We start from the raw sequence: 109,620 nt of genomic DNA, 5'->3' as shown, positions 1-109,620 counted from the left end.
ACCAAAATTCTATTATCAGTAATGCAGCTGAAGGGTTTCGCAGGTGTGTCCTCTAAGTATCAGTTATCTTTTCTGGTTCACGTGTTCTTATTTAAAGGTATTGTACAATTTCAATTGTTTATGTTGTTTTAACTCAGTATTAGTGTATTTACACTCACTGGCCACTTTATTAGGTACACCTGTTCAATTGCTCAGTAACACAAATTGATAATCAGCCAATCACATGGCAGCAACTCAGTGCTTTTAGGCATCTAGACATGGTGAAGATGACTTGCTGAAGTTCAAACCGAGCATCAGAATGGGCAAGAAATGGGAATTTAAGTGACTTTGAATGTGGCATGATTGTTGGTAGAAGACAGTCTAGAGTGTTTCAAAGATTGCTGATCTACTGGGATTTTCACGCAGAACCATCTCTAGGGTTTACAGAGAATGGTCCAAAAAAGAGAAGATATCTAGTGAGCAGCAGTTGTGTGAACGAAAATGCCTTGTTGATGTGAGAGGTCAGTGGAGAATGGGCAGACTGGTTTGAGATTATAGAAAGGCAACAGTAGCTCAAATAACCGCTATTTACAACCAAGATATGCAGAATACCATCTCTGAATGCACAACATGTCAAACCTTGAAGCAGATGGGCTACAGAAGCAGAAGATCACACCGAATGCCACTTCTGTCAGCTAAGAACAGGAAACGGAGGCTACAATTTGCCCAGGCTCACCAAAATTGGACAATTGCAGAAATGTTGCCTGGCCTGATGAGTCTTGATTTCAGCTGTGACATTCAGGTGGTAGGGTCAGAATTTGGTGTAAACAACATGAAAGCATGGCTCCATCCTGCCTTGTATCAATGGTTCAGGCTGGTGGTGGTGGTATAATGGTGTGGGGGATATTTTCTTGGCACACTTAGTAAGAATTGAGCATCATTTAAGTGCCATGGCCTACCTGAGTATTGTTGCTGACCATGTCCATTTCTTTATGACTACAGTGTACCCATCTTCTAATGGCTACTTCCAGCAGGATAATGCACCATGTCACAAAGCTCAAATCATCTCAAACTGGTTTCTTGATCATGAAATTAGTTCACTGTACTCTAATGGCCTCCACAGCCACCAGATCTCAATCCAATAGAGCACCTTTGGGATGTGGTGGAATGGGAGATTCGCACCATGGATGTGCAGCCGACAAATCTGCTGCAACTGCATGATGCTATCATGTCAAAATCTCTGAGGAATGTTTCCAACCCCTTGTTGAATCTATGCCACGAAGAATTAAGGCAATTCTGAAGGCAAAAGGGGGTAGTAGCAAGGTGTACCTAATTAAGTGGCTGATGAGTGTATATTTCCTGTGTTGTTTGTTTACCTTTACCTTGTATTGATGGGCTCATGTTGTGGCGGCAGTTTATAGTATCATGGCTGATTGATTCCCCTTTGTCCATGTATTCAATCACCTAGCTTGTCCCTATTAACTAAAGGCTCACCCAGCATCCAATCCATGCCCTGCCACATTTGCATCACAAATGTGGGAGTGCTAATGTGATAAAAAAAACTGCAAGGTGACCTCTTTGTTAATTTTTCTGCCTATTTGTGTCTGTGTCAATTCTAATGACTAGGGATTGTGGGATATGTCGTTTTTTCACAGGAAGTGTCAGTTCATACAATGCAGACAGGAGTCATGCATTAACCTGTGCAGTGCCATGCCACATGCCTCATGTTTGAACACAAACAGAAAAAGAAACAGAGAAACAGAAACTGTAGATTTACTCTACTATAAGCTGAGTATACAGGACAAAAAATGGCATCAAGAAACTACATGAACGATGCACATGTCATTCAGATGAAAAACGCAAGGTGCAGGTAGGAAAGAAGATTGGTGGTCTATCTCTAATACACAAATACCTAGCTACGGTATATCCAGTTTTATTTGGTACACAGTTTGTATATAGCAAAATACAAGACCTCAAAATCAAACAGCAAATGTCTCATTGTGATCACATATAAAAGACAGCGCTGCTCAAAGTCTTCCGATTGTCCTTTCATTGGTTCCAACAGTGGATGCCAGCCCCCCGCAGGAGCACGTTTTTACTCCATGAGACAACCACAACAGCAAGCTAAAGGGCACATTCCACCATAATCAGCCATATTCGCTGGTAAACCATAGAGGCTCCAGCTACAGTCCCCACATCTTGGCCATGCCTCTCTGGTGCTTTTCACTCTGCTTGGGCTTAGTCATAGAGCAAATGTCTCATAATATCCCCGCTATACCAAGCTTCCACAATGATAAAAGATTCCCACTCAGATTTTATGGGGTTTATTGTATTGCCCAGTAAGGACAATGGGACCTCCCTCTAACGCGTTTCATCCAACACGTAGAGCCCTGTTGGGTGAAACGTGTTAGGGGGGAAGTCCAATGGGCGGGGACTATGTTCATGATTGTCAATTTTATTAAACCAGCATCTATATGATGGGTGTGGCGGCTTGTGTTTTGCTTCCCGAACGCAGACAGCTCTGTATACTGACTGCACCTGACACCTGAGGCAGTGCCAGAGAATTCTGCTTGGAGCAGAGGAGGAAATCATTATGTACATCCAATAAATAATATATAATGATTGCTCAACTGCAAGAGGTGACTTTTATTCACCTTAAAGTAGAAGACCAGTCACCCCAGAAGCTGGCTTTAGTGATAAACCAACACCGGCTGCAAAGCCTAAGAGCTGACATCACCCATAGGCTTACATTGGGGCATCCACTACACTGAAGCTGCTGCTGGGAGCCGATTGACCGGAGCGCCCTCAGAATAGGAAAGTATAGACATCTTTCTTTTACACAGTAGTTACAATAGGCTTAGAATGGGTGGGAGTAGGCTTACGTATAGTTAGTATTTGACTGGAATACCACTATTTTCTTTTTCAGACAAGAGAGCTTAAATTTAAATTTAATATGAAGGAAGACACCAGATATTTCTAATCATAACGATACTGAACACAGAAATGTGGGTTGTATTTCATATCCCAGGTTATTAGAACTTCCTCAATTTTATAAAGTTTGAAGATTTTTGGACTATTGTTCTCCCTTCTTCTTATATCTGCCTTAATTATGAGGTGACACCGGGCCCTGTGTTTGGGTCATTCCACTACATGGTTTTAAATTGATTTGAAATGTCTTGTCTTTTGCTATATACAGTGCCTTGAAAAAGTATTCATACCCCTTGAAATTCTCCACATTTTGTCATGTTACAACCAAAAACGTAAATGTATTTTATTGGGATTTTATGTGATAGACCAACACAAAGTGGCACATAATTGTGAAGTGGAAGTAAAGTGATGGTCTGAGGGAATAAGTGGCTGAGACACTCAAGAGCAACTCCAATGAGACTGAAGCCCTGCAAAATGGCAGTCTGAAAACTGACTGGCTGCTTCAGGCAGTTGAAAAAAAGATCAAATATGTTTGTATTGACCCATGTAACGGCTCAATTACCCTAGTCAGATATATGGAATATTTTTGTATACAGTATAAAGCTGTAGTTTGAAACTGGAAGATATTTATTTGGTCTATAAAACAGTCCATGTTATGTAAATCGCTGTCTACCCATTTAATGGGAACTCAAACAAGTTAAGTTAATATGCTGTGTAAGTATTTGAGGTTTCCACTGCTCAAAGTGGGCTTTAATGGTGATATCGTCTATTGTCATGGGGATCTAGAAACATTTGTGAATACCACTTCCTCAGCATGAAGGTAGAGTTACTATGGTTTTATGGTTTTCCTTTTCTTGGCTCATCTCAATTAGCTTCAGGATGACCTTATTCCTGTGTATGGGATATATCAGCAAGTCACATACATATATATATATATATACATATATATGAGTAAAGTATAACCGAAAACCACATTACTTTATAAATTAAGCTGGTATGTCAGTGAACGCAAGACATACATAATCTTAGCTATAACACAAACTTGCAATCTGACAAAGAAGGGTAAGGGCTCATGTACACTGCAGCTGACAAACTCACGTTTAGGAGCTGTTCAGCATATTTTTTCAGCAGCCCCTGAACTCATCCTAATGTTTTCCTATGTGTCCATGTACACATCTTCGTTTACAGTCGTTTACATGCATTTGAGAACGCAGAAAACTTGCGTTCAGCAGTAGATTTTATTAGCGTTTCAAACGCAAAATGCTTGCAAACGCGGCTAAACGCGGCAATTCATTTGCGTGTGAAATTTTTTTTTAACCCGATGCTGTCCAGAGCCTTGTTTCATCATGAAAAATGCATGCAAAGCATTTTCATGGTACTCAAATGGACAAAACACTGAACACAGGATGTTCCTACCAAGCTTGTCACACATTGTAATGACCAATTCACACCTCAGATCTCTCCCACCATTGGAAACAAAAGATATGTTAATGACCATTCACACCTCAAATTCCTCCTGAAGACCCCCTGCCAGGTGACCTTAATGACTCTCTCCACCAGACACCTTCCCACCCTGGAAACAAAAGAAATGTTAATGAGCAACTCACACCTAAGCTAATCTCAACACCTACTGCTGTCTACTCTCTGTATTTCTCTGAAACAGTCTGAAATAGTTAATAATTTACCACTTTTCAGTGCATTCTGGGCATTTGGGAGGTTCTCCTGTGCTTATCTTTAAAAAAAACATGCAGCTAAACAGACGTTTTTTAACTGCCTCCCGCCCGCCATATAGTAATATGACAGACGCAAGGTGGTTCTCTGGTTCTGGGAGGACATCATATGACGTCCTCACATTCTAACCGCGCATGCGCGGCTCCCGGAGCACGCAGCGATCAACAGTGCGCTGTGTCCCACGGAAAGAGCCGAAGATGTCGGCTCGGTTATTTGATCAGCTGTGTCCAATCACAGCTGATCACATGTAAACAGGGAAATCCCGATTATTGGCATTTCTCTCCCCACGAGCTGTCACTCTGACAGCTCGTGAGGAGAAGAGAGCCGGTAATCGGCATTCTTCAGTGGAGACATGTACACTGATCATCAGGGCACTGATGATCAGTGTGCCCTGATGATCTGTGTAGCCCCAGCAGCGCCACCTGTCAGTGTACATCAGTGCCAGCTCTCAGTGCTAATCCATGCCACCTGCCAGTGCCCATCAGTGCCACATCAATGCCACATATCAGTGCCCATCTGAGCTGCCTTTCAGTGTCACCCATCAGTGCCAGTCAGTGCCACCTATCAGTGCCAGTCAGTGCCGCTTATCAGTGCCAGTCAGTGCCGCCTATCAGTGTGCATCAGTGCCGGCTATCAGTGCCCGTCAGTGCTGCCTATCAGTGCCACCTAACAGTGCCAGTCAGTGCCGCCTATCAGTGCCATATATGAGTGCTGCCTTTCAGTGCCCATCAGTGATGCCTGTCAATGCCCATCAGTGCCACCTACCAGTGCCTCCTCATCAGTGCCCATCAGTGCCACCTATCAGTGTCCATCAGTGCAGCCTATCAGTGCCCATCACTACAGACTCATTAGTGCACATCAGTGAAGGAGAAAAATCACTTATTTACAAAATTTTATAACAAAAACTAAGAAAAAACGTTTTGTTTTTTTTTTTAATTTTCAGTGGTCTTTGGTTTGTTTAAGAAAAATTAAAAAACCCCGAGGTGATTAAATACCACCAAAAGAAAGCTCTGTCACAAAAAAATGATAAAAATGTCATATGGGTCCAGTGTTGCATGATTGCGCATTTGTCATTCAAAGTGCAACAGCGCTGAAAGCTGGAAATTGGCATGGGCAGGAAGGGGGTATAAGGCTACGTTCACACTAGCGTTGTGTGCAGGCGGCAGAAAGGCGTTTGGGAAACGTTTTTACCGCTTCCCAAATGCCTTGGACAATTCTGCACATTGCAGCACATAGTGCTGTTCTAACGGGAGCGTTAGCGTTGCGGAAAAACGGACGCCTCTGGTCGAGTCAGAAGGCGCTGAAGCCTCCTATTCTAGTCTATGGTACCGCTGCGCAAACGCCCGGCCAGCATTTGTGGTGCGGTTGCGACGCGGTTTCGTGGCGTTTGCGGAGCGGTAACACCATCCAAACTTCATTATAGGCGTTTGTGGGGCGTTTGTAACTCTCGGCAAACGCCTAGCAACTGCCGCTGAACCGCGCATGCAGCGTTTGCGGAGCGTTTGCCGAGCGTTAAAAAACGCTCCGCAAACGCCGGACCAACGCTTGCCAAACGCTATAGGGGCGTTTGGCAAGAGTTGGTAAAACAGTCAAATGTGAACGAGCCCTAAGTGCCCTGTAGGCTCGTGGTTAACCTACATTTTCCAGCAGTCAGTTTCCATCAGTCAGATGTGTCCCGTGTACAAGGGGGCCTAATGTTTAAGCTCCTTTTTATTCATTTTGAATGCAACAATTAAATATTTTGCTAGGTTTTCATTTCAGCTTGTGACCCCATTGGGGACATTTTCTCTTTCTGTGATGTGTCCACGTTTGAAAGATTTTTCTGTCCTGAGAGGAGGTGACAGGATATCAACAGAGGCTCTAAGCCTTCTCTGCACTATTGAAGATTAAAGTGTTACTAAACCCAGGCCCCTGCATTCACTATATATGGTCTCCCACAGTACACACAACATGGAAATGCAATTATTTTAATAAATATAAACTGCTAAATACCTTTGCTCATCAGCAGTTAGAGCAGTCTTGTGACTTCTATCAGTGTCCAGCAGAGCACTGGTTAAAGCTCATAGGAGGAGTTTTCATTCTCCTCTGATTGTCCTATGAGGCTGCATAGCCCCTGACCTCTGTCTGGACAGCACTGATTGGCCCTGTGTTGATCACATGCACTCTCCTGAGGAAAAAAAAACCTCTCTAGCAATATACACCCAACTGAGCATGTGCAGCTTGCCCCCAAGGCTCTGTTATATCAGCAGATGGATTGGGAACTGTGGAAGAAGGGAAGGATCAGAGAAGACAGGCTAATGGCTAAGTAAAATGGTTTTTACTGGAGCTGAGCTCTAATTTACTACAAAATGCAAAATTTGGCATCAGTTAATAGAGGTTACATGGTTAAATTTTTTCACCAACCAGATTTTTCTTGTCCTTAACAACTGTTTTGAAGACCGCACATATTACAGTGTTGATGACATATTAAAGTATTACTAAACCCAGGACCCTGCATTCACTTCTGATCTCCTGCAGTACACAGAACATGGAAAAGAAATTATTTTAGTAAATATAAACTGTTAAATACCTTTTCTCATCAGCAGTTAGAGCAGTCTCGTGACTTCCATCAGTGTCCAGCAGAACACATGTTAAAGTTTGTAGAAAGAGTTTTCATTTTGCTATAGGAGGATGCAGGACCCCTGACAATCTGTCCAGACACTGTTGATTGGCCCTGTGCTGATCACATGCACCCTCCCAAGAAAAATAAAAAACCTCTCTATCAATACAGATCAAATTGAGCATGTGCAGATTGTCTCCACACGATCTGTCTTATCGGGAGTTAAGAGGGGCACACTGGAGGAAGAGGAGGATCAGAGAACTCAGGATCAAACAGTGTTTTTACACAATGCAGAGGATTAAGTTAGGTTACACAGTGAGTATAACAAGCATGCTTTGCTGCATATACAGACTGATTTTACTGTTGTGGGTTTAGTAACACTTTAAAAAAATTATAATAAAAAAAACAGAAAAAGCTGAGGTGTTACTCGTATGATCCAGATGATATGTCTCAGAGAACAATGGTCACCTGCTTGCATCAACAGATCCACAACAATCATCTAACCAACTAATCCAGCATGGTTAAAGGTTTGTTCCCTTTCTGGCAAACAACTACTCAGATATTTTCAAACATTCTGGAAGAGGTTTGTGTGTGATACTTAGTGTTCCAGTGCTCTCTACTGCTCCAGTTCATGACAGTCATAGGCAATGCAAGAGTTTGCTTATATCATTAGGTTTAATTGGGATACGTATGAAAACCCTTAGAAGCCCAAATTAAACATCTGCTTTCTATTTTCTACCATTGTTTTTTCTCTCCTTCAATGTCTGGCCATGCTGGCTGACAGAAAGGAAATTGGTGACATGATCCGATCTTCAAACAGTTCTTTCATATTTGCCTAGAGGCGAAGTCATTTTTAGGACCCCTAGATGGGGGAAAGAATTACCCTGCCCATAGTAGGACCTTGGCAGTCAAGCTTTTGGTGTCATAGAACAAGTGAATAGTCCATAAAATCTGACAGGTTAGCTACAAAGGAAAAAAGAATACATTGTATGACCTCAAATAGTTTGTCCATGGTATGTATGTTTGTATGGAGAACTCACTTGAGCTGGTGACAATTAGAGATCAGCTGCTAAACCAAATGTGACCTGTGATATTGAGGTATTTAAGACAGTGTAGAAAATGTATTTTTTTTTTATAAAAAGGTACTATTATTATTTACATGTTTAACATGTAAATAATAATAATGATAATGAATCATGTATATATCAGTCATAATATGTGTAGACAAATACTTTGTTCTAAGAACATCTGTGTCACCAAAAAAGACAATGATGTTTGCACCTTGTGAAATGCTGTACAGTGATTTCTGGATTGTTAATGTCACACAAAAAAACAACACTGGAGTTTATCAAAAGATTTAATCAGCAGCAACGGGTCAGAATTGACAGTATACTTTGGGTCACATATATTTCCCTTTACCATTGATGCCCACGACCATCCGCTGATTCACATACACGAACACATACAGTGTGAGATTTGAGTGCATCCACACAACCTTCGGAATCAAATACAAAAGCAAAAAACTGCAGATCAAGTAATACAAAATGCATTTTGCATCACTATCAGTTTCTGCCCAATGCCCACATGTTATTGCTCCATCTCAGATTTATTATGAGCATGTTGTAGCACATAAATACCTTATCCTGTACTGACTTGCTTGGGCAAGTTTTGTTTTCAGCCGAGGGCTTATTGTAAATGTAAATGATATTGGGCAAGGCACATTAAGGTTAATTATTACAGTAAAACAGAACACAACTTTGTAGCCTGTGCAGAATAGTTGACATTTTTTCTATGTTCTCAAAGAAAGCAGAGATAAACCCATTGTATTGGGGGATCTTTTCAATGTCTTTTCCATGCCTAACTGAAACCTTCATAACAATAATGACAAATCTGATGTTCTCTGCTTCTGAATAATGTTTTCGCAGATCACAGTAGACCGCTTTGCACTTCAGGGCCATTACTATCTCATCTGCCTTTGGGCTTACTGACTAATTCAGAGGTCTAGACACTACATTTTTCATTCACCGCTTCATAACATTTAGAGGGGACATGTACATGGCCGGAAGCCAAGTGTAACCTTGGCCGGTGACCTCTTTAAGCTGTGCAGTCCAGGTTCTACAGCCATATTGCAGTTAATCCTTCTCTTCCTGCTAATGATGGACACGCCTGTGGGATGGTGCAAACAGACTGGAGGATCATGACTGGCTCTATTGGCATCCAGACTTGGTCTAGCCCATGGAAGACAGGAAGGGGAAGCAGAATGAGCTGAAGAAGGCAGCACTGGAGAGATAGAGATACACAGGGAGACCTAGAAGAAAGGTGCAGGCTTGGTAGGAGTGCACCAAAGTGCTGTGCACCTGGCCTTTGGAACATTTGCTTAGTCATCTTGGGACAGAGTGATCTGTACTGTCATCATCATTACCCAGCTGGGATCTTGTCGCCTGTGTTGCATCCATCTGGTCTGCTGAAGCAGTTATTAGACTACAGACTGGTGTCAGGATAGCATCTGACAGGTATTTGAGAGATGAGAGGCCTTTGTCCACCCTTGTGGGTACTGAAGCTGCGCTGCTGAATTCTATCTTCAGTTACCCTAGGATACTTTGTTAGTGTAATTCCTCTCCTGGATTACAAATATCTTCTTTTGAAGGTTGAGCACACCCATGCTAACGTAAAGAGGACTCCTCCACCAGCAGACATAGTTACATAGTTAGTCTGGCTGAAGAAAGACAAAAGTCCATCCAATTCAATCATAGAAAAAAAAAAAAAGTTATAATCTTATACCCACAGTCAAGGGTGGACTGACAACTCATGGAGCCCCCGGGCAATAGGGGATCATAGGGCCCCCGTGTCCTTGTCCACACCCAAAAAAGCCTATGAAAAAGCCAATGAAACATACCAGGGGCATCTCATGGGGCCCCCTACTGACCCTGGGCCCTCGGGCAGTGCCCGAGTGTTGGAATGGTCATTCTGCCCCTTCCCACAGTTGATCCAGAGGAAGGCAAAAAAAAAGTCAGCAAAGCACGATCCAAATTGCTCCTGCTGGGAAAAAAATCCCTTCCTGATCCCCCGAGAGGCAATCGGATATTCCCTGGATCAACTTTACATATAAATGTTGGTATCCAGTTATATTCTGTGTATCTAAGAAACAATCCAGGCCTTTTTTGAAGCATCCACGGAGTTGGCCAGAACCAACTCTTGAGGGAGTCTATTCCACATTTTCACAGCTCTCACTGTGAAGAAACCTTTCCGTGTTTGGAGATTAAATTTCTTTTCCTCCAGACGTAAAGAGTGCCCCCTTGTCCTCTGTGATGACCTCAGGGTGAATAGCTCTACACCGAGTTCACTATAGGAACCACTGATGTGTTTATACATGTTGATCATATCCCCCCTTAATCTTCTCTTCTCAAGAGAGAGTAAATTCAGTTTCTCTAATCTTTCCTCACAGCTGAGCTCCTCCATGCCTCATATCAGTTTAGTTGCCCTTCTCTGTACTTTCTCCAGTTCCCCAATGTTCTTTTTGTGAATTGGTGCCCAGAATTGAACTGCATATTCCAGATGAGGTCTTACTAATGATTTGTACAGGGGTAATATGATATCTCTCTCTCTGGAGTCTATACCTCTTTTAATACAAGAGAGGATTTTGCTCGCTTTAGAAACCGCAGCTTGGCATTGCATGCCATTATTAAGCTTGTGATCTACCAGAACTCCCAGATCCTTCTCCACCATTGACATTATATTTATTATTCCAGTGGCAAATGGCAAACGCTTTAGGCCTTATTAAAGCATTATAGCTAGTCCACTGTTATTTGCATTCTCTCACAATTCTGTGACATTCACCTTTGTGACTGCTGTTCCTATCATTGATAAAGTCATTTCTCTCTCATTCACCTAGCACCTTCTGGCAGTGCCCTTCACAGGCAATTAAAGGGAACAAACTTTATTTGTGTCACTGCGCCTTTGAATATCCAGCTGTTTGATATCTTGCAACAACTGCTACAGTGTGATGTTTTATCAGTGTTCTATTTACAGGGTTTGTCCCAGCCCTGGTGTTTTGTGGGGTTCAGTACAGGATGAGTCTTCACTTGAAATAACAAGAGAACCCTACATTTGAAGCAGCTCCTTTAGTGGTAGTGCTACAAAAGATAATCATAGACATGGGAGGGTAGGTGAGCTTAGAACTAGTTGGGAAATGTTAACGCTGAAGTCCCAATTAATAAAAAGCAGGGCCTCTACCCACCTGTTTTTAGTGAATCTAGACTTTAATGAAGGCAGAGGTGATATGAGGCTAGACTTTACAAATTGTATTATGGTATGGTTCTTATACAGACGTACCTCGGTTTACAAACACCTTGGTTAACGTAATTTTCGGTTTACGAATAAAAATTCATTGAAAATAATTTGATTTAGGAATTTCTTTTGCAATACGAACGGATTAAGTGGTTTTCAATGCATTTACAATTTTTTTTAATCATGTCCCTGTACAGTACTATGCCTTTAAAGTGCACTTTATAAAGATTTTTGACCAGATAAGACTTTTTTTTTACTTTTTTCTGACCTCCGGAATGGATTAATTGATTTTCAATGTATTTACAAATTTTTTTAATCATGTTCCTTTATGCCTTTATAGTGCACTTCATAAAGAGTTTTGAACAGATACAAATTTTTTTGACTTTTTTCTGACCTCCGGAACAGATTAATTGGTTTTGAATGCATGTAGGAATTAATTTTTAATCATGTCCATGTACAGTTTTTATGCCTTTAAAGTGCACATTATAAAGGGTTTTTAACAGATAAAAGACTTTTCTTTACTTTTATCTGACCTCCGGAACTGATTAATTGGTTTTCAATGCATTCCTATGGGAAACTGCTTTTCGGATTACAATTTTTTGCAATACGAAAAGTACCGCAGAACGAATTAAATTCGCAAACCGAGGTATGCCTGTATATGTTTTAATAAAGCTCAACAAAGACAAATAGGCATGTACCAGGTTTTCCAAGGATTGTCAAACATATTCAAGCAGAAAATAAGTGTGATGCATAAAATGCAATTTTTTGCTTTTTTGTAAATAACCCGTTGAAAATCATCCCATTACTTCAATAACATCACTGTAATTGCTGCACTCCACAGTGTCCACATTCACTCCCATTTCACTACTCGCACACATTGTTCTCCCTCCATACAATATTATTATAATGACAATAATAAATTCCACCCTGGAATACCATTACAGCAGAAGGGATTTAGGCAGGGGTCAAGGCAGACAGAAAACCATTGGGTTCTCTCTACCAGTATAAATTAGGGCGCTTGCTTTAGGATTACAGCATCTGAAGCTAATACTCAAGCTCTTTCCTGCTTGGCCAAACAGTGAACACTACGTTAAATTAGAATGAAAAAATAAAGCTAGCACCAGAACCCAGCAGTTGCAAAACACCAATATTTAAAATAAATTTCAGACTTAAAAAAATTATTACAATCGCTGTCAGTTCCTAAAAGCAAGCACTAACCTGGATGAACAACTTTTGACTATGGTGACAAAACAACTGTTTTCAATAAAAAAGTTAAACACAGTTCATGTACTCTACACAGAGCAATGGGCCTTATGTATAAAAGTATCTAAAGACCATTTTATATTAACAGCTTCAGTGACTCTGATTGATAATAAGCCAACCTTTCCCAGACTTTTTTACCCCAGAGGAATCCTTTTATTAATTTTCAGGTCTTAGGAAACCTCATTAAACCCAGTTCATTAGGGGTCAATGGGTAATTCCCCTTGCATTGGAGGCCAGAGGAAAGAATGTTCCCCTTACAGGAATGGTCAGAATGGCACCTTTAAAGATATCTAAAAAGATTGTTTGTGACTTGCTGCTGGCGTTGCCAAATGGTATTGGCCCTGGTCCTCTGTAGGCACTATTAAATAGGAGGTCAGTCAGCCACAGCTCAAGCTACCTCTGGAAGAACCCTAGAGCTCCATGGTACCCATGTTGAGAAAGGTTCCAATGCAGACTTTTCTTCTGATGCTTTTACACAAGGCCCAATTACAAAGCTTCAGCAAAGGTCAGCTTACATGACATTAAGACAAGTTTCTACATGCTGTTAAGTGGATAACACATTCTGTGGTACTTACATAATGGCATTAATTAATTCTGGAAAAAAAAAACAACAACACTGACATATTTTCAGATCCCACACATTGAAAAGCAGTTAAAACTAATCATGTGCACACTGAGTGGATTTATGCATAACAGTCACTTTTTTGTGATATTCAAGAAAATAAAAATAATTAAAGTTTGCTTTTATCAGTTAGGTAAAGAGTGGTCTATCAAGTATTACACAAGAGAATATACCCCTTGATGGCTACTTATATTACCAGAAACTGCTCATATTAGGAAAAAAAAAGGAGTTTTATACTCCACATTCAATAAACCTTTTATTATGACACAGAACTCCTTTCTTATCATTCTAATTGTTATATCCTATACACTACCCCTATTGCTTTGCATACATTTCCCTGTAGCAGTTGTACTGTATACATTCCACTATAACAAGTGTTTCAAACAAACGTGCCTGTCTTACACTTCTCCAACTTGAAAGTTATAACTATACAAATATGTAAAAAAACAGAATTTGGATTTGGTTATCCGAATTACGTTTTCCTGAAGAGACCCTGTCAAAATCAAGTAGTTACATGCTTACTTGCAGTGTTTTCCTTTCTTAATGAATATGTAGTTGCTGGGAAAAAAGCTTACAGGGATAATATAGAATGACACTTAAATGACAGCTCTGAGTCTACTGGAGCTTCTGACAACACAACCGAGATTGCAGTATCGAGGGTTTTTCATATCTCCCCACGGGAGGCTTTTATGGGTAAATAACATGTATAAGATATACATTAAATGCATGTAGAACTTTAAGGAAATATTTTTGTTAAAATAAATGGTCTGCGACAGGGTTTCTTTGAGAATACACAATCTGATATTTCCAAGAAATGGGGAAGGGCATAATTTTTTTGGTCATTGAGAAGGAAACTGTCCTATCATCATGTCTTGACATAACATCATCTGAGTTGGAGAAAAATCGCTGGCCTGATGTATTCTAACAGCACTGGCAGATACTGTATACAATCACTATCATTTTCAGTGAGAGACCTGCCTGTATATGGCTAGCCATAACATTTTGATGATACACAACCATATCTTTGAAGGGCTGAAAACAATTAAAACCAATCTGGAATGAATGATGCAGAAAACTATATTTGTCCCATTTAACGTATGGTTCATATTTTTAAATGTTTACTTATCTCCAGTAAGCAACTATCACCTTTCAAAATGTTAAATAACTACAGCTAGGATGACCACTGTCAGAAAACCATATGTGCCATAACCTTCTACTTTTCCTCTTATTGCTATATATACACTTTGGGTTGATTTACTTAAACTGAAGAGGGCAAAATCTGGTGCAGCTCTGCATAGAAACCAATCAGCTTCTACCTTAAGCTTGTTCAATTAAGCTTTGACAAAAACCGGGAAGCTGATTGGTTTCTATGTAGAGCTGCACCAGATTTTGCATGCTCCAGTTTTAGTAAATCAACCCCAATATTTCATACATTCAGCTTATCCATGAAACACCTTCTTTCTGTCTCTCTTTTATATCAACTCATTTTTTACAATTCACCCTTCTTACCATGTCATTTTTTAAAAACTGGACTTCAGGAAAACAGCTATACAGCCTAAATACATACAGTACACAACAGCTCCTTTTTCCTTCCAAAGGATCTGTTTTCTACTATTCAGTCCTGAGATTTACAAAGCCCTATCAGACAACCACATTGGTGACTTGATTTTTTAATACTGCAGCTAACAAACGCAAGAATATTGCCACCCTGCCCCCAGTCTGTGATTGGACACTACAGGAAGATCAACAGCTTAACCCTCTGATCACTTTGTCGGGTCATCCAATCAGAATATTAATTGCCAACAAATGTGCACAGCAGCACATCTGACTGGCTCTTGGTGCTACCCTTCCTAATCTGTTCAATTGTTTTGAGGAATACAAGGAACTGATACCAAGTCAAATTCAAGTGCTTATGCTAGTAGTGTATATAAAAAGAAATGTAATTATTTCTAAGGAGTGTATAAGTGCATTGGTGCGTTGTTTTAGTTTGGATTCAATTTGTAATATTTATGACAGCCAATTATTGGATTAAGCTACTGTATGAATTTACCTGCTTTGATGGTTTGCAAATAAACTATCATCTCTTTGGGAAAGGATTTATTCTTTAAATGCCTGTGTTAGGAAATTCAGGATGGACACGTTTTCCCAAAAAAACAATGTTTTTCAGTTATCTTCCCCTTATAACCTAGCTAAGCCATACAGAAAAGTTACATGGCAAATTAGATATTATTAATATCTTTTGACTGTAAAACTATGCTGATATTGTGACTGCTAGTTTGTTTCCTGAGAAATTATTAACAGTACATACAGCAGTGACAGTGTTCTTAGACAGTATATACAGCAGGCTTGGAATGTATATCACAGAGAGCCATGAAGTAGGAATTTAATATCTTCTGGAGGGTCATCAGCAGCAAAGATAAACATATTTCCCAAGCCCATGTAATGGCCATGGTCATTTTATAGGGTTGAACACTATTTGCTAGATAACTGCTCCACTGTATAAAGGGGCAGAAACCTTGATTGCCTAGAGTGGTATATCAAAATAAAGAGCATTCTATCCTGAGTAATGGTAACAACCTGGGATGTTGGGCTTCTCTGCAAGCATTTAACAGGTTCAATGGCTTTATCCAACAGCAGGAATGAAGAGAAAATGATTTTTGTTCCTTACACTTGCAACAAGTGCATGCATGCACATTCTGTAATATTCTATAGAGTATGGATGTGTGGTCATGCTTGCACTGTTCAGCATTCATGTGCAAAGTGTAGCCTATAATTGGTGCAGTTTCATGAATAGCCCTGTTTATGTTACCCTCAATTCTAACATCTTTAGGACTAAAGCATAATTTTCAGTATATTAATCACCGGTGAATTGCATGTATCAGAATAGAGTGTGCACAACTATACCAAAGACTCGACTCAGCCACCAGGATGATCTGCTTGTACTCCTGAATCAGAAAAAAAAACAGACTGAAGGGCTCTCCAGGAACGTCGAGTGGGTGCAGGCTTAGGTGGAGAGTTTGCAGTTCTATAATTAAGTGGGGTGGGGATTCGAGATGGTGACCTGTCTGGTTGAGTGTCTATCCGTGGGCGGATCTTTGGGCGCAGTTTGAGTTTATAGATGGAAGGTACTCTATCTGGGCGTTTCATGGATTTTTTTGGTCGCAAGACCACCCCACTAGAATCTGCTTCAGCTGCCTCAGAAGGCTCTTCTGGCTCCACTTCCTCCTGAAGGTCCTCAGAAGCAGGTGGGCAGGAGCTATCATCTGAAGAGCTGGACAGAGCAGGAAGTCTTCTCCAAGTAGATGCAGGAAGCGCTACATGGCTCCCCTCTGCATTCTGCTCTCTTCCGCCTCCACTGATATAGAAGTTGAGTGAGGAAGAAGATGAACTAGAAGAACAGTATGCAGAGTCTATAGCAGCTGGCTCACAAGATGGTGGACTTAGCAAGATGGCTCCCTGTGCTCCTCCAGCATTCTCTGAAGTCCCAAGGAGTCTTGTGTTTTCAAGGAACTCTTTCTCCAAGCTACGATACATTTGTTGTTCCTGACAAGCATTCAGAGGCTGTGAAGTGTATCCCAGCTGTCTTCTTGCATTTGTTTTGGGAGGCTCCGTTTGAGGACAAGTAATAGGGGGCTTGGAAGCATTAGGAGTTGTCAATGAATGTTGTCCATCTTTATCCCGTGTGATCATCAAAACTGTCTTCTTGTTACTTGAGGGCCCTTGACTTCGGGCACGCCTTGTTGAAGGTCCAGTACTTGAAATACCTTGGGTTCTGCCTCGATCAGACACTGCAGGCTGGGATACCTGAGTTCGCCGGGAAAGAGGACCGCGGTCCTGGGACTGACTGCGTGTTACTGAAGCACGAAATCCTGGTCTTAACACTTCGGATGATTTTCTGCCTGCTGGGGCACTCTGGACAGAGGAGGCAGAAGAGTCACTGTCACCAGAATAGCGTCGGGAACGAGGAGGCCTGAGACAGAAGGAAGGAGTGAGATGTAGCAAAGACAGAAAGTAAATTAACAGGAAATATGCAATGATAGAATTTAGCAAGAAAAGCAAAATATGACAGAAAGTTAAAGTTACCAAAGAAAAGTTTGTATTACACACAACTGCAAATTTATCAGAGATAAATACATAGTATATACTGCACACATTCAAAAAATATCAGATAGCATGACTAGTTTCAGAATTTTTGATATCATAAGACATTATTGTGAAAACATTTTGCAGGGTGCATGTAAGTGGCCCTGCTAAATATAGTCACCTGAGCTGCTGCAAACAGACTTGAGAGGACCAAGTGTGTTGCTGGGGCTGTTCAGGGTGGTTGGTACAATTTCTCCTGGAGGGGTATAGCCCTGGGAGGAGTGGTATTCAGGTGAGTCATTCAATGATAAGTTCACCTGTCTAGAAATAATAATAAATGCACATATTTTTTGCAGGAAAAAATGTGCATTTATCATTTTTTCCTGCAGAAGCCTGGAAAGCATTGCATCCATGATCAGTAGGTCACGGGTGCAATGTAATTCTTCTGAAGACACGCTCTGCAGCTTTCAGCCTGTATCTCCATTCATAGTAATGACTCATTTTTAGGTTTCTTCATGAGTTTAGGTCTTGGTGGAAACAGTCACAAAGGCTTTCATAGTCTACAAATTTACAGTCAGAAGAGAAATGAAGATTCCCCTTTTACGAAGGCATTTGAATTGGGAATCTTGAAAGCCTAGTTAGAGGGACTGGGACCCCAGCAGAGGGGCAAGGGCAGAAGGAGTAGATGAAATGTTATGGCTGTACAAGAGATATTTAGTTATTTTCTGCGTTACTAATTTGAATCTGGGTAGGAGCAGTGGTATGTGCAGGGACCCTACTGATGAAAGTGATGAGGAACATGGAATTAATGGTAGGTAAGTGGGGTTGCCACCTCATCCCTTTAAAACTGAACACATATTAATTACACATGTTCTGAGGCTAATTTAATGCAAATTAGGCACTAAGTGGGTATAATTACCACTTTAATCAACCACAGGACCTGTGTAAGTAATATGTGTTCAGTTTTAAAGAGATGAGGTGGCAGCCCTATAGGTAAGGTGCTTCTGAGCTAGGGTTTGGGGCACAAGGAGATTACCAAGGAAAAACATAGAAAATACAAAGCTTTTAAAAAGTCAGTTTATACATGATTTTCTTGTGCCAAGCAGGTTTTCATTCATCTTTCTGATATCATTCAGGAAACAGGCACATTTCTGCTGGTCCAGATAGCACCGTACACTGTAGCACATGGTAGGATGGTAAATATGGCTGCAAATGTGCTGTCCATCTGATAAGATAACTATTAAATTGAAGTACATGTTAACTTTTAACACATTCCCATTTGTTGCAGCAAAGGCAAGAATGAATAAATGATTAATAATGATAATGACCTTTGTACATACACAAAATGTCCTTGTTAGTAAAAAAAACTTCATAATCTTTGTAAAATAGTAAGCTAATTATTAAAAGCAAGTTGAAATGACATGGCCATTGTCAAGAGGTCAGCAGTTCTCTTTCTATTAATGTTTATTCCTGTCAGTAGTCTTCAGCAGCTGACTATCCATAAGGCTTGCATTATCTAATATTTCTGCTGAAACCAATGTTTCCTTGTGATCATGTTCTGTTAATGTGGATGCCTTCTGACATTCTGGAATCATTATTAAAAAAATATGCCTTTAAAACTACAGAAACACATTATGATTATTATCATTACATTTACTGCAAATAAGGAGTGTGGCTTCTACTGTGGTTGTTATGAGTGCTTCATTTAAAGAATAAGTGCATTTTGACATACTGTACTTCATCTTCTTTAAAATGTCCAAGCAAATCAAGCGTTAAAATATAGCTTTTTGCCTACTTATAATGTAGGGTAATACACTAAAGTCCAAACTTTCAAAGGGCCAGTTTACTGTCGTTCAGATTTTAGGGGAGCCGGACTATGCTCACTGGGAGCAAACAATGTCCCATCTTTGTTATTAGGGGGAAAATAGTGCCCCATTGTTGGTGTCAGTTGGAGGGATAGTGCCTGATTGTTGGTGTCAGTGGAAGGAATTATGTCCAATTGTTGGTGTCAGTGGTAGAAATAAGGCCTCAAGGGCCAGATAAAGGTGAGCAAAGAGCAGCATCAGGCCCCCGGCCGCAGTTTGGAGACCACTGCACTAAAGGATCACCTGTGATGAGTACAGAAGCTAACATCTGGCCAGGTACTGAAGACAGGCAGTAGAATGAGCTTACTGCAGTCAGATACAGTGATGGGAACACAACACTCACAGATGATAGCCCATTTTACTCACAGATATTAAACATGACTGAAGGACCCAGGCTTCTATCTATAGTCCTCCTGCTCTGCTTTGTACTTGTTTAGGGTAGACCAGTGAGAGCTTTACTTTTATGGTTTTCCCATATAGTGTTACAACTCTTTTCCTTTTTTCTTTTCCCTCAGTGAACTCTTCCAAGATAATCAATGCCCTGACTGTTTAAATTACCTAGCTGATGATTATTAAAGCAGAACTTCAGTTTCCCATTCAGTGGGGCTGTGCCCGCACTGCAATGGGTTCACTGCTCATTTTGTCCAGGAGATCAGGGTTAAGCTATACTTACTCCGGAAAACCACGCTCCCCCAAGTCCATTGGTGGACTGTTCCTGCCATCCTCATATCCGGAGCCAGTCTATGGGCGTGATGATGGTCAGGAAGACCGCTAGCATTTGGGGGGACAGGAGTGGTGGGGTCCGTTTTTGTGCTTGGAGGATCGGCAGATTAGCTAAGTATATCTCCGCTTACCAAACCCCTAGATAAAAAATGCTTACACACCTGTGTGAATGACTCCATTGCAAACAATGCAGGTGTGTTCAGATTCGTTAATAAAAAACGCTCATAAATGCCTTTTTTATGGCCACATGAATGAAACTTTAGCCCTCTTGCACATGAACATAATAATTTACTGATGTTTAGGCTACATTCACATGGGTGTAAAAACTTGACTGCTCTTATTACACACGTTTTTTCCTAGCACAAAAGTTCTTGCGTAACGTTCACTAAATATTTACATAAAATTTTCCTTTTTTTCCCCCAATAACTGCATCTGGCATACGTGTATATGTATGTCCTCAGACACAGATTTGTGGATTTATATGTTATGGATCTGAAGGCAGAGTTTGTTTAGGCCCCTTTTTATACAATGCACCTGCGTTCAGATCTGTAAATTAAAAAAAAAAATGCTTGTAAATGTGCTTTTTTTTACAGCCATGTGAACACAGCCTTATACTCAGAATATTGTTGACAGTAAGATCCTGAGTAAAATGTTCCATAAAGCACGTAAACCTGCGTTTTTCTTCATCCTCTTCTAGTTGCCAGTGTTGCAATATATGCATGTGTGCATGCGTATACATGAGTATACGGCATGTATACCCTCATGCCAATGAAATGATTACATAAAACCCTTCCGTTTTCATTATAAACTTTATTTTAGACACAAAAACATCTTCATTAGGTCTTTCTGCTTCTCTATATAATGCAGGCACATCATGCTTTGCAATGCTGAGCCTCTATGACTGAAAGAACCAAGATCCAATGTCCCCCAGCTAGGAAATGAGCTCCATGCTCCTGGCCTCCACTCACTGCAGGCAACCTTGATGTGATGATGTACGTCAGTGCTGCCTCAACAGAAATACGGGAAGGCATTGAGGTGACCAGTCACCTTACTCACTGCTGTGCAGAATGGCCACCTTTTCATGAATGTTAGACAGCACAGGGTCACCTAAGCATGGAAAGAGACACAGCTGTGTGATAGGTAAGCCACAATTGAACTAATTATCTTTACCAGACTTTTGAGTTTTAACTGTTCAGCTGCAAGCAACTGACCTTTTTAGAAAAGCTTAGGATGAATGATAATAAAATTGCTGAGCATATACAGTATGAACCAGCTATGAGTAGCCACATATCAGTTACTATTTTTAAATAATAGTGCACTTATTCTTTAAAAATCAGCTCAGTCCAAAGTCTGATGCCTATCAGGTAGCTTAGACTCTTCATGATCCCGAAAAAGAGCCATCTGCACTGTGATAGAGTTTGGTCAGGTATCTGGGAAGTTGCATCATTTAGCCTTTGTCAGTTCTTTATATACTTCTATGGAAAATCTACTGCAACAGTGGAAAGAGTGAATTTCTTTCACTTCAACCCCACAATGAATCACCTTTCTGAGAAATAACAACTACAGTTGCAAGAAAAAGTATGTGAACCCCTTGGGATTACGTGGAGTTTTGCATGAATTGGGCATAAAATGTGCTCTGAACGTCATCTAAGTCACAACAATAGAAGAACACAGTCTGCTGAACATAATACTACACAAACATTAGATGTTGCCATGGTTTAATTGCACATAACATGTAAACATTTACAGTACAGGGAGGAAAAAGTATGTGAGGCCCTAGCTTAATGACTTCTTCCAGAGCTAATTGGAGCCAGGAGTGAGCCAACCTTGACTCCAATCAGTGTGATGATATTGGATGTGTTGCTGACAGCTGTCCTGCCCTTAAAAAACACACACCTGTTTTGGGTTTACTGGTTTCAAGAAGCACTGTCTGATGTGAACCATGCCTCGCAGAAAAGAGCTCTCAGAAGACCTACGATCAAGAATTGTTGACTTGCATGAAGCTGGAAAGGGTTACAAAAGTATCTCCAAAAGCCTTGATGTTCATGTGTCCACGGTAAGACAGACTGTCTACAAATGGAGAAAGTTTAGCTGTTGCTACTCTCCCTAGGCGTGGTCATCCTGTAAAAATGACTGCAAGAGCACAGCGCAGAATGCTGCATGAGGTAAAGAAGAATCCCAGAGTGTCAGCTAAAGACCTACAGAAATCTCTGGCACATGCTAACATTTTTGTTGACACATCTACAATAAGGAAAACATTAAACAAGAATGGAGTACATGGGAGGACACCACGGAGGAAGCCATTGCTGTCCAAAAAGAATATTGCAGCATGTTTGAAGTTTGCAAAAGAGCACCTGGATGTTCCACAGCACTACTGGCAAAATATACTGTGGACAGATGAAACCAAGATTGAGTTGTTTGGGAAGAACACACAACACTATGTGTGGAGAAAAAAAGGCACAGCACACCAACATCAAAACCTCATCCCCACTGTAAAACATGGCGGACGGAGCATCATGGTTTGGGGCTGCTTTGCTGCCTCAGGGCCTGGACGGATTGTTGTCATTGATGGGTAAATGAATTCCAGAGTTTATCAAGACATTTTGCAGGAAAACGTAAGACCATCTGTCCGCCAACTGAAGCTCCGCAGAGGTTGGGTGATGCAACAGGACAATGACCCAAAGCATACAAGTAATTCAACAAAACAATGACTGCAACAGCACAGAATACGCCTTCTGGAGGTGCCCAGTCAGAGTCCTGACCTCAACCCGATTGAAATGCTGTGGCATGACCTTAAGAGAGCGATTCACACCAGACATCCCAAGAATATTGCTACACTGAAACGGTTTTGTGAGGAGTGGTCCAAAATTACTCCAGATCGTTGTGCAGGTCTGATCTGCAACTACAGGAAACGTTTGGTTGAGGTTATTGCTGCCAAAGGAGGGTCAACCAAGTATTAAGTCCAAAGGTTCACATACTTTTTCCTCCCTGCACTGTGAATGTTTACATGTTATGTGCAATTAAACCATGACAACATCTAATGTTTGTGTAGTATTATGTTCAGCAGACTGTGTTCTTCTATTGTTGTGACTTAGATGACGTTCAGAGCACATTTTATGCCCAATTCATGCAAAACTCCATGTAATCCCAAGGGGTTCACATACTTTTTCTTGCAACTGTATATGAGAGGAGAGCCATTACATGAACAGGAATAGGCCACCTTTCTCAGTTATCAGATCACAAATATAGATCTGACAAGTGTCTTTCATAACTGGTCATTTATGTTCATTTGTAGAAGCCATGGTGAAACTAGCTCTTGAACAATGCCAATGTAAATTTGCAATCAGTGAGTGCGTTCAGTTGCAAGACATACCTGAATGAGTTAATGCCATGTACTCCTGGACGCTCCTTTTGAGATAATGGGGTCTTGGAGGTGTTGTTCAATGAAGTAGTGGGAGCTGGAGTGGATCGTCGTGGAGTGCTTGGCTCTGGCTTCTGAGCGTTCCTGGGAAGGCCCTCAGAACTGCGTCCATGGGATGGGCTGGAGGTGCGGGGAGGAGCAACATTGGACATTCGTTGGGGGGAAAATGTTGTGGGACGTGATGTCTGCACACGATGGGCTATGAAGTAAATGAGAACTGATGAAGACACGTGACTGATGAATCAATGACCTTCAAGAAACATATAATGCAGCATACATACCACATCTAACAGACATATATGAAACATAATAACATTTTAAAGCAAAACTCCAAGCAGATATTTTGGTCACATCCATTAATGCAATTACATATACTGTATTTATTAACACATCACTAATGTAAACAAGCACAAATAATCCAGTGGCGCTGTAACCAACTAGTGAATAAAGCACATTGTACAATGACAAAATGAAATAAAATGAAACAGTCATATAATATAAATCAATCCATTAATGTGAACATAAAGTCCATAATAGCATGTAGAAGTCACTTCCAGTGCTGTAATCTTCCTATTATACCCAAACCAAAACACCACGTGCTCGTAATATAGCCTTCCCTTTTGGGTATGCACTCACCAAACCCACATGCCTACTACTCTCATGGTTGGCATGTATCGCTTTTAAATCTCCGATTATGGTGTCGCCATGGCTTCATACTCTCCTTACTCCTCTCCACCAGATGTCATGACCATGTAAAAGTAAGATATATACTCCAATGGTACAATAACCAATACTTTCTGCTTTATTGAATAGTTTTAAAAATCCACTCACAAATAAAATAGAAAAAAACGCTCATAATCTATATGACATTAGATGTGGATATGCTCTCACCACCGCCGGACCCCACAAAATGGCGCTCACGCGTCACTTCTGGTTCCGGTCCCTAATGTCACTTTCAGTCGCCACACAGTCTCACTCTGACGCGTTTTGTCACTTCTGACTTAGTTATAGGGATGCTATGTATTATTAAGTTTGTTTATTTTGGCAAAGCTACTCACATACAACATGTCAAGACATCAACAGTCGTGTATATTTCCACTAATGTATTTTTAAAGTGATACTAAAGTCATCCACAACACTGCCCCTAGCAACATCACCAACCTCATCCGCAGATATCGTCTAAATTGTCCGCTCCGCTCCTCCCAAGACATCTTGCTCTTGTCACCTCCTCCCACGCTCTCCTCCAGGACTTCTCCAGAGCCTCTCCCATCCTCTGCAACTCCCTACCCCAGTATGTCCGCTCAGCCTCCACCCTGTCTGCATTTAGGCGATCTATGAAAACGAACCCACCTCCGTCTAAGAACTGTACTTGAGTCACCTCCATCAGATCATCTCCTGCAGCTGTCACCTTTTGTACCACTTCCCCCTCCCCTTAGATTGTAAGCTCCATGAACAGGGCCCTCCTGTTCCTTCTGTACTGAACTTTATTGTAATTGTACTGTTTCCCTTTATATTGTAAAGCGCTGTGCAAACTGTTGGCACTATATAAATCCTGTATAATAATAGTAATGCATTGGGTACCCATTTACAAAACTGAGTAATTACAGGGCAGTAGCATGGGAGCCAAGCTCTTCACACAGAGGGCTTTACAGAGCAGGAATAGAAGTTAAATCAGCGTTCAGGAAATGGGCTGGTGAAAATTGAAACAGGCTATTCTAGGACAGTGTAGGTGGTGGGCACTGTGTCAGCAGCCCAGCGGATTGTGAAGGTGGTGGAGAGGATACTAAATCTGAAACAAGAAATCAGTGCCCGTTGAATTCAGGAAAACAGAAGTTGAAAAAGGAGACACAGGCATTTCATCAGGTTATTAGCAGGGACTGTTTCATGGAGGCAGGGAAAGGAGGTAGGGCTTTGTTACTGTGGATTGTTTAACGAGGAAAGAGGGCAGTGGAGCAGCTAAGATTTCCACTAGGCGACAATTAATGTAGGTAATATATTTGTAGTGTTGCACTGAAAAAAAAGTTTTCGGCACATGTGCTGGAGGGGATAACACACATGACCTGGGCATGGGAGTTTATTATACATCTGCTGGGTACTGGCAGCTGAGAAGTAAATGCATATAAGCAGAAGAATACAGTGGGGATTGAAAGTTTGGGCACCCCAGCTAAAAATTTGTATTAATGTGCATAAAGAAGCCAAGGAAAGATGGAAAAATCTCCAAAAGGCATCAAATTACATATTAGACATTCTTATAATATGTCAACAAAAGTTAGATTTTATTTCCATCATTTACACTTTCAAAATAACAGAAAACAAAAAAATGGCGTCTGCAAAAGTTTGGGCACCCTGCAGAATTTATAGCATGCACTGCCCCCTTTGCAAAGCTGAGACCTGCCAGTGTCATGGATTGTTCTCAATCATCGTCTGGGAAGACCAGATGATGTCAATCTCAAAGGTTTTAAATGCCCAGACTCATCTGACCTTGCCCCAACAATCAGCACCATGGGTTCTTCTAAGCAGTTGTCTAGAAAACTGAAACTGAAAATAGTTGACGCTCACAAAGCTGGAGAAGGCTATAAGAAGATAGCAAAGCGTTTTCAGATGTCAATATCCTCTGTTCGGAATGTAATTAAGAAATGGCAGTCATCAGGAACAGTGGAAGTTAAAGCAACATCTGGAAGACCAAGAAAAATATCAGACAGAACAGCTCGCAGGATTGTGGGAAAAACAATTCAAAACCCATGTTTGACTGCACGATCCCTCCAGAAAGATCTGGCAGACACTGGAGTTGTGGTACACTATTCCACTATAAAGAGATACTTGTACAAATATGGTCTTCATGGAAGAGTCATCAGAAGAAAACCTCTTCTACGTCCTCATCACAAAAATCATCGTTTGAACTTTGCAAATGAACATATAGACAAGCCTGATGCATTTTGGAAACAAGTTCTGTGGACCGATGAGGTTAAAATTGAACTTTTTGGCCGGAATGAGCAAAGGTACGTTTGGAGAAGAAGGGGCACAGAATTTAATGAAAAGAACCTCTGTCCAACTGTTAAGCATGGGGTTGGATCAATCATGCTTTGGGGTTGTGTTGCAGCCAGTGGCACAGGGAACATCTCACGAGTAGAAGGAAAAATGGATTCAATAAAATTTCAGCAAATTTTGGATGGTAACTTGATGCCATCTGTGAAAAAGCTGAAGTTAAAGAGAGGATGGCTTCTACAAATGGATAATGATCCTAAACACACCTCGAAATCCACGGGGGATTACATCAAGAGGCGTAAACTGAAGGTTTTGCCATGGCCTTCACAATCTCCTGACCTCAACATAATTGAAAATCTATGGATAGACCTTAAAAGAGCAGTGCGTGACAGACAGCCCAGAAATCTCAAAGAGCTGGAAGACTTTTGTAAGGAAGAATGGGCAAAGATACCTCAAACAAGAATTGAAAGACTCTTGGCTGGCTACAAAAAGCGTTTACAAGCTGTGATACTTGCCAAAGGGGGCAGTACAAGATATTAACTTTGCAGGGTGCCCAAACTTTTGCAGACGCCATTTTTTTGTTTTCTGTTATTGATGTCTTGAAAGTGTAAATGATGGAAATAAAATCTAACTTTTGTTGACATATTATAAGAATGTCTAATCTGTAATTTGATGCCTTTTGGAGATTTTTCCATCTTTCCTTGGCTTCTTTATGCACATTAATACAAATTTTTAGCTGGGGTGCCCAAACTTTCGATCCCCACTGTAGGTGCTGAGAGGTTAGAGCACATCCACTGGGTACTGGGTGCATAGGGGTTAACTTACATGAGCTGGTTACTGGGTTCGGAGCAGTTAACATACATTTCTGGCATCTAAGTATTGAAGAGATGATGCACATGCACATATGAGTTTGTCACAAGAGCTTAACCACTTGCCTACAGGGCACTTTCACCCCCTTCCTGCCCAGGCCAATTTTCATCTTTCAGCGCTGTCGCACTTTGAATGGCAATTGTGTGGTCATGCAACATTGTACCCAAACCAAATTTTTGTAATTTTTTTGAGACAGAGTTTCATTTGGTGGTGTTTAATCACCACTGGGATTTTTATTTTTTGCTAAACAAACTAAAAATAGACATTTTGAAGAAAAAAAAGTTTTTCTTAGTTTCTATTATAAAATTTTGTAAATAGGTAATTTTTCTCCTTCATTGATGTGTGCTGATGAGGCTGTATTTATAGGGGCGGCACTCATGGGCACTGATAGACAGAACTGATAGATGCCACTGATAGGTGGCACTGATGGGTACTGACAGGCATCATTGATGGGCACTGAAAGACAGCACTGATAGGCACTGATATGTGGCACTGATAGGCGGCACTGACTGGCACTGCTAGGTGGCACTGATGGGTACTGATAGACTGCACTGATGAGGAGGCACTGGTAGGCAGCACTGATGGGCATTGACAGGCGTCACTGCTGGGCACTAATATGTGGCAGTGATAGGCGGCACTGATAGGCACACAGACTGGTATTGATAGGTCGCACTGATAGGTGGTACTGATGGACTGCATTGATGAGGATGCACTGATAGGTGACACTGATGGGCATTGACAGGCATCACTAATGAGCACTGAAAGGCAGCTCTGATGGGCACTGATTGGCGGAAATGATGGGCACTGAAAGGCAGCACTGATGGGGAATCAGTGCCCTGATTAGACGTTCCCTCTAAGGAATGCGGCTTACCGGCTCTTCTCTCCTCAGCATGAGGAGAGGACTGCCAATAACCGTCATTTCCTGTTAACACGTGATCAGCTGTGCTTGGATGTCATTCTATGCCTTACTAACCTATACACTCATCCATGTGCTGCTATGTATAGGATCTCTTTTGGAATGTTGTACTTTTGAAAAGTAATGAAAATACTTATGGGGAAAAAAACATGTTTTGTAACCTACTGCTTTAGGCTCCTAAGAAAGGCTTACTGTATATAAGGTTTTATTGGCATGATACTTACAAACAAACTGACACCTGCAGGGATCATGTTTGTCCAGATAGTGTTCTAGGGTGTCCCATCCTCCCCCAACACGCACCATGACATGACTCCGCAGAACCTACAAAGAATAAAGGGTTTATGAAAAGGTTCACTGATCATCCCATGATGTCAACAGAACATATTAGTCATATATACAGTATATTTTATTATATAGCTTATACAAAGAGGCTTATTTCACAATCAGGTACATAACCTATAGCAACTAATCCAATTTCAGTTTACAGCGAGAAATAGGATGAAACCTAATTCATTATCTTTAAACTGATTTGCACACTTATAATACTTTGTGCTATTTTATTAATGAAAACTAATCATTTTATTTAATGACATGGTGCAATTACTACTGATGAACTGTAATGCAGATACCAGTTAGATTTCAGATTAAGCCTGGGTTCACTCTGATGCGTTGCGGAATTCGCAGAGGTTTCTGTGCGAATTCTGCACCACTTCACAATCGCACCCCATTCATGTGAACCGCCGCGGGTGTGTATGTTGTGTTAAACACACCCCAAAATCGGTTCGCAAAACACAGTGAGATGTGCAGAATGAGATCGCATGGGTGTGAATACCCATGCGATCCGATTCTAGTATGGGTCATAGAAAGGGTCCTGCACCTTATTGGTGCAGATGCGGTGCAATTTGACCCATACAAAATATATGGCTCGAATCGCACCTCACAGAATTCGTATCTGATTTTCACAGGAATTCGGTGCTGTTCCTGTGCGAATCACATGTGATATGCCGCACTGCGTGAGTGTGAACGTAGACTAAAGTCTAAAGTCTAAACTAAGTGTTATATATAGTCAAAACATTTTTTTTCATTTTGCATTGAGTAGGGAAGTGGTACATTTGCTGATATTTTTTGCTGACTGTGCACCATTGGGAAATTCTCCCTTTAATTCCTGTCCCAGAGACACAGGAATTCCCCTCTTAGACAGCTGCCCCTTGTACCTGTGCTTTTGTTCTGTGGGCAACTTCAAAATCTTGGATTTACCTTCATTTTCTTTCTCAGTGATACTTTCTGAGCACAAATAGAAATCTCCCCAATGGGGACACAGACAGCAATAAAAATTTTAAAACAAATTGCTGAAGTGTAGGTTGTTTTTTTAGTGTGATGATACTTGGAAAAGTTTTTATTTTTTTTCTCGCAAGACAGAAAGGTATGTTTCAAGTGTAATAAAAGCGCCACACCCTTAATACTTTAAAGCAGCAATTCCACCTCAAAGAAACCAAATAAATTTCTTAGTGCTATAACTTAAATAAAGGAATGCGCTAAAACCACAAACTATTCCTAATTTAGTGTAGAAACATTAGTGCAAAAGATATATATATCTATTCTCAATTAATATAAAAAAAATATCAAAATTATGTGCAAAACTATTTTTTAGTGCATAAGTAATTTAAACAATTAAATTTGTGAATATAAAAAAAATGTCCAATTCTGAATTTCTTCAAATGTCCAAACAAATACTTTTCAAATTCAGGTGCTCTCAAAGAAATTGTGCCAAAATCCACCACCAAAAGTAAAGTTGGGTAACTCACCAGAGCTCCATGCTGATCAATCTCTAGATCAGCAAAAAATGCTTTTTGCTCTGGGAGCAGATGCAATGAATCAACTTCTCAGGTGTGATGATCAATAGCTACACAATCATCCATAAGGTAGGTATCCACCACTCAATATAATAGTTCCAGGAGCATTATATCACTCTCTCTTTTTATATCTCTCCACCGAGGTCATGTTTGGGAATGAAAGAGAAAATCATGGTGCAGCCAGTTTTTTTATAAAAGTATCCAACAATTTAATAAAGATTTACACTCACAAAAAGGGTGTCTTCACCGACACCAGTATAACAGCATAAAACAGCAAATGGTATAACAGTCTCCTGTTCCCCGCACACTCACTACAGCGCTCGTGACTTAATCCTCTCCACAGACGTCAGCATCCAGCAAGCCAAGCCCTACTAGTTTCGTCATGAATGACTAGTTTCGCCCCTTGAAGACGTCATTCATGACGAAACTAGTAGGGCTTGGCTTGCTGGATGCTGACGTCTGTGAAGAAAATTGAGTCACGAGCACTGTAGTGAGTGTGCGGGGAACAGGAGACTGTTATACCATTTGCTGTTTTATGCTGTTATACTGGTGTCGGTGAAGACACCCTTTTTGTGAGTGTAAATCTTTATTAAATTGTTGGATACTTTTATAAAAAAACTGGCTGCACCATGATTTTCTCTTTCATTCCCAAACATGACCTCGGTGGAGAGATATAAAAAGAGAGAGTGATATAATGCTCCTGGAACTATTATATTGAGTGGTGGATACCTACCTTATGGATGATTGTGTAGCTATTGATCATCACACCTGAGAAGTTGATTCATTGCATCTCCTCCCAGAGCAAAAAGCGTTTTTTGCTGATCTAGAGATTGATCAGCATGGAGCTCTGGTGAGTTACCCAACTTTACTTTGGTGGTGGATTTTGGCACAATTTCTTTGAGAGCACCTGAATTTGAAAAGGATTTGTTTGGACATTTGAAGAAATTCAGAATTGGACATTTTTTTATATTCACAAATTTAATTATTTAAATTACTTATGCACTAAAAAATAGTTTTGCACATAATTTTGATATTTTTTTATATTAATTGAGAATAGATATATATATCTTTTGCACTAATGTTTCTACACTAAATTAGGAATAGTTTGTGGTTTTAGCGCATTCCTTTATTTAAGAAAGGTATGTTTGATTCCTTTTATAGCAACAAAAACTTGACAGAGGGTATAACCCTTCCCCAAAATAATGGAAAAAGTAAACTTACAGCACAAGTTGTACAGGGACATAAAACATTGATAGAAATAGTGAATGTTGTATTGATAAATGACTATACAAAAGAAAAAACAACATTTTGGGAATAATATTATTATTATTATACAGTATTTATAAAGCGCCAATAGTTCGCTCAGCGCTGTACATTACAAAGGGGGACAGAACATGTGACAGAACAATAACAATACAATGCAAAACATGAGGGGATTGAGGGCCCTGCTCTTTCGAGCTTACAATCTAGGAGGGAGGTGATGGTGGCACAGGAGGAGATAGCTGTGGGGGATGGAGTGGTAGGAAGAGTGGAGGAGGTCGGCAAGTTAGCAGGGGGTGGGGTAGGCTTCCCTGAAGAGATGGGTTTTCAGGTTGCGCCTAAAGGAGAGGAGAGTAGGCGATAATCTGATGGGTTGGGGCAGGGAGTTCCAGAGGATGGGTGACACCCTGGAGAAGTCCTGGAGGCGGGCATGGGAGGAGGAGACCAGGGAACTAGAGAGAAGGAGGTCTTGTGAGGAGCGGAGTGTGCGTGCTGGGCGGTACTTGGATATTAGGTCAGAGATGTAGTACGGGGCAGTGTGTTGGACGGCTTTGTACGTCAGTGTTAGGATTTTGAATTTGATCCATTGCGCAATCGGAAGCCAATGGAGGGATTGGCAGAGGGGGGTGGCAGAGATGGAGCGGTTGGAAAGGTGAATGAGTCTGGCTGCCGTATTCAGGATCGACTGAAGCGGGGATAGCCAGCGGCGAGGCAGGCCAGTAAGGAGGGAGTTGCAGTAATCGAGTCGTGATATGATGAGGGAGTGGAAGAGCTGTTTAGTGGTTTCTGGGGTTAGGGACGTGCGTATTTTAACAAGCAAAACTATGCTCCTTCTGTGCTCAAGGGGGGGGGGGGGTGTTCACGATGATCAAAGAAACCTGTATCTGGTGGTTTGGAATGGGTAGAATATACAGGGTTAAAAAAAGTAGAGTGCTCTTTTCAGGCACAACAGTATGATATATATATCACACAGTATATCTTGAATTTAGAGCAAATAGTGTACAGTGCTTGGACAAAAATATGGAAACACCAGGTAAAAGAACAAAATCATTACCTACTATGGTGTTGGAGCACCTTTGGCATCCAAGACAGCCAGAATTCTCCTGGGAATTGACAAATATAAGTTTTGGATGCTGGATAATGGAATCTGATAACATTCTTCATACAAAAATCATTTCAGCTCTTGCAGAGATGCCAACTAGCCTGAACCTTGTTCTCCAAAACTGACCATAGTGGCTATATGATATTGAGGTCCATCAACTGAGTCACCCAGAGAAGGTGCGAGACTTTGACTGCATGCTCTTCAAACCACGATTTGACAACACCAGCTGTGTGAATCAGAGCATTATCGTCTTGGTAAATGGCGCTGTCTTCGGGAAACAATTTCTGCTCCATAGGGTGCACATGGTCAGCCAAAATGTATTGCTGACAGTGACACTATCTTCCAAGGTGATGATGGGGCCTGCAGAAAACCAAGATATGGCAGCCCAAACCATGATTGCACCGCCACCATGCTTTGTCCTGGTCGTAAGCTTGGGACGGTGTGAAGCTTGATTCATCAGCCAATATTACAGTCTTCCATTGATCGATAGTCCATGATTTATAGGTGTTTCACCACTCTCTCTTCTTCTGAGCATTAATACCAGTGACTAGTGGTTCCCTCCACACAGTTTTTGTGGACACGGGCTTTGGAAGAATGAGATTGAGCTCTGCTGTCACTTTTGCAGCAGTTGTTTTCTTATTCCAGGTCACAATCCTGCCTAATGTTCTTTTGACTGTTTTGGTCAGTTGACCATGTCGACCGTGCTTATACAGTTTCTAGGAAAATGTCATCTGATAAGCATATGTTGTCATAACCTTTGATACTGTACCTTGTGACACGGCAAATAAATTGGCAACTTCAGTCCCAGAGGCACCAGCTAAGTGGGCACCAACAATTTACCCTCTTTGAAACTCAGTAAGCTCAGACATGACTCCATATTACTAACAGTGCACATCAAAAGTGAGGCTTCCCACCTGTTAGCTAGGTGTCTTATCACACAGCGGAAGCAAAAAAATGTTACATCACTTCCGCTTTCAACACAAAACACGTTGTCACTTTCACACCTGCAAATCATGTAGTGTTTACATATTTTTGTCCAACCCCTGTACATCAGATGTGCTATACACGGTAAAATATATGAGCAGCACAGTAGCTAAATGGTTAGCACTTCTGCCTGGCAGTACTAGGATCGTTAATTTGAATCCCAGTCACGGCACCACCTGCCTGGAGTATGCATGTTCTCCCTACGCCTGTGTGGGTTTTTTCTCACACTCCAAAGACATGCAGGCAGGTTAATTGGTTCCTGTCTAAATTGGCCCTAGTATGTATATGAATGTGAGTTAGGGACCATAAATTGTATGCCCCTTAAGGGTTAGGGACTGATGTGAATGTACAATATGTACGTAAAGCGCTACACTAACACTATATAAGTACCTGTAATAAATAAATAAATATATACAGAAAAGTACTTTGAAGTTTATAACATATAGTTTATGTAGTTCGGAACCGTGGACTATATAATGCAAAGTACAGTGTATACAGCTGACAAAAGCAGAGAATGTAAGATGTACATCATTATGTCTAACACTGTGCAGTGTAGACTTAATAAAGAAGAGCACAATGGGGATTATATACTGTAATGTAAAGATGATTTATATAGTAAAGCAGTGTGAAATATAAAAATACACTGCACAATATGTACAACCAAGATGTGTGGATTACATCACACACAGCTCTTTCAGCTGAGCACTGAGTATATACAACACAATTTATACAGCCGAGAAATGCACGTATATAGCGTACAGCACAGTGGACGTGAGCACGGTTTCTGTATAAGAAATAATAAGAAATACCAACAATGTAACACTTTAAAAAAAATCCAAGAAATTGCCTGAATAGAGAAAAGGCATAAATCCTGTAAACTGTAGCACCACTTAAGCACCGGTTCACATGCGGTACGAACCTGATGCAGTTTCCGAGTGAGGTATCACAGTGCGATTCCTGCTGTGACAGGTTCTAATTGAATGCAATTTCTGAGGGAGCTGGACATAGCAGATGAAATTCGCACCACACCCACACTACAATCCACACAGGACCCTTTTTTGAAACACATCAAGTTCGCACCGCATGCATGTGAACAGGCCTCATTGGAAATAATGCTTTTTTGACATTACATGCAAATCTATGCTTTTCTAAACGCATATGATCCACATAGAATTTGCAGCAGTGTGACCCCTGGATCACATATCTGTGGCCGTGCGGGCCGCGTTTTGCAGGGCATGAGAGACCATTTATTTGAATGGACTCCCGTCCCCCGGTACACGCAGGGAAGAAGTCCCTGCACTTCTTCGGAAAATGCGGCCCGCACGGGAACCGAGGTTCACAGTACGGTTGTGATTTCCAGTGCGGGCGGCGTGCCATTAGCATAAGCCCTGGTTCACATATGTGCTTTCCTGCGGGCCACGTTTTGCGAGGGCACGAGAGCCCATTTATTTGAATGGACTCCTGTTCCCCAGGACACGCAGGGAAGAAGTCCCTGCAGTTCTTTGGAAACCGCAGCCTGCACAGGAAACTTGGTTTCCAGTGCGGTTGCGATTTCCAGCACGGGCGGCATGCCATTAGAATTAGAACTAATGGCCCCAGCCCGCGGGTCCGCATTCTTCTGTGCGGATGGTGAGGCTGCACGGATTTTTGTGCGGATCCACAGCGGCACCACCCGCACATACGTGAGCCTAGCCTTAACCTCCCTGGCGGTATTCCCAAGTGTAGCTCGGGGTAAAGTTTCAGTACCAAGAGCGGTAACCCCGAGCTACACTCAGGAATACCATGCAAAAACGTCCCTTTAGGTCAAAAGCGGTTTTAGACCAGCGAGAGAACAGTGATAGTAAATCAGAACCACTTGCAGAAATGAGTGATAATGATTTGTGGGGAAATTCGTCATCAGACACTGAAAACGATTTTGCGACTTTGCTCAGTGATGTGCGAACTTGGTGCTCTATTTCAAATTTCAGTGTTTTTGGTTTGATTATATTATTGAATTAAATGTATTATTATTATATTATTATTTTTAATGATTATTTATTAAATTATAATTTATGATTTCGTGTTTCAAGTTTTATCCTACTAGACTCTTGTTCGAACAGATTTTAGTGAGTTATTCCTAAAAATTTCAGGCCTACAATAAAAAAAATACATATTTCCATGCAAAAAAATGTACCGCTTTGAGCACAGAAATATGAACATAATCAGACCGCTAGGGAGGTTAATGGCACCCGCCCGCGGGTCCACATTCCTCTGTGCGGGTGGATTTTTGTGCAGATCCGCAGTGGCACCACCCACACATATGTGAACCTGGCCTTAATGGCACCCACCTGCGGGGCCGCATTCCTCTGTGCCGGTGGATTTTTGTGTGGATCTGCTGCGGTACCACCCGCACATATGTGAACCTAGCCTTAATGGCACCTGCCCGCGAGTCCACATTCCTCTGTGTGGGTGTATTTTTGTGCGGATCCGCTGCGGCACCACCCACACATATGTGAACCTAGCCAATGGCACCCACCCTCGGGTCCGCATTCTCCGCATTCCTCTGTGCAGGTAGATTTTTGTGCGGATCCGCTGCGGCACCACCCGCACGTATGTGAACCTAGGCTTAATGACACCCGCCTGTGGGTCCACATTCCTCGTTCACTCCATTCCACTGCGCGGGTGGATTTTTGTGCAGATCCGCAGCAGCACCACCCGCACAGATGTGAACCAAGCCTAAACCGGCACTTAGTGTTATCACAAGAAACCTTTCAGTATCCAGTACTGATAAGAATAACTCCACCACAGGTTCCTTTTATGCACTAGTGCTCCCTTCCCCTATTTCTATAAATTGGTGAATCAGTATATAAAACAGTAACAAAGTACATTTAGAATAGGAGTGAGAGTAGGAAGGAAATGTCCTTCCTTCCTTAACCTGTCATGCTTGCAGTCATCACTGTTTGATCTATCACTTCATTAGGAACTAAGACATTATTGTGGCCTAAAATGCCCCATTTTGAGACATACGTGATTCATTTCTGGTGATATGAGATTCAGAAACCACTGGTGGAGAACACAGCATGGACACCATGTTGAGTCAGTACATTATAACATGATGTACGCCTGTCAGTGCACAGCATGCCCATAAGTGAAAAGCAGCCTGACTCTTCTACCTTACTAAGAGAAGCAAAGAAACACCGTCTATAGTTTGGAGATCCAAAACACATATCCATAATGAATGAAATATGAGAGAAGAGCACAGCAGAGAAGAAAGAACAAGGTGACTTAACCTCAGTCCTAAATAATTCAAGCCACAGCTCATGTTCCACGTTTACTTACTCACCAGTCCCATTGTCAGAATCCAATGGAGAGTAACTGAGGTTATTAACCTTTTCACTGCAAATGCTGTGTAATAAGATCTTTTATATCTCAGATCCCTTGTATCTAACTGGGCTTTCTAATGACAATGGCAACTTAAAAAAATGTTTCCACTTTACATTTGACAGTATTTGGTTTTCCTGCAATCCAGCTGAAATCATCCACGCTGTAAAGGTCTACTGATGTTCCTGGTAATGTAAAGAAAGGATTTCATGGTCATTTCCTAGCTTTCAGTGGATTTGTTTTTTTAAATGTAAATACACCTGAAAGCCTGAAAGATACGTGGTTATATAGTTAAAGCGAAGTTTCACCTGAAAAAAAAAAAAAAGTCAGCAGCTACAAAAACTGTAGCTGCTGACTTTTAAAATACAGCCACTCACCTGTCCCTCGGTTCAGCGGTGTTCTCACAACCGCTGGTTTCACCGGCTGTCTTCTCTCCCTGGCGATGGCATCTTCAGTGTAGGCACCCAGCTGTGACAGCTTGCGGGTTCACAGCCGGGTGCCCACTGTGCATGCGCGAGAAGCGCTGCGCTTTGTGAATGGCCCCATAGTCTTCTGGGACCTGTTACGTGTCCCAGCAGACTACGGGGAGGGAGGGGGGAGGACAACTTCCCCTTCCAATCACCGAGGCAATCGCAGCGGAAGTGGGAGCGGGTACCTGTCAAATTCGGGTATCTGCTCCCCCTCCCCAAAGGTGCCAATCCTTAATGGGGACTGGGGGGCCGGCAAAGACTTAAAGCGGGACTTTCCCTTTTGGGTGGAGCTCCACTTTAAGTAGCAAAATTCATTTTACTGTGAACCAAGCCTTCAATAAAGAGGTTAGAGGCCTCTTCACACAGGATGGATTCAATTCCGATTCGCAGGGGATCAGCTCACAGATTCCCTTCTGATCAGAGCAGAGCAGATTTTTGTTAAATAATTTTCAATTTAAAAATATTTGTTTTATTTTCTAATCGTTAGTGGGGTCAAATCGATGTTCATTTTCGACAACAGTGATGGTAAAATTAGAAGGGACAGGAAGGAAAACTTTTCTCAAATGAATTTTCAGCCAGTGTATGTGTTTATTATTTAAAAGTTACATTCATTTTAACCACTTTACCCTCCTGAGGATTTACCCCCTTCCTGACCAGGCCATTTTTTATGTAATGGCGCTGCGTTACTTTATCTGACAATTGTACTGTCATGCAATGCTGCACCCAAATAAAATTTACGTCCTTTTTTCCCCCACGAATTGAGCTTTAACCTGATTGGCTCACCCGTGGGAAACGGCCCTTACTGTCACTAGAAAGTAAAAGAGGAAAACTCAGAAACAGGGATAAAATCTGTTGAGGGTTTTAATCTTTCTCTGCTTTTGAACTGACAAAGTTTAAAAATAAAAGCACTAAAACCAATTTTGCCTTGGGAAAGCCTAACCAAGGACAATACACATTACAAAAGACAGCTACATTGTAAACTTTTAAAATCCAAATTAAAACTGCATTTCTTACAGTATTTGACCTTGTAACGATGGGTGCTCGAAGTGAATGCCACGGATGGAGTCGTGCCAGAACCAGATGCCAGGATGGAAAGTCACCAGCACTCAAAAAAATGCAAAAGTGCCAAAGGGCAGCATGAGTCTTTTAGCAATAGGTTGGGTGTCAGGGGTGTATATCAGTAATTTTAACAAAATTGAGTCCCTTTTTAAATTCCATTATTGATTTTGCTACTAATACCCCATACAGTTGCATATTGCAAGTCAAACAGAAGTTCAACAAAGTGCAACAAATGAAACAGTTCAGTGAGCTAATGCTAGCTAGCAAACATTGAGCTGTGCTTGTCAGAAAGTTAAAGGTGATATTTAGCTAAAATAAAACAAAACCCTACAGCTTTAGTCACATTACTTACCTGTAATGAAGTACAGTATGTCCTACAGGCTGCTGGATTTTGGAGAAATCTTCACTGCAGGGATGCCTCCCCTCTTTCGGTCTCTGCATATCCAGCACTGCGATGGTTAAAGCAGACCTTCACTCTGTCCGTCCCCCCACACACGCACACACACTTACCTTGTTGCCAGTCCTGCACAGTCAAAGTACTGACCTGTCCAGTAGATCCAGCGTTGTCCTGCTGAGATCTGCTTCTCTTCTGCCCCCGATTAGTCCTGTGCCATCATCTTCTTTGGTGAAGTCATCAGGAGGCTGCAGGCTCTTCCAGGTTCAGCTGATGACATGTCACTAGGGCCTGCCACCCTCTTCTTTTCTCAATGATAGTTTAAGCCTCCTGGGATATGCGATATACATGTCCCAGGAGGAAGAGATGGCACAGCCAATTGCCTAGGCCAGTGGTCTCCAAACTGCAGCCGGAGGGGCCGGAGATGGCCCTTTGCTTGTCTTTATCTGGCCCTCAGGGCACTTTTTCCTCCCACTGATACAAGACACTATTGCTTTCCTCCCACCAACAATGGGGCATAATTACTGCTACTGACATCAACATTGAGGCAATATTTCTCCCACTGACACCAGCTATGGGGCACTATTCCTCCCACTGACACCAAAGATGGGGCAGTATTCCTTAGACTAATACCAATGATGGGGCACTATTCCTCCCACTGACACCAATGAAGGGGCACTATTTCCCCCCACAGACACCAACAATAGGACACTATTCCTGCCACTGACATCAATGATGGGGCACTATTCCTGCCACCAACACCAACGATGGGGCACTATTTCCCCTAAATGACACCAACAATAGTACACTATTCTTCAAACTGACACCATTGATGGGACACTATGCCTGCCACCGGCACCAACAATGGGGCACTATTTCCCCTAAATGACACCAACAATAGTACACTGTTCTTCAAACTGACACCAATGATGGGGCACTATTCGTCCCACTAACACCAAAGATGGGGTACTATTCCTCCCACTGATACCAATGATGGGGCACTATTCCTCCCACTGATACCAATGATGGGGCACTATTCCTCCAGCTGACACCAACAATTGGGCACTATTCCTCCCACTTACACCAATGACGGGGTGTTATTCCTCCCCCTAATACCAAAGGTGCGTTGTTTATTCCTACTGATGCCGGGACAATTTCTACACCCAATGGCCACAATCTGTCCCTTCGAAAGTTTAATGAACAGTAAACTGGCCCAATGTTTAGAAAGTTTGGAGACCCCTGGCCTAGGCAAATGATGTGCAATGGAGGTTGAGGTGGCAAGACCTTTAACAGAAAAAAACGTACACAAAGGAGAAAAAAAAGCCTGATTTGTGTATCTAGGGGAGGAGGGGTAGATGCAAGGCAACATGTAAATCAAGCTAAAGATTCATTTAACAGCTTCGGGCCTTCAGACAGAACAGCGGTATAGATGGTGTGATGGGGACACCCCGCCCCCCTTCTTCCTCCTCTATTGATAAAAGTTCTTTCACTGATTAAACTGCTTGTACCATGATCTGTGAATTGGGGAGTCTGATCAGTGCCAGGATTCTCGCCCCCATTTACAGACTGCAGCTGTTAACCATTGCAGCGCTGGAAGTTCAGACACAGGGGACAGGCACCCCTGCAATGAAGATCTCTCCACAATCCAGCTGGCTGTATAATATGGGACATACCGAAATACAGGTGAGTAAAACTGTAGGGATGTTTTAGCTAAACTTCAGCTTTAATGGCAGCTTACCAGTCCCTAGAAGTAGTGCCTCATTATTTTCCTTTTTTTCATTATTTTCACCTAGTGACCTAGCCAGCAACAGCCTAGGGTGACAACACTGCATCTATGGAGGAGGAATTCTGCCACCCAAGGTCAGGACAACAGAACATCTCTCCCATTCTCCATAACATACGGTGTAGGTATTCTGTAGTTCACAGAGAGAACTGAGCACAGTGCTAACTGATAACAGAACAGCAAAAAAGTCAAAAAGCGTTATCAGTTTACCAGATTTATAAAAAAATAATCAAGTATTTTTTTCATTTATCAAACAGATTATAATACAGCGTTTTCAATGGTATATTTAACAGCCCAAAATGGAGCAAATAAGAGCAGTTTCTTGTTAGGGTTTACATACACTTTCATCTGAGTTCCTCCACAGAGGGTCACTGGGAGTGTATTTCCTAAAGCTTCTTTTGTTCAATCTTCAGTCTCTGATTTCTGTATTGCCAATCAAATGAAAACATCCAAAGAAGATTTGACTTTGATTGGTCTTTGTAAACACAGCTTTGTACTGGTATTATTTTGTTCACCTCCGCCTTCCTGTATGTGAGAAGCAGCAAGGAACCAGTAGTGGGCATAGCTAAGAATAGCTTTCATGCATTCAAAGCAGGGATTCTCAGCTCACCAAATTAATTATACAGGAGATGGAGCTATTCTGGTACATTACAGCAATGTCTGCATGAAACATGGAAGTGCAAGGAATGTAGGTCATAGTCTTTGTATGCATATTATGGTTTCATTTTCAGTTTTGACTGGTGACTACCTTTAATTGCTCCTATCATAAAGAACACCTTCCTAAACTGATGGCAACATGTTCTTTGCTTTGCCTGAATATGATGTCCCCTTATCCTTTACACAGCCCTTGAGATAACAGTTCATTTGCGTAATTTATACAGTGAAGGAAATAAGTATATGATCCCCTGCTGATTTTGAATGTTTGCCCACTAACAAAGAAATTATCAATCTAAAAATCAAATGGTAGGTGTATTGTAACACTGAGAGACAGCATAGCAACAAAAAATTCAAAAGAAATGCATGTTTAACAAATTATGCACTGATTTGCATGTTCATGAGGGAAATAAGTATTTGATCCCCTATCATTCAGCAGGATTTCTGGCTACCAGGTGTCTTTCACAAAGGTAACAAGCTGAGATTAGAAGCAGTCTCTTAAATAGAGTGCTGCTAATCTCATTTTGTTACCTGTATAAAAGACACCTGTCCACAGGAGCAATCAAACAATCAGATTCCAAACTCTCCACCAGGGCAAAGACCAAAGAGCTGTCCAAGGATGTCAGGGACAAGATTGTAGACCTGCACAAGGCTGGACTGGGCTACCAAACTATCGCCAAGCAGCTTGGTGAGAAGGTGACAACAGTTGGTGCAATCATTCGCAAATGGAAGAAACACAAAACAACTGTCAGTCTCAGGTCTGGTGCACCATGCAAGATCTCACCTCGTGGAGTGTCAATGATCATGAGAACAGTGAGGAATCAGCCCAGAACTACACGTGAGGATCTTGTCAATGATCTCCAGGCAGCTGGGACCACAGTCACCAAGAAAACAATTGGTAACACACTATGCTGACAAGGATTGAAATCTTGCAATGCCCGCAAGGTCCCTCTGCTCACGAAAGCACATATCCAGGCCCGTCTGAAGTTTGCCACTGAACATCTGAATGATGCAGAGGAGGACTGGTTGAAAGTGTCGTGGTCAGATGAGCTCTTTGGAATCAACTCACTCGCCGTGTTTGGAGGAGGAGGAATACTGCTTATGACCCCAAGAACACCATCCCAACTGTCAAACATGGTGGTGGAAACATTCTGCTTTGAGGTGTTTTTCTGCTAAGGGGACAGGACAACTGCACCGCATCAAAGGGACGATGGACGGGGCAATGTACCATCAAATCTTGGGTGAGAACCTTTTTCCCTCAGCCACGGCATTGAAAATGGATCGTGGATGGGTGTTCCACCATGGCAATGACCCAAAACACACAGCCAAGGCAACAAAGAAGTGGCTCAAGAAGAAGCATATTAAGGTCCTGGAGTGGCCTAGCCAGTCTCCAGACCTTAATCTGATTGTGAAGGGAGCTGAAAGTTTGAGTTGCCAAATGTCAGCCACCAAACCTTAATGACTTGGAGAGGATCTGCCAAGAGGAGTGGGCCAATATCTCTCCTGAGATGTGTGCAAACCTGCTGGCCAACTACAGGAAACGTCTGACCTCTGTGATTGCCAACAAGGAATTTGCCACCAAGTACTAAGTCATGTTTTGTGAAGGGGATCAAATACTTTTTTCCCTCATGAACATGCAAATCAGTGCATAATTTGTTAGACATGAATTTCTTGTGAATTTTTTGTTGCTATTCTGTCTCTCAGTGTTACAATACACCTACCATTCGATTTTTAGACTGATCATTTCTTTGTGAGTGGGCAAACATTCAAAATCAGCAGGGGATCAAATACTTATTTCCTTCACTATACATTAACCTTACTCGCTGTATGTATGAATTTCCATTGTTTGAATATTGCTGCTATATATCAATTTATTGCTGCTTTATTTATTTATTTCATCATTATTTTATATATTGACACACACATGTTTTAAGACACATATATGATTTTAACTTATTATTTAGCGCTGCACCTTTTACTTTTCATCAATTTCCATCCCGTCATTAAGGTGTCTGTATCTGAGCCCTCTTCAAAATCCCCATATCCTTCTTACAGTAGGATGCCCAAAACTGTTCCCCATATTCTAAATGTTGCTATAATGTATTGTGTACACAAGTAACACTATGCTAGCATCAAGTGTTTTTATCTTTTTATACATCCAAAGATTGTGTTTGCTTTTGCAGCTGCTACATGGCCTTGAGTGATTGAAACAGTAATCTCAAGTCCTTTTATAAACTCAGTGTTACGCAACTACTAATTTTACATTGAATGTGCAAATAGCAATGCTGTTACTAAGGCCTACATTTCCAACGTAACATGTCATCTGCCATTTACCTGCTGATGTTGACAATTTGTTGAGATTGTTCTACACTCACAGGCCACTTTATTAGGTACACCTGTTCAATTGCTTGGTAACACAAATGGCTAATCAGCCAATCACATGGCAGCAACTCAATGCATTTAGCCATGAAGACAACTTGCGGAAGTTCAAATCGAGCAACAGAATGGGGAAGAAAGGGGATTTAAGTGACTTTGAACGTGGCATGGTTGTTGGTGCCAGATGGGCTGGTCTGAGTATTTAAAAAACTGCTGATCTGCTGGGATTTTCAAGCACAACTATCTCTAGGGTTTAAAGAGAATGGCCCGAAAAAGAGAAAATATCCAGTGAGCAGGAGTTGTGTGGACGAAAATGCCTGGTTTGAGGTCAGAGGAGAATGGCTCATTCAATTTCAGCTGTGATATTCAGATGGTAGGGTCAGAATTTGGCTTAAACAACATGAAATCACGGATCCATCCTGCCTTATAGCACCGGTTCAGGCTGGTGGTGGTGGTGTAATGGTGTGGGGGATATTTTCTTGGCACTAGCAAGGTGTACCCAATAAAGTGGCTTGAGAGTGTATATGATGACACAATCCTTCTATGTTTTTATACCTCTACATAAACTCAAGTCATTAGCAAAAGTTGTTATTAGTAGTATAACGTCCGAAAGAATTTCCCAATAAATGAGTGCCACAAAAGTGTTAGAATTACTTAACTCTATACTGGTTCTGGGTCAGAGAACCAGAAAGCATTAAAGCCAAAGAAAGACAGCCAGGGAACTAACATCAAGGGAGAGGACAGGAATGGCAGAACACATACTTTTCTCATGGCAGAGTCACTTTAAAGGGAAACTACAGTATATTAGATATACAGTATAAGTGAATGTGATCAGTTTACAGCAGATAAACTTATCAATGAATAATAATATTTTATTTGAAAAAACCTAGTTTCTGTGTATAGTTTGTTTATGACCGTGTATAAAGATACAGCCATGCTTGCCCATTAAGAACCCAGGCTCTGCTTCCTGCCTTCCTGCTTAGTAGTGCTGCAATATAACCGTGCTCCACTGAACTTTTATCTCATTTTAAGTCTGAGCCAGGTGGAAAACTGTCAGCTCAACAGTGACTTCATGCTATTAGATGTGACTGTGGGAGTATCCAGACATCCACGGGTGCTGCGGCTGCTGAATAGAAAAGCCAGTACTGGAGATTCCTCCATCTATGTTGTTTAAAGTGATATTAAAGCTTTAGTTTATATATATATATATATATATATATATATATATATATATATATATATATATATATATTTATATTTAATTTTGTTTTTTTTTTAAATAACAAACATGTCATACTTACCTGCTCTGTGCAACAGCTTTGCACAGAGCAGCCCTGATCCTCTTCTTCTCAGGTCCCCCACCGGCACTACTCCCCCTTGACCAGCGGCCCCAATAGCAAGCCGTTTGCTATGGGGACACTGATGCGTGCTCGCTCATGAGCCCTGCTCTATGCATCCATAAGACACATAGAGCAGCAGATTGGCCTCGACCCTGCTCTCTCCAATCTGGCTCACTGGCTGTGATTGACAGCAGTGGGAGCCAATGGCTCCTGATGCTGTGTCGTAGCCAATGAGGAGAGAAAGAGATCCAGGACAGCAGAGGCTCCTGTGCACATCACTGGATCGAGGGGAAGGCCCAGTGAGTATTGGGGGGGGGGGCTGTGGGGGGAGCAGGGAAAGCTAATTATGTTTTCTCATACACAGATCACACAGAGGGAGCATTTGCGATCTGCACAATACAATAATAAAAATACAATACTAATAAAAAATAAAACGTAGAGTACATAAAAGTGTTGTTTTTTCTTTTTGTCTTGTTAAAAATGACTGTCATTTAAATGTTATAATAACTTAAAAAGTAATTACTGAAAATACATATTGTTTAAAAACATAGAAATAAACCCCTGAATAATAGGTCTCCCTGGAAAAAATCTCTTTCTCTCCCAGTGCCTGCACCAGCAAATGCTATTATATTGAAAAGAAATCACCACTGAAAGAATCTTCAAAAACTGAAACTTCTGGATGTGCTGAATTTCGTGACATGCACAGTGATTTATGTAGTGGCACAGAGGTCCACAAGACGGACCACTGAATGCAGCAGGGTCCAGGGGATCAACATAGATGGATCCAATTTTGGCTGGTTCAGCAGGGACAGGCGAGATTCACTACATCTATGGGCAGGCTGATTGTACCAAGGTCGATCCATTGATCAACTTGGGTACAACCAATCTGTCAGATTTTTATGTGATTACTGCTGGTGCTGTCGAAGGGATTCCCCCATCAACACGGACTGTGTCGATGGGGAAATCGAGTGACGTTCTATCCTTCCACCACCTTAGCCAATAATTTCTCTTCATTATAGTGACATTCAGTGGAATTGGGGAAGTACCAGTAAGCATTCCTTATCTTTTCTAGGAAACGGTTCCTCAGATGTGACCTCTTGCTACAGGTACATGGACTGAACTAATTAACTAAAATCACCCTTCTAAAGAATAAATAATTTCAGCAGACATAACTACAATAATAAAGTAGGGAGGCAGAGTGATTTATTTTGGAATAAAAGCATCAAGTATGGTCTGGTAATTCTATTTCTAATAAAATATAATTTGCTGTTTTAAATAAAGCAGAGGACTATGATTTGCCTCCAGGGTTCCATTGAGAAGATCCAGTAGTTGAGATTCCTCCTCTACTTTCCCTTCACAGTCACAATGTTTTTCTGAAGAAGAGAACTAGGAGGACACAGACACAACCACGTCCTTACTGAAGCAGAATGAGATGGTAATGTGGAGTGGGCCTAGAGAGCACTGGTCATGTCACTGGAACCATGAATGTATAGCAGACCGCCATACTAATTTATATAGTCTGTACATCAGCAACATGTACTGTACTTAGAGCATGGAAATGCTTAGCAGGTTCCACATGGAAATCACGGGACAGGTGGACTAGCCATGTAGAATAAATGCACTACAGGATGAACAGCACTGAGGTATAATTTAGAGTAGCGGTCACTAAATGTCGAACCGCGGTCCGAGAACTGCCCAAGCAGCACTCTCGCCAGGGCCAAAAGACTAGAATGACAGACCCACTGCTCAGCAGGGCAGTCATCTTGGCAACCAATTACATCATGCATGCGCCTCGCCCCTTGCAGCTTACTGTCAGTCACGGCTCCCACTCCCTGCCTGTCCACCAGCGCACACCTCACCACAATCAGCAAGGATCCCGGCAAGCTCCTGCCTCCCACTCCTGTCTGCCCTCATGGTAGGGTGTGTTCTTTCTGGGGGACCTTGATGGGCACATTTAATGCTAAAGAGTAATGCTGATGGGCACATTTAATGTTAAGGGGCACTGTGATGGGCACATTTTATGTTAAGGGGCATTCTGATGGGCACATTTTATGTTAAGGGGCATTCTGATAGGCATTCTTTTATGTTAAGGGGGCACTCTGATGGACACGTTATATTAAGGGGGCACATTTGGGCACATACTGTGGAAAGTGGCACTCTGATGGGGAATATGATGTAAAGGGGCACTCTGATGGGGAATATGATGGAAAGGAGTACTTTGGGTGTAAGGGGGTACTCTGATGGCAATACCTGATGTAAGGTGGTTATGTGATGGGGATACCTGATGTAAAGGGGCACTCTGATGGGGACAACTGATGTAAAGGAGCACTCTGATGGGCACACCTGATGTGATGGGAATACATGATGTAAAGTTGCACTCTGATGGCGACACCTAATGTAAGGGGGGCACGCTGATGGGCACACCCTATGTAAGGTGTCAACGTGATAGGGGAACCTTATATAATGGGGCACGCTAATGGGGACAACTAATGTAAGGGGGCACACTGATGGGAGACACCAAATGTAAGGGGGCCTTCTGATGCAGAAACCTGATGTAAGGGGGCACTCTGATGGGAATGCCTGATGTAACGGGGCACTCTGATGGGAATGCCTGATGTAAGGGGGGCACTCTGATGGGAATGCCTAGTATAAGGGGGGCACTCTGATGGAAACGCCTGATGTAAGGGGGTACTCTGATGGGAACACATTACTTAAGGGAGCGCTCTGATGGGAACGCCTGATATAGGGGGGTACTCTGACTGTGGAAACTGATTTATGGGGGAAGTCTGATGGTGGCAGCCAATGTAATAAATTACTCTGGGGGGAACCTGATGTAAGGGGGAACACTAATGGGGACATTTATTTTCCCACCTCAGCCAGAAGAAGGTTTTAGTGACCGGACCTCCTTGAATTTTAATTCAATACCCCTGATTTATCTGGATTTCTAGATCTAGCATGTCAGCCTATTTTTGTTTGAGCTGCTAAGACATGCAGAAGCATAGTTAAAAAGGGTTTTCTCAGGTTAACTGCTTGTAAACCTCAGTCATGAAATCTGAACAGAGCACAGCTATCTGTAGTGTTTACTTGTCTCTCGCCAAAGTTCTAAGTGTTGTTTCTCTCTGGTACTTCCTTCATCTTATCAGCATGGGTCACTTCTGACAAGTTTTCCCCACACATGAGATAAATTTGTGTGGGGGAGGAGGGGGTGGCTCAGCAGACAGCTTGTCTATTCAGAATATAGCAACTGTGTACTGTGAACACAAATTAGCTGCATGGTCAGTTGCCACAAAGAAGCCTTTACTGCAACAATGGCACAAAAAAGTCTGGTTACAATATGCACGACAACACCTTGACCTCAGAACTGTAATCTGGAGTGATGACACCAAAATAGAGCTTTATGGTCACAACAACCATAAGTGCTATGTTTGGAGAGGGGTCAACAAAACCTATATCAACAAGAATACCATCCCCACTGTGAAGCATGGTGAAGGCTCACTGATGTTTTGGGGGTGTGTGAGCTCTAGAGGCACAGGGAATCTTGTGAAAATTGATGGCAAGATGAATACAGCATGTTATCGGAAAATACTGGCAAGCAATTTGCATTCTTCGGCATGAAAGCTGCGCATGGAATGCTCTTGGACTTTCCAGCACGACAAGGACCCTAAGTGTAAGGCCAAGTTGACCCTCCAGTGGTTACAGCAGAAAAAGGCGAACGTTCTGGAGTGGCCTTAACAGTGAAGATGCCAGGGAGAGAAGACATGGAGAGATGCACCAGGGAGAGAAGACAGCCGGAGAAGACAGCCGGTGAAACCAGCGGTGGTGAGGACACTGCTGGACCGGGGGACAGGTAAGTGGCTGTATTTTAAAAGTCAGCAGCTACAGTTTTTGTAGCTGCTGACTTTTTTTTTTTTTTTTTTCAGGTGGAACTCCACTTTAACATCATCGAGCTACTCTGGGGAGATCTCAAATGTGTGGTTCATGCAAGACGACCAAACACTTTGCATGACCAAGACAAATGAGCAGCTATACCACCTGCAAGAATTTGAGGCCTCGCAGGCAACTATTACAAAAGACTGCACACCGTCATTGATACTAAAAAGAACAATACACAGTATTAGGAATTAAGGGTATGCAGACTTTTGAACAGGAGTCATTTAATTTACTTGTTGTCATGTCTTGATTTATGATTGTGCTATTCTGTTATGACCTACAGATGTATATGAATCCCATAAGACAGAAAAAAAATCTGTCTTGGCTGCTCACTCATGTTTTCTTTAAAAAGGGTACATACTGTACCAATTCTACAAGAGTATGCAAACCTTTGAGCACAGCAGTGTGTGTATATATATATATATATATATATATATATATAAAATAGTAAAGAGGCAGTTTTGCTGTCTGTATTGAGGAGACCTGGACTGTGCCTGGAAGTATCCATAATCTGACTTTGACCTGCTGGGTGAGCTTGCCTTTAACAGAGACTTTGCAATACTGTGTTTGCTCTGGCTGGGACGCTGAAAGTTATTCATGTAAGACTGTGTTGAACTGATGGGAAGATTTACCTGTCATGTTTAAACTGAATCTGAAGACAAAGTTTGTCACTTTTATGTTTGGTGATACAGTAAATAAAGCAGATTAAGTTTATTAAACTGTCTGCCAATAGCCTGTTTTGCCCCTCTGATCCTAACAATATATATTTAATAAAGTGGCCAGTGGTGAGTGTATATGTATATATACAGTTGTGTTCAAAATAATAGCAGTCAGACATCACTAACCTGATCAATCACTGCTTTTGGTAGAAATGATATTTCTACATGGCAAATAATTTACTAGCAGGTGTAGTAGAGTAATAGAAATCCAATAGACCCAACAGTCATGACATGCATGCTGCTGATTCTGTGTAATTGAATCACTAATTTAAAGGGGCATGTTCAAAATAATAGCAGTGTGGAGTTCTATTAGTGAGGTCATTCATTCTTTGAAAAACAGGTGGCAATTATTGCCCTTATTTAAGGAAGGAAGGCAGCAAATGTTGTACATGCTGGTTACAGTGCATTTCTCTCTGAAATTCTGAGGAAAATGGGTCATTCCAGACATTATTCAGAAGAACAGCGTACCTTGATTAAAAAGTTGATTGGAGAGGGGAAAACATATAAAGAAGTGCAGAAAATGATAGGCTGCTTAGCTAAAATGATCACAAATGCTTTAAAATGGCAACCAAAACCTGAAAGACGTGGAAGAAAGCGAAAAACTACCATTCAAATGGATAGAAGAATAGCCAAAATGGCAAGGACTCAGCCAACAATCAGCTCCAGGAAGATCAAAGAAGGTCTAAAGTTACCTGTGAGTACTGTTACAATTAGAAGACGCCTATGTGAAGCCAAGCTATCTGCAAGAACCCCCCGCAAACTCCCACTGTTGAAAAAAAAGACGTGCTGAAGAGGTTACAATTTGCCAAAGAGCGCATTGACTGACCTAAAGAGAAACATTTTGTGGACTGATGAAAGTAAGATTGTTCTTTTTGGGTCTAGTGGGCGGAGACAGTTTGTCAGACGACCCCCAAACACTGAATTCAAGCCACGGTACACTGTGAAGACAGTGAAGCATGGTTGCGCAAGCATCATGATATGGGGATGTTTCTCATACTACGGTGTTGGGCCTATTTATCGCATACCAGGGATCATGGATCAGTTTGAATACATCAGAATACTTGAAGAAGTCATGCTGCCTTATGCTGAAAATGAAATGCCCTTGAAATGGGTGTTCCAACAAGACAACGACCCCAAACACACCAGTAAACGTGCAACATTTTGGTTCCAGACCAACAAGATTGACGTTATGGAGCAGGGGCGGACTGACCATTTGGAAACTCGGGCAATACCTGAGGGCCCGGGGTCAGTAGGGGGCCCCATGAGATGCCTCTGATACCTTTTTCATAGGCTTTTTTGAGTTTGGGCAAGGACACAGGGGCCCCATGATCCCCTACTGCCCGGGGGCCCCATGAGTTGTCAGTCCGCCTCTGTTATGGAGTAGCCAGCCCAATCCCCAGATCTTAATCCAATAGAAAACTTGTGGGGTGACATCAAAAATGCAGTTTCTGAGGCAAAACCAAGAAATAGAGAAGAACTGTGGAATGTAGTCCAATCATCCTGGGCTGGAATACCTGTTCACAGGTGCCAGAAGTTGGTTGACTCCATGCAACACAGTTGTACAGCAGTTCTCAGAAACAGTGCTTATACAACTAAATAATAATTAAGTGATTCAAAGGAAAGCAAAATCTTCAAACATTTTTCAGTTTATATAGTGAATGTTTGAGTTTGTAAAGAAGAATACAAACACTGCTATTTTTTTGAACAGTCTAATATTCACTTTTCTTACATTTTTTTAAGAGGAACAACACAAATTTGATATATTTTTCTTCATGTTTTGATTTGGAATAGAATGTGTAGTGTTCCCAATGCATTTGTGTGTATGGAAATAAAATTTATTAGAAGGATTTTGAGCTTTATTCACTTTTTTCAACACACTGCTATTATTATGAACACAACTGTATATATATATTTATATAAAATCTAATCATGACTTCTCTTTTTTTTTTTTTAAACACATGCCTCTGTTTAGTTTTTAATCAAGTTAAATGTACAGTTTTAAATGTCAACTCCGTCCCAAACTGATCTTTTAGTTTTGAGTTGAAGCATTAGTAAGATTTCCCTGTAGCACTTCCTAATCCAGAGAACTGAGATACCACAACTTGGTTGTGTAATGGCAGTGACAGATATAAAAATAAAATTTGGGATGTAATTCAACTAGTTATTCAAATATCAGTTTTGAGTAAAGAAACATTTAAAATTCATTCTTACCCGCACAAAGATGAGTGTATTACTGTCCCCAACCTGATATTTTCCCTCTGATACTTTAATCATTGGAAACTGAGATGGACAACGGCAGCACCCTAATATCTCACGAACCTGCAGACAGAAAACAACGATGTTAGGAGGCAACAAACTGACAGTGTGAACTGAATAAAATGAGTGGCCCAAAAAGGACTTCTATTGATTCTTCATCGCTCTGTGATGAATTGTTAAACAATGTAACAGGTGCAAACTTTGTATTATCATGGACTCTATAGGTAGTAAAAAGATTTGTTCTATTGATCTATCACTCATTTTACAGCACACAAGTTTCAGTGGAAATCATGTGCTCAAACTGGCACAGTACACAGACTTAGAATAAACACAGTAATAGCTGGAGAGAATACTTTAATACCTGTCACACACCCTTTCTTAAAATATCATAAAGCGCAGATCCACCCAACAATAAATCTCTTCTTCCAATGACAAAGAAATATTTTTATTAATCTATATGCATATTTCCTCTAGCACAGGAAAACTTATTTTGCATATTTTTCGCAGTAATCAAACAGATGTTTGCATCTATGTTCTTATATATGCAAAAACAGGAAAGATGACAACAGCCTGACTTGTTGAACACAAACACCTTCCATTTCTTCTTGTTAATAACATAACTTCAGTCATAAAGAAAAATAAATAAATTCAAATACTGTATCTACTGACTAGAAAAACAAAAAGACGTTCTGTCCAGGTATACAGTGCTGTCCTCACCCGGGCCAGTTCTTCAATGATCTTTGGGTTCCCAGCATTGGCATGTGTACTCAGGAAAACCGGCTATGACTCCTTGTGGCTTCACAGTCGGCTTCCCACTGCGCAAGCACAGTGCAGTGTATGAATGGTCCCGCAGCTTTCTGGGACCTGTGACATGTGGGTGATGGAGGGGCGGGGTTGAGAGCACTTCTGCTCCAATCACCTAGGTGGTCGGAGCGGATATGGGATTGGATAACTGCTAACACTAGGTACCCGCTCCCTCCACCCTAAAAAAATCTCCAAAAATGGGAAAGGGGGGGGGGGGGAGGCATTAAAGCAGAACTCAAAATCAAAAGCAAAATATAAAATGACATGTATTATGCAGACTTGCCACTAGCATTAAAGTGGAACTAAACCCTCCTATCCTTTACAGCTAAAGAAGCTGCCATTTTAACCCCTGTTTGATCTGCAGTTGCCATGGTGCTGCACATGTGATCAGTTATGTCACCAACCATTTTATGGCTTGACCATTTGGCTGAGAGATCAAGCAACTGTGACAGTTATCATTCATGGAATGCCTTGAATGTAACTGTTTTTGGAAACAGGTAAATTGATGGGTTTAGTTCCTCTTTTCCAAAACAGTTACCCCGTAACATATTTTTTTACCTGTCCGTTCTGCCAATGAATCTGTTGTTTTTCAAATTCTTTTAACAGACCAAGTTGTCCAAGCAAAAGTGTCAGATGGCTAAAACAAACCATTTGCCACTGACAGGGGTGCTTAAAATGGTCGGCTTTTGGTTAAAAGCTTTATCCTAAAGGCTGGAGTTGGTCTTTAATTTGTTAGTCACTTATGTAAAGTTCATCTAAATCTTCTAGTCCACCTAATACTACCCTCTCCAGACAGTGCTTTTTCCAAGGGTGTTTCCATTGCTCTTCCATAGATAGAGGAGACACCCTAAGACATGAAGTGTGCTACTGACCCGATCACCAGGTGACAGTAAAGAAAAAAATCTAATAACAGAAAAACTAAAGTCCGCCATAGTTAAATCGAAATTCAGCCATAGCCTGCAACGCTGATCCATGTATTTCAATGGTGGGGAAGTCTCCTCACTGTCAGAATACAATAGCTCCATGGGAGGGATTCCCCCATCCACCTTAAATGTGTGGATTCATTAAAAATTAATCATGTATGGCCTGCCTAATGCAATCACCACATCCAAGAACTGGTAAGCTTCAATATATTACATTTTGTTTTTGGATTTAGGTATACGCACCCTCTCTGTGGATTTACATATCTTCCAGGGACCCTATGCAGAAGTCTGTATCTCTACTTCTTTCTATAAAGCTACAACAAAGTTGTCACTGACTTATTAGTTAAGCAATGGATAATTCATGGACAGTGGTACAGTGACATGGGGGTGACACCTTTATTCAGTTGTAATGGCTGTGGCAGTTGGGAAGAATTGGAAATTCAGGTAAGAGTTCCCACTACTGATGTACCCAGGAGAGATAAACAGCCAGCAGGTGCTACTCCTTGCCAGGCACAATGCAAAACCCAAATATCTGTTTTTAGTGGAGTTTACCTTTAAGAGTATAAACTCACAACACAGGTCTTTCTGTTCTCTGAGATGTGGATCTCTATGTATGATTTTTTTCTGAGAATTAGGACACTGAAGTTCATTAGATTTTCCGCAGGAAGTCTTAGTCTCTGCGTCACCTTGGAAACACAAATATCTAGGGAAAGTCTACAGACTGAGTTGACATACAAGAACTACAGGCAGGAAAAACATGTCATGATATCACTTCCTTTTACGAGGTTGATGGGTTTTGTGCAGAACACTCTTACACTGGTCTGATTAATAGAGGCTTAAAATACACAATCAGTCAACAGTAAAAAGGCGTATACTTGTGACAAAAATGAAAAAATAATATAGAGTTTGAGTAAATTCTGTTCTCTTTTTCAACTATGTAACCCAGAGTTGAATAAAATTGTATAGAATGCAATTACAACAACATTTAAAGAGATCACAAAACTCTGTTCCATGACAGTGCAAAGATGCAGTATGCCATATGAAACACTGAAATATTCCCAAGGGAAGGGACAAAGGGCACTGATGTATGTGTTATTGCACCCCACCAACAATAACTGTTTCCAAAACATTGGGATGAATGTAGTTTAATGCTGGAACGTTAAAAATGATCTGAGCCTAGGGTGAAACTAAATACAGAACTTCTATTGTTCAAAAAGTCTGACACAAGGCTGATAATAAATGTCTACATTCTACTTTATTGCCAAAACTAACCAATGATACAATCCATGCCTGATTAGCAGCCATCAGCAAAGCCTTAGGTGACCTTTATAGGGATCTGTCATATGAAATCCTAGTGGCATTGTACTATTCTACTATCTAAAACAGGGTTTCTCAACCAGGGTTCCTCCAGAGGTTGCTAGGGGTTCCTTGAAAAACAAGAAATATCTGCCTCTCAGATAGGTTCCCGCTGACACCATTGATATTTTTAGCTATCTGTAAGGGGGTAATTCTTCTCAATGACCACAAGTGTAAGGAACATTCTTCCCACTGACCATCACACGAATGTATCATGAGCTGAAGATACAGTAATTTTTAGCAGAAGACCTGGAGACCAAAGAGTCATTTCAAGGGTTCCTCCGTGCTGAAAAGGTTGAGAAAGGCTGATCTAAAAGATTAGCTCTACACATGGAATTTAGAGGGCATTTGGGCTTGCTGTGTCCTCCATAACTTGTAAACTCAGCTAAGATTGCAAGTTTATTTCAATGTTGGTGGGAGAGCAAGGGAACAGTAGAAGGTTTTCTCCTGCTTTTTGTTAAGAACATTGCCAAATGTTGGACAAGTTGGATCTGGTGGTAAATATCAAGATTTTCTAGATGGTCAGTTTCCACCCAGTTATGTTAGCCTAATCCACTTAACTGGCTATAACAAAAGCAAGGTATAGACAAGAAGGTAGGATTAAGGAATATAGCTATGTTTGCCAATCTAAAGAGTTGCTTAACTACAAAGATTACTGTCTGTTTAACAGTTGGTGATGTTTGAGTAGAGGACCTCTTACTTAAGAGCTCCAGGATATGCAAAAAAATCACCCATTACTACACACACCTACACAAAACACTACACAGTTAATAAAATGTTGACAGTCCTTACCATTTACGAGAAAAGTCTAATTGAATTTTCATGACTTCATCTCTGTAATTCAAAAGATAACATCATCTGCTCTGCCAAGGAGGAGGTGTAACAGCAGGGATTAGATCACATCTTCTCCTTGCTCTCTGCAGTAAAAGGAAACTATACCTTCCACCAACCCCAGGGAATTGTAGTGAATGTAGATGGGTACACTAGGAATGTACATGTTGAATATGTCTGAGAGTCCCAATCCACCCACCACTGCAAGTGGGGCTGAATTACATCACTGCTTCCTGGAGAAAGAACTACAGAAGGGATGTGCCAAGACCAGTGGCTGGGGGAATAGGAGGCATAGAAACCACCAATCTTACAAACAGGAAGCCAAAGAGAATTAACGGTTTAATTTGAAAATGAATAGGCTATTTCAGAGCAACTACTAAGTGAACCAGAAGATGGGTGACATATTCAGTGAAGGTAGGAAATTAGCAACAAGAATATGTAAAGAGGTTTTTTCCTGGAGTTCTGCTTTAAAGGAACACAATAATGGTTTTGGACCAATTTAATCTAGTGTTTTTTTTCATACTTACTAGCCAGTTTTGTATATCTGCTTTATTATATACTGTATGAACAATCACAAAGAATTTCCAAAGCAGTATGGGTTAGCCAAAGAGAATACAGTCAACGAAGCGTGAGTAGCTGTTCCTTTTGTAAGATTCAGGCTGGGGGTACAGTGAATTTGAACTGCTTTTTGACTGTTATCGCATTTGAATCATATTGACTTCAGTATGCTGCTAATTGGAGGAGTGACAACAAGTGGTTAAATCTTTCAGCAGCAGAGAAACTTACTCACTGGGGTACAGTGGCTGGGGGTACAGGGAATTTGAACTGCTTTTTGACTGTTATCACATTGGAATCATGTTGAATTCAGTATGCTGCTAGTTGGAGGAGTGCCAAGTGGTTAAATCTTTCAACAGCAGAGAAACTTAATCACCAGTGTAGCCCTAGTCTTAAAGTGGAATTCAATCTACAAAAAATAAGAAAACACTAACAGGTAGGATTTTTGTGACAGAAGACCCTATCGGTTTCTTTTGTCACAATCCCTTCTACCTGCCTGTCAGCACTTGTGTTCACTGGGTCGCACATTTATGGCACAGCTCTGTGCTGTGATGATGTGACTCCCGTACACATGCTTGGGAGTGGCGTCATTGCGGCCTAGCCACCGAGCCGTCAGACGGAAGACCAGAAAAAGGTGGCTGCACTCATGACCTATAGGAGCACTGGCAGTTCAGAGCTGGAGGAGATCATTAGCCAAGTAAATCAGCCATAATGTGCCAATATACTGTGCATACTGGCACATTATGGCTAAAAGCTCCTGGGGTCCAAATTTAATTTTTTTTGCAGAGGTTTAAAGTATATTTAGTTTTGGATAGAGTGCAAAGGCATTAGAATGCTTGCCAGTTTTTATTTCTGTCTGTGCCCCTGTTAGGGAGATTTTGAAAGTAAAAGAAAATCCTAAATTTTGGGTTGTCCGCAGAAAAGTAAGAGGAGAAATTTTTCAATGGGGACACTAGTTCTGGTGACCTAGGGGTCACCCAAGGAATTTCCTTAATTTGCAGGGATTTCCTCTCACTTCTGTTTGGCTATGGACAAGAAGTGAAGGGAAATCTCCACAATCTCCCTTGCCCTATCCGAAATGAAAAAAAAAAAAAAAAGTTTTGCCTATAGTTCTACTTTAAATTCTCTATAAAACTCTTACTGAGCCCGCTGATGAGGAATGACTTGCCTATAGTTCTGAGATAACTCTGAGGTTTGAGAACAAGTTTATTTAGCAGCGGTGAAAGGGATACAGTACCTTACATGGTAAAAATAGACTACAGTGACAACTGTTGGCTGGATAGTGAACTAAAACGATAGTAATATACATTTTTTAAAATTTGAATTCCTATCATAATAAATAAAGGACTGTTCCTCCACAATAAAGCCAAGATAAAACGTAGGTATACTTCGTAATTATTTATGTGCCTTAATGAAACTGCATGGCACACACACACTAAATGAGTAGTGACATCAGCACTATCATGGAGATGTGTATATCCAAGTGGGGCATATTACTTTTTATCAGGAGTATCCAAGGAAGAATAAAGTACACAATGCATAATGGACTTTTCACAGGTTAGTATTGGTTTTATTATAAAGAGAGGTAAAATTTTAAAATCAGGAACATGAAAACTGCGAGTAACAGGTCCCTGAATGTTAGTTCATGTAGAAAGGTGCATAGAGATTGGTTATAGTCCTGATAGTTATCTAAAGAAGCACTTCACCTGGCCAGGGGAAAATTAAGTCAGCAGCTACAAGTACTGTAACCACTGACTTTTAAGAAACGCCAACCTAAGAAGTGTAGCGCTATTTTCAATGCACACAATTCTTCTGATCTTCCACTCCGTCATGTTTGATTTGCAAGTCGGCTGTGACTTCCTGATCACTCACAGCTGACGTCCAGTTGCCATGTGCGAGATCCAGACTGTAGGGAGACTGGTCCTGTAGCCTCTTGGATATGTGACAATATCTAGAGAGGCTGTAGACAGGCAGGTGGCAGGGGCAGAGGGGCACTGCAAAAAAAAGAATTGGAAGTGGGTACCACCAAAAACAGGTACTCTCTTCCCCCCAAAAAAGGTGATTGTGTAAGAAGCTAAGGGGGAGGAAGTAGGTAATGATGAATGTAATAATTAGGTGAAGGTCTGCTTCAGTAGCTTTTGTTCCCTTTTAGAACCCATTGCTGCTCCAACGCAGCTTTCTTTGAGGGCCATTGTAGAGCCTACAATGTAAAACCATGGTTTTATGCTGGAGGTATAATATTAGCTTTCCTTTAGCTGAAGAAAGGTGACAAGTGACAGCCAGAGCTGTGGCCTCGAGGGAAACATCTAACCTTCCTTGTATCATAATCTGAGAAAGTGAACTAATAGCTTCTCGAATAGGTATCAAATATCCACCAAGAAGAAAAAGCACAACAGTGTACATTTGCTAGAATAACTAGTACATCAGGATTTTTGTTCTGGTGTCTGCACGTTTCTAATACCAACTCCAAATATAAACCTAAACTATACTCAGTAAAGCAGATTTAAACTACTCACAGAAGGTGAATCTGACTTCATTTGACATACTACTTTCCAGGACTGGTTAGAATAGAACCCATAACATGTGATTGTTATAGTCTACTTTCTTTCTGCATTTGTGCTTACTGGGCTCCATAATGTGTGCATATGTTTGCTCATGAATGCATTATAAACAGCTGTTAGTACAAACCAGAACGGAATTAATTCAATAGAGCAGTATAATACATTGCATTGCATCATTAAAATACTCTTAAAATGCTGACAGGACACTATAGACTTGCCTTTCTCAATCATTTTACCCCAGAGGAACCCTAGGAGTAATAACTTTCAGGTCTTGGAGAACCCCAGCTAATATGAATTAAGCGGGGTCAGTGGGAAGAATTTCCCTTACAATGGTGATCAGTGGGAAGAATTTCCCTTACAATGGTGATCAGTGGGAAGAATTTCCCTTACAATGGTGCTCAGTGGGAAGAATGTCCTTTGCATTGGTGGTCAGTGGGAAGAATCTCCCTTACAATGGTGGTCAGTGGAAAGAATGTCCATTACACTGGTGGTCAGTGGGAAGAATGTCCTTTACATTGGTGGTCAGTGGAAAGAATGTCCTTTACATTGGTGGTCAATGGGAAGAACGTCCTGTACTTTGGTGGTTAGTGGGAAGAATGTCCCTTACAATGGTGGTCAGGGGGAAGAATGTCCCTTACAATGGTGGTCAGGGGGAAGAATGTCCATTACATTGGTGGTCAGGGGGAAGAATGGCCATTACATTGGTGGTCAGGGGGAAGAATGGCCATTACATTGGTGGTCAGGGGGAAGAATGTTCTTTACATTGGTGGTCAATGGGAAGAATTGTCCTGTACACTGGCGATTAGTGGGAAGAATGTCCCTTACATTGATGGTCAATAGGAAGAATGTCCTTTACATTGGTGATTAGTGGGAAGAATGTCCCTTACAATGCTGGTCAGTGGGCATAATGTCCATTGCATTAATGGTCAATAAGAATAATGCTCCCCTTACAGTGATGATCTGAATGACACACTTACAGACACCTAAAAAGATCATTGATGTCATGCTGGTGGCTCTGCCAAGTGGCGTTGGACCTAGACACCATCAGGTGAGAGGTCAGTCAGCCACAGCTAATGGAACCCCTAACAACCTCTTAAGGAACCATGGTTGAGAATGGCTGGTATAGACTACATATGATGCATACCAACTCATCCAGGTTCTTGAGATCATATATGGTACGTGGTGGTTGAACAGGAATCGGTGCCCGTGGATACTTGCGCTGTTCTAGATTCGGTTTGCCCCGACTAAGCTCCTCATCAATCTCTTCTTCCATCTGAATGAGCATTGGTGCTGGCATCCCAAATCGTGCCCCACGTCGGGCCACCTCAAGCAAGCACAGCACAAAACTCTTCTCCCCTTTCCTCAGTACCAGATCATTAGTTTCAAACATTAGCACCTCTGGTATGCCAAGCTCCTTGCGGCACCAGCTAATGAAGTTAGATACATTGTCCCTGGCCATGAATGAACCTGGAATGGCTCCTTTAACCTGGAATGTTACATCCTTTTGTGGCAATCTCATGCCAGCAGCAGCTTCTGGATACTGTGTTTTAAAATCTTGTGCCAGCCGATTGAGATTATTAGCATGCTGACAAAGTGTGTACCCGGTCTCCAGTGCGTCCATGAAAGTGCCAGCATCCATGTCCAGGTCATACAACATATTGAGCCAGTCTGTGAGATCTTCTTTCATGGCTTCAAGGTACTCCTCGCTGGAGCGAAAAGGTCGTATGCTTTTTGAAGCAGATGACTGAATTTGGCTTTGGTCTGCCATTTCTTCTCATTATTCTCTTCCTTCACCTGCAGAGAAATTGCAAAAATATATTAGTACCATAGATATATTGTTTATTACAGCATATACAGCAGTTTTACTTTCAAGCATTAAACCTGAACTCTATCTATTCACCTAAAAATTAGGATTGTGGGGTGTTCCCCTGACTCGGGGCCTCCCACACTGCAGTTCTAACGTTTCTCTAGAGGTGCTCCAATTTAACTGTCGCCAGACCCCCAGTGCACATTGAGATATCTTGTGCCCCCTCCCAACAGCTCCATTTACCACTTATGTTGGTAGAGGGGACCTGCTCATTCACATTATACATAATACCTCAATGCACTAGAACCTAAATTTCAATTTTATACCCCATGCCATGATGTGTACTCCTATATTCTTGAAATTCATTCATGCTTTTGTGCATTGTTTACATCAAATCCTTAAAAAAATAAAATACATGTATTGAAATGTAATAAATATATAGCTGTATTACTTATTATTTCTAATATTGAACTAGAGTTTTGGATCTGGTGTGGTTATTAAAATCAATAACAATACAACATATGCTCACTAGAATATCTTAGAAACATACTAACCAGCTGAGACAAAAAAGGCCTTATCATATTGTAAACTGTCTTATCATATTATAAACAATCTTCAACAGGTTGCATACACGTGCTGGCTTGTATCATGGGATGGTACAACCATAGACACTAGAAGTTCTTTTTAATAAAGCAATAAAATGAGTAATGCTATGCAACATGCAATGAATCAAAACAGCCTAAATTTCCAATAACTGTCCATAAATGTTTAAACAATGGGTTCTGATTGGCTACTATGGACTGATGCACTCTGTATACTGTCCTCTGTATTTTCAGGTTTATTGGTAAATATAGTCAGATTCACTACAGGCATTGTTGCATGCCAAATATATACATACATAAAATACATGGGAGTGTTTCAGATCAGTCATTCTATATATATTTTTTTTGTTCCAGGCACTGTAAAATGTTGATTAGTCATATAATTGAATTTAAACACAGAGGAGAGAGATTACATGTACTAAGGCTAGATTCATATTTGTCATTTTGCATTTTTATGCTTTTTTGTGCATTGTTTATATGTTTTTGGTGCATTTTTTGATACTTTTCATTTTACATTAACATGTTACTAAACCCAAGACCCTGCATTCACTATATCTGGTCTCCCACAGTACACAGAACATGGAAATGCAATTATTTTAGTAAATATAAACTGTTAAATGTTTTTTTTCATCAGTTGAGCACTGGTTAAAGCTTGTAGAAGTTTTCATTCTCCTCTCACTGTCCTAAGAGACTGCAGAACCCCTTGCCCTCTGTCTGGACAGTGCTGATTGGCCCTGTGCTGATCACATGCACTCTCCCAAGAAACAAAAACACTCTAGCCATACACACCAAACTGAGCATGTACAGAGTATCTCCTAGGGTTCTGTAGTATCAGCAGGTTTAAATGAAATCGATCCGCACTGCCGCCATTGCTCTAAACTTTTTGTTTTATTAAAAAACAAAGATTTTAGAGCAGGGGTGTCAAACTGGCGGCCCTCCAGCTGTTGCAAAACTACAAGTCCCATCATGCCTCTGCCTGTCAATCTTGCATTGCCTCAAGGGACTTGTAGTTTGGCAACAGCTGGAGGGCCGCCAGTTTGACACCTGTGTTTTAGAGCAATGGCGGTAGCGCGGATCGGTTTCATTTAATTCTGGAACGGATAAACAACTGTGGATCATGCACACGCCCAGCTCCTGGGTTGAGCATTGGATAGGTAGTAGCATCTACTTTTTTTTTCAGTTGAAGTATCAGCAGATAATTTGGGAACTGTATAAGCAGGGGAAGATCAGAGAAGACAGGATCAAACAGCCTTTTTACACAATGTGGAGGATTAACCCCTTAGGTTCGACAGTGAGTATAACAAGCATGCTTTACTGCATATACAGACTGATTTTACTGTTGTGGGTTTAGTAAAACTTTAATGTTTTTTGTTTATTTTACAACTTGATTATGCAAAGGACAGCAGAGAAACGAAGGCAATCAGAGCACACACCGTATGTGACAAATAAAGTATAGATGAGTAAAAGAAAAGGAAAGTGTGGAGGTGTGGGATGGGGGATAAATGGTTAAGAAAAATATAAACATATAATCAATTAGAAATAAGAGAAGTGTGTTTCAGCAGTACGTATACAGTATCCTTTGAAGCATTATTATTGCGCTCCTACTGAAGGGTATGCGGCAAAAAAACACACTATGTCGCACCAGAAGAAGCACCTGCACCTTTTTCCAAGCTGCACAGAAGCAGGTTGTAGAAGGGTGACAGATCACACACGTGAATGGGGCCTCAAACTCGGCAACTGAGCAATCGGAACTAAACCCTCCTGTCCTTTACAACCAAGGAAGCTGCCATCTCCACACACAATTTAGGCCGGTGTGAACTGCAGTAGCAGGTATCTTCTGACTCCTACTGCGGTTGTGAGCAGGCGCGGACTGACAACTCATGGGACCCCTGGGCAATAGGGGATCATGGGGTCCCTGTGTCCTTGCCCAAACTCAAAAAAGCCTATGAAAAAGGTACCTACTGACCCTGGGTCCTCGGGCAGTGCCCAAGTTTCCAAATGGTCAGCCCACCCCTGGTTGTGAGCAGCTAGCTGCGGCTGCCAGTCCTATTCACAATAATCACAGTTCTCAATGTCACAAAATGCGTCAAGCAGCAATCGCTTCAGGTAATTGCTGGCTGTGAAGAAAGCTGCGAATAGCTGCGGCCACTGGCGACCTGTCATTATCCCCACACCTAGCCGCTCACAGCTGCAGCAGGAATCAGAAGATCCCTGTTGCGACAGTTCACCCTGACGTTCTAAATCACCGGTGTGAGCATAGCCTTAGCCTATGCTTGATATGCAGTTGCCATGGTGCTGCACATGTGATCAGTTATGACACCAGCCATTTGAGTTGGTTGAGAGCACAAGCAATTGTGACAGTTAACATTTACAGCATGCCTTGAATGTAACTGCTTTGGGAAACAGTTAAATTGATGGGTGTAGTTCTGCGTTAAAGCGGTTGTAAAGGCTGAAGGTTTTTTTTATCTTCATGCATTCTATGCATGAAGGTAAAAAACCGTCTCTGTGCAGCAGCCCCCCCTAATACTCACTTAAGCCCCCTCTCCATCCAGCAATGTGCACTGGAGTCTCGGCTATCCCAGGACTCCCTTTTCTGATTGGCTGAGACAGCAGCAGGAGCAATTGGGTCCTACTGCTGTAATTCACAGCAAATGAGCCAATAAGAAGAGAGAGGGGGCGGGGCCCAGCCGTGGCTCCATGGGTGAATAGACAAACGGAGCAGTAGGTGCCCCCATAGCAAGCTCCTTGCTGTGGGGGCACCTGACAGTAGGGAGGGGCCAGGAGAGCCTGTGGGGTACCGAGGAGGATCTGGGCTGCTCTGTGAAAAAGCACTGCACACAGCAGGAAAGTATGGTCATGCTTGTTATTTTGTTTTTCTTGTAATTATTCCTTTAGCATCACTTTAAGGGCCAGTTAACACCATAGAAACCACATAGAACCACAGTTTAAATGCATATTTCCATTTTTGATGTGTTTTTGATGCATTTTGGTGCATTTTTTCCCATCTTTTTTTCCTTCACCTTAAATAAGGTCATGTGTGTTCCGGTGCTTTTTTTGTGTTCCAGTGCATTTTACCATGTTCCGGTACAGTTCAGTACAGAAAAAACACAGTACGTCCTACTTTTTTTTTCTGGAACTGTAACACATTGGAAATGACTAGTGTGAACTATACCATTGGAACCCATATAACCTACTACCCATGCATTTGTTTAGCAGGAAAAAAAAAACGTACTGGACTGCGTGTGGTGTGAACCGGCCCTAAGTCTATGGGGCCAAAAACACCCAAAACAGTTCTTTTCTGAAGGGTCTTGCACTCTGAAATTTTTTTTTTTTTGAGGCTTCACCTTCTCCCTCTCCCTATGCTTTTATCTGGGAAACTACTGTTTTGTGACACATTACAGTGCATCCAGAAAGTATTCCCAGCGCTTAACTTTTGCCACATTTTGTTATGTTACAGCCTTATTCCAAAATGGATTAAATTCATTTTGTTCCTCAACATTCTACAAACAATACCCCATAATGACAATATGAAAGAAGTTCGTTTTGAAATCTTTGCAATTTATTAAAAATAAAAACCGAAAAACCCCACATGTACATAAGTATTCACAGCCTTTGCTCAATCTTTTGTTGAAGCACCTTTAGCACCAATTACAGCCTCAAGTCGTTTTGAGTATGATGCTACAAGCTTGGCACACCTATTTTTGGGCAATTTCTCCCATTTTTCTTTGCAGTACCTCTTACGCTCCATCAGGTTGGATGGGGAGCGTCGGTGCACAGCCATTTTCAGATCTCTCCAGAGATGTTCAATCGGGTTCAAGTCTGGGCTCTGGCTGGGCCACTCCAGGACATTCACAGAGTTGGCCCGCAGCTGTTCTTTTGTTATGTGCGCTGTGTGCTTAGGGTCGTTGTCCTGTTGAAAGATGAACCGTCGCCCCAGTCTAAGGTCCAGAGCGCTATGGAACAGATTTTCCTCAAAGATGTCTCTGTACATTGCTGCATTCATCTTTCCTTTGATCCTGACTAGTCTCCCAGTTCCTGCCGCTGAAAAACATCCCCACAGCATGATGTGGTCACCACCATACTGTACTGTAGGGATGGTATTGGCCAGGTTGTGAGAGGCCTGGTTTCCTCCAGACATGATGCTTGGCATTCAGGCCAAAGAGTTCAATCTTTGTTTCATCAGACCAGAGAGTTTTGTTTCTCATGGTCTGAGAGTCCCTCAGGTGCCTTTTGGCAAACTCCAGGCAGGCTGCCATTTGCCTTTTACTGAGGAGTGGCTTCCGTTTGGCCACTCTACCATAAAGACTTGATTGGTGGAGTGCTGCAGAGATGGTTGTTCTTCTAGAAGGTCCTCCTCTCTGCACAGAGAAATGCTGGAGCTCTTTCAGAGTGACCATCGGGTGTTTGGTTACCTCCCTGGCTAAGGCCCTTCTCCCTCGATTGCTTATTTTGGCCGGGCGGCCCGCTGTAGGAAGTTTCCTGATGGTTCCAAACGTCTTCCATTTACGGATGATGGAGGCCACTGTGCTCATTGGGACTTTCAATGCTGCAGATATTTTTCTGTACCCTTCCCCAGATCTGTGCCTTGATACAATCCTGTCTCGGAGGTCTACTGACAATTCCTTGGACTTCATGGCTTGGTTTGTGCTCTGACATGCACTGTTAACTGTGGGACCTTATATAGACAGGTTTATGCCTTTCCTAATCATGTCCAATCAACTGAATTTCCCCCAGGTGGACTCCTATCAAGTTGTGGAAACATCTGAAGGATGATCAGTGGGAACAGGATGCACCAGAGCTCAATTTTGAGTGTCATGGCAAAGCCTGTGAATACTTATGTACATGTGTTTTTTTTATTTTTAATAAATTGCAAAGATTTTAATACAAACTTCTTTCACATTGTCATTATGGATTATTGAATGGAGTATAAAATGAATGTAATCCATTTTGGAATAAGGCTGTAACATAACAGAAAGTGGCAAAAGTTAAGCGCTGTGAATACTTTCTGGATGCACTGTATGTTGCAATTGATAAATATCTGATATGTGTACAACATTGTCATTTGGGTACATTAGTATTAAAGCTAAACTCCATAATAAGCAAATGTTGTCTAAATATATTCATCATGTGTATTCTTCCTTGAATCTTGGTGTGCCTTGTGTATTCCTTCCAGATCTGTACAGTAATCCAGTGTGAAACTTTACCTCTGTGCAGGGACTTTCTGTAATAAAGACCTGTCACTAGTGCTATCTCTCCTTGTGCAGGGTGACTGGTCTGGTCTCCACCCCTCCTGTAGTTTTCTGCAGACAGCCTGTAGTGGGTGGAGCCTACTAGGCACCTCCCTCAGCTCTGCTCTCAGCACAAGCTATGCATAGCACAAAGATGATGTCACTGCTACTTTCACAAGGTAAAATTTCAATTTGCAAAGACATCTGGTGCACTCAAAGTGGATTTATATCCTTTGTGGCTAATGAGGAAAATGTTTAAAGGGATAGTTCACCTTCACCAAAGAACTGCCTATGCAGGTAAGGGCTGTCTGTGAATAAAAACAAACTGTGTGTCTCTGACTAAAGTTGAATAATGTCCTTGCTATAGGTGTAGGCCATTTGTGCACCTCTTGAAGCCTGATTGGAATACTCCCAGGCTGTTGCTAAGTACTTCCAAGACGTTGCTAAGTGAGGCCTAGTCATTACTGCTCACCCCCACCATCACAGGAGTGAGGTTTTTCTCTGATTCAGACCTCCTAACATGATGTTTCTCTCCCATGATGTAGTAGCTTTGAGCTTAGCGTCTGAGAACTCACTCCTATGATGGTGGAGATGAGCAGTAATGACTAGGCCTCAATTAGCAACGTCCTGAGAGTATTCCAGTCAGGCTTCACGAAGGATGAAATGGCCTAGCAAGGGCATTATTCAACTTTAGTCAGAGAAGCACAGTTTGTTTTTATCTACAGACACCCCTTATCTGCATAGGCAGTTTTTTTTTGGTAAAGATGAACTATCCCTTTAAGTGAAAGTGTTTTGTGCATGGAATTCAATTTTAAAAATACCAATGTACTAATAGTGTGCCAGTCCATTGCTTTTCAATAGGGAGAACTTCTCTATCGGATCTTTAGCACCCAATTCTCTTCCCTGAGGGCCGATTCAGACCATGCTCACATATGAATCGCACAGGAACGAGCTTTTCATTCCTGAGCCATTCAAACTGCATGTAAAACGCACTACACTTGCAATCTGCAGCGGGTATCAACAGAAAGTTGACAAACGTCACAAATGAAGCGTGTTTGCCTGCACCGGATCGCATGGTACATTTGTACCATGCGATCCGGTTGCAGTGCGTTTTAAAAAGTAGTGCCTCCACTACTTTTTGGGGTGGTGCGATTTCAGCCCATTCAAAATGAATGTGCTGAAATAGCACTGGACAGAACCACGTGAATCGCACAGCCCGGGTACACACTATGCAGTGCAGTATACTGCATCTAATTCGCACAGGAATTGCACCGCACCACTTTTTGTATGGCTCAAATTGCATCACATCCACACCAAAGAGATGCAGAACCATTTTTAAATCTGCACTTGAATTACATTGCATGGGTGTTCTCATTCATGCAATGCTATTTCTGGCAATCGCGTTTTGCTCTGTTTTGGGATGTCATTATTTATCATTGACACCCGCACCAAATCGCATGAACACGATGCAATTGCAATGCAGTGAGGGAGATGCACAGGATTCGCAGCTTTTCCAGCACTGAATTGGTGTGAACCCGGACTTACAGTCAGGTCCATAAATATTGGGACATCAACACAATTCTAACATTTTTGGCTCTATACACCACCACAATGGATTTGAAATGAAATGAACAAGATGTGCTTTAACTGCAGACTGTCAGCTTTAATTTGAGGGTATTTACATCCAAATCAGGTGAACGGTGTAGGAATTACAACAGTTTGCATATGTGCCTCCCACTTGTTAAGGGACCAAAAGTAATGGGACAATTGGCTTCTCAGCTGTTCCATCGCCAGGTGTATGTTATTCCCTCATTATCCCAATTACAATGAGCACATAAAAGGTCCAGAGTTCATTTCAAGTGTGCTATTTGCATTTGGAATCTGTTGCTGTCAACTCTCAAGATGAGATCCAAAGAGCTGTCACTATCAGTGAAGCAAGCCATCATTAGGCTGAAAAAACAAAACAAACCCATCAGAGAGATAGCAAAAACATTAGGCGTGGCCAAAACAACTGTTTGGAACATTCTTAAAAAGAAGGAACGCACCGGTGAGCTCAGCAACACCAAAAGACCCGGAAGACCATGGAAAACAACTGTGGTGGATGACCGAAGAATTCTTTACCTGGTGAAGAAAACACCCTTCACAACAGTTGGCCAGATCAAGAACACCCTCCAGGAGGTAGGTGTATGTGTGTCAAAGTCAACAATCAAGAGAAGACTTCACCAGAGTGAATACAGAGGGTTCACCACAAGATGTAAACCATTGGTGAGCCTCAAAAACAGGAAGGCCAGATTAGAGTTTGCCAAACGACATCTAAAAAAGCCTTCACAGTTCTGGAACAACATCCTATGGAGAGATGAGACCAAGATCAACTTGTACCAGAGTGATGGGAAGAGAAGAGTATGGAGAAGGAAAGGAACTGCTCATGATCCTAAGCATACCACCTCATCAGTGAAGCATGGTGGTGGTAGTGTCATGGCGTGGGCATGTATGGCTGCCAATGGAAATGGTTCTCTTGTATTTATTGATGATGTGACTGCTGACAAAAGCAGCAGGATGAATTCTGAAGTGTTTCGGGCAATATTATCTGCTCATATTCAGCCAAATGCTTCAGAACTCATTGGACGCCGCTTCACAGTGCAGATGGACAATGACCCAAAGCATACTGCAAAAGCAACCAAAGAGTTTTTTAAGGGAAAGAAGTGGAATGTTATGCAATGGCCAAGTCAATCACCTGACCTGAATCCGATTGAGCATGCATTTCACTTGCTGAAGACAAAACTGAAGGGAAAATGCCCCAAGAACAAGCAGGAACTGAAGAGAGTTGCAGTAGAGGCCTGGCAGAGCATCACCAGGGATGAAACCCAGTGTTTGGTGATGTCTATGCGTTCCAGACTTCAGGCTGTAATTGACTGCAAAGGATTTGCAACCAAGTATTAAAAAGTGAAAGTTTGATTTATGATTATTATTCTGTCCCATTACTTTTGGTCCCTTAACAAGTGGGAGGCACATATGCAAACTGTTGTAATTCCTACACCGTTCACCTGATTTGGATGTAAATACCCTCAAATTAAAGCTGACAGTCTGCAGTTAAAGCACATCTTATTTGTTTCATTTCAAATCCATTGTGGTGGTGTATAGAGCCAAAAATGTTAGAATTGTGTCGATGTTCCAATATTTATGGACCTGACTGTATGTGATTTGCATTTCCGTGTAGGGGAAGCACGCCTTACCTGTGCCGCTATTGGCTGATAGGAATGTCAATCACTGGGTCCTGGCCCGTCATTCCCGACCGGGACTCGGTGATCGTTGGTAGGGGAGAGATCTGTGTGTAAACAACACAGGTCTCTTTCCTGTCAGCATGGACATGCTGCTTTGTATCTCTCTGCACAGCACAGAGATACAAAGCAGCATGTCTCCCTAGTAAAACACAACACAGCACACAATGTGAAACACAGACAGCACACACTTAACCCTTTTATTGCCCCAGATGTTAACCCTTTCCTGCCCAGTGTCATTAGTACAGTGTCTGTGCTTTTTATTAGCACTGGTCACTGTATTAGTATCACTGGGGATGTCAGTAGCAGTTTGTTCCCACCCAGTGTCAGAATGCCCGCCGCAGTCCTGCAATAAGTCGCTGATCGCCGCCATTACTAGTATAAAAAAAAAAATTCCAGTATATATACCACCATTTGTAGACGCTATAACTTTCACATAAACCAATTAATTTACAGATATTGGGATTTTTTTTAGCAAAGACATGTAGCAGAATACATTTTGGCCTAAATTTATGACGAAATTTGATTTTTAACATTTTTTTTTATTGGATATGTTTTATAGCAAAAAGTCAAAAATATTGTTTTTTTTTCCAAAATTGTCGTTTATAGCGCAAAAATTAAAAAGGCACAGGCGATCAAATACCACCGAAAGAAAGCTCCATTTGTGGGGGGAAAAAAAAGGACATAAATGTAATTTATTATTATGATTCGTGATTTATATAGCGCCAACAGTTTGCTCAGCGCTTTACAATATAACGGTAGACGATACAGCAACAATACAGTTCAATATAAGAGGGATAGGAGGGCCCTGCTCCTTGGAGCTTACAATCTTTATGTACAGTGTTGCATGACCGCGCAGTTGCCAGTTAAAGTAACGCAGCTCCAATGGACATAGCGGATTTCGGGTACCGGTACCCAGGATTGTGTGATCAAATGATCGCAATGTAAAGAAAACTGCATGGAATAAACTTCATTCATAACAGCTGTACTTACTCTAGTGAGTAACGCAGCGCCGTATTGCAAAAAATGGCCTGGTCCGGAAGGGGGGTAAATCCAAGTGGTTGATATTGGTGCTGGTGGCATCTTATCACACTTATTTTTGCAAATTAAAAGAAATTCAGCAATTGGGTGTTTTGTTGATTTAATATTTTCTACTGTTTTTAAAATCATTTATTTTTTTTTTGGGGGGGGGCGCAAGTAGCAGGTCTTGCCTAGGGCACCGGCCCTGATTGCGATGCCTGGTGTTGAGCTACAGGCATCTATAGGGGAAGAGCTGCCACAGACATACATAGGGTCTTCCAGGTTGGGTGTTTTGGGGTGTAAATGGGGCCTGACGTGTAGAGAAATAAAGGCAGGCAGGCATAGTGTAGGCGATCCTTACCTGGAGCAGAAAGTTCTTGTCCTGAGTCAGTGAGATCCATGAATGCCCCTACACAGTGCCCAGGTCATCCTGTCTATGGAGCTCTAACGGCACTTCATCATCGCACCACGTCATCGGGCTGTCAAATCCTCAACTGTCACCTCCCCCCCGGTCACAGCATGTCCCTCGATCCGACAAGGTAGGGAGCACCGTGCCCACAGGCTGCCGATCTTCCTTCTGCGAGGAGGAGGAGGAGAGCCTGCTGGAGAGAGCCTCGCCCTCTGCACAAGGTTAATCAATGTAATCCTCTGCCAGTCACCTGAGTCACCATCCTTGTCACAGCTCCTTACTTCTCTCTTCCTGTCCTGGCCGGGGACGGAGGAGCCCATCAATGACTAAGCTGGCTGGACGGCCCCCTCCTCCCTTGTAGACTGGGAGCTCTGGGAGGGACAGCATGGAGACAAGGGAGAGAGAGAGGAGAGAAGAGGAGAGAGGGAGAGAGAAGAGAGCTTCATTACAACTTCCTGCCAGCCCGGCCCGGCTGTCCATTCATTACTCCCAGCTGACATCAACCAGGGGACAACGAGCTGTTGTTGTCACCCCTCCATCCTGCCTAGAATACACAGCCTGCCCAGCCATCAGATGATCTGTGGGTGTACTTGGTGCTGTGCCACAGGCCACCTTCTTCTCACATTGAGGCGATCTACTGCAATGGCCATGATTGAAACAAAAGAAAAACTGAGAGGATGCATATATAAATGTAAACGTGTGCTACAATACACCTCCCTCCTATGCAGTATCACTAGTGTAAGCACAGCTGTTATGAATGAAGTTTATTCCTAGCAGTTTTCTTTACATTGCGATCATTTGATCACACGATCCTGGGTACCGGTACCCGAAATCCACTATGTCCATTGGAGCCACGTGCCAGGCAACGTATATATACATGGCTGTGACACCCGCCCATAGTAAAAGTACTGTAGGCAGGACGGTAAATAGTTAATTTGATTTCCAGACATTATTGGAAAGATGGATTTGGTTTACTCTGGTTATATACAGGACAGTATCTTATGTTTGGTGAATAGAGAGATCTCTGCAGCCGCTTTACAAAGACCGTCTTAAAAGAGAAGTATGGAATAAATATTTATATTGTGAAGCGCTGAGCAAACTGTTGGCGCTATATAAATCCTGTATAATAATAATTTCACTCAAGCAGCACTAAGGTCGTCAGTTTAAACCCCAACCATGACACTACCTGCCTGGAGTTTGCATGTTCTCGCCGTGCCTGTGTGAGTTTTCTCCAGGTACTTTGGTTTCCTTCCACACTCCAAAGACATGCTGGTTGGTTAATTGGTTCCTGTCTAAAAATAGGCCCTAGTATGTGTACAGTATCTCCCGGGAGTGAGTACACTCCTCACATTTTTGTAAATATTTTATTTTATCTTTTCATGTGACAACACTGAAGAAATGACACTTTGCTACAATGTAAAGTAGTGAGTGTACAGCTTGTATAACAGTGTAAATTTGCTGTCCCCTCAAAATACCTCAACACACAGCCATTAATGTCTAAACTGCTGGCAACAAAAGCGAGTACCTAAGTGAAAATGTCCAAATTGGGCCCAATTAGCCATTTTCCCTCCCCAGTGTCATGTGACTCATTAGTGTTATAAGGTCTCAGGTGTGAATGGGGAGAAGGTGTGTTAAATTTGGTGTTATCGTGCGCTCTCATACTGGTCACTGGAAAATCAACATGGCACCTCATGGCAAAGAACTCTCTGAGGATCTGAAAAAAATAATTGTTGCTTTACATAAAGATGGTCTAGGCTATAAGAAGATTGCCAAGACCTTGAAACTGAGCTGCAGCACGGTGGCCAAGACCATACGGCTGTTTAACAGGACAGGTTCCACTCAAAACAGGCCTCACCATGGTTGACCAAAGAAGTTGAGTGCACGTGCTCAGCGTCTTATCCAGAGGTTGTCTTTGGGAAATAGATGTATGAGTGCTGCCAGCATTGCTGCAGAGGTTGAAGGGGTGGGGTTGGTCAGCCTGTCAGTGCTCAGACCATACGCCGCACGCTGCATCAAATTGGTCTGCATGGCTGTCATCCCAGAAGGAAGCCTCTTCTAAAGATGATGCACAAGAAAGCCTGCAAACAGTTTGCTGAAGACAAGAAGACTAAGGACATGGATTACTGGAACCTGTGGTCTGATGACACCAAGATAAACTTTTTTGGCTCAGATTGTGTCAAGCGTGTGTAGTGGCAACCAGGTGAGGGGTACAAAGACAAGTGTGTCTTGCCTACAGTCAAGCATGGTGGTGGGAATGTCATGGCCTGGGGCTCCATGAGTGCTGGCACTGGGGAGCTACAGTTCATTGAGGGAACCATGAATGCCAACATATACTGTGACATACTGAAGTTGAGCATGATCCCCTCCCTTCGGAGACTGGGCCGCAGGGCAGTATTCCAACATGATAACGACCCCCAAACACACCTCCAAGACGACCACTGCCTTGCTAAAGAAGCTGAGGGTAAAGGTGATGGACTAGCCAAGCATGTCTCCAGACCTAAACCCTATTGAGCATCTGTGGGGCATTCTCAAATGGAAGATGGAGAAGCACAAGGTCTGTAACATCCACCAGCTCCGTGATGACGTCATGGAGGAGTGGAAGAGGCCTCCTGTGGCAACTTGTGAAGCTCTGGTGAACTCCATGCCCAAGAGGGTTAAGGCAGTGCTGGAAAATAATGGTGGCCACACAAAATATTGACACTTTACTCACTTTTGTTGCCAGCGGTTTAGACACTATTGGCTGTGTGTTGAGTTATTTTGAGGGGACAGCAAATTTACACTGTTATACAAGCTGTACACTCACTACTTTACATTGTAGCAAAGTGTCGTTTCTTCAGTGTTGTCACATGAAAAGATATAAAAATATTTACAAAAATGTGAGGGGTGTGCTCACTTCTGGGAGATACTGTATGTATGAATGTGAGTTAGGGACCTTAGATTGTATGCTCCTTGAGGGTTAGGGACTGATGTGAATGTATATTATACACTGCTCCAAAAAATTAAAAGAACACTTTGAAAACACATACGATCTCAATGGGGAAAAATCTCATGCTGGATATCTATACTGATATGGACTGGGTAATGTGTTAGGAACTTAAGGATGCCCCATCGTTTGATGGAAATGAAAATTATCAACCTACAGAGGACTGATTTCAAAGACACCCCGAAAATCAAAGTGAAAAAATGATGCAGCAGGCTAGTCCATTTTGCTGAAATTTCATTGCAGCAACTCAAAATGGTACTCAGTAGTTTGTATAGCCGCCATGTGCTTGTATGCATGCCTGACAACATCCGGGGCATGCTCCTAATGAGATGACGGATGGTGTCCTGGGGTATTTCCTCCTAGATCTGGACCAGGGCATCACTGAGCTCCTGGACAGTCTGAGGTGCAACCTGGTGGCGTTGGATGTACTGAAACATTATATCCCAGAGGTGTTATATTGGATTTAGGTCAGGCGAGCTTGGGGCCATTCATTGGAAGGCAGCATAACGTTCTCCACAGCTTCTCCAAACCCTTTCACGTCTGTCACATGTGCTCAGGGTGAATTCAAAGACACCCCGAAAATCAAAGTGAAAATATGATGCAGCAGGCTAGTCCATTTTGCTGAAATTTTATTGTGGCAACTCAAAATGATATCCAGTAGTTTGTAAGGCCCCCACGTGCTTGTATGCATGCCTGACAATATCAGGGCTTGCCACTAATGAGACTACGGATGGTGTCCTGGGGTATTTCCTCCCAGATCTGGACAAGGGTGTCACTGAGCTCCTGGACAGTCTGAGGTGCAACCTGGTGGAGTCGGATGGACCGAAACATGATATCCCAGAGGTGTTCTATCGGATTTATGTCAGGCAAGCGTGGGAGCCATTCAATGGTATCAATTCCTTCATCCTCCAGGAACTGCCTGCATACTCTCGCCACATGAGGCCTGGCATTGTCGTGCACCAGGAGGAACCCAGGACTCACTGCAACAGCGTAGGGTCTGACAATGGGTCCAAGGATTTCATCCGGATACCTAATGGCAGTCAGGGTGCCATTGTCTAGCCTGCAGAGGTCTGTGTGTCCCTCCATGGATATGCCTCCCCAGACCATCACTGACCCACCACCAAAACGGTCATGCTGAATGATGTTACAGGCAGCATAACGTTCTCCACGGCTTCTCCAGACCCTTTCAGGTCTGTCACACATGCTCAGGGTGAACCTGCTCTCATCTGTGAAAAGCACAGGGCGCCATTGGTGGACCTGCCAATTCTGGTGTTCAATGGCAAATGCCAATCGAGGTCTATGGTGCCAGGCAGTGAGCACAGGGTCCACTAGTGGACGTTGGGCCCTCAGGCCACCCTCATGAAGTCTGTTTCTGATTGTTTGGTCAGAGACATTCACACCAGTGGCTGTAGGGTTCTGGCAGTGCTCATCCTGTTCCTCCTTGCTCAAAGGAGCAGATACCGGTCCTGCTGATGGGTTAAGGACCTTCTACGGCCTTGTCCAGCTCTCCTAGAGTAACTGCCTGTCTCCTGGAATCTCCTCCATGCTCTTGAGACTGTGCTGGGAGACAAGCAAACCTTCTGGCAATGGCACGTATTGATGAGCCATCCTGGAGGAGTTGGACTACCTGTCCGCTACCAGTAGTGACACTGACCCTAGCCAAATTCAAAGCTAGTGAAAAACAATCAGAAAAGATGAGAAGGGAAAAAAATGTCAGTGTCCTCCACCTGTAAAACCATTCCTGTTTTGGGGATCGTCTCATTGTTGCCCATCTAGTGCACCTGTTGTTAATTTCATTAACACTAAAGCAGCTGAAACTGATTAACAACCCCCTCTGCTACTTAACTGATCAAATCAATATCCCAGGAGTGTTTCTTTAATTGTTTTGAGTGGTGCGTATGTATATATATATATATATATATATATATGTAAAGCACTGCGTAAATTGAAGGCGTTATAAAAGTACCTGTAATAATTAAAATAAATTAAAACGGAAGTATGGAAATAGTTTTTTTTCCCCCAAATTATACTTACCTAGGTACTTACATCTGTCCCCATCTGTTATAATTGTGAGAACTCAGCAATCACATAACCGCTGAGTTCTCGCAGCCACTCTGAGCAGAGAGCAGTGACTGTCAGCCACCCTTATAAATATAATGTGAAAATGATATAAGTATAATGTGAAACCAAAAACACCCTTGCACCTCCCCCAATTCCAAATTGGAAAAAACTTTCAACCCCCTGAAAGCTTAAACTCAAATCAATAATAGATCCAAACAGGAATTTACCCTCTTTCAATAAATCAACTATTGATGTAACAACAAAAATATTCCCCATATACTTTCTACAAAATCATAAATCCAGTGTCTCTGTGATTTAAATCCGATAATATAAAGTCCAGTGTCTCAATAAAGAAAAAATATAAAATTAAAAAATAAAAATAAAATTAAAAAAAAAAAAAAAAAAAAATATATGAAAAAGTATATTTCTTGCAGTGTTGATTGTTGTGAAGAACCTCAAAGAAAAAGAAACTCACAATAGTGCATTACCATAATATCACAAAAAAAAAAAAAAAAAAAAAAAAATATTAAATTTTTTTTTTTTTTTTTTTTTTTTTTTTTTGTGATATTATGGTAATGCACTATTGTGAGTTTCTTTTTCTTTGAGGTTCTTCACAACAATCAACACTGCAAGAAATATACTTTTTCATATATTTTTTTTTTTTTTTTTTTTTAATTTTATTTTTATTTTTTAATTTTATATTTTTTCTTTATTGAGACACTGGACTTTATATTATCGGATTTAAATCACAGAGACACTGGATTTATGATTTTGTCAGCCACCCTACCACTCACTGGAGAGGTGGGTTGTGGAGGGGGAGGGAACGGTTGGCTCAGGCTCTCAGCGGATCACTGAGAGGCTGAGCCAGGTGCCACTCCAGACTCGGGTGGATCCCGACTTTAAAGTTGGGATCTTTGCACCTACCCTAAATTTTTTGGAAAAGGTTGGTTAATTCGACTCTTCCATTGTACAGGGCTACTTATTTATCTCGGGGTTGCACCCAAAAATTTCAAAGGTCTGGGATATTTGGGTGGACTCTGCATCCACGAACGCGGACCCTGATCCTGCTGCCTGTTTGGTGTGGGTTTAATAATACTCTTTGGTGACCCTTTTGTTTTAACTGATATCACATTAGTTAGAAAGCTGAGGATCTAGAAAAGCCGTTCCTGTTTATTTTTTCTGGTCGTATTTTGACCCTGGTTTCTCGGAGCTGTATAATGAATCCTACATGGTGGACGAATGTACCTTTTCTTTGTTATTTCTTATTTTGTTGATTTATATTTTATAGTTTTAAGACTCTGTTACTATGTTCAGTGCCGAGCCTGGGAATGCCAAATAGGCTCTGTCACGTATTTTACCTTTCCTTAAAGTGATTCTCAGCCTAGGTTCACACTACAGCAGTGCGGTAAATCCCATGTGCTTTCTACAGGAACTGCACCGCATTCCTGTACAAATCACATGCGATTTGTATGCGGTACGATTAGAGCCATACATTTTGTATGGCTCTATTCGCAGCACACTCGCACCAAAAACGTGCAGGACCCTTTTTTGGGATTGGATCGCATGGGTATTCACGCCTATGCGATCCGATTCTGCGGAACACCACGTTTTGCAGACTGATGTCGGAGTGTTGTTAACTTAACATATTCACCAGCTTCGATTCATATGAATGGGGTGTGGTGCGGAATTCGCACTGAAAACGCTGCAAATTCCGCATCGCCTCAGTGTAAACCAGGGCTCAAGGCTTATTTTTTAAAAGAAAAAATAACAAACATGTCATACTTACCTGCTCTGTGCAGTGGTTTTGCACAAAGCAGGCTGGATCCTCCTCTTTTCGGGTCTGGATCCTCCTCTTTTTCTCCTGGCCTCTTTCTGCTGTCGGGTGCCCCCTCAACAAGCAGCTTGCTATGGGGGCACCAGCTGCTCCATGTGTCCATTCACAAATGGAGCCATGGTTCGACACCACCCCCTCTCTCTTCGCAGGAGTGCAGAACAAACTGCACTCCTGTGATCCACAGAAGTACAGCCCAAAGACCTTTGGCTGTACTTCTCCTTTAATTGTATATATAAAACCTTTTTGTGTTATAATAAATTCCCAAAATGAATTAGAGAATCATAAATATATACCAAGAAATATAAAATATATAAAAATAAAAAATACAAAATATACAAATCAAAAATGTCCAATAATAAATCCAAAGATAAATCCCAAAATAAGTCCAAAAACAGTGTCCAAAATTCCAATCTTTTTCCTCCAAATACAAAAGTTGACCTCTATTTCATAGTCTACCTAGCCACTGCTGTGCCCATAAGTAGTGTGCTTCCAGGCCTCTACAAAGAGCAGAGAGTTCTGAGCTTGTAGCCTGTTCCCCAAGGCACTGGACCTTCCCTCTGTGACGTCACGTCCACATCCTGTGCATTCCAAGTCAGCCCAGGCACTTCTGGTTGTCCGGTGGCGTCCATCCATGGCTCCACACCCACACTGGCTGATCCTTAAGACAGGAAGGACTGACAGTGACCATTACCAATGATAAGCGACATTTTATTTCTTTCTTGTTTAACACCGCTTGTTTATTAAATTGGTCTTTTAATACTGCACTTATGGACTTATGGAAAACATTTTGAAGATTTATTTTTTTGGGTGGTGGGTGGGGTGCAAGTAACTGGTCTTTCCTAGGGTGCAAAATAGTCTAGCACTGGCCCTGCTCGTGGTTTCAGTGTGCTCACTTTGAATTAAATGGGCAAGTTTGACAGGCAGGGTGGCCTGTCAAACCCTGCAGCCCAAGCTAAAAAATTCTGTGTTAAAAATGTCCAAGTTATAAATGCATGTGTACAGCTCTGTGAGGCTGTAATGTTCACATTTAGGTGGGCAGCCAGTGGGGGCAATAAAACCACAGCTCAGCCACCAGTTTTTACTGCTCCCTTGGCCACCCATGTGAAAGAGCCCTAAGAGTGGAGCAGACAGAATCTGCAGCAGCTGCGCATGGCAACCAATCAGCTTCTAGCTTTCATTTTCAAAGGTTAGGGCTATCTCGCACATACTGCAGTGACCGGTGGTTTTCTATACTGGAAGAATGCCAGTCACTGGTTGGACACATGGAAAACAGTTTTTTTCTATGTGTCCTGTTCACACTGAACGCAGCCCAGAGTGCTGCTATACAGTGACAGCAGCGCTCTGTCCTTGTCCACTTATGCAGAGCAGACATGGACACAGCTCATTCTCCTCTGTGGGTGGTCGGATGTAAACGGACAGTCTGTCCATTTACACCCATCGCCATCCAATCTGCTGGACAGAAGGGTAACAGATCCTTATCCGTCACTTTTTGGAAGATCGTATCTTATTGGATGTAGGCAGGTGTAAACGGACACATGTCCATTTACACCTGCCGCTCCATAGAGGAGAATAGAGGTTCTCATTGGGTCCGCCTGAAAAATGGAGGACCCAATCGGAACGTCCATATGAGAGGGGCCTAAATTGAACAAACTGAAGATAGAAGCTGATTGGCTACTATGCACAACTGTTCCAGTTTTGCTAAATTCCCCCCAATGTGTCACGCAAATCCTAGACCTAAACAAGCATTTAACTCTTGCATTGCCTGGGGCACCCCAATGTAGGGATTAAAGTGGAAGTATCATTGACTCCCATTCCTCCTACCTATGCTGCATACTGTTTATAAATGAGAGCAATGTAAATATCTTTTTTTTTTTTTGTTCCACTCCAGTGCAGTCACGTGAATCAGAAGCAGTGGTTCCCTTGTGTCAGCAAGCGGCTGCTGCAGGGGAGAGGAGAGAGCATCAAAAAAGGAGGAGCAATGGTAGCTGGTGGGTCATAGCTCAAGGGATTCAGCCCCGTTGTCAAAGACTCCATTACACAGAGGAGCCAGTTTCTGGATCACATGACTGAGCCGAACCAAATGAAAGAAAAGGTATATACATTGCTGTCTTTTTTATAAACAGTATGCAGCATAGGTAGTATTGTAAGCTCTAACAAGCAGGACCCTCTTCATTTTGTAAAGCGCTGCGCAAACTGCGGTGCTATATAAATCCTGTATAATAATAATAGAAGGTCTGGGCGGGGGTACAAAAAGCAGTTTTACTTACCCAATTCTCCAGCCAGCACTCCCCTCTACATCCTTACACTCCCCTCCCTACACCGTCCCTCGGTGTCCTCACATCCAGGGCAAGGTTATGGGCTCTGCACTGTACTTGATGAAGTCAGTGGACCTGTGACCACTGAAAGGTAGAGGAGAAAGCAAAAATCCTCCCTTGCAGTGGACCTGCCCCTGAGCTGCAAGGGCTGAATGCTCATTTAGGTCTAGGCTACCAGAATAAGCAATTTTACTTACCTGATCCACCGCTTCCACAGGCTTCCTCTGTACTGATCCCCACAGTCTCTTCTCCCCTACATTTCTGTGGTCGCAGGTCCTCTGATGTCATCAAGTACAATATAAAGCCCAGAGTCCTGCACTGCTGAGGGATAATCCATGACCATCCAAAGAGGGGAGCATTTGATCCTGGGGGAGTGGAGAATCAGGTAAGTAAAACGGTTTCTGGTTCTCTAGACCTACAGTAAATAAGCAGTTAACCATTACAGTGTAGGGCAGCCTCCCTGCATAGGAGGATTTTTACTTACCCCACGGATAGGCTTTAGGATTTTTCAGTAAATAAAAAAGGTAAGCAGCAATTTTTAAATATTTTTAAGGGCCGGGTCACACCGTGCCCACATCTGAATCGCAAAGGAACTCGCTGTGCGTTCCTGTGCGATTCAACCGATGTGCAAATCACACTCCATTTACAATCTGCAATAAGAAGTTAACGACATCCCAAACACAGGTCGCAAATGCAGTGCATTTGCCTGCATCAGATTGCATGGTGTTTTTGTACCATACGATCCGGTTAGAGTGCATTTTTTCAAAAGTATTGCATGAACTACTTTTTGTGTGTAGTGGTGCGATTTTAGGCCATTCAAAATAAATGGGCTTGGAATCGCACTGCACAGAACTGCACAGGAAGGCACAGTGTTCCTGTTTGATCAAGATGCGGGCATGCTGTGAACCGTCCCCTAAACCTTTGCTATGTGAATGAGAAAATGTAACAAATATAAAGTAGGTGTTATCACAATTTGGCTGCGAAAGTGGAAATACACTTTAAAGGGGCAAAGGAAACGCATAGCAATTCCCATAGCATCCAATCATCTTTTACATTTCTAGTCAGTAACGTCACAGCTTGAATCTAATTGTTCTGCTACTTGTTTTATAAATGAGGGCCTTTTTTTTTTTTTTTTACTGCAGTGACAGGACAGCATGAAATGTACTGCAAGTCCAACTGTAGGCTCAGTACACCAAGAATAAATTACAGTAAAGTGACAGTTATCTTCAGCTGTGTCCAATGAGATTTGAAAATGCCAGTCACATGGCTAAAATCAAGATCGCATCTTGTGAATTTAGCTTTGTATATCCCGAAAGAAAGAACTTTGTAAAAGGTCTAGCCTCCAGCTATGTAGCACTCCCTCTCACATCAGAGTACATCAGCCTGTGGCTTTAAGGATGATCTCACGCCAGGCAGAGGAGGGCGAGGCTGCCTTGTTTCACGACTCCAGACTGTTTGGCTTCAATCCCAAGTTTAAATATTTTAACATCTTTGCCAATGCGGAAAAAAGAAATAATGGCTGGGCTCTTAACCCTTTGCTGTGGAATCTAATCTTTTCTAACGTAATCTGTGAGCAATTGATATTTTTTAGTCAATACTATCCTAAAATAGATCCGGGTTCTCACTATGTTATCGGAAGCATTCTGCAGATTCATCCTGTTTGGTTTTCATCTGAACCCACGTACTTGCATCAAATTTTTTTATTGACTTGAATATCAAATAGTATTATGCAGAGGCCAAAAAAAAAAGGTGTAATGGCTAGCCCAAGGCCCAGTTATAACAATTATTGTGCAGAATAGGTATTTTACATGATAAATGCACAATGATCTATATGTATGCATTGAATTCATGATTATCATGGTTAGAAGGAAATTGAATTACTTTTGTTTATTTTTTGGTGTCTGTCTGATCACGTCTAAAGCCTTGTACACAAGATCAGAAAATCGTACGAAAAATACCGCTTTCAAAGCGGTCGTACGATAATCTGATTGTTAGTACACAGTTTTCATTCAAAATTATTTGAAGGGACAAGCACGAAAAGTTTCTCGTATGATACCAGATTGTCCAATTTTTGCTTAACCATTTCCATACCGGGCACTTTTACCCCTTCCTGCCCAGGCCATTTTTCAGGTCTCAGCGCTCTCACACTTTAAATGACAATTGCGCAGTCATACAACACTGTACCCAAATTAAAATTTTATCATTTTCTTCACACAACTTTCTTTTGGTGGTATTTAATCAACACTGGGGTTTTTATTTTTTGCTAAATTAACAAAAAAGACCGAAAATTTTGAAAAAAAAAACCCACGTTTTTCTTTGTTTCTGTTATAAAAGTTTGCGAATAAATAATTGTTCTTCATAAATTTAGGCCAAAATGTATTCTGCTACATGTCTTTGGTGAAAATAACCCAAATTAGGATGTATTTTTTAGTTTGTAGGAAAGTTATAGAGTTCACAAACTATGGTATAGATCTGAATATTGATCAATCCTGAAGTACTGACAGCCAATCTAATTTCTTGAGGTCCAAGAATGTCAGAACAGTACAGATATCCCCCAAATGACTCATTTTTGCAAAGTAGACAGTCCGACGTACTTCATAAGAGGCATGGCGAGTTTTTTGAAGTTGTATTTTTTTTGTCATAATTTTTCGGAAAATGAAAAAATTAAAAAAATTATTTTCACAATTGTTTTTACATACTGTCACCAGTGCAGTACAGCGTCATCATATAACTGGCATGGCGGTGATCAGGGACACTGACTGGTGACAGTATGAAAAAAAAAAATGTAAATTTTTTGTTATTATTTTAAATTTTTTATTACAATTTGTTTTCTTTTTTTTTAAGTTTTTTTTTCATATTTCACTTGCTGTATTTCTTACGATATGCCTTTTATTTTTATCCCTTTGTGAGTATATCACTTTTTTTATACAATAAACCCATTTTTTAAAAGTAATGCACTAGGCCCGTGCACCGTCTGTTTGTTTCTTTGCATGCAGTTCATTTGGAATCCCCTGGTCCGTTGAGGGTAACAAGGCGTGCATTCCATAGGCAACCCATGTGTGATTACAGATATTGTGGAATTCATCGTCCAGCACAGGAGTGAAAGCATCTGCTCGTTTTTCTTCAAGTTACTATAGTGGGACAGCCTTGTGAAAACTATATGTTTTTAGAAGTAAACTGTTCACTATATGTGGGGACATGTACCATATCATGAAATATGACTTGACTTGGAAGGACAGTTGTTTTTCCTAAAATGACAACTGTGTTAATGCATGCATTAAAGGGTAAATCCAGACTAACTGATATTCTTTGTCTAGATGGACACTGGTTAGATGAATATACTGACTTCTTATGCGGCTAGGAACTCCAGCATTAGATCTGCCATTGTTTTTTTCTGACTTCTCCCCACCATTAGGCTCATAACAAGGGTGTCAAAGGCCTGTTTCTGTTCCCTATGAATGAATGCAAAGTGTTCTCTGATCTGAAGAGGTGAAGAGGCAGGGCAGTAACATCACAACCCCCATCTCTTCCATTCAGAGTATGTTTTGCATCCATTGAGAAAATGCAAATTGTCCTCTGAATGGTGCCCATGCTGAGTGTATGAATTTCTGTGTTTACTAAGCAGCAAGGCAGGCACTTGGCATGGGATCCAGAAGCTAGCAGCAATAATTGTTGTAGGGGTGTCTACTACAGTGTGCTCCAGCTTCCATGGGGATCAGCCAGGTATGAAACATGCATACTTACATTGGTCCAAGCAGGTCCAATGTAACTATAGAAAAATATCCATTCCTAAACATCAGCTTTAAATAAATCAAACCTGTCAGGGGTTAAAAATATCCTAGCAAAAATACTATGAGAGGAAGCTGGAAATATTTTTTTAAACCGTGATAGGGCTGCTTTAAAGTTAAAATATGGCATTGAGCAAGGAGTGAATGCACAAGGAAATTTCCAGGTACCTTGTGGAACTTTTCTGGGGACAGTATCCATAGGTTTTGCTGGGGTAGTGCTAAGCTATGAATGGAGAACCCAAAGACTTCCATGTACTGTACATTGTGCTGCTGAGCCAGAAATGAATGCAAAGGATCATTTCTGAGGACAGTGTGGTGGTTTACTATGTATGGGGAGTCCATAGGGTTCCATCCTTTCCTTAGAGTGAACTGTTTCAAGGGGCTTTCAGCATCAGGCAAGTGTTTCTCAGCTTTGCGAGACTGCCACCTGATCTTCTGTTCACACGTTTGGTAAGTTTTACCCGATGGATGTTCAGGCCTCCTCCCTCTCAGAGATAGATATTCACAGCGCATACCACATCCAAACATTGAAATTTCCTTGGCATTTTTTGGAGTAGGACAAAAAAAATGGTGGAAGGAGGAAAAAGGGAAGCCTCTGAAGGGCTTAAAGGAGCAGGTTAGGATCCCACGGAGCCACAGGGACACAATCAAGAAGCACGATGGTGGACTTGTTCTTGGGACAGAAGGTCCGGATGATCTGGAAATACCCATAGAGAGTCTGCCAAGAGACTGAGTATGTCTGAGTATCATGGCCTTTTCGCCCAGTTCAGTACAATAAGGATCACTGAAATGCCCCCTTTATTCCTTCAGAGCAGATGAGGGAGAGGCTGTAGGAGCAGAATGGCATTGATCAGTTTGAACAGAGCCCTCAGAGTCACTTTGAAAAATCAAGGGTCCCTGTATGTTGTTAAATCTGGACAAGATCCATGTTTGAAATCCTCCACTTGTGGTAAAAAGTTTGGAATACCTCTACATGAATAGACCATTCCCCTAATCCATGACTAAGAGAGTCCTGCTCTTAATTTTATACACCTGGGATGTGGATGACAGATAGGGTTGGAACGTGCAATAATCAAGTCTGCTTCTCGTTAGCAGCAAGACTTCTAGTGGCTCCTTGATGGTTTATTTAGGCCCCCACCATGGCTTTTTCTAACTGGATTCTGGTCAGGTGACCCCAGAGTTGAGGGGTCCAGTTTTTAAAGTGTATGTTACCCCAACATTTAATATTTCCTATGTGTCTGTGTTACCATGTACTTGTATTAACCACTTCAATACTGGGCACTTTCACCTCCTTCCTGTCCAAGACAATTTTTAGCTTTCAGCACTGTCATACTTTGAATGACAATTGTGCTGTCATGCAACACTACTCATATGAAATGTTTATCATATTTTTGAGACAGACAGAGCTTTCTTTTGTGGTATTTAATCACCACTGGGTTTTTAAGTTTCTGTTATAAAATCTTGCACATAAGTAATTTTTCTTATTCACTGATATGCACTGCTGAGGCTGCACTGATATGAAAAGTTAATGAAATTAAAAAAAAAATGGACTCGATGAACCACTCAGTCTTTTATTGCCATCATTTTTTTATGTTACTGTGTAACTGGTGAGGCGGCACTGATAAGCTGCGCTGATGGGCACTGATGAGCGGCACTGATGGGGCTGCACTGATGACCAGTTCCCTGACTATCAGTGTAAATGTGACAGCGCTGTAGCTGTCTTTGGGCTACGGTGCGGTCAGGAGTATAATACTTACCATTTTTTATAAAAATTAAAATCGTATTTTAAGGATAATGAACTAGGCCAGTGCACCTTCTTTTTTGCTTTTTTGGCTATAAGGTACAAATTGAGGGCTGACTCTGGATCGAAGGGTCCAAGCACAGGAGCGGAGGGATGGATGTTTGTCCCAGGGTCCTGGATTCAGACTGTATGAGTCTCCTGTGGGAAATCGCAAACTGCCCCATTTGCAAGTGTGAGTGAGGTATGCATGTTGCTCTGTTATACAGATTCTTTTGAATAGTGAAATAAAAGCTTGTCAAATAATATTTTAATGATTTTGCCTAGTGGTGCACAGAAATGAAAATTCTGGTGCCGAAATCAAAAATTCAGGATGCACTTTGCTGAAAAACGAAACCAAAATGGACAGTTTTTAAAAATGTATATATTTTTCAAATGCAATTTTTTGGGATAAAAATTAATTTTAATGATGAAAAAACCCCACAATATACATACCCCAATTTTTTTGTAAAATATGAAAGATGATGTTACGTCGGGTAAATAGATAACCAACATGTCATGCTTTAAATTTGCGCACAATATATATACCCCAATTTTTTTGTAAAATATGAAAGATGATGTTACGTCGGGTAAATAGATAACCAACATGTCATGCTTTAAATTTGCGCACAATATATATACCCCAATTTTTTTGTAAAATATGAAAGATGATGTTACGTCGAGTAAATAGATAACCAACATATCATGCTTTAAAATTGCGCACGCTCGTGCAATGGCGTCAAACTACAGTTCTTAAAAATCTCCATGGGTGACGCTTTAAAAATTTCTACAGTTTACCAGTGTAAAGTTACAGAGGAACTCTAGTACTAAAATTATTGCTCTTGCTCTGACATTTGTGGCAATACCTCACATGTGGTTTGAACACCGTTTACATATGTGGGTGTGGCCTACTTATACCTTCACCACCGCGTGCAAGCACGGGGGGATGGGGGCACTTTAAAAAATATTTTTAAAGGGACAGTGTAAAAAAAAAAAATTAATGAGTTAAAAAAAAGTTTAATCACTTTTATTCCTACCACAAGGAGTGCATGCATCCCTTGTGATAGATATAATAATAATTAGCGATAGGTCCTCTTTATGGAGAGATGTGGGGTCAATAAGACCCCACATCTCTCCTCTACAATGTAAAGCATTAGATTAAAAAAAAAAAAGCATTGATCTAGTCTAGTGCTTTAAAAAAAAAAAAAAAATGACCTTGTTTACAAGGCGCCAGAACCCGAAGTGAAATTGCTTCAGTCCTCCAAGGGCATAGAGATGAGTGGAGGCCATCTTTCCTTCACTAATCTCTATGCCCAGCGCCGGGATCGTTCAGTGGTTTCTCAGGAATGCTGAGAACTACCGAGCGGCGGCGGGTGGCCGGCTGTGAGGGGTGGCAGCGGCAGAGTTATTTTTGGCACCTGTATTGGTGCTTATTTTCATATCGGCCAACGGTATATGTGTTTTTGGCCGAAGCGTTTCAGCCATCGAAATTTCGCTGCATCCCTAATGTTGCCCTTACATGCACTGGTTGTGGTCTACCTCTCACTAGGCTATATAATTTGTATAATTCACCAAAATCTGGCAATGTTTCTTTAACAACCAATTTAGCAAATGCGCTTTTTCATAATATGTTGTTATTTATTGGATATTATTAATCTGAATTTCCCTTTCTTTTTAAAGTATATGTTTTCGGGCAGAATTTCAGGCAGAATTTGACTTTTCATAATAAATAGAAGCATATTCCAATGCCATTTCTGGGCCAGCCATCCCATCGTGCTTTTCTCTCACTTACCTTATCCACAGGAAGTTTAAAATCTTGTCAGTTTATTTGAATTTTTGAAATGATTTTCAGATTCCATCACTTCCTGTAGATCATCTCTCAGCATTCACTTCCGGCAGGCCATCTTCCAGAAGCCTTAATTTCCTTGTTGCATCCCAGAAGAGGGTGTCATAGGGTGTGGTCACCACTCTGGACCACGCCTCGCTCATTACAATACTGCCTTCCACCCACTTTCTATACAATCTGATTTTACAATCTCCTTTAGATCTTCCATCAGCTATGTAGTACAAGAGCTTGTCTGATTTGATACAAATTGAATAGATTTCCTATTCCATAGTTCTGGTACATCTAAAGGAGATTGTACAATCAGATTGCATAATGTATGGCTATCTTTATACAATTACATAGGAGGGAGTGGACGGAGACACTCATGTGTAAGGCCCCCTTCACATGTCCATGTAGTGAAAACTCACATTCCCACATGCATTTGTTTTGGGTGTTTTGGAGCATTTTCATTCGTCACACATAGGGTAGTCCATTAACTTGAATGGGCTGCCCTGAACACAATCCCCCTGGAGAAGCTCCAGAACTTTTTTAAAGCAGAGCATGGTGCGTTACCACAGTTTTAGATGCATTTGCCGCACTTGGGGTGCCTTTAACATATAATGACAACACAAGCACGATGCACATTTACAGCGTGTTTCTGAAACACATGGCAAAGCGTGCATTTTCTGTGCAGTTTGCCATACCTTCATAAACACACAGATGTTAATGAAGTCTCATTGTTCTAGGATTTTGGTTTACCTCTAAAATCCTTTTCTTGGAGTACATTATGGGATGCAGAGGATTTCATATACAGTTGCAAGAAAAAGTATGTGAACCCCTTGGGATTACGTGGAGTTTTGCATGAATTGGGCATAAAATGTGCTCTGAATGTCACCTAAGTCACAACAATAGAAGAACACAGTCTGCTGAACATAATACTACACAAACATTAGATGTTGCCATGGTTTAATTGCACATAACATGTAAACATTCACAGTGCAAGGAGGAAAAAGTATGTGAACCTTTGGACTTAACTGGTTGACCCTCCTTTGGCAGCAATAACCTCAACCAAACATTTCCTGTAGTTGCAGATCAGACCTGCACAACGATCTGGAGTAATTTTGGACCACTCCTCTTCACAAAACTGTTTCAGTGTAGCAATATTCTTGGGATGTCTGGTGTGAATCGCTCTCTTAAGGTCATGCCACAGCATTTCAATCGGATTGAGGTCAGGACTCTGACTGGGCCACTCCAGAAGGCGTATTCTGTGCTGTTGCAGCCATTGTTTTGTTGAATTACTTGTATGCTTTGGGTCATTGTCCTGTTTCATCACCCATCCTCTGCGGAGCTTCAGTTGGCGGACAGATGGTCGTATGTTTTCCTGCAAAATGTCTTGATAAACTCTGGAATTCATTTTCCCATCAATGACAACGGTCCGTCCAGGCCCTGAGGCAGCAAAGCAGCCGCAAACCATGATGCTCCCTCCGCCATGTTTTACAGTGGGGATGAGGTTTTGATGTTGGTGTGCTGTGCCTTTTTTTTCTCCACACATAGTGTTGTGTGTTCTTCCCAAACAACTCAATCTTGGTTTCATCTGTCCACAGTATATTTTGCCAGTAGTGCTGTGGAACATCCAGGTGCCCTTTTGCAAACTTCAAATGTGCTGCAATGTTCTTTTTGGACAGCAATGGCTTCCTCCGTGGTGTCCTCCCATGTACTCCATTCTTGTTTAATGTTTTCCTTATTGTAGATGTGTCAACAAAAATGTTAGCATGTGCCAGAGATTTCTGTAGGTCTTTAGCTGACACTCTGGGATTCTTCTTTACCTCATGCAGCATTCTGCGCTGTGCTCTTGCAGTCATTTTTACAGGACGACCACGCCTAGGGAGAGTAGCAACAGTGCTAAACTTTCTCCATTTGTAGACAGTCTGTCTTACCGTGGACACATGAACAGCAAGGCTTTTGGAGATACTTTTGTAACCCTTTCCAGCTTCATGCAAGTCAACAATTCTTGATCGTAGGTCTTCTGAGAGCTCTTTTCTGCAAGGCATGGTTCACATCAGACAGTGCTTCTTGAAACCAGTAAACCCAAAACAGGTGTGTGTTTTTTAAGGGCAGGACAGCTGTCAGCAACACATCCAATATCATCACACTGATTGGAGTCAAGGTTGGCTCACTCCTGGCTCCAATTAGCTCTGGAAGAAGTCATTAAGCTAGGGCCTCAAATACTTTTTCCTCCCTGCACTGTGAATGTTTACATGTTATGTGCAATTAAACTATGGCAACATCTAATGTTTGTGTAGTATTATGTTCAGCAGGCTGTGTTCTTCTATTGTTGTGACTTAGATGACGTTCAGAGCACATTTTATGCCCAATTCATGCAAAACTCCACGTAATCCCAAGGGGTTCACATACTTTTTCTTGCAACTGTACATGACTACCTGGGTTATGCTGCCACATTCAGGTTTATGCATGCTGGACCAAAAAAAGGAAGGAATCCTTGCACAGATATAACCCTTCCCAGCTCAACTAAACCTCAGTTTTGCGGCAAGCAATGAGTAAAAGTGATACACTCAAAAGGATTTTACAAATAACAAAAATCCTAATTTCTTCATAGTCATGACTACTTGGGATAACCCAAAAGGACTGAACATGAGAGGTGGGCAACTCAGTAATAAGGCCAAATACACCCAAAACCCAAATACAGAACAGGGGATAGGCAAACACTTGCAGCCTTACAAACATGACCATCAGAAGCTTTATGCTGAACTGCCCAGGAAGCACTGACACTCTTGGTGGAATGAACCTTGAAAGGGAAAGGAGAAACCTTGCCCTTGATACCATAACGACAACAGATTATCTTGCTTCTGCAAGTCCAACTAATTATAACCAAAAAGAAAACGTTGCATGTAATTAGAGACAAGTCAAGTCTGCAAAGTAGACAGGACCAAGTTAAGGTCTTACAGACACAAGGGGTGTTGCATAAAACAATCAGTGTGAAACCCTGTACAAAGGCTTTTACCAAGGAATGAAACACGCTAGGTCACTGATGCAGAAGGGCCATATACGAGATCTGCCCCCTTGAAAGCCAGAGATATCTCCACACCTAACTGGAGAAAAAAACAAAATGTTCCCCTTAGCATACTGTCTGTGACAAAGCCTCACACCAGGAGAAAAAGTTTTTCCATGTACAGTGGTACATCTTTCTGGAGGTCGACTTTCCCGCCTCAAGTGTGGTAGAGATTACAGAGTCAGAAACAGGTGAGGAAGAAGCTGCAGTGGAAGGAATTCACAGATCAGGGAAAACTGATTCCAAAGAGTCACCAGGGCATCTACCACAAACACCCAATGATCCATGGTTCAGCACACAAACCTGTCAAGTTTATATTAAAATCTGGACCAGCACTTGAGCCATTTTGCGTGGACTGACATGGTGCCCACCTATGAACGCTGTTGTATGGAATCTTTCAAGGAGTCTACTGAGAAGCTCTGGAAAATCTTTCAGGAGCTACCAGATGGCAAAATCCCCTGAGTCTGATTTTCTGAAACAGAGCATATGCTTCACCCATACTTTAAGGATTTGGCAGACCCTTCCAGGGAGAAGGATGGCTTAAAGGGGGCTTCCTATCTGTGGCATCTTTAAAGACCAGGACTTTATCCACAGGGACGGTCGGGCTTTAAGTCTGAAGTAGCTGGGTCAACAGCCAGACATTTTAAAATATAAAACTGCACTTTCCTAAGCTAAGATACTACAAATATCCCAAAAAGAAAAGTAAAAACTTTCACCCTACAAAATAAGTAACAATGATACCAATGACTTTTCTAAATTCCCTATAATAAACAATGAGCAAAACCCAATAAACATTCATAAATAAAATACATAAAGCAAAAATGTCCTAAAAACTGGTCACTGTCCTATAAGGAAAACCAAATCCAGAAAGGCTTGTAGGTGATCCAGATGTCGATTTTCAAACTCCTTGTGAACATTAAAATAAGCAGAGTTCAATATCCAGTCCTCAGGGCACCATTGTGGTAATCCTTGATGAAAGAACCAGCATGTGCCCACTCTCAAAATGGCCGTGATCGCACTTCCGGTTGGTGTATGTGTATTTATTTTAAAACAATTTTATAAATTATTTTATTATATTGTTATTCTATTGAATATGATATTAGAATATTATGGCATTGGGTAGCCATGGTTTTCCATTGGGCTATTTCTTACCACTGATTGCCCAAGGAAATGAATTTATATGTGTCTGGGGATGGATCTACCATTAGGCCATTTTTAGGTAGTTTATTAATGTTTTAAGTATTTTTGGATCATAAATTCAACATTATTCATTCTATTTTATTCTATCCATTTATCATTATTAAGATGTTAATCTCTGTAAGGGAGTTTAGGCATATGGATTAGTAATTATAATGTCTACTAGCAGAGAGAGTTATTAATGAAGTTCACTTATATCTATACAATAAATTTATAAATAGGTTTTATCAAGAGATTTATAGATTATATGGGTTTTATGGATTCATCTATTATATGTATGTTTAATAATATTTTAGATTGGTATACTGAACTACAATATATGTATAGCAGCGTTTTCCAGATGAGGGATGGTGTGATTGGAAAGATCCAGTGAGAGCTAAATATCATCATTGTGTAGGGCTGTGATTATTGATTTATGATTGCAATATGATTACAGTATAGAGGTTTAAAGTATTGCAATATGAACATAAAAATGCGGACAATTTTTCCATATAAGATGGCGGTCCGGGCGTTCTGCCCTTAATTCAGGACAGACTATAAGGAACCGCCTCCCAGACGTCTTGATCCCTTGAAAAAGTCTAGGAAATGACGAAACGCGTTGGGTCACATGACGTCTGACGCACATACGCCAACCGGAAGTGCGATCGTGGCCATTTTGAGAGTGGGCACATGCTGGTTCTTTCATCAAGGATTACCACAATGGTGCCCTGAGGACTGGATATTGAACTCTGCTTATTTTAATGTCCACAAGGAGTTTGAAAATCGACATCTGGATCACCTACAAGCCTTTCTGGATTTGGTTTTCCTTACAGAAAATGACCCGTTTTGGGACATTTTTGCTTTATTTATTTTATTTATGCATGTTTATTGGGTTTTGCTCATTGTTTATTATAGGGAATTTAGAAAAGTCATTGATATCATTGCAACAGCCAGACATGCCAATATTTTGTAGAAAAGCCTGGGCCCTGAAATTCCGCTTATTCCTCTTCCTGATGTTAAGGATGGTCCTCCAAAGTCTCATCCTCCCCCAGAAGGGGCCAAAAAAAGCCAAAAAGTGAATGATAAGAGTATACTGGTGCGCCCTTGATGATAAATGTAGGCCACTACTGTGGCAATGTTCGACTTTACTCTGACTGGGTGACCTTGTAGAAGGAATGTCCAGTGTTTTGGAGACAATCTGATGGCTTTTAGTTCCAGAATGTTGATGAGAGATGTGACTCCTGTGGATAACATGTCCTCTGGGTGGTCAGGGAGTTTCAAACTCTATCCCAGACTGTAAGGCGTATCTGTGCCATTACCATGTACCAAGTCTCATAAAGGAATTACTTTTCCAGTTCCAGGGCAGTACTGGAGAGCCATCATGCCAGGGGGAGCTTTGTCTGGCTGGACCGGTCCATTGGGTGATACAATGGTGGGTTTATTTGTTCTACATCTTGAAGATGTTAGATTGGAGGCGTATGCATATATGCAGAAGCAAATTAAGTGGTGTCCTTGCAACCTGAGGGTTTGAGAGCTTGGATGTTTCTTTGGATTTTGGAAAGCAAAAGTCTGCCAAGAAAGCATATATGATAAGGATATGAGTTTCCGGCTATTCTGTAACGAGCTCTGTAGGAGATGGCTGCAGAAAAGCAGCAACATATTCTGTGTGCTCCCGGTGGAACATGCCACTTGGCAGACATGATGCAGTAACCTTATCTTTCTGAGACTAAGTTCAGATGGGAGGGAAAAACAGCCAACTTCAAAAGTGCCCATGCTGAGAAGCATTAAAGAAAAAATGTCAGGGGCTTTCTACAATAAAGTTAATAACTCCCACATTTTCTGCTCACTAAACCTCATAGTCTGCTATGCCTAGCATACAGTGTTGTTGGCAGGAAATTCTATCCTTCAGATAATAAGCTTGAACAATGGTCCCATGGATCCCCCAAAAGCTAGAAGCAAGGGTGCCCATCCTGGTACCATCCAGAATGACAAACAGTTTTTCTGAGAGAGGCTGTAGCTACTAGACCCTCGCAGAACAAACTACATCTAAACAATGAAGAGAAATCTTAAAATAAAAAAAGATTAAAAAAAAAAACAATGAAGAGAAATCTCCTTTTAGTGAGCTGGTTCTGTACAGAATGACAATGTCCTGGTTAAAGTGGAAAGGTGAGATCATCTTCGGAAGAGAGAAGGGTCTAGGCCTCAAAACAATCTTGTCCCTGTGAGGCACCATGAAGGGTACCTTAAAGTCTGCCAGTTCAGACACCAATCTAGCCAAGGTGATAGCAACAAGAAAAGCCTGTGGGTCAGGGTAGAGTGGAAGTTTAATGGATGGCATTTTAGCATGGAGAGAAATCATTCAGATCCATTGAGGGGAAGGTGATTTGACAGGGGGACCTACATGGGCATCCCCCTGAACAAAATTGTCTTTTCAAGAAAACTATAAACCAGCTGTCTCTGGAACCAACAAGCTAGGGCAGAAATACAACCTTTCATAGTACAAAGAGCCAGGCGCAGGTTTGGATCCAGTTGTACAAAAGAGAGGATCGATCACACAGAGAATCATCTAGGGTGAAAGCCCTTAGACTTATACCACCTGAAGTAAGCTTTCTAAGTCCAAGTGTACTGCTCTTAGAAAGTGGACTTGCAAAGCTTCAGCATCATAGGAATGACAGATTCTGTGATACCATTGTTTCTTAGAACCTGGGTTTCAACAGTCAGTGCTGGACAACTCCTAGATCGGAAAGCTCAAATCTGAGATTGTATACTTTGAAGTTTCTATTGTGAAAGTAACACTCTGGCCTGAGGTGTGTCCAGGATTAGAAGCAGATACTCTAAGTGATGATTTCTGCAGATGAAATGCCAACATCTTTGATTGATCTGGACAAACTTGTGAGGTGTTTACACCTGGGATCTCTTCTGCTGAAGTATTTTACCCACAAGAAAAACAAAAGGGATGTTCATTAGATAAAAAGGGACAACATTTTGTAGTCTGTTGCTTAGGCTTCTTCTGCTGAGGAAGATAGGAGCTTTTGCCACCTTGAAAACTGTATCAAAGGCAGAACCAGAGACATTATATCTAAAAGGCCATGCAAATCAAGCACTTTTTGGAAGGGGGTACCACAGTTCAGCACTTTGTTCAAAATGCCTATGCATGTGAGAAAAGGCTGGAAGCTTCCAGCAAACCATCACAACTAAATTTAAATAATACAGCTAATCGCCCCATGTATTCTATAAGCACACAATCTACTTCAGCAGTGGTAAGATCTCTTTTAGGGGATTTTGCTCAGTCAGCCATGGTTTGGTAAAGTCACAGTCAGGACGAGGTGAAGAGCAGGGCCCGATAGCAAGATTTATGTAGGTCGATGTCCTGCTGGATTCTGGTAAGGTAAACTCATAGCTGAGAGGTCCAGTATTGAAGGGAAAACTGAATTTCCATGAGTTCCAAGATGTTAATGGTAAGTGGAGCTTCCTTTGAAAACCAAGCTCTCTGCACCGAGAGGGCATCTGGGAATCTTCCCCAGCCTGTTAGGCAGGCAACTGTTGTGAGAACTTTCCATATCTTTAGTGTAAAGTGTTTCCCTGACTTCAGCAAGTTGGAAATCCAAAACATCAAGGAAATTCTAGCCACCTAGGTCAGATACACAGGGCAGTCCAAGAACTGAGTCTATCCCATCCTGCCAGAATGTTGAGTTGCAACGGTCTGAAGTTAAACTGGGCATGCAGCACTGCATCGAAGGAGGCTATGATCAGACTCAAAACCTTAATGTAGACACAAATTGAAGACCAATCCTGGGACCAGAGAGCTTTGGCCCATGAGCGCAGAGAGAGAAGTTTGTCCCAGGGTAAAAAAGATATTAAACAGGGCCAAGTTCAAAGTCAGGCCTAAGTAATCTAATTGGTGAGTTGCTCTCAACAAGAGAGAATCAATTTTCCCCATCCACACTGAACAGCATGGATAAATGAATCCTCGCTGCCAGCTGCTTAATATCTGGATGAAAATTTTTGTATATCAATTGAAAGATCGACTTTGTTGAGCAGAGGCGTACCGTGTATGGCCACCTTTAGACTTGCAGTTGGAAGCCTGAGAGAGGCAAAAGGAACTTTTCCTAGTTTCAGAAGTAGAAACTCTACCTGCAGGAGCACAAGCCTTTCTCTTTTTTTCAGAGAAAGGAGAGTACTCTTACAACATGTGATCTCTTTGATGTACTTATCCAAGTAGGGATCAAACAGACGTTCTCTCTCATAAGGCACGTACTGAAGGTGCTTCTTGCAATGGAGTTCTGCCAACCAGCATTTGAGCCAAAGGATCCTCCACTTATGGATGGCCCCCCCAGAGCTGAGTCTGACCCAGTGAAGCCATATGTGGTGTTAAAGAGTACTCACAATCTTTGCTGCTGAGAGGGATGAGTGAAGCCTTCTGTGCAAGGCACTGTAGGATGCTGAACCCAGGAAACATCCAGAAATCACTATGCTGCAGTTCAGGAGCTGATGGAGAAAGCATGCCAAGAGGACGCAAAATGGCAAGTGCATGCAAAGTGTACACAACAGACTTCATCCAACTAAAAATCCGACTTTCCCCCAGTGAATAAGATAAAAATCTATCCTTGCCATAGAACAAATTGCAATCACAACAGCAGCATTTTAGGCCACTTCTCACCAACTGTAGAACCATAAGAAAGGCACTTTACAGATGTTACATTATTGTTCACCATCTTGCTTATTTGACAATGCAAAAAGCAACTTGTAAGTTGTAGAAACCAATACACATATTATTTATCTGACTTCAACAACATCTAATAGTTTGCTGTATTATAGTTATGCTCTGCACAATTGTAGAATCCTACTTGAGACGTTTTATCAGTTGATTATCTGTGTAGAATACAGAATTCAAAAACCAGGGTTGGAAAAGTCAATATTCCTCTATATTTCACATTGCTGGCCTAGAGAAACAAATCAGACTATAAAACTTTATAATTAGGGATCACATATATAGGCTTTTCAGATCAGTAATATGCAATATGCTCAAAGGTCCAATACTTGGTTTAATGCATGTTACATTGCACAGCAATGTAATCGTAATGACTTGCATTTCCATTTATTCCCATGGGAATCAAAAAGGTGCAAATCCAGCCTTAAGGTCAGTTTAGGATTTTTGCTTTATTCTTCCAGATACATGGGAAACTCACCACAAATTGATCTTCAGTTCCTGTGTACATTATCTCTTAATCTTTAAAACTTTAACGTGGAATTGCAGACAGCAGAGATACAGGAAAAACCTGACAGAGGTTCTAACCCAGAGTTATACTTTGTTACGAATGCTTCCAAATCTTGTAAGTTGGCAATGGTGTAAGATGAGTAAGGATGTAACCTGAGTGCTCGGAAGGTAGGTCTTAACTGGGAAGTTACTGAAAGGAAGTGTGCTAAGTGCAGGCATCTACTATGGTATATGTGATTATTCATGTAGAGTGAATTGATTCATTAAAGCAGAGTTTGGAGATAGCTTATCAGGCTGATAGCATCAATTTCAAGATCACCTACAAACAACAGAGGTGATCAACATATAAGCATTACAATTTCAAGGAATTTGATGTAAACAAAGATATGGAGAAAATAGGTTTTTGATACGTTGAGGTTAGAGAATCCCAGAAAACAGGCTGTATTTGTCATTATGAAGAATTCCATTTTTACAATGTACCTAGATATTTCCCCTTTTTACCATATCCATCTAGTACCCATTAATGTTAGACCTAGACTGCTTTTGCAAATACTATCAAAAGGCTACAGTCACAACTCTGAATGAGGTGCAGGGCATTTTACTTATTACCATTCATCCCTATGGAACGTGAATTTTGATGGCAACTACCCAGCCGGCGTCATTCATTCACAGAGTTCTGTAAATGGAAGAACTACAAATACCATCATCCTTTGTGGCTGATGGCTTGTAGTTCTCAATGAACTACCAGGGTGCTGGTGAAGGCTCCAGGTAGTTCATTGATCCTTCCTGTCATTCTGTAACTGCCTGCCCCTACGATGTACGGGCAGACAGTATAATGAAAGAGTCTGCAGGATCCAAGCACTGCACCCGCGATCTGATGGTAAAATGAAAGAAAATTAAAAAATGCACATTTGTTTTTTTACCTGCAAAAAGTGCCTTTTTTATTTACAAAGGTTTTTTTTTTTACAAAGGTATTTTAAGATCAGGCCAATTCTGACACTTCTCACATATATGTAAAAATTAGCATTTTATTGCTAGAAAATTACTTAGAACCCCCAAACATTATATATTTTTAAGCAGAAGCTCTAGACAATAAAATAGTGGGTGCTGCAATTTCACACATTATTTGTGAAGTGGTTTTTTAAATGCAAATTTTTGGGAAAAAATACACTTTAATGAATTTTAGTGCATACAATATAATACCCATTTTCTGGTAAGATATGAAAGATGTTAAAGTGTTACTAAACCCACAACAATAAAATCAGTCTATATATGCAGTAAAGCATGCTTGTTATACTCACTGTGGAACCTAAGATGTTAATCCTCTGCATTGTGTAAAAACGCTGTTTGGTCCTGACTTCTCTGATCCTCCCCTTCTTCCAGTGTGCCCTTCTTATATCTTGATAAGACATATAGTGTGGAGTCACTCTGCACATGCTCTCTTAGGGGTGTATTGGTAGAGAGGTTTTTGTTTTCTTGGGAGAGTGCATGTGATCAACACAGGGCCAATCAGCACTGTCCAGACAGAGGCCAGGGGTTCTGCATCCTCCTAGAGCAGAATGAAAACTCCTCCTACAAGCTTTAACCAGTACTCAGCTGGACACTGATAGAAGTCACAAGACTGCTCTAACTGCTCATGAGTAAAGGTATTTAGCAGTTTATATTTACAAAAATATTTGCACTTCCATGTTCTGTGGGAGATTGGATATAATGAGTGCAGGGTCCTGAGTTTAATAACACTTTAATCTGAGGAAATAGATACCAAACATGTCACACTTTAAAATTGTGCATGCCCGTGAAATGGCGTCAAACTACATACATTAACTATCCATAGACGATGCTTTACAAGATCTTATAGGTTACCACTTTAAATTTACACAGGAGGTTTGGTGCTAGAATCTTTGCTCTCGTTCTGACATTCGCGGAGATACCTCACACGGAAATCACTGTTACATATGCGCGTGTAACCAATGTGTGCATTCGCCTTTCCATGTGAGCACGAGGGCACTTATTTATCTTATTTCATTTATTTTTACACTGTCTCTTTAATTTCTTTGTATCAACTTTATCGCTATCACAAGGAATGCACAACATCTTTGCGATAGCATGGGCATGGGAAATGCTTGTTGCTTCCGGTTTCATAGACCATTGAGATAATTGGAGATATTTTGGTCCTCTGTCATCTCTATGGTCAGCTGCCAGAACTGCCAATTGCAGTCCCAGGCTCCCTGATGCGATAGGAAAGCCCAGGAAGGCCACCTGTAGAAGTGATCCAGTAACTAACTAGCCTTTTCAAAAACGTCCATCTCCGGCAGAAAAAAATATACCAGCATGATGCCTGTAGCTGCAGGAATTATCCCAGTATAAACACTTAAACCCCCACGAGGTACCAGAGGTTAAAAAAAATCAGACTGTGTTTCGATTCCACAGAATATTTTTAATGAAAAAGGCATGGACAAAAATGATGGTACCAGATGGGAGGCAGACTGGACACCCTTTAAGAGGTACTCTGGGAAAAGGTTTTGCAAAATATACATCTGGTATCGCTTTCTCTGCCCTACTGGGTGACCCAGATTTTTATTCTGCACAAAGTCTACCATACTCTTAGAGTTTCTGCATAAACCTGGTGATAGGGAAAATTTGCAATGTGCAAGGTTTTCTCATTCTCAGGGCTCCCTAATACATCTGCTTTGGAGATGTCTGGATCTCCACAGCTACTGGCAGAAGGTGCCTGATACTTTAAAAGAGAAGTAAGGCTTGTGAAAAAAATAAAGATTTATACTCACCTAGGCGATGCAGCATCAATATGATGCTGTATCTATCACATGCTGGCTCTGCACTGAGAACTGAGTGATCAAACACTGCTGATCACTCAGTTCTCTACTCCACTCTGAGCAGAGTGGTGACTGTCAGTCACATGACTCTGCTCTGCCCTTCTAGCACTCACTGGAGCATCGGGCAGTGGAGGGGGTGGGAGCTGCTGGCTCAGCTTCACAGCAGCTTGCTCATATACTGAGCCAGGTGCCAGTCCAGGCTCCTGGGTGATTATTTCAGAGCCTGGACCGGCTGAGTGACATCGTCATAGGAGGAGTATAGCCAAAATACAGTGAGGAACAGAAGTATTTGAACACCCTGCGATTTTGCAAGTTCTCCCACTTAGAAATCATGGAGGGGTCTGAAATTCACATTGTAGGTGCATTCCCACTCTGAGATACAGAATTAAAAAAATAAATTCAGGAAATCACATTGTATGATTTTTAAATAATTTATTTGTCTTGCACTGCTGAACATAAGTATTTGAACACCTAAGAAATAGCAAGAATTCTGGCTCTCAAAGACCTGTTACTGTGCCTTTAAAAAGTCCACGTCTAATCCACTCATTAATCTAACTTAGTAGCACCTGTCTGAGCTCTTTAACCTCCCTGGCGGTGTTCCCAAGTGTAGCTCGGGTAAAGTTTCAGTACCACAAGCGGTAACCCCGAGCTACACTCGGGCTTACCATGCGGCGCTGCTCTGCGATCCCTCGGTCACTTACCTTGTCCTGCGCTCCCGCGATGTCCCTCCTGCAGTGTCCCCGGCAATGTAATCCGGCGGATGCCAGCATCTGTCATCTGGGTTCCGTCCTCTGCGAGCATCGGGACGTACGGGGGACGGAACGGCGGGAAATTTGAAAATGACAAAAAGTGACATTCACAAAAATCACTAAAATCACATAGTAAAACATTACTGTACCAAACCATTTCACATACATTTTGTCCCTAGTGCTTAGTCCTGTGCCCTGTCTTCATTTTTACTGTTCTTTTTGCCTGGAAACTGAGAAATGTCCATGGCGTCCAAAAAGTGTCCCTTTAGGTCAAAAGCAGTTTTAGACCAGCTAGAGAACAGAGATAGTAAATCAGGACCACTTGCAGAGCTGAGTGATAATGATTCGTGGGGAAATTCGTCATCAGACACTGAAAACGATTTTGCGACTTTGCTCAGTGACGTGCGAACTTGGCGCTATATTTCAAATTCCAGTGTTTTTGGTTTGATTATGTTATTGAAATAAATGTATTATTATATTATTATTTTTTATGATTATTCATTAAATTATAATTTATGATTTCGTGTTTCAAGTTTTATCCTACCCGGGATGTTTACTAGACTCTTGTTCGGACAGATTTCAGTGAGTTATTCCTAAGAATTACAGGCCTACAATATAAAACGCCAAATTTCCAAGCAAAATAATGGTACCGCTTTCAGCACCAAAAATCTGAAATAATCATACCGCCAGGGAGGTTAAAGACACCTGTCCACCCCAGTCAGTCAGACGCCAACTAATACCATGAGCAAGACCAAAGAGCTGTCAAAAGACACCAGAGACAAAATTGTGGACCTCCACAAGGCTGGAAAGGGCTACGGGGCAATTGCCAAGCAGCTTGGTGAAAATAAATCAACTGTTGGAGTAATTGTTAGAAAATGGAAGAGGCTAAAGATGACTTGTCAGTCTCCCTCAGACTGGGGTTCCATGTAAGATCGCACCTCGTGGGGTATCACTGATGATAAGAAAGGTGAGGAATCAGCCCAGAACTACAAGGGAGGAGCTGGTCAATGACATGAAGAGAGCTGGGACCACAGTTTCAAAGGTCACTGTCGGTAGAACACTACGCCGTCAAGGTTTTAAATTATGCATTGCACGGAAGGTTCCCATGCTCAAGTCATCAAATGTCCAGGCCCGTCTGAAGTTTGACAATGACCATCTGGATGATCCAGAGGAGGCATGGGAGAAAGTCATTTGGTCAGATGAGACCAAAGTAGAACTTTTTGGTCTAAACTTCACTCGTCGTGTTTGGAGGAAAAAGAAGGATGAGTTGCATCCCAAGAACACCATCCCTACTGTGAAGCATGGGGGTGGTAACATCATGCATTGGGGGTGCTTTTCTGCGAAGGGGACAGGACGACTGCACTGTATTAAGGAGAGGACGAATGGGGCCATTTATTGTGAGATTTTGAGCAACAACCTCCTTCCCTCAGTCAGAGCATTGAAGATGGGTCGTGGCTGGGTCTTCCAACATGACAACAACCCGAAGCACACAGCCAGGATAACCAAGGAGTGGCTCCGTAAGAAGCATATCAAGGTTCTGGAGTGGCCTAGCCAGTCTCCAGACCTAAATCCAATAGAACATCTTTGGAGGGAGCTGAAACTCTGTGTTGCTCAGTGACAGCCCCGAAACCTGACAGATCTAGAGGAGATCTGTGTGGAGGAGTGGGCCAAAATCCGTGTTGCAGTGTGTGCAAACCTGGTCAAGAACTACAGGAAACGTTTGACCTCTGTAATTGCAAACAAAGGCTTCTGTACCAAATATTAACACTGATTTTCTCAGTTGTTCAAATACTTATGTTCAGCAGTGCAAGACAAATAAATTCTTTAAAAATCATACAATGTGATTTCCTGAATTTCTTTTTAAATTCTGTCTCTCAGAGTGGGAATGCACCTACAATGTGAATTTCAGACCCCTCCATGATTTCTAAGTGGGAGAACTTGCAAAATCGCAGGGTGTTCAAATATTTCTGTTCCTCACTGTAACTCTGGTTATACTTCCCTTTTAAACACCCTTATGGTCTAAGGCTGACCCCTGACCATATGCTCTGTTTTTTTTTTATATCTAGACCCCAACAACCTTGATCTCAGCCAATCACTTGCAGTTATAAGATCACTTTTTGTGGCACGAACAATGATAGCTTCTCCCTGAGTCTCATCCAGTCCTCCAACCGTGAATGAATGGATATCTGAGATGAAGAAATATGTTATGTTTGAAAAGCACACCTATACCCTGTGTAATGGCCATCGCAAGTTTGAAAAAAATTAGGTCTAACTGGATAGAATTAATGTGCCATTTCCTTGTTTTCTAAACACCATTATGATCTTTTTGTTATCTATGGGATGGTTATCATTATCTTTTCAAGAGCTTAGGCACTTACAGTAGTTATTATTGTGACGATCGTGGCATCAGACCCCAGCCCTTCTCACCAAACTCGTGACCGAAGAAATAGCCAATCTAAAACCGCGCTGTCATGTGTGTAACAATGCCATGCCCAGCTGCACCCTGCACAAAGATTTTCCAGCAAATGGACCACAATCTGTGTACCTACAGCCTGGGAGCAATTGTTACTGGGTCAGGTTAATTATGCAATTAACCCTTCACACTGCCACCACCTCCTTTTTGTACAGAGAAAGAGGAAACTCGGCAATATCAGCAATAACACTATGATGTTTGAATAATTGTTTGCATACACAATGTCACCGCAGACAGATGTATGCAGAGGTTTTAAAACACACAGTAGCGCTCTTCAGAGGCATGGATTCTTAGTTTGCAATAAAGAGCTTTAGAAACAGTTCAACACTTTCAGAAAGTAAGATTTATTACTAAAAGGTCAAAAGGGTGCAATAAAAATATTTACAGAAAAAGATGTAGCCAATATATATATATATAAATATACAGAAAGTAATAACACAGTAAAGAGATAACAGAAAGAAGTTTAGAGAGATAAAGTACTTGCCGTCAGCCTTGGTTTAGCAGATCAAGTTTCCTGAGCAAAAGGGCCTTTATCTCCCAAAGTTGGTTCCTGGTGTTAAAAGGGAGAATTCTTTAACTTAGCTCAACTCAGCTTAGCTTAGTTTACTGCTCCAAGCATAACAGCCTTTTTCTAGGAACTCAGCAGGGTGTCTCCTTGAAGCAGAGAACCAATCGCCTCCTTTGGGGAGGGAGTTGTAGGCGGAGACCCCAGCTAGAACCAAAATCCCTCGCAGCTTATATCATAACTTACCCTCGCTGCATTTAGCAGCCCAGCCACTAGTAGATTAATATGCAGAAGCATCTGCTGAACGTCTAGATATAAAATATGACATACCTGCTTGGGGCGGTTAAGGAGATATCATTTTCTGCTCTCCTGTAGATTCCAACTAGGGGGTGTAATATATCAGGAGACTTGTATTAAAGTGACCGATCTGAATATATGCTTGGTTTTTATGTAAGTCTTCCATATCTCCAGATATAAAATTATAGGGGAAAGTAGATTTTGAATGTGATGTCTGTTTTACGGCTTATCTGGAATGTCTTTGAAGCTCAGTGAAGGACTTGGTTAATGGCCTTATGATATCTCAGATTGAGAAGCTAACAGACACCTGGGCACCACCTAGTGTGGGATTTATTACCCTGGAGCTCTCCCGCTAAGCCTGATTGCCTGTGATCTCTGCATCATACAGACCACATGTCACTCAACAGAGAGGGAGGGGGGATTTGGAGGGAAGCTGATTTGGGAGTAGAAATGATACAAGATGGAGGCCTTTGCCAAAATGGAGGTTCGCATCCATCTCTGTGTGCACAATTGCTACAGTTATCACTTTTGTACACTGTCGATGTTCCGTGTTTTCTATGCTGGTTCTAAACTGTACTTGCTGGATTTGCGTTTAATACTTGGTGTTATGCTGCCCTGTGAGGCAAACTGTTTTTTTTTTTTTTTTTTTTCAAATAAAATCTGATTTAAAAAAGTATTGGACCCTTAAATTATTTTGTTGCACACCCTTTTGAGGCAATCACTACAAGCAAGTGATTTCTGTAGCTTTTAATGAGACTTCACCTGCCAAAAGGTAATTTGGACCTCTCTTGACAAAACAGCTCTAGCTGTCTCAGGTTTGAAGAATGCCTTCTTCAGGTTGCATTTTTCAGCTCTTTCCCTAGGTGTTCTATAGGATTAAGGATTTTCAGAATATTCCAAAGTTTTGTTCTTAGCTGTTCTTGGGCATTTTTAGCTGTGTGTTTCAGGTCAGTATCCTGTTTGAAGACCCATACATGACCTCTGACTGAGGCAGAGCTTTGACAGTCTTAAAGCAGAGTTCCACTCACCGGTCAAAAAATAAAAGTCAGCAGCTACAAAAACTGTAGCTGCTGACTTTTAAAAAACAGCCACTTACCTGTCCCTCGAACCCGCGGTGTGTCCCCCGCAGCCCGTTTCATCGGCCATCCTAGATTCTAGGAGGCCGGCATCTTCAGTGTGGGCACCCGGCTGTGATAGCTTGCGGCTTCACAGCCAGGTACCCACTGCGCATGCGCAAATAGCGCTGCGCTTCATCAATGGTTCTGTAGTCTTCTGGGACCTGTCACGTGTCCCAAAAGGCTACAGGGAGGGAGGACACCTTCCACTTCCGATCGCCTAGGCGATTGGACCGGAAGTGAGAGCAGGTACCTGTCAAATTCGGGTACCCGCTCCCCCTGCCCCCCAAAGGTGCCAATCCTTAATGGGGAGCGGGGGAACAGTCCTTAAAGTGGAACTTCTCCTTTTGGATGGAGTGCCACTTTAAGTTCCAAGGCCCCATTGAAACAATCTGGCCATGAGAAAGGGGACTTACAATTTCATTGTGCCTTGCATAGATTCAAGGCATCCCATGCTAAACAAATTAAAGCAGCCCCAAAACAGTGCATTGAGGTCGGCTTGTAAATTGAAGACATCCTGTAAGGACATTATTCCACTGCACAGCTTGGTGTAATCTGCAAAGACTGAAACTGTATTTTTAATCCCAGACCCTATATCGTTTATAAATATATTAAAAAGTAAGGGTCCCAGCACTAAGCCTTGGGGTACACCACTGACAACACTAGACCATTCAGAGTATGAATCATTAACCACTACTCTGAATTCGTTCTTTCAGCCAGTTTTCTATTTATTTACAAACTGATTTTTCCAAGCCTGTAGACTTTACTTTACACATTAGCCATGTGCGGGGATCTGTGTCAAATGCTTTTGCAAAATCCAAGTATACCATGTGCACTGCCACCCCTCTGTCCAAGGTTTTGCTCACCTCCTCATCAAAAGAAATCAGATTTGTTTGACAACCTCTGTCTTTCATGAATCCATGCTATCTGTTGCTTAAAATATTTTTTTTTCCAGCAACAACTCATCTATGTGGTCTTTTTTTAAACTCTCCAGTATCTACCCAACTATAGATGTTAAACTAACAAGTCTATAATTACTTGGTAAAAATTTTGATAATTTTTAAAATATAGGTGCCACACTGGCTTTACGCCAATTCAGTGGTACTATGCCAGTCATTAACCGCCTCCCGCCCGTCATATAAGGAAATGACTCAAGGTGGTTCTCTTGTACTGGGAGGATGTATATGAGGTCCTCCCACTCTAACCGTGCGTGAACACCCCCAGAGCGCGCAGCGCGGCGATCGCTAGCACGCTATGTCCCTGGGACACAGCGGATCACTGATCAATGGAAAGAGCCGAAGACATTGGCTCTGTCATGTAATCAGTGGTGTCCAATCACAGCTGATTGCATGTAAATAAGGAAATGCTGGTTATTGGCATTTCTCTCCTCACGAGCTGTCACGCTGACAGCTTGTGAGGAGAGGAGTGCCAGTAATCGGCATTACTCAGAGGGGACATGTACACTGATCATCAGGGCACTGATGATCAGTGTAGCCCCAGCAGTACCACCTGTCAGTGACCATCAGTGCCACATCAATGCCACATATAAGTGCCTACCAGTGCAAATCAATGCCACATATTAGTGCCCATCTGAGCTGCCTTTCAGTGCCACCTATCAGTGCTGCCAGTGTGCATGAGTGCCACCTAACAGTGCCAGTCAGTGGTGCCTATCAGTGCCATATATGAGTGCTGCCTTTCAGTGCCACCTACCAGTGCCTCCTCATCAGTGCTGCCTATCAGTGCCCATCACTGCAGCCTGATTAGCGCACATCAGTGAAGGAGAAAAATCACTTATTTACAAAATGATATAACAAACTGAGAAAAAACTTTTTTTTTCTACATTTTCAGTTGTTTTTGGTTTGTTTAGCAAAAAAATAAAAAATCCAGGGGTGATTAAATACCACCAAAAGAAAGCTCTATCTGTCTCAAAAAAAATGATAAAAATTTCATTTAGGTACAGTGTTGCATGACCGCACAATTGTCATTCAAAGTGTGACAGCGCTTAAAGCTGAAAATTGGCCTGGGCAGGAAGGGGGTATAAGTGCCCTGTAAGCAAGTGGTTAAAGAGATTGGAAATTAGAAACAATGGCTTTGAAATGACAGAGCTCAATTCTTTAAGGACCTGTGGGTGTATGCCATCCGGTCCAGGTGCTTTATTCACCTTTATTCTGTCTAAAAATTTCTGGATCATATCAGTTGTGAGCCAATGTGGATCATCTTTAGCTGTATCAATACCATGTCCATTATGGACAATGGCTCCCCCATGCCTCTTTGTATACACAGAGTTGAAGAAGGTATTTAATAAATTTTCCTTTGTCCCCATTCACCCACTCTAGATTATTTTGTAAAGGGCCTACATGCTCGGACCGGACCTTTTTACTACCAATATATTTGAAGAATTTTTGGGGGTTTGTCCTGCTATCTTTTGTAATCTGTCATTTGTTCTCAATTTTTGCAGGCTTGAACATTTGCAGTCATCATTGCTTTGCACAAAAAGGGATTCACAGGCAAGGATATTGCTGCTACTAAGATTGCAGCTAAATCAACCATTTATCAGATCATCAAGAACTTCAAGGAGAGTTCTATTGTTGTGCAGACGGCTTCAGAGTGCCCATGAAAGTTCAGCAAACTCCAGGACTGCCTCCTCCTAAAGTAGATTCAGCTGTGGGATCTGGGCAACACCAGTCAGAGCTTGCTGAGGAATGGCAGCAGACAGGTGTGAGTACACCAGTACGCACAGTGAGGCGAAGACAGAGGATGGCCTGGCGTCAAGAAGGGCAGCAAAGAAGCCACTTCTCTCCAGGAAAAACATCAGGGACAGACTGATATTCTGCAGTAGGTACAGGGATTGGACTGCTGAGGACTAGGGTAAAGTCATTTTCTCTGATGAATCCCATTTCCAATTGTTTGGGGCATCCGGAAAAAACCTTGTCCGAAGAAGAAAAGGTGAGCGCTACCATCAGTCCTGTGTGATGTCAACAGTAAAGCATCCTGAGACCATTTATGTGTGGGTTGCTTCTCAGCCAAGGGAGTGGGCTCATTCACAAAAAAGAACACAGCCATGAATAAAGAATGGTACAAAAACATCCTCCGAAAGCAACTTCTCCCAACCATCCAGCATGATGGGGCACCTTGCCATAAGGCAAAAGTGATAACTCAGTGGCTTGGGGAACAAAACATCAAAAGTTTGGGTCCATGGCCAGGAAACTCCCCAGACCTTATCCCACTGAGAACTTGTAAGCAATCCTCAAGAGGCAGGTGAACAAAAAACCTCACAAATTCAGACATACTCAAAGCATTGATTATGCAAGAATGGGCTGCCATCTGCCAGGACGTGGTCCAGAAGTTGATTGACAGCATGCCAGGGCGAATTGCAGAGCTCTTGAATAAGGTTCAAAACTGCAAATATTCACTCTTTGCATAAACGTAATGTAATTGTCAATAAAAGCCTGTGACACTTATGAAATGCTTGTAAATTATACTTCAGTATACCATTGTCACATCTGACAAAAAGATCTAAAAGCACAGAAGCAGCAGACTTTGTGAAAATTAATATTTGTGTTATTTTCAAAGCTTTTGGCCAGGTCTATAGGCAAAGATGGCTGTATTAACTGTTATTTGTCCAAGGATTTTGGGCAGATACAGAAAATTCTCCTTTTATCAAATAGGACACTTTTGCTTACCTGAAATAGCTCAAATCAGATGCAGAGATCAGTGTCACAGCCAGCTCTGGTCCTGGTGCAAGGAACACATACAGTATAAGTCCTATATGTCAGTGGACTAGAGCTATATCACTCCAACAACCCAGCAGATGGAAACCCTCTGCCCCTGGCAGATAGATTATACAGATTTATTAAACCAGCACTTGAATACTAATGTGTCTCTCAATCAGTCCAAGATACATTCCAATCACAACATCCTTCACTCTCTTGAACGTAAAGTTAGGCTAAGTGAGCATGTACAAAATATTTGCAAAGGTTTAAAAACGCATTTATCCCAAGCACTTTAGGGAAACCCATGAAATTCTGTGAAATTGACATGACTGGAAAGCATTGGAGGGGGTCCAATCGTGTTAGAGATATCCCAAAGAATGAGACATTCTGGATTTTTTAACTGAATTGTTTATGTCCAAAAGGTCTAAATGTAGAACGGAACCTCAATTGTTTTATTTCAGATTTTTACATTTCTGCAACATTTGCAGTTTATAATATTTACCACTAGAGGGGGGTATAGTACATATGAGGGAGACATTTCATTGAAAAGTACAGTATATTGCCAAAAGTATTGGGATGCCTGCCTTTACACGCACATGAACTTTAATGGCATCCCAGTCTTAGTCCGTAGGGTTCAGTATTGGGTTGGCCCACCCTTTACAGCTATAACAGCTTCAACTCTTCTGGGAAGGCTGTCCACA

At 41.7% G+C, this 109,620-nt stretch overlaps 1 protein-coding gene and 1 long non-coding RNA gene across 2 annotated transcripts; one reads left to right on the top strand and one right to left on the bottom strand.

The window, feature by feature from the left end:
- Positions 1 to 8,581: 8,581 nt before the first annotated feature.
- On the bottom strand, positions 8,582 to 71,686 carry GAS2L1 (growth arrest specific 2 like 1). Its single transcript, XM_089655442.1, has 6 exons — positions 71,139 to 71,686; positions 59,987 to 60,636; positions 51,768 to 51,875; positions 28,497 to 28,593; positions 23,454 to 23,700; positions 8,582 to 17,379 (listed from the first exon to the last, which is right to left on the bottom strand). Exons 2-6 carry the CDS (start codon positions 60,608 to 60,610, stop codon positions 16,326 to 16,328), a joined length of 2,130 nt encoding a protein of 709 aa, XP_089511568.1. The 5' UTR covers positions 60,611 to 60,636; positions 71,139 to 71,686; the 3' UTR covers positions 8,582 to 16,325.
- Positions 71,687 to 79,956: 8,270 nt separating this feature from the next.
- LOC149443653 (uncharacterized) lies at positions 79,957 to 108,672 on the top strand. Its single transcript, XR_016306641.1, has 2 exons — positions 79,957 to 80,156; positions 107,665 to 108,672. It is a non-coding gene; the product is annotated as an uncharacterized LOC149443653 (long non-coding RNA).
- The last annotated feature ends 948 nt before the right edge of the window (positions 108,673 to 109,620 follow it).

This window comes from Staurois parvus, unplaced genomic scaffold (genome assembly GCF_062004578.1).
Source record: "Staurois parvus isolate SC_StPar_1 unplaced genomic scaffold, SC_StPar_1.0 ptg000840l, whole genome shotgun sequence".
Taxonomy (NCBI): Eukaryota; Metazoa; Chordata; class Amphibia; order Anura; family Ranidae; genus Staurois; species Staurois parvus.
The sequence above is the reverse complement of the archived record's forward strand: the minus strand, read 5'-3'. Positions and strand labels throughout refer to the sequence as shown.

What these genes read in the sequence shown, in the direction of transcription:
- GAS2L1 (XM_089655442.1), bottom strand. Translation starts at nt 60,610, where the DNA reads ATGGCAGACCAAAGCCAAATTCAGTCATCTGCTTCAAAAAGCATACGA. An exon ending in ATACACTCATCTTTGTGCGG is followed by an intron (nt 28,594 to 51,767) that starts GTAAGAATGAAT and finishes TATTCTTTGTAG; the next exon opens with GTTCTGCGGAGTCATGTCAT. An exon ending in CATGGCATTAACTCATTCAG is followed by an intron (nt 17,380 to 23,453) that starts GTATGTCTTGCA and finishes CTTCTGTCTCAG; the next exon opens with GCCTCCTCGTTCCCGACGCT.